At 41.0% G+C, this 120404-nt stretch overlaps 8 protein-coding genes and 2 non-coding genes across 13 annotated transcripts; 1 reads left to right on the top strand and 9 right to left on the bottom strand.

Annotated features, from left to right (window-relative positions):
- Nucleotides 1-8730: 8730 nt before the first annotated feature.
- thpo (thrombopoietin) lies at nt 8731-11552 on the bottom strand. Its single transcript, XM_033982790.2, has 5 exons — nt 11355-11552; nt 11156-11280; nt 9860-9946; nt 9599-9763; nt 8731-8985 (listed from the first exon to the last, which is right to left on the bottom strand). Exons 1-5 carry the CDS (start codon nt 11365-11367, stop codon nt 8731-8733), a joined length of 645 nt encoding a protein of 214 aa, XP_033838681.1. The 5' UTR covers nt 11368-11552.
- A 7519-nt stretch (nt 11553-19071) lies between these two features.
- On the top strand, nt 19072-77591 carry clcn2a (chloride channel, voltage-sensitive 2a). Its single transcript, XM_055228565.1, has 25 exons — nt 19072-19136; nt 42921-43089; nt 53056-53187; nt 54762-54890; nt 55199-55332; nt 55739-55819; nt 58252-58275; nt 60082-60160; nt 61998-62123; nt 63774-63858; nt 64121-64222; nt 65754-65838; nt 67597-67752; nt 68258-68327; nt 68408-68518; nt 68603-68816; nt 69895-70028; nt 73219-73466; nt 73788-73899; nt 74316-74362; nt 75937-76002; nt 76307-76342; nt 76425-76529; nt 76710-76796; nt 76881-77591. The coding sequence occupies exons 1-25, from the start codon at nt 19086-19088 to the stop codon at nt 77382-77384; spliced, it is 3087 nt and encodes a 1028-aa protein (XP_055084540.1). The 5' UTR covers nt 19072-19085; the 3' UTR covers nt 77385-77591.
- Nucleotides 36865-40742, bottom strand: LOC117385502 (zona pellucida sperm-binding protein 4-like). Its single transcript, XM_055228566.1, has 8 exons — nt 40364-40742; nt 39667-39854; nt 39001-39098; nt 38164-38321; nt 37900-38092; nt 37476-37623; nt 37279-37354; nt 36865-37209 (listed from the first exon to the last, which is right to left on the bottom strand). Exons 1-8 carry the CDS (start codon nt 40635-40637, stop codon nt 37076-37078), a joined length of 1269 nt encoding a protein of 422 aa, XP_055084541.1. The 5' UTR covers nt 40638-40742; the 3' UTR covers nt 36865-37075.
- Nucleotides 77592-79534: 1943 nt separating the features above from the next.
- fam131aa (family with sequence similarity 131 member Aa) lies at nt 79535-82409 on the bottom strand. The gene is made up of 5 exons (XM_033982482.2): nt 82343-82409; nt 82109-82220; nt 81738-81920; nt 80271-80414; nt 79535-80141 (listed from the first exon to the last, which is right to left on the bottom strand). Exons 1-5 carry the CDS (start codon nt 82397-82399, stop codon nt 79642-79644), a joined length of 996 nt encoding a protein of 331 aa, XP_033838373.1. The 5' UTR covers nt 82400-82409; the 3' UTR covers nt 79535-79641.
- A 3819-nt stretch (nt 82410-86228) lies between these two features.
- On the bottom strand, nt 86229-101515 carry eif4g1a (eukaryotic translation initiation factor 4 gamma, 1a). Of its 2 annotated transcripts, none has more exons than XM_055228558.1 (30): nt 101103-101515; nt 99638-99764; nt 98832-98912; nt 97279-97455; nt 96447-96546; nt 94899-95050; nt 94585-94677; nt 94204-94261; nt 93282-94124; nt 93128-93213; nt 92840-93014; nt 92638-92771; nt 92278-92397; nt 91811-92194; nt 91431-91577; nt 91116-91352; nt 90825-90929; nt 90455-90727; nt 90239-90356; nt 90077-90167; nt 89542-89915; nt 89327-89442; nt 89069-89241; nt 88858-88983; nt 88695-88776; nt 88521-88619; nt 88310-88450; nt 88156-88237; nt 87934-88074; nt 86229-87528 (listed from the first exon to the last, which is right to left on the bottom strand). In XM_055228558.1, exons 2-30 carry the CDS (start codon nt 99710-99712, stop codon nt 87347-87349), a joined length of 4965 nt encoding a protein of 1654 aa, XP_055084533.1. In that variant the 5' UTR covers nt 99713-99764; nt 101103-101515; the 3' UTR covers nt 86229-87346. The 2 variants fall into 2 exon arrangements, with proteins under 2 accessions (XP_055084533.1, XP_055084532.1); XM_055228557.1 differs by having other exon boundaries at nt 92840-93017.
- On the bottom strand, nt 91000-91076 carry LOC117385869 (small nucleolar RNA SNORD66). Its single transcript, XR_004542607.1, has one exon. It is a non-coding gene; the product is annotated as a small nucleolar RNA SNORD66 (small nucleolar RNA).
- On the bottom strand, nt 92475-92551 carry LOC117385868 (small nucleolar RNA SNORD66). Its single transcript, XR_004542606.1, has one exon. It is a non-coding gene; the product is annotated as a small nucleolar RNA SNORD66 (small nucleolar RNA).
- A 1181-nt stretch (nt 101516-102696) lies between the features above and the next one.
- Nucleotides 102697-106180, bottom strand: tfa (transferrin-a). The gene is made up of 15 exons (XM_055228600.1): nt 106174-106180; nt 105909-106103; nt 105692-105821; nt 105543-105610; nt 105296-105462; nt 105061-105208; nt 104411-104580; nt 104240-104336; nt 104152-104169; nt 103910-104074; nt 103687-103837; nt 103503-103570; nt 103224-103423; nt 102955-103104; nt 102697-102830 (listed from the first exon to the last, which is right to left on the bottom strand). The coding sequence occupies exons 1-15, from the start codon at nt 106178-106180 to the stop codon at nt 102744-102746; spliced, it is 1821 nt and encodes a 606-aa protein (XP_055084575.1). The 3' UTR covers nt 102697-102743.
- On the bottom strand, nt 106178-114048 carry ubxn7 (UBX domain protein 7). 3 transcript variants are annotated; one of them, XM_033983115.2, is made up of 13 exons: nt 113913-114048; nt 112830-112983; nt 112656-112720; nt 112505-112570; nt 112304-112416; nt 111680-111826; nt 111506-111596; nt 111126-111256; nt 110505-111003; nt 109871-109950; nt 108985-109796; nt 106850-106967; nt 106673-106751 (listed from the first exon to the last, which is right to left on the bottom strand). In XM_033983115.2, the coding sequence occupies exons 1-11, from the start codon at nt 114016-114018 to the stop codon at nt 109635-109637; spliced, it is 1614 nt and encodes a 537-aa protein (XP_033839006.1). In that variant the 5' UTR covers nt 114019-114048; the 3' UTR covers nt 106673-106751; nt 106850-106967; nt 108985-109634. The 3 variants fall into 3 exon arrangements, 1 of the variants encoding a protein (XP_033839006.1); XR_008649049.1 differs by lacking the exons at nt 108985-109796; nt 109871-109950; nt 110505-111003; ... (6 more) ...; nt 112830-112983; nt 113913-114048 and adding exons at nt 106178-106280; nt 107038-107052 and having other exon boundaries at nt 106603-106751; XR_008649048.1 differs by lacking the exons at nt 108985-109796; nt 109871-109950; nt 110505-111003; ... (6 more) ...; nt 112830-112983; nt 113913-114048 and adding an exon at nt 106178-106280 and having other exon boundaries at nt 106603-106751; nt 106850-106984.
- Nucleotides 114049-114314: 266 nt separating this feature from the next.
- Nucleotides 114315-118518, bottom strand: ppp1r7 (protein phosphatase 1, regulatory (inhibitor) subunit 7). Its single transcript, XM_033983116.2, has 10 exons — nt 118434-118518; nt 117419-117514; nt 117274-117329; nt 117139-117204; nt 116934-117064; nt 116687-116849; nt 116475-116591; nt 116282-116386; nt 116108-116194; nt 114315-116040 (listed from the first exon to the last, which is right to left on the bottom strand). The coding sequence occupies exons 1-10, from the start codon at nt 118468-118470 to the stop codon at nt 115864-115866; spliced, it is 1035 nt and encodes a 344-aa protein (XP_033839007.1). The 5' UTR covers nt 118471-118518; the 3' UTR covers nt 114315-115863.
- Nucleotides 118519-120404: the final 1886 nt, after the last annotated feature.

A 120404-nucleotide genomic window follows, 5' to 3' on the forward strand; every position in this document is an offset into this window, starting at 1 on the left:
AGACAAGAAATTTAAAGCAAAGTCAAACAAGATGAGTGTTTTATAACCCTTACAGAGTGGGAGTCACACATTACTGAGATGAGAGGGGCTGTAGAAAACCAAAAAGATAACCAAAATGACCAGAACATAACTGGTTTCTTCCTTTAGTGTGACATATGGCCACCGCTGCATGGGAAACAGAACATTTAACACCTCTGTAAGAAAACAAGCAATGCCTTACATTTGTATATTGTCCACAAAACCCTTCTGGCTTTATATGTCAGACTCTTTGTCCTCTTTGACGCTTCCACGAGAACCAAACATTCTTACACGCAGCAGATGGCACAGATTCTTCTTTGCACACCTCCTGCGTTTCCGTGCCAACCTGTGTGGATTTGAATGTTTCGGCATTGAAGCTTTATGATGATAATGAACAGGAAGCAGTGGAGGCCTCTGACATGAATCAGGCCTGTGACTGTGACCAGCTGGGCTCTCTCATAACCTGCTTTGAAATCCCGTCGAAACGCACTCATGAGGCTGGCAGCTTGGAGCCCGTGACGTCAGCTTTGTCACAGCTTAATTGAAAATGTGAAACTTGATTAGAACTGGAGGTAGCCCAAGAAGTGATTTGTTAAACGGCGGGGAAGCACAAGATAACCTTTGTAGACTAATTTGACTTTTGTTTGAATTCCTTAGTGAGCCTCTGCCAAAAGAACCCAGAATTCATTAAAAAACATGTATTTATTTAACATATTACATTCATTTTACTCACGTGAATAGGCTATATTTATTTTGGCACACATTAATGTCAGTTAGGATCTTAAAGAAGCTAAAATATATATCATATTTTGTGCCTGATCCAAAAAAAAACCTTGAGATCTTTATGTGAAATGAGGTAAGTGGAAAGAGTACGGTTCATGCATGCGTTTGGTTATGGAGCAGCAGAGATTTGTCAATGAAGAGCTTGGCAGAATTAGGACACTCTCTGCTGGCATAAAGGGCGCATAGCAATTTGAGCCAATAAGTGATGCATGCGTTTAAAATCTCTTGCGACATAGAACAAAAATAAAACAAAATAAACACAGGGAAATGAGAATCAGCAATGTAAAAGAACAAATGAACTGCGCTGTGTTTTGTCTGATCATAAACCTTTTTAGAAAGAGATAACCTAACCTTAAGTCCCCACAGGTTTGGTCCCATGAACTAGAAGTGTTGGGCCCACGTGGAGTCTGATGGAGGGCGGGGCAAGTACAAGAAGCAGGTGAATGAGTTTGTTGACAGTGCAGATAAACTCATCAGTCAGCTCCACGAAGTAAGAGGCAAACTGCTGAGCCCTTCTCTTCTCAGCGGGTTCCTCCTCTCGCTTTTAGTTCATCTTTTTATCCCCGTATCACAGAGACTTCCATGACTCCTCCAAGTGCACTGCCACCTCCTCGTCCCACTTGACCATTTTAGACCTCAGCGGAAATCCTCAGCTCTTTCAGGATGGTCTGGAGTTGAGTCTCGTCTGTACAGCTGGTCTCCACAAAAAGAAACAGGAGGAGTCGTGCCTGGCTTCATGCCCTTGTTTCCTGAAGCAGACCGTCCAAATGCAAAAGGAAAAGTGAACAGGCATCCGCATTCTCAGCCCTGTCCTGTTCTCAAGAGGTTTAGAGGCCACACATCAATAAACAGCCCCAATCTTCGTTAGTCTGGGTTTCAATTCTTCATTCTCTCGAGAAAATCCATTGAAGTCCAGAGCCAAAACGACATTTTTTCTCCGTTTTTAAAGCATCGGAAATGACACATATTCCACTTCATTAACTTCCTGAGCAGCAGAGGTGAGGTCTTCGCTCACGTCGCTGATTGGAGACACAGATTCCTGATCATGAATTTGATCAACAGCTGTGCAGTCGCCGTGGAAACCCATGATGAGAGTGTAGGGTCTCATTCCACCGAAGAGAAAACGTAACCAAGAAGAATGTTTTGGGAGTTATCGATTTTTACCAAAGCGAGTGATGGAAAGAAGGTTTTGGACGCCATGTTTACAGAGTTTGCGAGTGTCAGGTTTATAAATGTCTTCATGGCAACACATCTGTAGAGAAAGATACACTGCCTGGCCAAAAAAAAGTCGCCAACTGGATTTAACTAAGCAAATATGTTGTTGTTGCTGCAGTTGGTCCGGTCTAGGTTCAGCAGAATGAGGTCAGCTGACACCTGAATATACTGAATGACCAGGTTATTCCATCAGTGGATTTTTTCTTCCCTGATAGCACGGGGCATATTCCAAAATGACAATGCCAGGATTCATCGAGCTGAAATTGTGACAGAGTGGATCAGGAGCATGAGACGTCATTTTCACACATGGATTGTCCACCACAGAGTCCAGACCTTAACCCCATTGAGAATCTTTGGTATGTGCTGGAGAAGCTTTGTGCAGCATCAGACTCGACCATCATCAATGTAACATCTTGGTGAAGAATTAACGCAACACTGGATGGAAATAAATCTTGTGACGTTGCAGAAGCGAAATCGAATGTGTGCCGTAATCAAAGCTAAAGCCGGAACAACCTTTTTTTTTTTTTTTTGGTTGCGACAAAATATAAGCTCAGGTCAGTCGCATGGGTTCAGATTAGTGATATTTCAGGTTTCCTTTGTGAGATCCAAGTCTTTTGAGTCAGTTCTATTCAAAGAGCTGTTCAAAAGACTGGCTCTTTTTCTCATTTTTCAATTTTTATTATGACTAAAACCAACGTGAGAACTCATTTTAACAACAAACTAATCACAGAGAGACATGACCAGGGCAAAGATTAGTTTATAATTGTTCAAACTGAGAGTGGAAGTGGGTTTACCCTTTGAAATAATTAAAATCTAAATAAAAAAACAATGTATTATGATGCCAATTATGTTTTTCTGCACATGGCTCTCACTCGTGTTTCCTGCTCTGCTTCTGTGTTGATTGTCGGGCTAAAAATACATAAAAATTGGAAAGTAAAAGATTCAGCTCTTTTAAAAATCGAGATCCGGTCCCATCCGTTGACATTAAGGAACCTTTTCAAAAGAGCTGACTCATTCACAAACGTCACATCACTAGTTGAGACTCGAATTTGTACTTGTGGCAAAGCATATTTCCTGTGATTGAAATTGTAATGCACTTTAGCAAGGTGTTTTTCCAGCTATTCAAGATGTAAAAAGTGCTGCAACATTGAAACCAGATGATTAAAACAACGTGAAATGAATCGTCTCAAACTAAAACCAATTTGTGTAAACGTCTGACCAACGAGACCCATTGAGACATGTCCCAAAACATAAAGGTCACTCTTCTTCAGGTCATTCACAAAGGTCAGGAGTTCAACACTTCAGCTGGTGTTGGTGACTATTAATAAAATCAGGGGCCCCCAAAACCTAACATGGTCTTTACGGACATCTAGTCTGTATTTTTGGACCTGGAGAAACATACTCAGCGCATTCAAATGTAAGAAGACTGTACCTGATGAAAGATGAGTGTTTGACTGACGTACCCCCACTCACTAAAAAGTAAAAAGCGCCAAAATAAACACTATGCTGCAGATAGCATGAATGGCATTAATGAGAAACATCATAACCAAGCAACCTATGATACCCAAAGTGCAAGTGTGCCCAGTAAAACAGCGAAAGGAAGGCCTGGAAATAACATAAGGATGTATTGTTACAAACTGTCTGTGTCTTTCTCTCTTTTAGATGTAATTTTTATGTGTTTTCATTCATTTATTTATTTATTTACTACCTAAAATTTGGTGCTGAGGTCAATTCAAGAGCCAAACAGGCCAGATTCACAGCAGCAATAGGAAGAAAATGGTCACAACTCTGGTAATGGTATTTAATTTAGCAGCAAACAGCACCATCTAGTGGAAAAACAAAAGTGTACAGTGAGCACAGTAAGTAAGTAAGTAAGTAAGTAAGTAAGTAAGTAAGTAAGTAAGTAAGTAAGTAAGTAAGTAAGTAAGTAAGTAAGTAAGTAAGTAAGTAAGTAAGTAAGTAAATAAATAAATAAATAAATAAATAAATAAATAAATAAATAAATAAGTTAGTTAGTTAGTTATAAGTTATATATGAGCAACTCTATGAAAAATAAGTTTACACAATATAAAAAGAATTTTTTTTTTTTTCCTCCCCTCATTGTCTGACATGAAATTACACTAGACCTTTTCTGATTTTCGGTTGATTAGAACTACCACAATTATTTTTATCTGGCAATGTCATAATAATATTAATATAATAAAATGTCATTAATAATATAATAAAATGTCATTAATAATAATGAGAGAAGGATTTTTTCAACAATTTTTTTTTATCCCTTTCTTCAAAGTTCTTCAAAGTTAACGTACATTTTCATTATGATTTTGTAGCACTGCCTTTAAACTGTGTGACATGGGTTAAACATTTTGATTATTCTTCCACAAGTTTCGCACAATAACAGAATTTTGTCCTATTCCTCTTGACAGAACGGGTGTAACTGAGCCACTTTTGAGGCCGCCTTGTTTGCATGTGACTTTTCAGGTTTGCCCATGTAAGAGATTTAAGACCAGGTAGAGAGTTGAAAGAAGTTTATCTGATATCAGAGGAGTGTAAGTACAAACAGCAGGCTCATGCATATGTGTGTGTGTAAGTGTGTGAGTGAGATTACAAAGGAGCCATCCAGTACTTATACCCAAAGAAAGGTACTATCCATAAAAGGCAGGTCTTATAAGGAGTTAACTCATTTTACAAACTGTCCGTACAAGGTCATAAATGGATATACTGTTCACTGTTTATATGAAGGCAGAATACATCACTAAAAAGATGCTCGTAGTCACTGAAAAGATGGATTACAAAGCCTCTTGTCAACCTGAAAATGAAGAGCTGTATCATGAAACTGAAGTAGCAGGTTCTAGTGTGACATTTTAAAATAAGTATGCGTCATATTTTTACTGAGAAACAAGTTCACCTCGATGTTTAAGACACATTATTCAACACAAGGTTTAAGAGTAAAGTAATAAAACTCCACTCCAAAACACTGACACATACCAGTACATACATATATAGAGAACTGTATATGTCCCTGAATGAAATACTGTCAATAAATGGTGCATAAAATTCAACTTTTAATGTTAAATGAACAAGTAATCAAGACGTCAACTCTGAGGCCCATGGGTTATGTCCTTTTTAAAAAGCAAAAACTCCACCTATTCAAATATTTTTCCTTAATCTTGAATCATTTCTTTAAACTAACCTTGAATTAATGAATATAGGCAAATATATTTCCCCATTTTCTAATAAAGTTGACGTAACAAAGCATCTGTGGAGTCATGCTTTCCAAATGACTTAACACAGACAAACTGGAAGGTACTTTTGGTATTTGTTTGGGATATCACAGAGTACTTATTACATACTTTGATTAGATAATAACAGCCAGAGGGCAAGAAAGAGCTGGTTAAATCACTAGAACAGAATCTTTGCAGAGGGGGTTTCGGTTCAGAGGGGAGTTTACCAAAAAGTTTGTCCTTGGAGAGTTTAGACAGGACCATGGACGCTTCAAAAAGGTGAAATAGCAGCAGATTGAACCCCAATTTTTACATATTTAACTTACCTAAAAGCTTTGCAGGAGGCGCCTGTGTATGAAGGCAGATACAATAAACATATAACGTGCGGAGGTCGTATTGTGAAACTAAAATAAATGTTTCCACAGAATCTGAATTGCTGCCTTCTCACACCAAACCAAAGATAAGCTTAGTACTTTCACAAATCACCGTGTGTTTCATTAAGATAAGAGTAAGTAAAACAAGCAAAATGAGTGTTTAGGGGCTGCGTCACCCTTAGATAAACTCACGTTAACTACATTCACACGATTTGGAGAATTATGGAGTAAGAGTGTGTTTAACCGGTCACAGGAGCAGGCTGCCAGCGCACTGAGTAAACTGTACGTGGTAAATGTTATCAGGACGGATGACAGTGTTCCTCTGGGGATGGAGTAACTGGGATTTTTTTTGTGTGCATAAAACACAACAAATTATTCTAAATGTATTCCAGATATGATCATTTAAAATAGAGATTAATGTTAGACCTATTTTTGTGGACATCCGTAGAAGGTTTTTTTTTGTTTTTAATAAAGACACGAGTATTTTTTCCCAACTCCATTGTAAGATTTCTTCATTAAATGTCTTTATATTGAGCTCTTAAACAGGCCTCTACTTTGACAATGTTTAAATCCAGGCTCCAGGAAAAGTTTTTATTCTGCACTCTTCGCTTTTAATGTTAATTTTATGATGATTATTTATGTTTTGATTTGTCTGTATTGTTATTTTAATGTATTTCTCATTCTCGGAAGCACTTTGAATTACTTTGTGTATGATTTGTGAATCTTTTCTACAGTTGAAACCAGAAATTTACTATATAAAAAGACATTTGCTCTTTTTTCTCACTGTCTGACATGAAATCAGAGTGAAAAACATCATGGGAAAGTCATAAGAAATCAGCCGAGATATCAGGAAGAGGAGAGACTTGCACACGTCTGGCTCACAGATGGGTGCAATTTCCAGATGCCTGAAGGTGCCACGTTCATCTGTTCAAATTATTATCTGCAAATATAAACTGTACGAGAATGTCCAGATATCAGATCGCTCAGGAAGGAGACGGGTTCTGTGTCCCAGAGAGGAGCGGGCTGGTACTTTACTGACATGCGCTACCAGGAAGAAGCAATTACTCCAAAAGAAACATAAAAAAGCCAGATTACAGTTTGCAAATCCACACAGGAACAAATACGTTAATTTTTAGAGACGTGTCCTATGGTCTGACAAAGCTAAAATTGAACTGTTTGCATTGTTACGTTTGGAGGAAAAAGAGGAAAACTTGCAATTCTGAGAACACCATCCCAACTGCGAAACACGGGGGAGGCAGCATCATGTTGTGGGGCTGTTTTGCTGCAGGAGGGAGTCGTGCACTTCACAAGATCGATGGCATCATGACGAAAGAACATTATGTGTAAATACTGAAGCAACATCTCAAGACATCAGCCAGGAAGGGAGGCGCTAGCTACACTGAAACTAAAAACACCTTTTGTTTACAGTTTCTGTTTGTAGCCTCGGTCTAATGAGCTACATTAAGTGTGAACTGTGCCTAAATCCTACTTGGCATAATCATTCAAGCCCCTAATGGGAGTCCTCACACCTATCAGCGTACTGGTCTTGATTTGGGTCTGAGGATGGAGTTATAAATAGGAGATAGATGATGTCTAAGGCCCCATTCCGGTTCAAGGAAGGAAAACTGCTTCTTTAACTCTCCTCTCAAACCTTTTCTTTTCTCTGGCTCAGATCTGAACCTCACTCTCTTCAAAGTAGTGGTTAGTGTCTTTGAGATGGAGATGAACAGCAGACTGTGGTCCTGAGCTGCTCTCACGACGGTGTTGGTTCATTCTCTTATGAAGTGTCTGTTCAGTTTCTCCAACATAACACTCACTGCATGTTTCACTACACTGAATGGAGTAGACACATTACTTTACTGTTGTTTACTAGCTGTAAAAAAAAAGATGATGGTAATTATTCACGTGTGTTTGTTTTTCACTTCGACTTGACTTAACTATTCGATGGAAAACTATGACACTGAACATAGACAGTGAAGTAAACACCAGCTCTCCTGAAAGAGTTTGCAGCTTCAGGGAGTCTTTAGCTTCATATTTGTGAGGTGGAGGCTTCAGGATCATGACTTCTTCCTTCTGGGACTGTGCTGACATGATAATGGAGAAGAGAGGTTCATTCTGTCATCTTTTTGCGCTTTGGCTCACGCTCTGGTTCACGTTTCTCTTTCCAGGAGGCCTCCACTGTCCTCTGGCTCCACACCGTGAACCTTTGACCTTTCTCCACGCTATCGTTTGCAGGTGAGATGTTGAGGTGTTTTGTTTTGGCCTAGTTTGCCCCAAATTGGTCGATTATGGGGATGTGGTACACGCAGCTTCAGCCTCTGCTTTGAAACCACTGGATCCACTCTTTCACTCTGCCCTTTGTTTTATTACAGGTGATGGATTTGAAGCTCATCACTGTTTTCTCTATGAAAATGTGTTAGAAGAGAACAGCACTGTATGAAGTTAATCTATAAGGGACGACTTCAAAAACTGCCAGAATCCCTCACCTGTCTGTTAATCATTGATACCAGAACATTTAACACCAGATCACGTGACTGGGTAAGGCTAAGGACGAGCCGCCACCACCAGAACTGAGACGGGAAAGAGGCTTTTAGCTGTTTTGCTTCACAAAAATGGAATACACTACAAGAAAAAGCAAAACTGGACACGTTGGTGACACAATCGCAATTTAATAATGTGATAATAAACTTTTATACGCACACCTGCACTTGTTTTTGATGTTTTATATGGACGTATTTGTTTTTGATTGTTGTTTTTTTTCAGTTTGTATTGTATTTTAAACAGGACGCCCATGAAAAAGAAAGCCCAAGTGATGTCATTGGGTCCCCCTGTATAAATAAAGATAAATAAATAATCTGCCGTGCGCTTGGTGAAGAAACAATAGCTGTTGTTTTTTGTCTATGTTCCACTTTTACTAGTGGAGCAGAAGAACAAGCCTGAGCAGCCTGAATGTGTGCATCAAAAACACAAGCCATCACGCAAAAATATTTACTTATAATGTAATATAAAAATAGAAAGAAAATAAAAAGTTAACTTCACGTCAAATACACGTGTTAGAAATAAGAAATGCAGTTGGGAAAAGGCAGCAGCTTTGCACCCACCCTCCACATCATCACTTAAACGTCCTCCATCTTTTCCTCTTTGTACTTTTTACAGTATTGGCTTGTGTCCAGTGCATCGTGAGTACTCGTGTAAATCGTCTGCTCTTGTCTTTCACGCTCTTGTGCCGCTGCGTCATCACTGCTGTCTGACAGGTTATCCATGAAGTGCTCCAGTTTCCCAGAGAGCAGTCTGTTGTACGCCAGTAGTACTGTCCCCAAGCTGCGAGTACTTCTAGGAACACACGACAGGACTGGACTCTCCACCGCCCCCTAGTGGTGCATGAAAGAACCACATCACCAGAAGGTCACAATACAATGACAAGGATATGAATATAATATAAAGTTTAGTGGTGCATGTATTTAAAGCAAGTAAAATTCCTTCTTCTCTAATCTCACAACCTCAGGGAATTATAAGGGAATAAAAGAATTAATCCGTTTTATGTTTTGTGTGAGAGCAAGTGTCTAACAGGGAAACTACGCGCTATCGTCTTCTTGTCCTGAGGAAGGAAGCGTTGGGGTCACATAAGCTTACTGGAGAACATTTATGGGAAGCCAGGATACTTTGAATAAAACAGTGACTGGAAATACTGAGGCATAAAAGATAAATCACCTTTTTTTTGGTAGACTATTGATTGATATGGCTCATTTATTCAGATTACCTTCATTTTTTCACCTTCATGTGTCGTTACTGCTTTAAAATTGTCTTAAGCATCCTGTGTATTCCTTTGTTTTACCTGCCTATAGCTCTTTTTACGGCTTTACTTTCTCTCTATAATCATCATCGTAGCCAGCTGTGCACCTTTATGTAGTAACCATTTACATGTTTTGACCCACAAAGATGTCTGGCACCTGTACGCACACGGTTACCATAGAAACGGCTTACACTCAGATCCAGGTGTGCGAGGATGAGCAGGTAGTTGTTGACGTTGTGTTGGAGTTTTCGCAGCACAGAAGTAGCACATGCTGTCTGGTTGAGAGCGCTCGCAGACTTCACACCTTCAATTAGGAGCCTGAGTGAAGCCACTAGGTCCCCTCTCTTCTCCTGGAGCTGGGGGAGAATTCACATCGATACATGCAAAAAGAAACACGGCTTTAGAAATAGTGTTTAAATGTTGTTTTGAGTCTGGTGCATGTTAAGACATACTGATTTATTTCCCCAGGATGCTACGTGGAGTGCTGTGCAGGGAAGCTGAACTGCTCTGGGGAGAGTCGCGACGTCGTCACAGTCGAGCTACAAGTGGAAAGTTACACATTTACATTTCAGTTATGTTAAATACAAAACATCACAACATAGAAGTGCTCATCATGTACGTAAATGAGGAGGCTGCTTCACCTTAAAGGAGTTTAAGCTGTTAACTGTTTATTATTAGTCTGTACATCTCTAAAGCTCAAAATGCTCTGTTCCACCTTTTGATGTCATGAAGCTGTAGTTTTCAAGTTAACAGCTACTTTTGTCTTTGTTCAGTACAGTTTGGCATTTCCAGGTCTGAAATTATCCAAATGATTCTAGTGAAGGTGTGTGGAGTTTAAAAACACAGTGGAGCACTTCCTGTATCACCACATGACATCACAAGGTGGAGTGTTTTCTGTTTGAGAGAAGAGCTCTTCCTGAAAATGCAGGGTTTGTGTGTTTCATATGTGAGTTAAACAACAACTGTAACTAAAGATGGACAAGACTCAACAAGACATGACTTTTATCGCTCTCATGTGGTATGTGCTCTACACGGTTCAGACACACAAGTTGATTCTTAACAATGGTGTAAAGTTACTCCGTAAATAAAAGTAGTAAAGTACTATACTTAAGAGCAAATATTGGGTAGCTGTAGATTTTCAAGTGGATACTTTTACTTCACTACATTTGAGAGCAGGTAACTGTACTTTGTACATTTTTGAACAGGACTGAAAAGTAAAGTATTTTCCATTATTGTCTGAGACCTGCTGAAAAGTCTGAGGGTTTATATTTAGCACATTCACAGTTTGAAAAGATATCAATTCAATTGTTTCTCTTGAACAAAATTCAACGCAAATCTTTATTAAAATCACCACATAATGTCTTTTTTGCACTGTAGCACTTTGAGATTTGTTGTTCAAATGTAAAGTGCGTTATAAATAAAATGTATTATTATTATTATTACCACATTAAGCTTTATAATTACTCAAAATAATTGCAAAATAGGTTACTTTTTACTCTTTAAGTGCGTTTTTAAACTGGTATTTAATACTTTTAACTTTTTTCATGTGATATTACTTTTACTTGAGTAGGTATCTGTACTTTTTCTTATGTAACATTATTGAGTACTTCTTCCACCACTGCTTCTCAACAAATATTTTCACCATTATGATTTAACAGTAATAATTAAAACACATTTCACACAGTCCACTAAAGGCTCCTGAGCTGAAAGACGACTGAATGAAATGAAGGAATGAAATGAAGTCTCACCAAGTCACTCTCCATCTGGGAGACGATATTGAGCGCCTCCCTCACCGTCTTATTACAGACAAAGTCTATGTACAAGCTCTGAGCATCCCGTGGCCACGAGATTACCACACACAGCAGTAGTAAACCTGAGTTCACAAAGCTTGAATGAGTGACCCTTAAAACAAAGAAGAATGGTGCAGTTTCACATGGGAGTACTTACTGCCTACAGCCATACCCTGCTTGGGCGCTCCTGAAAAGTCCACATTTGTTCCATGAAGCACCAGATGCCCAGATCCACTGTGGCTGTGCGTGTGTCCTTTTTGTCTTCCCACCTTCTCATTCAGTAGTGGGAAGTGCGAGTGTTATCTAGCCCAAAAGCAGGACCGCTTCCAACTTCCCTCTGCAGTGGAGCATGACCAACTGTGGGGCTGTAAATGGCATTTGCTTACATTTAGGCTTTTTCACTCCAGTGGTTTTGTGTAATGTTGGGATGAAAGGTTAATGATTTATTATTGTGTAACCTTCAGATTTAGACAGATGACATCAAATCCAGTCAGTGCCTCTGTAGGATATTTACTTTTTCGTCAGGGTTTATGCTGACTAATAACTGGAGTAGTTTGGGTTCAGTGGTGTGAGGTAAAGAAACAGAGAGTCCATATGCAGCAAAGAGGAGTAGTTTAGGCAAATGAGTCTGTGTAGGATACCAAAGACATTCTGACATACTCTGATATCACACAGTGTCTGTTTTTCTGCACTGTTATGTCCCAAAAACGTGTTATAAGAGAAACTGCATTAAGTCAGTGACGCCTATAGATACCAGTAAACCTACTTTGCACATGTATGGCCAAACTTTGTGTATGTTTTCTTACTGTGTGATAATAGTGGCATTACCTGTGACTTATCTGACCCGTGGCCTTTGTGTAACGGGACATCTGAGGCTGCACATGTGCCCGGACACGTAGCAGCCCTTCATCCTTCACGGGGGGCGCATCTGGAAAACGCGCTGAGCGATTCATTCAAATGTTAAATGACGGTTTAAGATGTATAATATCTGTCAGAGAAACGCAAAGAAAAACAAGAGAATTGGCACTGATCCTTATTTAGGACACGTGTTTACTCCGTCACCCATCCTGCTGGACGCGCGGGGTCCCATCAGCCTCCCGCTCATCACCAGCTGTTTGTGCCGTTATCAAGACGCATGGCTCCTGATATTAAACCTGCAGGAGCGCGCGCACGAGGAGGACTGGAGACAGCGACACATCACACACATGTTTTATCTTTCTTTCCATCTCTTTTCTCCGCAGACAATTTCAAGTGGCGTTAATTGAGACGAACGCGCGCCTCCTCTGCGCACAAGATGCCCGACGCACACCGCGCTCCACCGACAACTGCGGGCCATGGCACCGGTGCTGGCCGCATTGCATCACGGACACGACACCCGGTACCCCGCTGACTCCCACCCACCTCAAGTGAAGCCGCCGTGCAGCCTGTAGCATCTTGACTGAAGTGGTTTTGCCGCACAGTCTCATTCAGTGTTTCGTTACGTGGGAGCGCAGAGCTGGTAATTACGCGCCCCTTTTTGACAACTTTGGAGCACTGCTGTATGGATTGTCTGGGAGCCACTGAGAATATCACCTGCTGAAGTGAAGCGCGAGTCCCCGGGATTAGTGACTGGCCGATTGCAGCGCCCATCAAGCGCGCGTTACAACCTGTGGCTTTTCTGACTCCATTCTAGGCGCAATGGAGGGACACAGCTGACGGTTCTGATCCCAACCCGAGGAGGAGAGAACAAGAGGAGAAAATACAGCCCTGAAGGGAACCGTGAGTATGCTGCGTCCTGACACCACGCATCACTGTCTCCTGTGTCAAATCTGCGCATGTTTATCCAACTTTGCGCACGTCCCGCTCAAGGGCAAAGCGTAATGAAGGACTGATTGAGTTGTTGTGTAATTGCAAATGTCGCGTTGCTGGTAGTAGTTGTTTCTGAGGTTGAAGGGGAGCAGTGAAGAGCAAAGGCACATCCACAATGCGCAGGACTAAAGGTCTTGTACAGTGCGTATCTTGGAGAGATGAAACAAGTGTTAAGCTGCCTACTGCTCTGGCCATGACTCACACATCCACACTCCATTACTTTTTTCACTTAGGGAGAGATGTGTCAAACTGTTCACTAAAATAGGATGGTCATGGAACTCCAGATATTTGTTGTTCTTCAATGCTGCTGTAACTAAACCCATGAAACACCTTTTAATTCCAAGAGTCATGCATGTTTTACTTAGGGGCTCGGAGGCACTGACATAAAAACAAACTGCTGAGAATCTTTTGGCTCTTTTCAGGTTCGATCCACCCTTCATCCATCCAGTTTGAGCTGACCCTGGTGACCACATAACCAGGCTTCTCTGCTCTGATTTCTTTTCATGGTAGCGCTGCAAACGCCTCCAATCTTTTATCTAATTTCCCCCCACATATTGTCAGACCCTCCTGTGCCACTTCTGCCCTCTGTTGTCCAAAGCGTGATGATCCTTTTCACAGGGGCTGCTGTCTGCTCTTTGCACCTAAGCCATTTTTTCTGTCCGCTGAGACTGAAGAGGTTTAAATTCTTTACTGCAAAATACTTTCCACCTTCAATCCTCTAGTTCAGGGGTGTCAAACTCAATTTCACGGAGGACCAATTTGCATAGATGTAGAAAAATATGACTGTGTATCTGCCTACCTACTGATAAACTGATATTTTAAGACAGTCATACATTTTAATTTACCTTGTCGCGGCCACATAAAATGACATGGCGGGCCAGATTTCGCCCCTGGGCTTTGAGTTTGACACATGTGCTCTAGTTCATCTTTATTTCCTCATGGGTTCCTTTGCGTCTTGACCCTCTGTTATTTTTCTACAACTTCCAAATTGGCCTACACAGGTGAAATTTCGTTTACGACCGTTTATCGCCTCACACTGCGGATCTTTCGGGCGTCATATGGTCATAACTGAAGAGTAACGTACCCGGTTTAGCTCGATTCATGTGGTCCGGTCGGTTTGTTGTCTTGCCAACACACAAGCAGCTGCCATCTTGTTCGGGAAACGGCGGCGGTGGGTCCATGCCTTTCGCCTTTTAACCTGCGCAGATTATTATTTCATATGTCACGCCACGGTTTGAAATTGTGAATCAGTTTCCCGGCGTTTAGTTTATATTCCGTGTTTGTGTTTTTGTACTTGTGTTGAGGCCATATTGGCAAACACTAGCACTGTCTGGCTCCTGAAAAATGCTCTTCTCAATAGCTGGAAGTGTGTTATCGCTCAGGTGTGAGTCTCACTTGGCACGGTGCAGGAGATTTCAGAAGCAGTGAGGAGCTTGTCGGAAAAGCCTGCAGACATGAGCTCAGGATTTTCATACATGTGTCATCTTTAGGGCGAGAAAGTCACAAATCTTTTTTTTTAACCTTCAGAACAACTCAAACTTTAGATGATTTTTTGTTTTGTTGTCAGTTTGCTCTTCCAACATTTAAGCTTCCACCTGGAAACGACATTGTCCAATCTGGATTTTTGTATTTTTTTTTTAAACAACTTGCATCTGAAGAGAAAAATGCATTTGTTTTCTTTAAAGGTCACCTCTTAAAGTTTTTAGTTTTGTACTTTTTGGTGGATTGTGTAGAAGTTTTGCTGATATTTGCTGAATTCTAAGCCTGATTTATTAAAGATTTAACTTAGAAAACCATGAGAAATTCCAAATTTTACTCCAATTATTAGTAAGATCTATAATTTCTTCTTGTCTCTTTTAATTTTGTGAATGTACGTGCTATATATGTCCAAAATGTGTGAATTTCTTGCTATTTTTTCGCATAAATATCTGAAAAAAACATGATCACGAATGTGTAATAGTTTTTTCTTTCTTTTGTTTGTTTGTAGAAAATAAAAGAACCTTCAAACGGATAATTCTACATGTCAGATTTTGCTATTCATCATCAGTGTGTCTTTTTTTTTAACTTTTCAAAATAAATGTACCTGCAGCACCACAGTGAAGTGCTGTTTATCACATAAACAGCCTAATGATCTATTATTCAGGAGATGCCCACAGAATGTACTCCACTAAAGCCAACGCCGTGATTATTTCTGTCATGTTTATACAGGGTGGAGCTGGAGGCATGTTTCAGAACATGATATAACACAATGTCCAGAGTTTGGTGCATGTTTGGGACTGTGTTAGCCTTATATAAAGTCATACATTTGGTTTATATATTTTAATAATGTCGGTTGCATTGTTGTGGTCTGTGTCTTTCATTATAGCCTTAGCAAGTTGGTTATAGTCTCAAGAATGTCACTCACCAGAAAATAGTAATATATAAAGCCCAGTGTTGACTTAGAGTTCATGCAGGGGACACGTTGGCAGAGAAGTTCAAATGTTTGTCCCACAGCATATGGAGAGAGAGTCAGAGCCAAAGCCAGAGAGGACTTTAGTGTCCCGTAGTGTTCTGTCAGTTTCCCCTCAGCATCAGAAATAAACTCTAAATGCCCCCAGTGAATGCGAAAGAGTGTGTCCTCAGTCTAATGTATCTGGGATATTACATTCTTGACCAAAGGGGAAAACAGACAGACATTAATGCATGAATCTTATATCAGCATCATGTGTTTTACCTGCTGGTGATGCACATACCTCTATAATATGGTGGCTGAGTAACTACAGCTTTTTTGCATGTTTTTCCCCGTGTCTGGGTGAAACTGGGTCCCCATCACCGCAAAACATGCACAGTAATGTCCTCCAGCTAAGATATTCCACACTCCTCATTAAGCCTGGGTCCCCCTGCTGCTGACAGGTTGTCTCAGCGGTCATGAAGGATGGGTCAAATGCTGAGGGCAAGTATACGCGGATAATAAAGTGTACCTTGCCTTAGCTCATACCTGTTTAACGGCGTCTAGTCTTAGTCTACAGGAATGACCTTCCCGTTGCGTTCTAATGTATTGTTTCATAGAGGTTTGATATTTTTCCCCAGTATATTGTTGTAAATATATTAGTATTGCAACAATAACCCACTCGAAACGAAGAAAATGAACAGACAGAGCTCTCCAAAAGCCTAATCAAACCAAGCAGCGTCAGGTCAGAGTGGATTCCTCTATAACCTTGTTTTCGTGGGTTTGCTATAGAGCGGATTGCTCCGGTCTGAAAATCCATATTTCGATTGGCTCTGGTGCGTACACTGGGTCAAGAGGGAGTCCTTGGGCACGTTTTGGGTTAATGGTGGCCTGCATTCTCATGCTATGCCATGGCTCTGAGTCTAGGCGCAGGGGTTTGCTACGAGAGCGACTGACGTCACCACAACATAACAAATGGTTTTGTACTAAATTAAATCTAAATTGTACCCGAATTATACTTTTAAATCATAAAGCAAATCTCAGAAATTCACAAAAAGACATTTAATAATTGCAACTTTGTCGTGGTGTGAGAAGTGGCTAAAGCTAAAGTCGATACAAAACTACTTCTGATTTATCATCTGCTTTTTCTGAATTTATTTCACTTCTCTGAGCCTCGATGCTGCATTTTAATGACTTTTCATATAATGCATTGGGTTTGGCTAATGTAGATGTGTTATAAGATTTTTGGTCTTAAAGTGCAGTTCACACATCAGAAACATGGATCTGTTACAAAATCTGAATACTGTATTACTAACTTAACCCTGTCGTGAGTTAGACTAGTGGTCAGTCCATTGGTGCTGCAGCGAAACAATCCTCTGCAGCCTATTTTCCCCATAGAGCACAATGTAAACTCAAACTACTGTGTGCGGCTGATAGGGCACCAACACCATTAAAAAAGGTCAGATTTTGTGCCAGTTTTTGCCTGTTTGTTATTAAAAATCTTTCATATATGTGATAAACAACATTTTAATCTATAGCGTTGTCTCTCTTCTCATGTCCACTCCCTCTTTGATAGGTCAGACCCTGCTCCTTGCACAAACTTGTACGGCAGAACTGAAATATAACTAAAGTGTTTCCACTGTGGTCAAAGTGAGGTACTACCTCCCCAAGAGGTCTAATACTATTCAGTTCTGGGTCTGCTTTAGCCATAGACTGTATATATAAATGGACATAGCTAACCTGTTACCCGCCGCTTTCCAAATTGTAAGTGATCATGGGCGCACTTCTGGCTCCATCGACTTCAATTCACTTTCTATTGAAAAAACATCACCCCTCTCACTGTAACTGCTGCTGTCAGGCTCAGTTTGGTCTTAAAATGTTCGTATTAACCCGCTCTACATGATCCTGGTGTGTTTAATCGTTTGTTGGTTTGTTTTGTCAGTAACTCAAGATGCCTTCTTGCCCAAGGTTGCTTCTGCTAGCTTTAGCAATAGGATTACCTGATAGCGTTGCTGATTGGCTCTTTGGTTGCTATGATACTCATCAGAATTCCCAATGTGGAACTCGGCTCCAAATTCGCCGCTATAACTGCTCTAGCCTCGACGAGCTTCATTTGACTGGAGCTGAACGCTGTGGGTGACATCACACTCACTTACTCCACTTCTTTACACAGTTTATGGCTTTAGCTTAGGGGCTACACAGCTGTTTCCTAATTAACCAAACCCAATGCATTATATTAAAATATAGCTGAAAATGTGGCGTAGCACAGAGAAGTGAAAACATCTTCTCTTTGCAAATAGCTGAGATCAGTCTTATGCTTAAAGAGAAAACTCAGGTTTTCGATTTCTTATAGTTCGGTTAAGTTATGTTTGGGTGGCAGAGGTTGCTCTTGTAGCTGACCTCTGTCCCTGGAGCTGGAGCATCCGGGCATAAGACAAACCACTTTACCATCCTTAAAAAGGAAGTTGCAAAGATTAAAGGTGCACTATGTAACGCATGTTTGGTGGGGTGTCCGTCACCTGCTTATCTCTATAATATTACCTTAAATGCTCCACAATATTGCATTAAACTTATCTGCCCTGCAATGTTTTTTGCTGTTGGATGTTTACGAGTGCCCTGTAAAACAACTAAAAGAACAACTATGGACAAAAACATGACTTCCTGCTGTTAGCGGGGTGGTCTTGCCTAAGATCTTACATGTGACTTTACCTGTTGGGGTCATTTGCTTGTCTCCTTGCAGATAAATAAGTTTAAAGCCATACTGTGAAACATTCCTGGCTATGCAGTACCATAACATCAAAGCACTTTAAAGTCACTCAAAGCGCTTTAAATCAAGAAACCACACACACATTCAAAGACCAGTGCACACAGACACACTGCATCGGACCGCTCTGCCAAAGATGTTTATGTCGAGAGCAGGATTCAAACCACCAACCTTCAGATCAGTGGAGTAGCTAAAGTATCACTGAGCCAGACGAGCAGCTGACAAACCCTTCACGTTTAAGACTATTACCATCAACTGTAAAATAGAAAGACAATGTCGAAATGCTGAAATGTTTCTGGCTCAGTTATTGTGGGATCAGTATAAACTAACTTAAAATCACAAGCAGCACATGCTCTGCTCAAAACCTCTCCCTCCCGAATTAGTCATCACTCTTCAGTCCAGAGATGACTCAAATCAGGAGCACAGGACAGCAAAGAGCTATCATTTTACCACCGAACGCAAAAAAAATCCCCTCATGTCTGAACCTATACAACCACGAGCCCACAAAAAAGCACACAATTCAAATCTACAACATCATCGAGTTGCCCTGAGAGTCTAACTGAGCACTGAGTGGGAGGGGGGTGGAGGGAGTACTTCTTTGCAGTCAGACCTAACCGGCATAACGGCACCGCATCAGCAGCACCGCACCAACCAGCCAGCTGCTTCTCTCCTCTGCTCCACCGAGACAAACGCAGAGGAGCACAGTCTTTACAGGGCTCCGCATCATGCACCGCGGCTAGTGTTGAAGGGAAGAAAAAAGACAAAAAAAACAAAAAAACATGTCCGAAATGCTACGTCACCCTGCAGTCTTCACGTGGTCCGGTCAGCTTTGAGGATATATAGTTGCAATGAAGGGCAAAAGTGAAGAGAGCAAACAGCTTCAGTATCAGCAAACTTTGGTGAGTTCAAGAAGTCTGGAATTTGCATATGAATTCTAATGTTACGCTCAATGCAGCAAATCTCCTTGACAGTATCCATACGTTTGTTTCAGTTGATCTACAGGTGTTGCATCACTCCTGTCTAAAATTGCAGTGGGTTTTGTCTCTCAGACGCGTTGCTTGTGCTCTAAAGGACTGTATATGCAAGCCCAAAGCTATCACTACATGTGTACTCTAATGAGCTGTTAATGTGCCTGCAAAATGTCATTACAGCCCTGTTCAGATTACATTTCACTCACGTCCCGCCAACGCTGTTTCATCCTTTGGACTTCCCCTCATCTTTTATCTCCTTCTCATTTCTGACTCCTATAAGGGCCCGACACGAGGCTCATTTGGATTATTAACTGCTCCATGCACCGGTCTTTATGTGTTTTATATATGCATTGTCCCCTGAGTATGAGCGCATCAAAATGTGAGCAAAAGGGTCTGTGACATTAATCTACAAGGCCAGGATAAAGTCGTAAAAAGGCTGGAAAAATACAGTCAGTAATGTTTTGTAAATTAAGTTTTTGAAATAGTAATTGCTTGAGTTTTATTAAATAATGGATTATGCATAGTTAGATTTCTGTTGTTCAAAAAGTCCTGTCTGAATACATAAACGTATAGACATATTTGTGTTTTTTAGCCACATAACTTCATGGCCAACCTCCTTGTCAATGCCAGTCTCGTCTCGTTAAGTGAGGTTGGGCCGGGTCAGTAGTTTTATTCCTGGTATTTCATGGGAATGGGAGACTGCACTGGAATACTGGGTGACACCGTGGGGCAGCACTGGCTCTATTACCTTACCTATAATAACAGCAGTGTGCAAGTGGGTGTTCAGTGGTCGTTGGAAGGGCAGGGGCAGGTTATCAGCCTCATTTCCATCAGTCTACCCCAGGGCAGCTGTGGCTACAATACTCCTACTAATGCACAGACTTGTAAAGCGACTGTAGAGCCAGTTGTAAATAGCTATTTCAGCCCAAAACATCATTATTATTATTAGGTTCTGTTCTTGTTTTTATGGTAGAAGTTGGAGGGTGTCCGGTTTGGCCACCACAGGATCTTTATTGTCGTGTTGTCCTCATCTAACCACGACCTTCAGCATGTACTGGGGCGGGTCAAGGTTCAAATATCTGGTGGGTTTTGTTTATAAGTGATGGAATGATGCACAGGACCGGTGCAGCGTCGGCAGTCTATGTTCCCTACCCTCACTTATGGTCACGAGCTTTGGGAAATGACTGAAAGGACAAGATGGTTGAAATGAGTTCCCTTAGAGACAGGGTGACGAGCTCAGTCACACATGAGGAGTTCGGAGTAGAGCCGCTGAGGTGTCGGGGGCTTGTCCCAGCAGGAGGAGGCCCCAGGGAAAACCCGTGACACGCTGGAGGGAACGGCTGACCTGGGAACGCCTTGGGATCGCCTTGGAGGGGCTGGAGGAAGTGTATGTGGGGAAAGGGAAGTCTGGGCGTGCCTTCGTGGACGCAGTGAGAAAATGGATGGATATTATTGTTTATAGCTGTTTATAGAGCAGAATGGCAAAAATCACATGAATTCTGTTGGATCTGGGATAGGACACACAGATTGGCCACACTCGTCTCATGAATGTGGCTGGTTGCAATAGACAAACATCTGCCCGATCTTCTGATATCAGCTTACGACCTTCAAATGCTTAGGCTTTTCTCCTGCGAGGTCATTTATAACAGCACTAGCAAACTTTCTGACCCTCAATTCACAAACATAAACTTTTTATTTCACCGAATATGACTCCAACTTGCAAAAATATGCCTTGATGCTTTTGCTTTTCAGTCTGTTCAGTCCCTCAAGACTCGTGTCATTATTTAAAAACAACCCAGAGGCAGACGAGCGAGAGACAAGCAAATAAACTGTAAACACCAAAGAATACAGATATTTCATTTTATATCTTAGTTCGACGCACAAGTTTTGCACCACCAGCTCTTTTGGCACTTGCCTTTTGGTCAGTCGAATTTCTATACTGTAAATGTCAAAGCTGAAGTTGCGTGCGAACCCCTTCCTCTCTCTCTCGCTTTCTCTCGCTCTGATCACTGACCGTACGTGTTCGCCAGCAAGACACGCAATCTTCTGTTCCCCTTTGACGTCGCGTGTGCCGGACCCTGGAGACTACGAGCGGCTCTCTTTGTGCTTGTTTGCTAGTCGATCGATGCCACGCTGCACCTCTAAGTGTAAAGATCAATAGCGATGTAAAATGGCAGCCGGCGTCCCCTTCGGATCGGAACGTGCCGTCGACCCCCTCCTCCAGCTTTGGGGCCTTTAGATCAATGCTGTTATCATTAACCGGCTTGATCCAACTCTATTACCCCTCCCAAAAATAGATGGCTTGACTGTGTCTTTCTGCACATGCTAGCAATATCGAAGCGCCCGCTGAGGAAAGTGACACCCTATTAATCATATAGATCGTCTACAAAGTCAACACTGCTCAATAAAGGCGTACAAGGCCAGTAATGCAGATTCAACGTTGCTCCTTCAGCTTATCGGCAATAGATGTGGCAAACTCTATCGAAAAACGTTAAATTTCAGTGTTGGTTAAAGTGGCTTGTTTTATATTCTGGAGTTTTCTCACTGGCTGTGATGAGAAATGACAGCAGAAGATGACACAGGCGAGATAGATGCAAAAAATAAAAAGAGATTTGTCTGATAAGTTTTCCAGAAGGACTCCGGCTCCGCATAGACAATTCATCTCCTCATCCAAAGCCATTGTACTGAAATGGCACTTCTCAAAATGCCATTCGTTTCGAGCGTTGGAGCGTTTTGCAAAGAGCGTTAAGCTAGGAAGGTTAAACGCGTTGTTGTCTTCGACTCTTGGATTTTGATTGTACGTATTTATTTTAAGATGCCACTGTTCTACTCAGCGCTTCTGTTGGATGATGGTTTTGGGAAAATGAAGGAATGTTTTTGTCAGGAATGATCTGTAATCCTACATCGCCTGAACCCACAGCTATGAGGAAAGCATGTTCAAATCAAATACGGCTTCTACGGATAACACCTATAGCACTGATTTACCCCTATTTACAAAAACATCGTGCGTCATGGCCAAGTCGATGTTGCAATTTAATGTTTTGACTTTCTCTGATTTGAATCCTCCACAACCTGCAGTCGATCATATCTTGAATCAGTGCTAGTGCGGCCTCTGCAGCTCAGTGAGTGAATCGTGGAGGTTCTGGGCTTTCACGTGAGGCCCGTCCATACGCTGACAATGATAACTTTTATTTGTCCTTCTGGGTTTTTGGCAAATTCACTCACGTATCAGGTATAAGGTTTTTAAAATGCAGCTATACGTTTGTACGATGTCATTTGTTGTTGTGTAATTATCAGCGTTACATTTGACAAGTTAGAGCAGATATTTAAGCACTAGCGCCGCAGATAACGTGGCACGAACCAGTTTGATGGTAAAGGTTCATTTGTGATCGTATTACTAGCACTTCTGCATAGGCATCTGGGTTAAAATAAATGGCTGGACGTTTGCTGTGAAAAAATGATAACAGTACAAAAGAATAATAAAACATTCATCCCGGGCTGTAACTAATCCACTGAAATTAAGATGGAGCAAATATATTTCCCATCAATGAAGACAGTAATGAACAAGTCCTGACGCATTTCTTTAATTAACTTCCCGAAAAGGAGAAATGCCCTTTATTACGCCTTTATTTTATTATTTATTATGCCTTTCAGCGTTTTGGAAATATAACACGGACACTTTGCAATATGATTTCACATTTTACAACTTAATATAATGTTTTTGTCTGGAAAATAATTAAACATATCTCGCTGGTTTAGATAAGAAAGGTTAAGGTTTGGGTCTTTGTATATGTACCTGCTTCCATGAAATTAAAAAAGTACAAAACATTATAATAATCTGATAATACAGAAAAAGTTCATGTTTGGCATATTATGAGTTTTATGTATTGGAAATGTACTTGGTCCTTTTGAGATTGAGATTCTTGAGTTTAAGGGTCTTGGTGGATAAGAAAGAGAAAGCAGTTGTAAGATTATGAGCATTAGCTGATGTTAGGTGCAATGCATGCTGGGACAACGTCTGTGTCTCTGTCCCCTGTTGAACGGAGACGCAGAGAGAAAGCAGAGACAGACAGACTGTCTCAAAGTCCTTAAGCTTTTCCTCAGCGGTGAGGAAGGTCAGAGAGGGTCATGAGGTTCAGCGCTGCTCTGTGTGTGTGTGTCTGTGGGTGTGCGTGTGTGTGGGTGTGTGGGGGTGTGTGTGTCTGTGTGTGTATCAGCTGCACAAATATACTTTTTAGCCTTTGTGGATCTTTATATCACGTTTATATCAAGTATAGATGCAGCAATGAGGTCAAAACTGTGGAAAATCAGATGCTAATCAATACAAAAACTAGTATCGAAACTAGTCATTTGAGCAGGTATCGATATTAAAAAAGTCACATTCACAGGACAGAACCTTTCCTGATTAGCTTTAGACTGATCTTGAGCTGTATCAGAACAAATATAAGACACATAGACTAGTATACGCCTTTACCACTATGTAAAGTACTTAGAAAATTGAGGGATTACACAGATATAACACCACATGGTAATAGAAAAGACAGTACTCTGATTTAATGCTGAAAATCACATTCTGTTGTCTAAATAAAGAGTGTTTTTTATCGTTGAATCAGTATTGACTATTGAGTATATTCATTAGTATCAAAGTTGTGTTTAAAATTTTAGTATCTCCATATTCTGCTATTGCCATTTTAAAAATATTAGTATTATGAACTATACAGAGACATGTATACTCCTTTTTCTGTACATTTTGTTATAGCAGCACACTGAAATGTTGAGTAAGCGAGGCAACCGTGGTGTTTTCTTCAATTTCAGTGCAACCAGTATGAAAATAAATAAATAAATACTACACAAAAAAGTCTGGAACTAGACCATAGTTTGCATCAGACGGTCCAACGACAGCCGCTAATTTGGAGCATGTAAAATATTGTTAAACGTGTCTCAAGCGTCTTGGTTAGTCGGGCTAATAAACAGGAAGTAAGTTGCATTTCTAATATTGACCTTATTCCGCCTCGCTAAACCAGAATTTGAGAAGTTTTACCGCTAAAACTGATATAAAGTAGGTTAATTTGCATAAAAATGTTCTATGTTGATATACACCAACAAGTCATCCCTGTACTGCATTCTCTGGAGGCTTTAAATCGGCTCCGTAGTCCGTATAGAAGTTATTTCCTGTCAAGATCGGCAGCTCCATGCAAAATAATACAACCTGAATGATGACAGCAGCGCCCAGGGCAACTTCCAGAACAAGATGAAGACTCTCCCTTCCCACAGATCACACAAACACACCTAAAGTCTGAGGTTGAAACGGTGAGATCTGGATATTTCCGTTGATTTACTTAATGAGAACAGGCTACAGATTATCAACAGCTAAATAATTTCATTGTAGATGTAAGTGTTTGGAGAGTGGCCTATACAAAATACAAGCTGATGTTGGCGTTTCTTTTCATGCCCAATGCCACAGAAGGACTTTTATGCCCTCTGTGTTTGCCCCTGCACACTGTCTTAGTAAGCATGGGACCAGAGCTACTCCCAAAAGAATATCCACTGCACACACAACTCACAACTCAAACTATCAACACAACTACTAAATACTGCAGTCCAGGTCCTGTGTGAGACATTTACCCTCTGTGAAGTTGTTACCAAAAGTCTTTTAAATGTCTTTAGATCATTTAAGGCAGGAATGGCCAAACTTTTTTCACCGAGGGCCACATTTAACACAGGTTTGGCAGAGACGTCGTACCTTTAATACGACTTGGAAGATTATTTTAGGTCTGTGTCACTGATGTTTTTTCAGGTTAGAGAGGTAGATTTCAATTTAATTTGTAGTAAAAGATGCTTCCTGATCAATTGGGCCAGTTTAGGAGGAGGCGAGGGCCCTGTGCCGTAGTTTGGGCAGCCCTGATTTAAGGCTAGATACTTTCATGTCTCTGGTTGAGGGCTCTGTGATTTGGGGATAAAAAAAAAAGCTCAGGATTCAGTGCTTTTCGGTTTAGTTTGGCTCTGCTCAAACACAGACACTATTGATCAGCTTCTGTTACTCTCTAAGTGACAGGTGGATTAAACCAATCACAGTGAAGTGTGACCTTTCAGAAGAAGCAGACCGCCCCTTAATGGAGAATGAAAAGATACTAACTTAAAGGCGCTGTACCTGTTTTGTTTTTGTTTTTTATTATCAGTACCATTGTGCCTCTCTATAACACAGTTCACCTTTCATGATCTCTCTGTTTCGTGGATTTTTTTTGCATATTTTATTTAACAGTGTATGAGCGTGCATTGTGTTCTGCGTCCTGATTGGCTAAACGATTGTAGACCATTGTCCATCAGTCTCCTCCGTGCCGTGTCTCCTGTACAGTACATAAATTTACATAAACGTTGGATCACAGTGTGACTCTGAAGTGCTGTACGTTTGCAATTTGTTTTCTCCCCGACAAAACCCACAATGTCGATGAAACGTTCTGCACCGACAAAGACGCCTACGAAGGTTTGAACTTTGAGAGAGTTTAAACGAGAGAGAAATGTGAGAAAATGTTAATGCCTGTGTGAGAAAAGTGTATAAAGTGTGTGGTTACAATTATCGAATAATTGTAAAAAATAAAGCTGGTTACTTCGCGGATTTTGAGTATTGCGGGTTATTTTTAGAACGTAACTCCCGCGATAAACGAGGGACCACTGTATTGAGTACTGAGTCTACTCCTTATCGTATCGAAATCGAGTTTGAACAACACTATTATGACGATTTAAAAACATGAAAGAAACTGTTTCGTCGTCCAAAGTTATTCCTCCCTTAGCCTGTGTATTCTTATTCACCACGATGAGTTTGTAAGTGCTTTTTTATAAGAGTTTTGCCACCACAAAAAACGTTGCAGACACATTTTGACCTCAAGAGCTGCGTTTACACTATATCTGTACTGGGATAAGACAAGTTTTGTTCAAATACATGGGGGAAAAAGTCAGGTAAATGGCCTTTAAATTGTGGTTAAACTGACATTGTGATCCAAACGTAAAATTTTGTCCGCATATCGTCCACGTACTCTGGCTGGTTCCATGCTCTGGCTAAAGCGTCCGCTGCCGTTCTCATCCTCACCTTTTGGTTTTGGACTTTACTGCACTCAGAGGCTAAACGACCCAGAGCTGGAGCAGATGTTCCTCTCCACATGCTCCTGTCATTTGCGGCTGCAGGAGGGGCACCATTTGGCTGCGGCACGGATCAAAGTCATGACCAACCTGGAAGACCCCAGCCCACCTTTTTTACCCATAATCCCACCTGCAACAAGAAACAGGCCACTGCAGCACAAACCCATCATACGAAGAACATGGGAGCTGTCACACGAACCCTGCAGTTTCCCCCCCCTATTTTATTCTATATGTCTGTGGACTATTAATATTTAAAGCCACAGTGGAGCTGCATTTCTATGTAAAAATATGCACACAGCGATGCAGGATAAGGCAGGACTGTCACTTTTCCAGCACAAGGGCTCAAGTGTGGACCACCTTAAGCCAATTAAAATGCAGATACCGGCTGTGGCATTTTAGCAGATGGGTAAAAACACACCTTATTACTGAATACATGCCTCAAACTGCACTAACAATGCACTCGTACAGCTACATGTAACATAGCATCAGTAGCATGTGCAGTCTTTTACTCACTAATGGATACAGATTGGCTCCTAATGAGACTGACCAAGCAGTCGACCTGCCAATGCACGATCTGCTTGTTCTTTTCTCTTTTGTTTTCTGGTGTAAAGACTCGCAGGCCAGTTGGGATGGTAAATAAGATCGTGCTGTTTGCAGTTCACTTCCAACGCTTCACAAGGATTTCAGAGGCATTACAGACTCACAAAGGCAGCGATTGCAGTTAGAGATTAATAGATTTGTTCTCTGAAATGGTGAAAGTGGAGGATATTAGCATAGTTTATTTGTGTCATGTGCAGGTGCTCAGTAAATGAATGAACGCACTTTTAGTTTTTTGGTTTACTAGGACTGGAACATCAAATTCTCGATTGATTTTGATACTAAGAAATGGACCCAATACTTGATACCGATAACTAAACTGTTACTTCATATACAAAATAACAGTATTTTTTAGCTTAGCATGAAGTCTTATGTTCATTCTGATAAAAATCCCTCTAAAAATGTTCAGAAAAGCTCAAATTTTGTCCTATGAATGTGACTTTTTAATATCAATACCCGCTCAAATGAGTATCTAGCTTCGATATTAGTTTTAGTGTCTATAAATATCTGTTTGTCGATACTTTTGACAACTCTAATGTGCTATGTTGTGTTACAGCACTGAGTGTATGATTGGAGGAGTATAAAGTACAATGTAGGAGGTAAAACTGATGTGTAAGTGACAGCACAGAAAATGGCGACAGTGTTATAAGCTGTTGTGCTGTGAGAGTTTTCCTATAACTAAAAAGTGTTTGGATCATTGACTTGATGGACCAAGCGCAGATTATTGTTTAAGACACGCTGCAGTCTAAGTGTTTCTATCTGCAGTGAAAACACATAAAAGATACAGAGGGAAAATACAAGAAAGCATAATAGGTGTGAGTGTGGAGGTAGTAATGGATGTGTACAAAACAGCTCTAAGTGAATATGACGTTCTCTTTTCAATTAAAAATGCATGAAAATACCAGACTTCGAAGTTTGAACTCTGATTTCACCTCTGGGCTACAGTAGAGTATGTTGTGTGTCCCCAGAAAGATTAGTTTTATAGATTTTTGAATGTGGAAATGTTGCGTTTCTGTGCAGTTTTTCACTCAGTGGTTTCTTATTAGGGCGTCCTGTTCCTCCGAGTCAGCGTTCTGCCCCTTCTGTCCCACACAGGGCTGGTTCTGAAACATGTCACTCCCCACAGTCCTCCATACACACACACACGCGCACATATATATACACACACACACATATGCTCACTAGAGGCCACTGCAGCAGTGACAGCAATCACATCTCACCTGGTTCTAAAAATAGCCTGTGCCGTGTGTAGTGTAATCTCATATAGAGGGGAGGAGGGTGAAGTATAGAAACTGTTATACGTCCCGGCACAGAACACACTGAGAAATGACTACAGGATGATTTAAATGTTAAAACACCTCTGATCCAAATCAACCTGAAGTGGAAAATTACCTAATATTTGTTTGTCTTTTATAAGAAAAGTGCAGCAGGTTTGTCTCCAGGTGGGCGTCCGGTTTAGTTCAGTAGTTGTAGAAATTTGAGTCATTGGAGAGTCTCAGCAAAGACAGTAATAGTAGTGCTAAAAATAAGTAGTAGTAAGTAGTGTACGTTCTTCTTTACAGTATATGAATGTTAAGTAGATGCAGCCTAAATCCTCTGGTGGCCGGGGTAATGTGTTTTTGATTAGATCTCATCCCTCAATAGACCACAAGTGCTCCGCATGCACAACTATGATTCATGAACCTTTCACATTTTCTAAATGAAAACGTCATGTTTTGACTTTGTGAGGCCGCAGACATCAGCAGTCCTCTTGTATTATCTTTAGACTGAAAATGAGTTCTTAAGAAACATTAGGCGTCATGACAGGTGATATGTCAGGCCGTGAAGGATTGAACATCAGACAGAATCAAAAGCAAATCCCCGGAGAACACTGCAATCTTCGCTCTGCTAATTGTTGATTACATTACACATGCTTGAATGACAACATTCTTAAAATAAGAGTCTATAAATATATTCATAAACATTTGAAATTGCCAGAGCAAAGACTGAGATGCTTGACTCAATGTAATCTGTCTGTGTGAACACAACTCGACAGCAAACACATCACCCTACCTCTAGTCTCTGGTCCCTTTTCTGACAAGATGCCACTCTCACAGCCGGATCCTTCAGACTGCCTGACATCCAGGCCCTCCCCCAGCCCCGCACAGCTCTGCAAATATGACTCTCACATACTCAGCTATTAGAATGATTGAATATTGTTTTTTTTATAGCTTGAAGCTTTGAATTTCCTTTGACATTTTACGTTCAGTCACAACTAACACTCCACAAACCAGAATACTTAGGGCAGGACTTAACCAGAGCTAACCCAGGATTACAGCACTTTCAAAAAACAAATTCAGGATCAAACCTGGACTAAAATACAAGGACTCTTAATGATTCTGATAATGACACTGCTGTATACACATATACTTCACTAATATTCCTGCGCTGTAATGACATGTTTGTGTGTGTATATGAAAGTTACTGTACTCAGATTCAAAGTTGCTGAGTTCATCTTTGACAAACACTGGCACATACAAGTCTTAATGCAAACATAAACAGCTCGATGACTCAAATGAATCACTTCCTGTCCTAATTTAATTTAGTCCCTTATAGCGCTCCACACATCCACATAAGCCCCTCCTCTCTCATCTCATCAGTACCTGCTGAGAAGGTGCTTAAGCAATCACCACCCCAATATACAGTACGCCGAGGCTTAAGTGTCCACCTCATCCATCTTGTGTCCGCACAGAGGACAGCTTAATCTGTCCACACAAAAACCCCTCATGAATATGCATTACAAAAGACACTTCAGTTTGAGGAAGTTGTAATTAGTTTCTCAGGTATATTTGTCCTTGAATGATCTTTTGAATGTTTAAATCAGCGGTGCAGGGAGTAAGTTGTAGAGAAGTAGTGATTACAAGGTTTTTATCTCATTTGGTGTGAAGTCTGATTGAGTTAGGGAAGTCTGGGAAGTTGTATTGGTGAGTTTAAACACTGGAGACCCCATATTAAGTTGTTTAAATAGACTGCCTGGCCAAAAAAAAGTCGCCACCTGCATTTAACTAAGCAAATATGTTGGTATTGCTGCAGTTGGTCCGGTCTAGGTTCAGCAGAATGAGGTCAGCTGACACCTGAATATACTGAATGACCAGGTTATTCCATCGATGGATTTTTTTTTTGGCATATTCCAAGACGGCAATGCCAGGATTCATCAGGCTCAAATTGTGACAGAGTGGTTCAGGAGCATGAGACGTCATTTTCACACATGGATTGTCCACCACAGAGTCCAGACCTTAACCCCATTGAGAATCTCTGGGATGTGCTGGAGAAGCTTTGAGCAGCGTCAGACTCGACCATCATCAATGCAACATCTTGGTGAAGAATTAATGCAACACTGGATGGAAATAAATCTTGTGACATTGCAGAAGCGAAATCGAAACAATGCTGTAGCAAAAGGCGGTCCAACAAAAGTGTGTGACCTTTTTTTTGGGTGGCGACTTTTTACTTGGCCAGGCAGTGTACTTTTTACATATAGTGTCGTCAACATAGTAAAATTTTACACTCAATTGTGATTTCAGAATAAAATCGATACTGATTCCAGCACCACAATGCTAATTAAGGCAATATAATGTAATTTTCTGCATTAAATATTAGTACTTTCTTATATATTACCACGTGGTTTTATATCTGTGTAATCCCTCAGTCGACTAGATAAGTTCCATAGTGGTCCATGGGCGTAAACTAGTCTATGTGTCGTATATTTGTGCTGATATAGCTCAAGATCATTCAGGTAAGGTTCATTTCTGTGTTGTAACTTTAAAAAAAAGATCAATACTTGTTCAAAAGAGTATCTAGTTTCGATTCTAGTTTAAGTATAAATTAGTATTGGATTTCTGATACTTTTGACAACCCTAATATAAAGGAAAACATGAGTTAAATTGTCTTGAGATTAAAATATTTATCTGGATTTGAGTGGTCTGTTTAGAATTATTAGATTGCCATTTTTCAAGACTATAAATCACACTTTTTCTTCTTTTCATAGTTTGTCCGGGGGTGCGACTTATACTCAGACGCGACTTATATGTGGAATATAAGTCGCATCTGTGTATATAATTTCACATCTTCGTTACGGTCACACTGACAACCTGACAACTGCATTTTTTTCCTTCATTATTATGCATGTTTTGACTTATACTCCAGAAAATACGGTGGTTGAACTAGATTTTTGAATTCTTTTAATGATTTCGTGAGCATGTTCGCTTCTTGTGTATTCTGCAAAATGAGTTTCACACAGACAAAAGTGAGTAACAAAGCCAAGACTCTACAGAAAGTCCTGAGTTTGGTGTGTTTCCAGTTGGTCTGTATGAATATGTGAATGTGTGTGTGTGTGTATGTGTGTATGAAGGAAGTCTTTTTCACAACATGGCCGCAGGAACTCACAGCTGTGGTCCTGACTCCGAAGAAGAATGTATTTTGCGTGGTGACACACACTGTTATTAAGCTGTCTTTAACCTTAGCCATACACGTTTAATAGTACTGCGCATAAAGAGCTCGTAGGTTTGACGGTAAATGTAGAGAGTGAGAATATGTCGTCTGCAAATGTTGAACTACCGAGTAAATCTAAACCAGTCCAAATATTCAAAACGCTGTGGATGCAAATCGTTCTCCATCTGCCGTATCGCTTCCAGATAACAACAGAGCATTCAGAACACTTAACAAGTTTGCAGACTACACGAGATTTGCAGTGTCATGTCTTGCATTTCACATACAGCCTTGGGACCCTTACAAAGAGACCTGCCTTATGAAGTGCACTTAAACTAAACTACTTGACCAAAAATATGACTTTTTTTTTAACATCAGTACTGTGCACCTCATTAATCTGCCATTTTCAGAACCCCAAACCACTCATTCTTAAGATACTTGCTTGTAAGTCTCTTTAAGCTTGTTTTCTGTCATGTTTGTGTCTTAAAACTTGATTGATGTGACTGACAGATCTCTTTTTTCACTAGACAGACTGTCTTTATTAAAATCCATATATAGTTTGAAGCGAGAGTTACGTATGTTTCACCCAAAGCTGTCTAAGAATCGCTGCGATGGGTTTGATGAGTAAAGTGAATTGCGTGAGTGGGCTGCAGCAGTGCGCCGGTGTGCAGCTTCAGATGACTAATATACATAAGTTGATGTGGGAGGAGTTTGTAAACAGGTTACAGATAACAACTCATTTAACCCGCAGAGCCCCACCTGCTGCTCGGTCAGGGTGTCGGGCTCCAGATGGTCTAAGATTGGTTTTTCACAGGCCCAAAGGAGAGACAAGTCACAACAACAAGACACTTATAGCTGCTCCGAGTGGGTGTGTGTGTGTAGTACAGTATGTGTGTGCAGGGGGAGGCAGAATCATTACTGGTGAAGTTAAATATAATAAGTGAACTACAAACATGCACATGAAGTGTCTGCCACTTTCAATTTGCCGTGTTGATCAGATCCGAGTGACAGATATGGGTCGTTTAATTTAGGAAATACCACCTCCGTCGTGACGCTTCTGCTGCTGTGAAGAGAGCCATTATGTGGGGCATGCTATTAAGGCATTAAACCATTGATCACTGTGAGAAATAGATTTAATCTAAATCATAGAAATAGTCTGTATTTGATACAATTTAAAACTAAAATACCAAAACAGTTTTATTAAGCTACACTGACTTTGCAGCTTTACTACCTCACTGACCAAATTAAGTGCAAGTACCTTTAGTTTTTTCAGTTCAATTGAATTATTTTTCACAATAGTAAACTTTATATAAGGCACATACACACACACACACGTAACATATACACATGCACATTTACACATTCATGCTTCATACATGCTATAGTGTGAGGTGTTTTTTTTAATATGCTCTTTATCTTATTATTTATCTATTTTAAACCTAATTTTCGCTACACTTTGGCACCCAGTGTAAGTAAGAATTTGATCGTATAGAGAAACGTGTTTCTTTACTGTACATATGACAATAAAAGCTTTGAAGCTTTGACTCTTGAAGTGTATACTGTTCTCGTACATCTTCTGTTTACATATGTACACTAGTATATAAGTGACACTGTGAAAAACATGGACACCCTAAGAAGCTGTGTGACCTTATGGAATGGGGTCCACAGCCTAATTTAAACTGTTTTGCTCCTCAGTTCACCACAATGGCACTTTTTAATCTGTAACAGAGCTGCTAACTTTAAAGTAGATACAGCCGAGGGCAGTACCTGGAGGACTAAAGAAGAGAGTGACACCGCACTCACACCAAGAGCAACGTGAGTAACGTGAGGGACCAGCTCCTGCTCCTCTGCAGATGGAGCAGAGAGAAAACTAGGGGGAGTGGAGAGGACAGCGGCGTGAACCAAGTGACCTGAGCGTAGCAGAGGTGAACTGAAGCCAACTTTATGCAAATGCAGAGCGATATCAGCCAATCAGTGACCACCTTTTGACAGACACACGAAGCACTGGCACTTTGAGGTTAAGCTCCTGTAGAAGGGCTGGAGACAGCACGAAAGTCAACTGAGCGCAGGAAAGCACTTTTGTTTGCTGTTTTTCGTGACTTATCCACACTTTCGATACTCTACCCCCTGCAGTCTCTTGTGATGTCACCAATTACTGGAAATTGCAAATGCCACTGGAGTCAGCACAAATTTAGATTCAGGCATTTTCGACCAGAAAGCTGCAAAGAAAATGCTATTAAAACACCATATACACAGTTTAGTCGTGAAAAAAAGTCAGTGTTATTTCCACTTTACGCTGCGCAACATGCCAGGATTTGTGCTGGTCTCAATTTCCGACAATCTTATTTTGTGTCGCTCTCACTCTTCGCTCTCTTTCCACCTGCTTGATCTATCCTGCAAGCCAACAATTTAAGCCTCGTCTTCGATTCATATTTATTCATTCATGTAACGCGACGTGAAATGCCAAGACTACGGTGCTAAAAAGTCACTGAAATTGCGGTTAGATTTTCCGATTCACTTGGGAATTGCATCCTGAGTAGCACCAATGGGATAACAATAAAAACATTCCTTTTACTGTTACAATCTTCCCCCCTTGATAACACGACTCCTTGACACCCGTGAGTCCAATTTTATTTGTGCAAATGCTTAAAACTTATGAGCTGTGGCCTGAACCGTGAGATATTTTTACAAGGTTTAATTTCGAAAGCTATGATCCAGACGCTAACGAGGAACAGTAGAGAGTTTACACCAAAATAACTACGCAAAATAAAATCAAATGAACTTTCTAGGCAGTGTTTCCCAACCTGGGGAATAGGGACCACGGGGGGTACTTGGAATTATTTCAGATTTAAAAGAAAATTGAATTGAATTGGGACTGAGACAAAAACTTAAGTTGGTAGGTTCACTTCAGTCAGGGCTGGAAAATATTGGCAAAACTGAAATTTCGATTTTTTTTTTTTTTCCTCCATTATCTGATGCAATATTCAGATGATATTTTAACAAGTCATTATGACAGTGCAAAAATGTGCCAAGGTTCAGCTATTGCATGAACAAATCATGAACAAATCATAAGTAGAAAGGGCAGAAATATCCCTGCATACTCATTTTATTTTTAACCTGCTCTTCTTGCTGTCCCTTTTAATGGTTCTCATCATTCTCACACATAAAATCATAAATCGCACCGGAAAGCTCATTCAAGGTTAACCACGTTCGTTTGACTTGCAGCTCTGAGTTTGAAGCCTGAAGCAGCTGGTGGTGATGATAGTCAGTTGGCAGGAGCGACAGCCATCACAGCCTCGAGCCAAGCGTCCTTTTTATGATGACAAAAGGTTAGAATACACCGTCTGGCCTCAGCTGTTTTGATGCATCACAATTTTGACTGTTCTGAAGTTGTGAGGGGGGGGGGGGGGGGGGGGGGGGGGGGGGGGGGAGTTATTTTTGGTAAATGATAAGGCAATTTCCTATTTGCCAGATATGACGCTATTATTGTAATCAGGGATATTGTAACCCCTGACAGAGGAAGTGGAAAGACGTCAGACGCAGGGAAATAAGGAAGCGTAAAGACAAACTCTGGGTGTAAGAGGTTTTAGCGGCCAATAGAAAAGGAGAGTGTTACATCGTTTGAATTCGGAGCGCGTTGGATTCAGGGTGCGTTACACTGTTTGAATTCAGCGTGCACTGAATTCAGAGTGCGTTACATCGTTTGAAATCAGAATATATTGTATCATTTGAATTCAGAGTGCGTTGAATCCAGGGTGCATCGTATCATTTCAGAGTGTGTTGAATTCACAGTGTGCTAAATTCAGAGTTTGTTACACCGTTTGAATTCAGAGTGCAATGAATTCAGAGTGCGATATATCATTTGAATTCAGAGTGGGTTGAATTCAGAGTGCGTTTTATCATTTGAATTCAGAGTGCGCTGTATCATTTGAATTCAGTGTTCCATTGATTGAATTCAGAGTGCATTTCATTGATTGAATTCAGAGTGCATTACAGTGTTTGATTTCAGAGTGTGTTTCACTGATTGCATTCTGAGTGCATTGAATTCAGAGTGCACTGTATCATTTCAGTGTGTGGTGAATTCACAGTGTACTAAATTCAGAGTGTGTTACATCGTTTGAATTCAGCGTGCATTGAATTCAGAGTGCGTTATATCGTTTGAATTCAGAGCGTGTCAGATCATGCTGTATGTCTGAAATCATTTTTAGTGACCATAACAGAAAACAGCATACAATGTAGGTGGTCATAATGTTTTGTATCATCATGGAGCGAATTCAGTATCAAGAGAATACATTTTGTTTGGGGGACAGTTGAGGGTCTGTCACCTGCTTCTTTCAGTGGAGAGGTTATTGCTTTGCCTGGACTGTCCCATAACATGGTATTAAAGTCATCTCCATGGAAACAGGCAAGCGGAAGGTCAGATTTGTGGAGAGGCAAGCCTGCAGTTAAAGCACCTGTAATTGAATAAATGCAAGACAAATGTGTTTAATGCCTTACTATGGGACATTCCAGGCAAAGCAAAACATCTCCGTGCAGACAAATAAGTGACTGACTCCCCACTAGAAAAGTTATATACACCTGTGACACAAACTAAATCAGAATATTCATTAGATATTCTTCACCACATTGAATACAAACGTCCTGGTGCATATTGCAGCAACTATTTTTACCCATCGGCACATGCTGTGACCGTATTTGGACCGAACCGATTCTTTCTGCAAGACTTTTTTGAAATGAACTTGCCTTTTCCATACCATTCTAATTTCCCCATGTGCCCCTTTTACATTCGAGGTCTTCTTTTCACTGCATAATTGATTGGCCTCGTTTAAACCCATTTAACATGCTATACACAAATCCTCACAACGCTCCTTTCACTCTTGACAAGCCGTTTATTTTTTCCACTCCACTACGAGGCAATGGTATGAATATGTATCAGTATCTTTCTAAATGGCTACAGGTGGGGGGAGCATCCTGTCGGCATAGTCCTGTCTTTGCTAGTCTGTCGGCAGCAGCGGGCTCCCATACTGCTCTGTTTTCCGCCCGCACCCCCTGTTCATGAGAGCAGAAAGAAGTCTGGAGGCGGCGTGATGCCCATCTAAATGAGCAGAGGGGCGTGTGGGGGGAACAGGCGTAGGACAAAAAGGGAGGCGGGGCAAGGAGGCGAGCTGTTGCAGGTTGTAACATACAGCGCGGAAGCCGAGGGGGGGACCATTATCAAAAAATAAGGAGTGAGAGAGAAAGGGAGCGCGGAGTCTGCTGGAGTCGTGACGCTCATCCCAATGTAGCCGTGCAGAGGCTGGAGAGAGATCAATGTCTCACGGAGCTGTAAATAAGGTCTGGACAAATGGAATCCCAAACACAAGTGGCAGAGAATGCCCGGGACTTCCTTATTCACTTGAGGTAGTTTATGTGAACCCCTAATCCAAAATTAAAACCCCCCACCTCCATCACAAGGCCTCAACTTCCATCACTGCAAGATATCGACTCGTAATTCAACCTTGTGAGATCGCCGCAGTGCACAAGACCAGGTTACATTACTGGTAAAGCTCACTGCCTCAGCGTTTTAAAAGTCAGTCGATTTTGACCTTCACTTTATGAATCCATGGATCAAGTACAGCACGAGCTTATAACAAGCTTTATTATTATTAAAAATATGCGTCAGTGGATCGTCAGCCCTTAAATTTAGATCTAGACATGTGTGTTGAAGTGGTTTCTCTGCGGCTGGGGTCGGAGATCAGGATCACTTTCCCACTCGACACCAATGTTCTCTGGTTGGAGGAAACATTGGCTGCAGTGCTTCTCCCTGCGGAACGAGATTTTATTTTAACACCGCTCTTTGAAATCGAGTCCAAAGAAAAGGGTTAGTACTCACTTTGCCGGTGGCACTGTGATTGACAGGAGTCCAGGCTGCTGGGGTAGCACACTGATGTAGAACAGTGGATGTACACCTGAAGCAAGTTAGGGAGAATGGTAAACCTTTAAAATGTTTCAGGTCGGTAACTAAAACAGTCAATTCTACATCATTCGAGTTGTTTTTCACGGAGGCTTTTAACACGTTTTGTTACTTACCGTGTCCTGGTATGGAGCGTACGTGCTTTGATCCACAAACGTGAACATCTGTACAATGAATCGTTTGTAATGTGTTGGATAATCAAGGCCAGAATAGGCTTCAGTTGGCACCAGTTTGGTCAGATAATGGTCCTCAGAGTATGGGCAACTGTTCCAAAAGAAGAATTCGTCAAATGTTAAAACGTTTTCGCTAAAAATACACTTACGTAACGTGTTTGTAGTGTGGACATGATTAACTAAAAGACATTTATGGTTAGAAATCATGCCAGAATTCAACAACTTAACTATAAGGCTTCACAAATTGGCACTGACCCAATCCAATAATGTAATGTCAAAGTAATGCGTATACCATGGAGTGAGCGAGGAAGTAAGTAATAGCCTTAAGTGCAGAAAAGCAACATTTTCTAATCCAAACCCGTCTCACCCATTCAGCAGGAGGTCCCACTGAGGCATGCTGTGTGGGGCAGGGGCAGACGTGGCCCAGCAGTGGTCCAGGGTCAGGACCACATTGGGGTCAGACCGCTCCAAGATCCGCACCTCCACATAGACCGGATCTCTCAGGGCTTTGGTGATGGGATAGTCTGCTGCAGAGTAGTAGGAGCTGTACGCTGCCACCTCTAAAACAGAAAAGAGATGTGACTGGCAGTGTTAGCACCAGCTGATGGATCCACACAGGTTTTTAACTGACCCTCGACACATCCCTTTGTGTGACATTGCCCATTCCCCAGTCTGAGCTCCACCCGGAGAGGCCCCGCGGCGGCGACAGGGAGGGGAGCGGGGACATCATTTACCTCCATGACAACAGCCTGGGCCGCAGAGCCAGAGTACCGGCACTGAAACAGCAGTCTGCAGAGAGAAAGAGGGATTACAGCCTCACGCACTGAATCACATCGGAACATGCATGTGCTGTGTTTTTAATAGGCTGCTGTGGATAAAGTGGAAAAAGCTAAAAATACAATAGGTGTCAAGGCAGGTTTAGCAATGTGTTCATATTCTGGATGTATAAATTAATTTTTATACAAGAACTGAACAAGATTTGTTTTAGCAAAGATAATCAAGAGACATCCCTCTTCAGCTTAAGGGTTTGATTTTGAAGTGTTTGTCAGGCGTCTTCTCAAATGCAACATTTCTACAAAATCCAAATTGTGGTTGTCACTTTGAACAGAGGAAGGAATATTTTTGCCATGTCATTTTAAACTGAATCTGAAAACCTACTTCTTTCTATTTGAAAACTTAAAAGATGCTATGGGCTTTAGGTCACACTCATAACTGGACCAGCCTGCGTTCTATTCCCTGTATGACCCATTTGTTCCTCACCATCCAATCTTCTTTATTGCCCCCTTCTATTCTTAAAGGAGTGTTTAAATATCATAAATCATTCTTATTTGGCTGCTGGGCAACAGGTTAGCACAGTTTTAATGAATTGCAGCAGGAGAGAGGATGCTCTGCCTGAACTCTAAAGCATGTCCTTTGAGACGATTAAATGTGACCCAGTGTCCTCTGTGTGTAATGAGACTTAACTCACTCAAAATGGCTGTCTCTGGTGATTGATCCTTTGGGTCCTATTCCCACCTCATACGCTGAGGACATGTGGTTTTCATAAACAATGTAGCCATCTTCCTCCTGCAGGATAATTAACGACAGAGATATTAAGATTACAGGCTCAGGAGGGCGCACAGTGTTTAGATTTATCGAAACAGTGAAACTCTAACTCGTGTCATTCTGCACAGTTTGTTTGAATTTAAAATCTGCATCTTGTTTCTAGAGACAGTATTCTGATTGTGCCTGGATTGAATATATAATCCCAAATAAACTGAAATCCAACATCTCCAGGAGTACAAAATGTCCCATCTTTCATTTATAAAACCTGATAAAAAAAAAAAAAAAAAAAAAAAAAAAAAAAAAAAAAAGACTCATTCATGTAATATGTCATCTATTTCAGTGTTCTCTCAAATGTTAATGCGCCTGCAGGTTTGAAATTAATCAGTTTTTTTCCCTTTATTACACAAAATTTATCACACCATTTCTTCCTTTTTGGTTTGGTTCCTAATATTCACCTCATCCACACAACCTGCAAAAATTATATTCGCTTTTTAACCTTGACCTGCAAGTTCAAAATGTTTCATCATTGGGGAGGATGCTATAATCCTGTGTGCACACATTTTTACAGAGACAACGGCGTTCTACTCACTACTGCTCTAGTCCCACATTGCATCACTGTAAACTGGAAAATGGTGAACTCTGCTGTGACGCCGGCCGGGCTGCAGGACTCATGACTCGACTCCAGGAGACTCACAGACTCCACGTCGATGCGCGGCAACGTGGCATCCCTCGCCACGACAACCACGAACTGCCCGTCTCTGGTACACTGCACTGTCACTGGAGAAGAAAAACAGGAACTACTTCACCAACTACAAATACTCAGGCTTACTGTAACTGAGTAGATGTTTGGGGACAACTGCATTTCTTTGAGTAGATCTTTAAGCATGTACTTGTACTTTTAAGTGAGTTCTATTCTAACCAGCTAAACAAAAAAACTAAGAAGTACTGTGCCAGTCCCAACCTGGATTTAGCCCTCCTATCTATATATAAAAAAAGAATATATATACACACACAGAGACATAACTGCACTATATACATGCGCTGAAAACACACTTTGATTGTTTTCATCCAGTTTTACAGTTTAAAAACATCTAAATTTGTACAAAACGCTACTAAAATTGCTTAAAAACGCACTTGTAACTTGTAATTTGAGTAGTATTTTCATGCATACTTGATAGTTTCACTTAAGTACAAATATGGCAGCCGTACTTGTACTTGTACTTGACCATAGTATAAATGCACAGTACTCCATCACTGACACACTATTTACCATGACAGATCTTTACCTGCTTTCCCATAGTAACAGGTGAGCCCGTCATAGCAACAATCTATGTTCTGACACTGCTCCGGGGTAACATCTGTGCGTCCGCAGCGGATCTTGGCGCCGTCCTCCACTCGGCATTTGTCAGAGGGCGGTGGCGTGACGGTGGGCACGGGATTCTTGGGTAGCTGCTGAGCCCAGGGTTGTTGTTGCGTATAACTGGGTGCCCACTGGCTCTGGACACGACAGGCCAAAACAAGAAACACCACCGCACCAAACAGACTCGTGAAACCCTCCATTGTGGCGAGTTACTGTTGATGTTGATGTTGATGATGATGATGACGGTAGGCCAAAGAGGGGCATTGCTGGCATCGCTTCCATGTGAGAGGCTTTTGTGTTGTGATGGATTAGGTATGCAGACAGTGCCACCCCTGTTGTTATTAGTGGTTAATTGTGTGCCAGCCCTGCAGAGGTAATGAGCTCCACTCAAACAGGTGGATGGTGCTCGTTTATCAGCAGCTCATGTGATCAAAGATGGGAATAAAAACAGTTCAAGGTTGCTTTAGAGTGACAGAAACTGATTTAAGATTGAATTCTGGTTCATAGCGGTTTGGGTTTTGTTCTTTCTGCACAAGTGTCATGTTTGGTGAATGGGTGTGAATCGCTGGCGTGTGTCATTGTGCAAGATTTCTCCCAAAGTTAAATGCTTTCCACGTTCTATTTTTAATTTTTCTTCAAGTTTGTCGCGGTTGTAGTTTCTGAAATGGAATGCGGAGTAAGTGAATGAGAAAACTGTTTAACAATAAATAGTTTTTGGCTTTGAAAAATGTGTTTTTTGTAGGTTTATATTCAAAGCGCTGTCTGGTGCCAAAAATACAGGAGGCTACTCGTATTATAAATAAGGCTGTGGATGACTAAAGTGTTTTTTGGTTGACTAAAGGCGTTGTATGTACATTGAGTGAGCAAAAGAGGAGCAGAGTGAGTTTTTGTGCAAGATTGTAATGAGATTGAGAGACTACTACTATGCAAAATGAAGTACCAGGACAGGATCTTCATAAAGAAAAAGGTTAAAATCTCTTGCAAACTCACTCCACACTTTCTCCCTTCTGCTGTCGTCCGTATAAACCCTCATAATCCAAATAATTAATGCATCAGCTAATATATTTATTTTGTTTTTTCAAGAAGTCCCATTGAGATTGCGTCTCATTTTCGAGCGAGTCCTGAGTACACAGTTAAAACATAAACATTTGCACTTAATAAAATGAATAGTAATATGTACATTTAAATATTTACTGAGCCTGTGGTCCATGAGATTAGTTAAAACGATCACAACGGGCCGAAAAGAGGACAGATATAGTGTGTTTAAATTCACTTAAGGGAATTATACTGTTTAGCTTTAGTTGGTTTATGAGAATGTTGCATAAATGGGGAGGCATAGAATCTAAAATCAGTTTTCCCTTGGTCTGTGTAGGTTTGTGGTAGTGTTTAGGTCTGTTTCTCCTGAGTCCTGCTGTAGTAATGATGAGAATCTGATTAATATATGGGGCAACAGTAGCTCAGTTGAGTGTTTGTCCACTGATATGTCGACATAAGCCACTGACCCACAGATGAATGCTGTCGTTGTGTCCCTGGGAAAGATGCACTGCCTGGCCAAAAAAAAACGTCGCCACCTAGATTAAACTAAGCAAATAGGTACGAGCCAATATATACGAGTCAGGTCGAGGTTCAGCAACAGTCTGTGCTCAAAGAATGAGGTCAGCTGACACCTGAATATACTGAATGACCAGGTTATTCCATCGATGGATTTTTTCTTCCCTGATGGCACGGGCATATTCCAAGATGACAATGCCAGGATTCATGGGGCTCAAATTGTGACACAGTGGTTCAGGAGCATGAGACGTCATTTTCACACATGGATCGTCCACCACAGAGTCCAGACCTTAACCCCATTGAGAATCTTTGGGATGTGCTGGAGAAGCTTTGTGCAGCGTCAGACTCCACCATCATCAATGCAACATCTTGGTGGAAAATTAATGCAACACTGGATGGAATTGAAGCTTGTGACATTGCAGAAGCGAAATCGAAACAGTGCCGTAATCAAAGCTAAAGCCGGAACAACCAAATATTAGAGTGTGAACTTTTTTTGGGGCCAGACAGTGTATTTAAAAAAGCCTTATATAAAAACTTGACCATTCACAAAAATTTGGTTGACTAAGACGCTATCAACCTGTTAATTTAAATGACTAGGACTGCAGTCTTACTTAAATATAATTTTTTTTTCCCAACCAGACCGATCCAGTTGGTTCTATGTAACTTGTATTGCTTTTCCTGTTCGCATGTCCCGGTCGTATTCAGAAATTTTTCATTTTGCCCTTTTGGAAACGGCACAGTTCTGCCAGTGAAGCTCAGAGTCAAACGGAGGTACAATTACTTTTCCCTAAACTTGGACGTGATAGATTTTCTACCGTCTTTGATTCGTGGTGCCTCGATGTGCTGTGGGAAAATTCTGCTGTCTCATTTTCACCTGCTGCCCACCTGTGCGGCCTTAATATAACCGTGCTTCCCCTGTGTCTCCAAAACAGATGTATGGGCGCTACACACAGGAGCTGGGTGTGTATGCCAAGGAGGAAGCGGCGCGCCTACGTGACGGGGGTGTGCGGGATGGAGGGGGGCTGCGGAGGAACACCAGCGTCAGGAGCAGAGCGGCGGATCTGCTCGAGTATGAGAAGGACCCATGTGCCAAATGCCAAAGTAAGTCCACTCACACGCTCAACACTCCAAAGGCATTTTTAGTTATTATATAGATTATTTTGGGTGTTTTGTGCCAGAAAAATGAAACACACTTCAAGAACAAGCAAAACTGGATACTTTGGTGTCACAATCATGAACTTTTATGCTCAAACCTGCACCTGTTTTTAATGTTTTATATGGACTTATGTACAAAAGTCACTGACACTTTTAAATCTTCAGTAGCTCCTATAATTCTTAAGTTATACTCACGAAATTTTAGCAGTAGGTAAACTGAACCTTCTGAGATTTTTGGCAATATATACGGTCATAATTGTTCACTTACACTTGAACTTATCACTACTTAAACTAGGGGAAGTAAAAATGACCTAATTTCCTGCTTATGTCTCTTATTTGATCCTCAATATTACGTTTTAAGTCGTTTATTAAGTCGTCTGAGGTTTATTCACAAACACTTTTTCTTTAAGATCGCCCCACAGGAAGAAATCAGGACTAGTCAGGTCTGTGGAGATCACATACTGCCCCCTGTCTTTGAAAACACTTATTATTCCTTTAATGGCGTTTACGCTCGGGGCATCTCTGGTATTTGACCCATGTGACTCAAAGTTCCACTGTACAATGAGGGTTCGTTCCTCGGTGCTGTATTTGCTCAGATTAATGTCGAAAGGGTCGTTCTAAATGCTCGGAAAAAATAAAAGAAAACTATTTAGAAACAAAAGAGTCAAGAATTTTTTTCATCTGTCAGTGACTTGTTTTTGCCAGTTTTTTCTTTGTATTGTATGACCCCCATGACAAAGAGAGTCTAAGTGCTCTCATTGGGTTCCCCTGTATAAATTTAGATAAAGAATGAAAGAAAAAGTTTACAAAAAAGACGAGTTAATGATTGACTGCTCCATATCTATCTATAAAGACTAAAAATAATAACTTGATTTAAATTGGACTGATCAAAACAACTCTTGTCATAATAACCACATGGTGCATATATGTTTTTAAATGTGTACCATGTAACTTTTTTGGTGCAGTATAAGTCACATGCTTGTTTCCACAGACATTTTATTACTTTGCCTGGCATTTTCCACAGTATGGCATTATAAAAACATGCATTCTGATTAAGAGCAGAGTCATTTCTCTTCATATCTTGACCTATAACTTGTCCTGGTGGCGTCTCCATGGAGAAATATTAGTTTAATGCCATGGAGACAAACAGGTGATGAACACATAGTGCATCTTTAACTGTCATGTGCACTTAGACCAAATAGACCATAACCTTTCGCTCATGTCTAAAGTCATTTCTAAATCAATTCAAAGAGTCTGACAAATTGTATTTTTATATTGTCTGTGGTCGATTACATGACTTTAGATCTGCAGTTAAAGGTTCTATGTTACGCAGAATGTATTATTGTGAGCTTTAAGACATGTTATAATGCTGTTATCTCCTGAAAAACAGACCTGGAGTTGTGTTTTGTTTCATTCACACATCAAAATGAGTTCAAAATGCTCTGTTGCACCTTGTGATGTCATGAAGTGGTAGCTTTCAAGTTAACCGCTACGTTTCACCTTTTGTTCAGTCGAGTTTGGCAATTCCAGGACTGAAATTATCCAAAATTATCCAGTTTAAATACACAGTGGAGCACTTCCTGTATTACCACATGATGACATCACAAGGTGGAACAGAGTGTTTTCCGTTCAAGAGAAGAACTCAGCCTAAATCTGCAGGTTTATGTATTTAAACATGTATAAATGAAACAAAAAAAACACAACTTCAGGCCTGTTTGTGACGAGGAAACATCATGACATAGATATAAAATAGCGTAACATGGGCCCTTTAAAATAACAGTATATTAAAGGCGCACTATGTCACTTTTTCATGTAATGACTCCCTCACTTTTTGCTTGTTTTCATAGAAATGTTTTGCTTAACTTGGAATGTTCTACAATATGTGATTAAACTCATCGATTTTGCGTTTACATTCACGCCATTTTTTTTTTTTTTTTTTTTTTTTTTTTTTACCTCTCCACAGATCTAGTCCGTAAATTGCTCAGGTGATCTCCTCTTGTCTCAGTGAGTATAGATTAGATTAATGCCATACAGTGAAACCTTCTAGGCAAAGCAATAACATCCATTGGACCAGAAATATTACAAAGGGAATAGAAGTGTGCAAAAATATTGAAACATTATAACATAAATCATAAAATAGTGCATTATGGGCCCTTTAATGATCGTTTAAATATTATCTAACCTGAGTTATTTTTCTACTTCCTACTTGTTCCTGTGACCACGCTCATGCTCATATTTTTTGTTCACTCTTTCTACCGAGGCAAAGCTGAGAACAGGACAATTGTTGACTAAGGCTCTGTAGAAAATCCGTCCGATAGTTTAAGTGCAGCTCCCCGGTCAGAGCGATGTGCTTTTAGTGCTTTTGTCCAGAAGGTCACCAGAGAGGAACGCTCAGCCGCGGCCCCATAATAGAAACGGGGCTGAAGCTGGAGCGTGCGGAACCGGAGCCACACTGCTTTTCAATAGTCCTCAGGTTATAAAACGCACACACAACACGAGGAAGAAGAAGCAGGAGGGATTAAACATATCCCTGCACTGACCTCCAGCAGTAGGACAGGCTCAATGTCAGACGGGTATAGCCCCCTCTGCTGGTCACGTGCGGGTTTGTCCGAGGAGATTTGACAGGTAGGGAGAAGCTGTCAGGTTTGTTTTATGTCCGGCCTCCCTGATGATTGTAGATAAGGGAGTGGCACAAGACAGGACTATATTTAAGACTGATGCATCGAGCTTTGGGAGTTTGCATCATTCACTTCCAACAACAACTTTCACAATCTGTTAAATTATTTAGAACTAGACAGAAAACTAAACGCTGAGCCAAATTTTGCCCTTTTTTTTTTATAAGATATTAAGGTCTCAGGAGTAACTTATGATGTGTCACTGTTTCTTTAAAGCCAGAATACAGTATACATAAAAACACATAATATTCCTACAGGTGGATGGGCTAAGAGCAACATTCCTAGTGGTAAATCCAAGGAATAGACAGGTTTCCAAGCTGCTCTTTATTCACATTTGAGGCGGAGAAAAACAGGTTAGAGTTGTGGTTAAATTTGCTTTTCAAATCTGCAGATATTATTCCTCGTTTCCGTGTAGTTATTGGGCCAGTCCAAATGAAAAAGGCAAGTTGAATTACTTTTTATCTTGTCTTTATTCAGCTACAAAAGGAGGCATTGTTGTCGGTTTGTCGTCATAGTGATGAAGATCAAAATGTTTGCTTTGATATCGCTTCTGAAATCGTACTGTTATATAATGTTGTGAACGCTCCTACACAACCCACAATCAGCGTTGGTATCTCAGTTGTTGGTGTTTATCCACTGGTCAGAAGGTTGGCGGTTCGAATCCCGCTCCCGCAGATGAATACTGTTGTTGTTGTTGTGTCCTTGAGCAAGACACTTAACCCACCTCACCACCGTTTTGTTGAGTGGTTCCTTGATGTAAAGTGCTTTATTTATACAGGAAGAACCAATGCGAGCACTTAGACTTTTGTTTTTCCAATGAGACCACTTAGACACTTGTTTTTCATGGGTGCGCTGTTCAAAATACAGAAAAAAATACCAACAAAAGCCATAAAAAATAAGTATATAAGTCCATCTGAAACTCATTTTCACCGAGGGCCACATCAGCAAAATGGCCGCCATCAAGGGGCAGATGTAACTGTGCGACAGGATAAATGTCACTAAATGTAACCGAATGTCGAAACTGATATTTTTAAAAGTGTGTATCTGGTCGGGACACACCTCCTCACAGACCTTCAGCTCTGCTTCAAATACGGCCTTTTACAGCCTTTTAATTATTGGACAATTTGTTGTTTTTTTGCAGACTAACTTTTGCATACTTAGCTCCGTGTTTGGTGTCAAAATGTCGACGTAGATTGTACCAACCCCGCCTCATAACACAAAAACAGGTTTTTCTCCTCAAAGCACAAACTTGTATTCACCTTCACCTTTCTTCCTCCAAACTTCCTTCCACACCGACAATTTTCCGCTTCATGAACATTTTGTGATGATTATTTGCAAATATTTCTCAATTCCACTTGCCGGGAAAATCTCATTAGTTTATTGTCAGTGCACACATTAAAGCAGCATAGACTTATTTTAAAATGACAGTCATGCCTTTTAATTTATCTTCTCACGGGCCACATAAAATGACGTGGCGGGCCGCATTTGGCATTTGAGTTTGACACATGTGATCTAAAACATTAAAAAGTTCGTTAGCATTATTATTAAGTTGAAAGTGGAGCGCTATATAAAAACACGACCAAAAACGGGACCATCATACCAGCGGGTTTGAGCTGGACCGTTCAGAAATCCCTCACAAGACGCTAAAAGGTAGAATATGTAAAGACAAACCCTCTGGAGAAGGTGTGGAACTGCATGGTTAAAGTGTAAGACTAAAATCATTTTCCTCTCCAGTCTCTGTCTTAGAGTTTTCCACTGTTGGGAGATGAGATTCCCAAATGATTCTCCACTGCTCGCAAGAAAACAACAGTGTTTTTTTTCCCAGAACGCATTAAGACTCCGAAAAGCCTCCTTCACCGTGACTTTTTCCTGTGTTAGACTCACATTTGGCGTCTCTGCAGTCTCACCTCAGCCAAACAAAACCTGTAGCTGAATAATGATGAGGTTATTACGGACTGAACTATTCACTTATGTTATTTTGATAGCGCCGGCTCCATCCACTCTGGCTCCAATTCACTTTACGTTGAAAAATTGTCGCTCATCTCTCCGTAACTGCTATTAACGCGCTCTATATTATCCTGGGTTTTTTCATTTTGATATTGTGTCTGTAAATCAAGATATGAACTTCAGTAACAGACGAATCAGGCGCTTTCTTTCTAGCGTTAGCATTTGGCCGGAGATGAACGCTATGGGTGACGCACTCACACTCACTTAGTCCACTTCTTTATACAGTCTATGGTTTATCTGTGTAATCCCTCAGTCATCCAGGTCTGAGCCATAGTAAAAGTCAAAGTTAGATCTGTCAACTGGACAAAAAGTTGGAGGAGTGAAGACGTTTCGCTGCTTGTCCAGGCCGCTTCTTCAGCTCTGGACAGATTGCCACTGGACACTGCCTTATATCTGTCTGAAGGGAGGAGCTAACTACGCTGAAACTGTAAAGCGCTATTGTCTACAGTTTCAGCCTTAATCGCCCTACTAGCTCGCTCTACTGTTGTCTTTGTTTCTTTTGTTTGCTTTGGGTCTGAGGATGGAGTTACATTTGAGGGACAGATGTCTAAGGCCCCATTTCCTATTCAAGGAACGATTGTCTTTCCGAACAAAAATTGCGTCTTTAACTCCCCTCCGTTTATTTTCTCTGGCTCAGATCTGAACCTCACTGTCTTCAAAGGAGTGGTTAGTGTCTTTGAGGTGGAGATGCATAGCAGACTGTGGTCCTGAGCTGCTCTTGCGACGGTGTTGGTACATTCTTTTATGGGGGCCTTAGACATCACCTTTTCCCAATATATAACTCCATTCTCAGACCCAAAGCAAACAAAGGAAACAAAGACAACAATAGAGCTAGTAAGTAGGCCCATTAAGGCTGAAACTGTAAACAATAGCTGGTTACAGTTTCAGTGTAGTTAGCTCCTCCCTTCAGACAGATATAAGGCAGTGTCCAGCAGTAATCTGACCAGAACTGAAGAAGCAGCTTGGACGAGCAGAAAAACGTCTTCCATCCTACAACTTTTTGTCCAGTTGACAGTCTATGGTACAGATACATATTTATGTAGATTTTAGATGCATTTTTTTATGGTTTCAGTGAAGAAGAATCAGAAAATAAATCACTTTTATTTAAAAATGACTCCCTGGTTTAAATCTTATCTTTTAATGTTGTTTCAATTCTGCAGAACAGTTTTTAGTTTTGTATTTTTCAGTTATTTTTCTTTTGTGTCTGTTGCTTTAATTGTCAAATACATAAATACATAAAACAATAAATAAAACAATCTTAAAGCAACACTGTGGAACCTTCTGGAGGCACCACGTCTCTTGCAAGATTCAGTGGTTTTATAAAGTTAAAGTTGGAGATACATACGTTTTATATTTCATACTGTGGAAGATTATAATCAAAAGAACATTTACAAGGAAACTACCAAATTAGAGTTAATGATGAGAGGTTTCTGGAGATGTAAGCCCACTCAAAGTAAGGATGCACACTTTTATTTTAGTCACCTTTTTGGTCAAAAAGTTACAAGGTGGAGCTTTAAAGTTCCTCATATGACCTTTGGGGACACTGATTAGTTTGACACTGCAGGAGAAAACAGTAGAAAACATTAAAACAGAGAAAATGTCAGCAGTCACCTCCAGTCTCTCTCTCTAAAACCTTCAAATCAGGCAAGAAATCTGAGGGTAATAATGGACTCAGACTTGACCTTCAACAGCCACATCAAGCAGCTTTTACCATCTAAAAACATTGTGAAAATTAAAGGTTTACTGTCAAAACTAGACTTAGAGAGACTTATCCATATGTTTGTCTCCAGTACATTAAACGACTGTAACGTCCTGCTCACTGGACTCTCCAAACGAGCCTTAAGACAGAACAGAACATCCAGAACACTGCTGCTCGGGTCAGGACTAGAACCAGGAAGTACTTCACACATGTGTCCTGTGGCTCAGGTCTAGAACCAGGAAGTACTTCACACATGTGTCCTGTGGCTCAGGTCTCTGGCTCCTGTGGCTCAGAGACTTTAAAGCAGCTCAGTGTGAACAAGTCTCTCCATGGACCAGCACCAAAGAACATCTCCCACATGAGCCACAAGAACCATCTCACATGAGGAGGACTAAACCAGGACTAAACCAGGTCTAAACCAGGACTGAAACTGGACTAAACCAGGACTAAAACTGGACTAAACCAGGACTAAACCAGGACTAAAGCAGGACTAAACTAGGACTGAACCTGGACTAAACCAGGACTGAAACTGGACTAAACCGGGACTGAAACTGGACTAAACCAGGACTAAACCTGGACTAAACCAGGACTGAAACTGGACTAAACCGGGGCTGAAACTGGACTAAACCAGGACTAAACCTGGACTAAACCAGGACTAAACCAGGACTAAACCAGGACTAAACCAGGACTAAACCAGGACTAAACCAGGACTGAGCCAGGACTAAACCAGGACTAAACCAGGACTAAACATGGACTAAACCAGGACTAAACCAGGACTAAACCAGGACTAAACCAGGACTAAACCAGGACTGAGCCAGGACTAAACCAGGACTAAACCAGGACTAAACCAGGACTAAACCAGGACTAAACATGGACTAAACCAGGACTAAACCAGGACTAAACCAGGACTAAACCAGGACTGAACCAGGACTAAACCGGGACTAAACCAGGACTAAACATGGGGAACCAGCGTTTCAGTTTCATACAGCTAAAACCTGGAACATTCCTCCTGAAGATGTGACTCAGGCCTCGACTTTGACAATGTTTAAATCCAGATTCAAAACGGTTCTGTTCATCTGTGAATAAGACTGAAAGGTATTCTGCACTTTTCTCTTTTAGTGTACATTTTATAGTGATTATTTATGTTTTAATTAGTTTGTATTGTGATTTTAATATCTTTCTTATTCCGTAAAGAACTTTGAATTACTTTGTGTATAAATTGTGCTGTACAAACTTGCCTTGTCTTGATTTGAAAGTCTGACTCAGGCAGTGGCTGTTTTCCAAAACGCGTCGTTGTGCCTCTGCCCTTGCGTCCACTGATCTGATTAAAGCAGAAATGATTGCCGCACAGGTTAAAGCGACAGCCGTTGTAATGGACCCATTTAAAACCATCACATTCAGATCAGGAGCCGGTCGTGATTTGTGCCTCTGCCGCCCGAGTGTTCCCATAAATCAAAAGGGGGCTTGTATTTTTAGACCGTTCTGTTGGCTTTTTTATCGCTGGAGTGATCGTCCGGCTCGCAGTGAGTGAAGTGGGTGGTATTCTGTAGTGTTTTCCTCTTATTTGTTTGTGTGGGAACATTTTTGCTGTGGGTGCTGCGGCTTTCCATGTGCCTCTGTTCGGATCAGTAGCTTTTTGAACGCCACGGCCTACACACTCAAAAAACTATCGCGTTCAACAGCCAAAAAAGATGGACTGAATCATGCACTGGCTTGGCTGTTATATAAATGTCTGCCTAGCACTGGTTCATTTTCATACACATTTTTCTCTGGTTCTTGTAGTGAATATAATTAGGACTTGTTGGTTGAAGGTGATGTAATGGGGAAGTAATAAATGAGAGAGCGCCTACGGGAGGGAGTGTGAGCCAGATTGTGCGCAGGGCCGTACAGATTGGTGCGCGTTTAAGTACTTCGACGGTAGCGTAGACGAGTACTTTCACCGGTACTAAACGTTCAGCCCAGTCAGCTTTTCTTTTTCTATTCAGTTTTGAAGACAATCGAGACAATTCATCTGTGTTTTAGTAGAAGTTAGACCACTCATTTCACTAAAACATAATTAACACAAGATTAAAAAATGTTAACAAGGGCCAAACCGCATCTTAATTACACAAGAGTTAAGATTACTGGAGCGACAGTAGCTCAGTTGGTAGAGTCCGCTGAGCCAGATTTGGTGGTTTGAATCCTGCTTTCGACATAAAACACAGAGGTTGACGGTGCAATTCCAACTACCACATATGAATGCTGTTGTTGTGTCCTTGGGCAAAACACTTATCCCACTTTGCGACCCATTGTCTGCTCACACTGGGTTATAAATGTGTGTGTGAATGGGTTTTGACTGCCTTGAAAGTGGAAAAGTGCTCAAATTTGACCATTATACTAATAAAATGAATGACCATGACTTTTATTTTGTTAAATGAAGATTTAAACTGTCAGAAAAATGAGTTTCTGTAAATTGTCGCTGCATTTTGGATGGAATTATTGGCCCTGATAATGTATGTCTGTAATATTTATTTAACTCAAGCAGCGCTGGATGAAGTGCTCAGTTTTACCACTTAAATAAAAGTACACGAGGCAAAAAGTTACTCAAATAAAAGTATCACATGAAAAAACTGACTAAAGTAAAAGTATTTAAGTACCCGATTAAAACTGTACTTTTAGAGTAATGTTCAAGTGTAAATGGAGTGATATTGAGTAAAAATGACACATATTTTGGTCGACAGTAACAACACGAATCAATTTCTTAATTTTCTCATGAATTTTGTGTTTATTTTTGTTTTGCTCAAAGCCGAAGCTCGAACTCGAAAAGTTTCCACGAACATGGTACAAATAACCACTCAAATCAGATGAAAAGTACTTTTTAGTTTTCAGTCCAGTTAAAAAATGTAGTGGAGTAGAAAGTACAGACGCTGCTCTCAAACGTGGTGAAGTAAAAATAAAACATATCCACTGTAAAATTTACTTAAGTAATGTACAGATACCTAAAAATTTTGACTACTTATACTTCGTTACCTTCCAAAACTGATCACAAGTAGCTACAATCCCACCAAACCAAGTATTAATTAGGAAAAAACATGAAAACCTGTCACTTTTGAATATATTTTCTTATGTTATTGGGACAAGACATTAACATCACTCTGTTCAAGCAAGATTTTCCATATTGTGCCTTCATTCGCTGCTTTAGTGGAACCTAAACCCCCGTGTGTGGTCTCTCCTCCACAAACCCCCCCTTGTCCCCTGTGCAGTGCTGTACGAAGACGCGCCTGTTCAACTTTGACACCTTTAACAAGTGTTGCTTCTTGTTGCTTGTGAAATAAGGATCTGACTCAAGTGTTAGTGACACATTTTAGCCCTCTCTCTCGAGACCACACATCTGTGAATGCTCTGGATTCCGAAGTGAATTCAATACTTCGACTCTATATCCGCAGACAGGACAGGAAATGGGTCCAGTGTTGCCTCTTTTAGCTGACCCATCTCCCAGTTATAATGCAGTTATTAGCACATTTCTAAACGATACTTTTGTCTGTGTTTCAGTGTGTGCGTCTCGATGCCAAAAGTTCCTCATTTCGAGAGTGGGGGAAGACTGGATCTTTCTCATTTTGCTGGGGCTGCTGATGGCCCTGGTGAGCTGGGTCATGGACTATGCGATAGCGTTCTGCCAAGAAGGTAAGAGGGGGCCAAAGAGGAAATGCTTATGACACACAGTTAGCAGCGGAGAGGTGTTAAACATTAATTTGTATTGCATCAGAGGTGTTTGCTAATTTACACCCCTAAAAGTGTGATCAACCCAGAGTGACATTTCATAACCAGTGGATATTTACTGCATTTCCTCCATGATCGCATCAAAATGAAATAGTCTTTCTTTTAAAAACACTTGTCAGAGAGTTTAGCTTTTAATAAAACTGTGAAAACGTTACAAGAATCATAAGTACCTGAATACAAAAAACTGATCGACTGTTAAAGCTTGCTCATTCTGCAGTTGTTTCAAAATAAATGGAGTTAATATGATTGACTGAGATTCAAGCGCAGGATGACGCCTCAGTTTCCTCCTGCTCCTCTCCAGCGAACCACAGCTCACTTCAACCGCACCTCTAATTACCCAGAAGCCCTTTGTACAAGCCTATCCCGGCAACACCGTCTTCGCGCTCTCGACCCCAACCCTTCGCCCTGTGTTTCTTGTTCATGTTTCACTCTGAAGACCTCACCAAGGTCCTGAATCGTCTGTGCTAACCACCTGAGACAGCGCCCCCCCATTCTGAATCTCTCCCCAGCTTCCATATCTATTCATATCAATAAATAAATAAATGTATATCACTGTTATGCCGTGGTCCTTGCTACTGAAACATGGGTTAGAAGTACGATTTCCGCTTATCCGGTGCCGGGTCGCGGGGGCATCAGTCTAAGCAGGGACTCCCAGACTTCCCTCACCCTAGACACGTCGTCCAGCTCCTCCGGTGGGACCCCAAGGTGTTCCCAGTCCAGAGACACATAGTCCCTCCAAGTACGATTCGTAGAAAAGAAAATTTGTACATGATGCTTTGAGTTTGACAACAATTTTTACTGTTATTTATCTGACAAACAATGTCTCGTTTTCTTCTTGCTCATGTACCACATAGGATTACAGATCTGTGGACCGTATTTTCCGAACTATAAGCCGCACTTTTTTTATATAGTAAAAAATAGTTTGTCCGGAGGTGCGACTTATACTCAGATGTGATTTATATGTGAACTGTTTTTTTTCTTCATTATTATGTATTCTTTGGCTGGTACGACTTATACTCCGGAAAATATGGTATGCCTGAGTCGTCCTATTGTCTACGGTTTGTTTGTAGGCTAATCTACAAGTTTCTGTTTGTTGGCTAAGTCTATTGTGCTACTTTAAGTGTTCTAAGTAGGACTCTGGCACAGTGCGCACTCAGGGCAGCACAATCGACCTAGCCTACCAACAAAAACTGTAAACAACTTCTACCTTCAGACAGATATAAGGCAGTGTCCAGCAGTAATCTGACCAGAACTATTAGTACTACCAGTATTTTTCACATAGGATTACCCCTAAACCACTTTGAGCCTGCAGCACTGATTCATAGTCTCATAGATCAGACTAGTACCCCCCCGGTGAGGTTGTAATCAGACAGGGCTTTAGCAGTAGTGTTTTATTGCGTCTATAAAAGTTTGTAGTGTTGAGGAGTGTGAAGGAGCATCCTCTCCCATGGTGTGTGTGTGCTCTTGTGTGTGTGCAGCACAGAAGTGGATGTACGGTGGTCTGGACAGTAATCTGCTGTTACAGTACATCGCCTGGGTCACGTACCCTGTGGTGCTCATCACATTCTCCGCGGGATTCACTCAGATCCTCGCCCCTCAAGCCGTCGGTAAGATGTTGTATGTAAACACTCCACGCTATGGATCCATCTAATTCCTGGTGTGCGTTTGAATATTCTAATTGGTTCCCTAATACAAGGTAAGGCCTCCGAGGACACGGGCTCGCTGCTTTTTAGCGGTCACGTCGGCACAAAGACATCCATAGTGATGAGATGAGCATACACAAAACTATATGAATATCAATCAGCTTTCTTCATCTGCTCCTCCGTCGAGCTTTAATTTATGCCTCTCATCACGTTTGCCAATAATTGCTTTCCTTCAACTTTCCTTGTCGCTCTGTCATTCCGTCACCTCGCAGGATCAGGCATTCCCGAAATGAAGACCATTTTACGAGGGGTGGTGCTGAAGGAGTACCTCACCTTTAAGACGTTTGTGGCCAAAGTCATCGGGCTGACCTGCGCTCTGGGCAGCGGGATGCCTCTGGGAAAAGAGGTACTGTTCTATATTCCACTCATTACACCTCGGCTCTGACATATCACTCCCAAGATTTCCTCTGAGTTTCCAAAGATCTAAAAATCATTGCTCCTTCAGTCTCATTAGTGAAAGTCAAGTGAAAATAAAATGTGATTTGTTGCTAATGGAGCTTGCAGTATCCATTTGGAAGAGTAATAAAATTGTTGGCAAATTTATCCGAGCAAGATTTCTGCATATATTTCAGAGCCAATGTTTTACTTACTGGTGTTATTTGTGATGTTAATGCTTTTCTTATTCTGTCAAGCACTTTGATTTACTTTGCGTCTGAATTATTACTATACAAATAAACCCGTCGTGCCTCGCCTCGTGCTCCCGGCCCGGGCCTGTGCCTATTAACATCTGTATCTGTGGTTTTCTTTGGCAGGGGCCCTTCGTGCACGTTGCCAGTTTGTGTGCAGCTCTCCTCAGTAAATTCATGGCTGCCGTGTTTGGAGGGATTTACATGGTGAGGACAAAACACAAATGCAGTAATATTGAAACTACGGTACTTTATCAAACGCTGACACAATAACTCTGAGACATGATCGTAGAAACTGTAGCAAAAACACATAAATAACACAATTAGACACTTTAGAAATTGGCTCTGGTGTTTGTAAAGTATCACCGATGCTAAGAATCTGACCAACTACAGCTCAAATATGATCAAATAGGCTTAACGCTACCCAAAAATGAAAGGTGCATGCAATATTTGTGTAGTAAAAGTACTGTTCTTTCCATCAAATACTGAGCGATAAGTTGATATACTGCAGTAATTACCATGACACGTCTACTTGAAACTTCAAAATACGCCCATATCACACTGAAAGGCATCATAACGCCACCCCCCGTGCAGTTGTCAGGAGGAGGAGAGACGTTTTTTGAAGCAAATCCCACCAGCAGTTCAGGTGGATATTAGACCAAGCCCATGGGATTCTTTACAGCTATCAACCGGAGTTATAATGAGAAAGCGGTTCATCACAGGCAGCGGCTCCACCTCTGGGTCTTATGTGGTTTTGATACGGTGAGGTGACCTTTGAGGGGTCAGATTATTGCTAAAAGGGGAGATGGAGAAAACAAAACAACAATATGATGTAAATAAGAAATAGCCCAGTATGTAGATGTGTTTGTGTAGTTGCAGATTACAAGTCGGTTTATGCATTAGTCTCGACAAAATGTAGGGTAAAGCCGGCGTTGTCTGTGAACAAAATAGCCAAAACGGGAATGTGTTCTGGTGGTTTGGTGCGAGGAGGTAACGAGGAGATGCACAGATACTTTTACAAAATACACAGTTGTTTACACAGATAAGATACAGTTTGTACAGATCAAAATACTGAAAATGAGGTAAATCTGGACCACTATCTGTACCGTTTCTAACTTTCTGCACTTTACTGGGTTTTGACATGTTTTACCATATTAGGGTTTGGGTTTTTTTATTATAAAGCACAACATATAGTGATATAACATAAAAACATACATTGGAATTACAGGGTGGCCCAAAACATTCATAACTCTTTTGTTTCTAAATATTTTTTTCTCTTATTTTTTCAGAGCATTTAGAACGACCCTTCCCACATTAATCTGAGCAAATACAGCACCGAGGAATGAACCCTCATTGTACAGTGGTACTTTGAGTCACATGGGTCAAATACTGCATTTAATACCAGAGATGCCCCGAGCGTAAACGCCATTAAAGGAATAATAAGTGTTTTTCAAAGACAGGGGGCAGTATGTGATCTCCACAGACCTGACTAGTCCTGATTTCTTCCTGTTGGGGCGATCTTAAAGAAAAGGTGTTTGTGAATAAACCTCAGACGACTTAATAAACGACTTAAAACGTGATATCAAGGATCAAATAAGAGACATAAACAGGAAATGCTTTAAATGTGACGCAGAGTGTGTTGGATCGGGCTATTCAGGAGAACCCAAAATGGCGGACATTTCCCCTAGTTTAAGTAGTGATAGGTTCAAGTGTAAGTGAACAATTATAACCGTATATACTGCCAAAAATCTCGGAAGGTTCGGTTTACCTACTGCTAAAATTTGGTGAGTTTAACTTAAGAATTATAGGAGCTACTGAAGATTTAAAAGTGTCAGTGACTTTTGGGCAACACTGTACGAACAAGATCAAGAGCATATTTGATTTCCAAGGCAGAACAAGTTCACCATAGTAATACAAGTGAGATCTACTCATTCCCATTCAGGAGTGAGTGACAGTAGTTCTGTGCTGGTGTATGAATGTGTGAGCGTTTCCTTGATGCAAAGCGCTTTGAGTGTCTTGAAGGTGAAAAAGCGCTATATAAAAATGTTAGTGTTTCGACCTCTACAAACGTGTTCTGAAATGCACTGGATTCTTGTATTTCTTTGCGTTCATATTTCACTCTTCTCTTAAATGTAAATGCTCCTGGAGTTGTTAACAATGTGCACTCCACTCTGAACTACTTTCACTTAAAAAAACAACAAGTCTAATCGCAATTTTTTTCCTTCTCTAAATGCACCAAGTCCAAAACAAAAGCCCAATCTGAAATCCTTTGACTCCTTTTTCAGGACACAGTGTCACTCAAGCGAGACCGCCCCATGCACGGCCCTCTGCTCCCTCCAAATCTGCCCGAAACTAATCTGGGCCTATCACTACCAGAGCTCCCTCCATGCCCCAGCAACCACCAGTGTGGAGCAAGATAGACACGAGAGACACCAGAGAAGACAGCACAAAAACATACTCCCTCCATTAAACCTAATCAAACTGTGGACATGTTTGCAGAAGCCCATTTGCAGCTTGTATAACGCTGTGGGATAATAAGCTGGAACGCCTCCAAGAAAAACTAAAAAAAAAAGGTAATTTCTTCACTCACGTCTCCCTCTCTCTCTCTCTGTCTGTGTCTTATCCCGTTCACGCTAAAGGAAGAGCCCTGTGAGGGGAGCAAGGTATGAAAACACAAGTCGTACCATTATCAAACCATGCCGTCCATCTCTCATGTTGCCGCGGAGACTGATGGCTTTTCCATTTGTGTTTGGATGTGTTCAATGGAGTGTCGCCGCGCCGTGTCGGTCTGTGTTCCTTTCAGTTATTGCACAAACATCTCATTTCATAGCGTCAACACTCAGCCCTGGGTTTTTTTATGATTACATGATTGTTCCACGTGTTGATGATGATTAAATGCAGAATACATTTGTTGCTCGGCGCTTTGTTTAATTAGCAGATTTTGGTTTGTTAATTAGAGATCTGGGATAATGTGTAGTGTCATCACAAGTTATAGATATGTTGTTTATTATTATTATTATTATTATTATTGTATATCCTTAAAGTGCACGTGCCAGGTTTAAATATTTTTTGTTTTTACTGTTTAATTGTGTGGGATTGTACCTGTGTAAAGTAAGTTTTACCTCGGTCCAAGACAATTTAGGCACAAAAGTTGAAAAGAGAAAGTTGAAAATTGCTAAAACAAAGGTGTTGTCATTTATATTTAGGCCTATTTGTCAAATAATAACTACAATACTAGCCTACTATGTGAAGCAGTTGAACTTTGACCCTTGTTTACAGTGTGGTTGCTAGGTAACAGTTATAAAATTACCTCTTTGTGAGTCGCATCTGTTGCCCATGTCCTGTTGGTTTTGTGCACAGCAGAACACTAGCTCGCTGCATATTTATTTTATTAAAAGGGTTAAATAAAAAATAATAAAAATAAATAAAATAAAAATAAATAAATAAATAAATAAATAAATAAATAAATAAATAAATAAATAAATAAATAAATAAATAATAATAATAATAATAATAATAATAATAATAATAATAATAATAATAATAATGTATTCTAAATCAATTCTAAATGTAGAATACTTCAGTTTGTGGTGGTGTTTTAATATTTATTATGCCTCAAAACTATCATTAGCGTTAGCACTGAGACACAAATATCTCTCTTAAGTGTCCTCTGGTGAAGTACTCATTTTATTTGTGTACTTTTTAACATGTCAGTGACGTCCTCCCACATCTCCCTGTCCACCGCCTCATCTTTAAATATTTAGTGTGACTCTGCCAAAACCTCAGAGATAAAACTGGGCAGTGACGCTGACAGTGAGGCTGCTGGATGTAGGACAATGGAGACAATCAGGAAGTAATATTTTAAAATCTTAAATATAATTATGTTGACTAAGTGTTTTGACTTGTGTATTGCACTTTAGAGGGTCACACAGGTCACCACACACTCTTTTACTGAACATTAGCACATGGGTTTAGAGCTGTGGTTTTATAAATACTGCTGTCTGTATGTTCTATAAAACGTCCTATGTCCCTGAACTCGTTATGTAATATAATAAAGTATGGTGTTTGAGTAGGGCTGGGTGATCTGACCTCTTCATAGTTTGTCTACATTTTATCTTGTTTTCAATTAATGGACAATCACTTTTGTTTTGTTTTTTGTCCTTATAGTTTACTGACAAGGTTTGTACTGCAAATATGCTCAACTGTTGAAGGTGGGATATTTTTTCTAATGAAAGAGTGCTTACTAATCCATGATAATTATGATTATTTTAATTGTCATGGGCAAGATTATTACACAGTTTTAATTAAGCTCTATTAAGCCCTGTTTAGTAGCATTGGCTTTTTCATTAGAAATGCATGAGTACCACAGTGTGTGCATGTGCCACTCGATGTTGATGTTGTAGATGAGCTTGGCAGTGCCGGTGCATGTGTAGGTCTCTGTATGCTCTTTCTGTGCCCCCTCTGGACAGAACGAGCTGAGGAACACGGAGATGCTGTCGGCCGCCTGCGCCGTGGGGGTGGGCTGCTGCTTCGCCGCCCCCATCGGAGGTGAGACCACACGTGCACGTTCTCACAGTTAGTGTCTAATTATGCCGGGTAATTACAAGAGCTAATTAGATGAAGGGGGGGGGATACTCACTGTGATGAAGATTTTGGAGATGCCGCTGTTCGTCAATTTCAATGTCAGTGAAACCTAATAGATACGTTTCGATGACCTTTGACCTCTTTTGACCCGATTATTAAGTTATACGTGCCCTTTATCGCCCGAGTGCACTGCATTAGTTTGGTCAGTACATCACAGCACACTACGTTTCACAACAAAACAAAACAGTAACACAGTACCATCTTTAATAAATAGACCGATAATTTATTTAGAATATTTACAGCGCAATAAATTAACCCCTTGCTGTAACATTTCTGCGAACATGGCATAGACTGTATAAAGACGTGGACTAAGTGAGTGTGACGTCACCCACAGCGTTCAGCTCAAGTCAAATGAAGCTCGTCGAGGCTAGGAGTTATAGCGGCGGATTTGGGGTCGTGTTCTATATTTGGAATTCTGACTGAGAGTATCATAGCAACTAAAGAGCCAATCAGGAGCGAGGGTGATGAAGGTAACGCCCCTTCCCGCCCACACTAATGGTTTAGCAAGGAACGGGCGCTTAGCAACGCTGGGAGTGACCTTTAGGAAAGAGGGCGCCTGATTTGTCTGTTATTAATGTTCATATCTTAAATCACAGATAAAATAGCAGAATAAAAACAGCAGGATCATGTAGAGCGGGTTAATATGAATATTTAAGACCAAAATGATGAGCTTGACTGCAGCAGTTACAGAGAGAGCGGCGACAGTTTTTCATCGTAAAGTAAAAATGAAGCCAGAGTTGATCACTTCCTGTTTGGAACGTGGTTTCTGGTGCGTTTGCCATGTCCATTTATATAAACAGTCTATGGAACGTGCCATAATTGGTCACTTTTTTGATTTGATTTTTTGCCAGGTGTTAAATTCAGCAAAAGAAGAATACATAAAGAAAAAACTTTAAATTGTCTCATATCTTTTAGTTTGGTGCATAATTTTGTTTCATATTTGTCCTTACTTTGGCATTAATGAAAAATATCTAAACTTAAATTAACCAAATTGAGAAACAGCTGTTTATCGCTCTATTTATTTGTAATGTTTAAATCCAGGCTCCAAATGGTTCTGTTTAGCTGTGAATTTGACTGAAAGGTTTTTTATTCTGCACTTTCCTCTTTTAATGTTAATTTTATGCTTCTGTAAAACACTTTGAATGACTTTGTTTGCAAATTGTGCCGTACAAATAAACTGCCCTCACTTGTCTATTAGATTTAAAATATCAGAGGTGGTACAGAAGCCATAAATTGTTCTACAGCAAGAGTTTCTTCCAAATAATATTACTCAAGTAGAAGAACAAAGTAGTACTCCAAGAAAAAAGTATTTGGGAAAACTACTCAAGTTTAAGAGTAACTTCCTTTTCTGTGTATCTGTTGTTTGTTGACTTCTGTGTGAGGCACTTTGAGCAGCTTAAGTCGTATTTTAAATGTGCTGTATGAATAAAATTGAATGAGTAACTAAAATTAGAAGGACAACACATTAAATGATGCTCAAAATCTGGTATTTTCAAAGAATAGACACAAAAATCAGAAAAGAAAACACAAAAGTTCAAACCGTTTCATATCGTCCACATAAAGATTTTGTCACTTGTTCACAGAAAAGTAACCAAAACTTATACTCAAGTCACACTACTGTTACTTCAATAAAAATATCACTCAAGCAGGACTAAAAATAGGCGGCCAGAATAGTAGGATTTCTTTAAAAAGTTACAAATCTTCCATGTAAGCGTCTGTCTCGTCATCTTTTTGGCTGCAGGGGTGTTGTTCAGCATCGAAGTGACGTCCACGTTCTTCGCGGTGAGAAACTACTGGAGGGGCTTCTTCGCTGCCACCTTCAGTGCCTTCATCTTCAGAGTGCTGGCCGTGTGGAACCAGGAGGAGGGTAAAACTCCCCTTTATCAGACAATTTAACTTCATTATTGTAGCTTTTACACAGCGGATCTGCTCACGCACCACAGTCTGATCGTGATCTGACTTCGGGAGAGATCGGATTATTGAAATGTCACGTGAACAGTGATGGGATTTCTGATCGTTCACATCTGCGAAAAGAGGGTGAACTTGTAGTAGTAGAAGATGGCGGTGGTAGCTTAGTTGGTAGAGTAGTTGTCCACTTATCTGAAGGTTGGTGGTTCAAATCCTGTGTACGTTGTCTTCTAAATAAAACAGTTGCACTACAAACCCGCTGATTAACGGGCGCATGTCACCAGGTGTTTTTAATCATTTTATTACTTTACACACACCAAAATCAGGTCAAATCATTGGGTTAAGTGATTATTCTAATTATCTGAAATATACTTAAAGGCAAAGACACAGTATGACACTTTTTAGCCAAACAAACTAAAATAAAACCATGTTCTTTTTTCCATTTTAGTTGCATTTATTGCATTGAAAAACATGACTTATTTGGCCTAAAGAAGGGCCCCCACCTGCTTGTTTCCATGGAAATCTAGTTTGTTTGGCTGAAATATTCCACAGTATGACATAAAATCTATCTGCATGAAGAAAAGCACAATGGCCTCATCGACAAACACTGCGGTGAAGAGGGTGTATATTTCTGTGTAGCATATGGTAGAGAAAGTGTGGTATTTATGAACCTGTGCACACGGCTCTGATCCTGACAGCTCCGGGCAGTAAACCAGCTTTATTTGAATGAAACGCCACAAAATATTCAAGTTTGATTATAAATCCATGCTGAAAACCCCCGGGATTTACATCATAAAGGTGCAGAATGTGGTAAAATGAAGAAATATGATGTTTTGTGATATTACAGAACAAAACAAAAACAATCGAAATGAGTTTCCTCCGGGTGGCTGGGCGCTCCCTCAGAGTTTGCTCCGGATGCCCCCTGGACGCCTCCCTAGAGAGGTGTTCCGGGCATGTCCCACCGGGAGCAGGCCCCGGGGAAGACCCAGGACACGCTGGAGGGACTATGTCTCTCGGCTGGCCTGGGAACGCCTTGGGGTCCCACTGGAGGAGCTGGAGAACGTATCCGGGGTGAGGGAAGTCTGGGAGTCCTGGCCCTGGATAAGAGGAAAAAAATGGATGGATTTTATTTCATTCATTCAACTTCCAAATCAATACAGTAGCTTGACCTACATGTGGTACGTGGGACAAATGCTCTACAGTCCAAACTCAGACGCCTGAACCAGCAGAGAGCGGCTCATTTTAACATGTGGGGCCAAACTAAAATGACTAAACTGCACTTTTGGCTCAACTGATTCTAAAAAACATATAGGCATTAGGTTACATGTTAAGTGTCTTCCTGTGCATTTTAGGGTTTGTTTGAGGTTAGTGCATGTGGTACATCACCTCCAGACCTGCCGTACGTACAAGAGAGCGCCTCATTATGGTCGTACAACAAACATACGCACAGATTTCGCTGCAGTGAAGTTTTGTAAATGAGGGCATATATATTCATAACGGATTTTTGTGTGTTTCTTTTTCATTTAGTTCTTGGAGTGCCCAGTGGAATTTGAAACAGTTGAAATATGATGCGCTGTTCTCTAAGGTGAAATCTTGTGCTTGTCCTCAGAGACCATCACTGCGCTCTTCAAAACCCGCTTTCGTCTGGATTTCCCATTTGATCTGCAGGAGCTGCCAGCGTTCGCCATTCTGGGGTTAGCGTGACACGTTTTCACACGAGCTCAGATTTGATCCACGCGGTTGGACTGTCACAAAGAGCAGTGCATGAAATTAAAAATGTTCAGTCTGGTGATTAAAACAGGAAGCAGAGATTTAAATCAGTGGTTCAGGTATTTATTAAATGCTGAAATGTTAACAAAAAGAAACAAGTTAGTGTCAAAGGAGGATTGTCTCAGGGGATTGTGGGTAGTTTCTTGTTCACACTGAGATGTTTGAAGATGTTTTGTGTGTGTTTAGGATCGCGTGTGGATTCGCCGGAGCGCTGTTTGTCTACTTGAACAGACTCATAGTGGAATGCATGAGGAAACAGAAGACGATCAACAAGTTCCTACTGAGAAAGTAAGAATCTGAGCTTTAGTAAAACTGCATGAACGATAAATGTGACTTTACTTTTAGACCTTTTTAGTTATTTTCATTTTTTCTTACCATATTTATCAAATATTCTCACCTTTAACGTTCAAAGACAGCCCATATGATGCTATTTTCTGATTTATGTTATGTTTCCTCATCAAAAACTGACCCGGAGTTGCAGAAAACACTCTGTTCCACCTTGTGATGTCATCATGTGGTAATACAGGAAGTGCTCCACTGTGTTTTTAAACTCCACACACCTTCACTAGACTCATTTTGATTATTTTAGCCCTTGAATTGCTAATCTCTACTGAACTAAAGGTAAAGGGAAGCTCTAAACTTGAAAACTGCCACTTGATGACATCACAAGGTGGAACAGAGCATTTTGAGCTTTGGAGATGTACAGACTAATAATAAAGTGTGAGTCAAACACGTGTGAATGAAACAAAACACAACTCCAGGTCTGTTTTTGAGGAGGAAACAGCATTAGAACACGACTCAGAGTCAGTTTTGTGTAATATAGGACTTTTAAAGGTGCATCCTGTAACTTTTCTGCCAGTTTCCAAAGAGATGTTATCGCTTTGTCTGGAATGTTCCACCATATTATTTTAAACTTATCTATTTTCATGGAGACAAACAGACCCAATTAATGCTTTTCCAAGATATTTTCAGACACTTTAGAAATCTGTTAAATGTATGTTGGATCTAAGTGGTAATCCTCCGCCAGAAAAGTTACATAGTGCACCTTTAATGGTCCTATATTACACTAAATTTACTCTTGAGCGTTTAGCCGTGTTATACTGTTGTTACCTCCTCAGAAACATGATATTATAAAGTGATAATTTTCAAATCGACAGCTCCTTTTTACCTTTAGTTCATTAAATATCGGCAAATCGAGGACTGAAATGATCCAAATGACTCTAGTGAAGGTGTGTGGAGTTTAAAAACACAGTGGAGCACTTCCTGTATCACCACACGATGACATCACAAGGTGGAACAGAGTGTTTTCAGCCTAAATATGCAGGATTTGTGTGTTAAACATGTGTGAATGAAACAAAAAAAAACCACAACTCCAGGTCTGTTTGTGACGAGGAAACAACATTAGAATAGATCAGAAAACACGGGCAAGACATTTACTGAAGAAAAGACAGATTTAGGTTACAAAATGAAACGTTTGACACGAAATGAAACGTTTGTTCACATAAAAACGGCACTTGTCACTTGTTTTCAGTGCAAGTTTTTAAATGACCATCTCTATATGCTTGGAAACTGGCTCGCTGTTACTAAAATCCAGGACATTTTAGAGAGAAAACAGAGCTGTATTATAATTGTTCTTCTTCACCTTGTGTGTTTTAACGTGATGTCCTACATTACAAAGTCCTGGTTGTGGGTTTGTGTGGTTGAAGTAGGTCAGTTGATCACATCGCAGAGTGTATATTTAGACCTCGCATTTTGAAGTTTGCCCGTTGGCTTTGACGTCGCCCGGCTAACACGGCTGCAGTCCCTCTCTTCCTGTCAGGCGCCTGCTGTATCCGGCGCTGGTCACTCTGCTGGTGTCCACGCTGACGTTCCCCCCGGGCCTGGGACAGTTCATGGCGGGGCAGGTGAGACCGACGCTCGAAACAAATGAAAGCTGACAGTTGTGTGTGAAGTGCGCGGGCCTCGGGTTAGACATAATCTCTTACTCCTCTGATCCACTGATGCAAACTGCCAAGGCTAATGATCAGACCGGAGATTTATAAGTAGATTTACACACTTTTTGGTGTTGCCCGCAGCTGCATAACAATGAGCCAGGATGGGTGGTAATGCATGAAAATTTCTAAAAACAATTATACACAGGCTGCTGCAGAACCCAGAGACTGACAGAAATAAATACTCTGCACCGAACTCTGTGGCTGTTCCATAACTCGACTTTCCTGCAGTCCTTTAGAAATGCAAAAGCACAGCACAAGCGATCATAAATCAAACATTTTTGACAGTTTGAAAACACGACTCTGGGAAGTTTTTACTCTCTACTTATTCATCACTTATTTATTTGTTGGAAATTAACTGTCAGGTATATAAACAACTTTAAATTATGGGTTAAATGTTTTATTCCGTTTGTATTTTGTGCTCGATCTGGCTGAACGGAGTCGTCAAAGAAGTGGCAAGAAAATGCATTATACAGAGTGGTCCAAAAGTCACTGACAGTTGCAAAAAAAAAAATCATAACTCTTTTGCTTCTAAATAGTTTTCTTTTATTTTTTCAGAGCATTTAGAACGACCCTTCCCACATTAATCTGAGCAAATACAGCACCGAGGAACGAACCCTTATTGTACAGTGGTACTTTGAGTCACATGGGTCAAATTCGACATTTTAACACCAGAGATGCCCCGAGCGTAAACGCCATTAAAGGAATAATAAGTGTTTTTCAAAGACAGGGGGCAGTATGTGATCTCCACAGACCTGACTAGTCCTGATTTCTTCCTGTGGGGCGATCTTAAAGAAAAGGTGTTTGTGAATAAACCTCAGACGACTTAATAAACGACTTAAAACGTAATATCGAGGATCAAATGAGCCTGGAAATGCTTTCAAATGTTCTGTAAAGTGTGTTGGATCGGGCTGTTCAAGGCCAAACCCAAAATGGTGGACACTTAAACATTATTTTAGGTCGTTTTTACTTCCTCTAGTTTAAGTCGTGATAAGTTCAAGTGTAACTGAACAATTATAACCGTATATATCGCCAAAAATCTCAGAAGGTTCAGTTTATCTACTGCTAAAATTTGGTGAGTTTAACTTAAGAATTATAGGAGCTACTGAAGATTTAAAAGTGTCAGTGACTTTTTTTGTACAAAATGAGGCTTTAATCTCATAAAACGCCCCAGATAAGGATGTCGATGCATATATGTAGGTTTATAATGTTGATAATGTTTGTCAGTCACTTTTACATAACTAAATATTTATAACGAGTGTCTGAATATGAAATAAGGTAAATGCTGCCACGTTTTTGTTAATTATGAGTAAAAATATATATTACAACAACAACAAAAAAATGCAATATTATTTTAAAATGAAAATAAATTTGAAAATGTTTGTTTTAATAAAATTTTCGACTCCTCTGAATGTCTTTTGAATGAATGGCCGACGCTGGAACGTGACGTACTTTAACGTGACTCTAACCTGATTTATTTTATACAGCCTCATTTTATCCAGTTTTAGTTTGTTTAGTTTATTTAAGACAATACATTCTGTTCAGATAATTACTTGAAGCACAGCTGAGATAATCCAATATTCACGGAGACACGTTGTCCCGACGCGAGCTTGATTGTGTTGTCGCCGTACAGTATTGTGCTCATTAAAGTCCTTTGTCGTACGCTCACAGCTGACGCAGCACGAGTCCCTGGTGGCTCTGTTTGACAATCGGACGTGGTGCCGACAGGGCGTGGCGGAGGAGTTCAACTACAACAGCCACCACCACGCCTGGAAACACCCCCAAGTCAGCGTCTTCATCACACTCATCCTCTTCATCGTCATGAAAGTATGTGCAAATGAGCTTTATTTTAATGATATCTATGATGCGGAAATGTGGAGGATGATGTTTTTAAATGAAAGAATGGGAGAACGCACGGTTTGATTGTAAAAATGGATGTGTTTAGATGTATTTTAAATGTTTGTAACCTGCAGATGGTGTAAAGCGGAAGTGTCAAACTCAATTTCACCAAGGGCCACATCAGCAAAATGGTTTGTCTCAAATTTGCAAAGATATAAAAAAATATGTCTGTGTAACTGCATAACTCCTGATAAACTGACATTTTAAGACAGTCATACATTTAAATTTACCTTGTCGCGGGCCACATAAAATGACACGGCGGGCTGCATTTGGCCCCCAGGCCTTGAGTTTGACACATGTGTTAAAGTAAAGTATCTCTTCTTTTATGAGATTAATGTGTTTGCGTATGGTCCCTGTTAAAAAAAGCTAAACAAAATCACACGTATAATCATTAGAATGTCTTAAACGCATAGATTTTTTTTGTTTTTTACAGTTTTGGATGTCCGCCGTCGCCACCACGATGCCGGTCCCTTGTGGAGCCTTCATGCCAGTTTTTTTAATAGGTGAGAAAAATGTCTTGTTTTTGTTAAAGGACCACTGCGTCATCTCGGGCTGTGTGTGCTCGTGTTCGTTTGATTGACAGGTGCAGCATTTGGCCGGCTTGTCGGCGAGATAATGGCGTCCGCGTTTCCTGACGGTATCCACGCCGACGGCACCGTGTACCCCATCGTTCCAGGAGGATACGCCGTTGTCGGTATGATGTGACAATAAATAATGCTGTAAATAAACTAAAGATGGACATGAGGAGTAGCTTTTCTTTGGCCGGTGTTGTGTTCAGGTGCAGCGGCCTTGTCCGGAGCCGTCACGCACACCGTTTCCACCGCTGTGATTGTGTTTGAACTCACCGGTCAGATTTCGCACATCCTGCCGGTCATGATCGCTGTCATTCTGGCCAACGCTGTAGCTCAAGCCCTGCAGCCTTCACTCTATGATTCAATCATTCGTATAAAGAAACTCCCCTACCTCCCCGAGCTGGGAATGGGACACCATGAGTAAGTCTGTCAGAGGTTATAATCAGACTTTGGAGAGCAGGTGAACATAGAGTATTCAGCCTTTAGTTAAATCAGATGCAAACTGCAAAATGTGGCAAGGTAAAGCGTGGGAAGTTTGTGCATGAAATGTGCTAAACAAATAAAGTAATTCAAAGCGGGTTACAGAATAAGAAAGACATTAAAATCACAATACAACAAATCAAAACATAAATAATCATCATAAAATTAACATTAAAAGAAAAAAGTGCAGAATAAAAACCTTGTGATGTGACATATCAGAGGGACCGTCATAAAAAATCTAATGTCATAAATATGAGAATGTTTAAGATGGAAAAGTTATTTCAAAATCAAACTAAACTCTAAAAGAACATCTCCCACATGAGCCACATGAGCCATCTCACACTCTGAGGACTAAACCAGGACTGAACCAGGACTGAAACAGGACTAAACCAGGACTAAACCAGGAGTAAACCAGGTCTGAAACAGGACTAAACCAGGGCTAAACCAGGTCTGAAACAGGACTAAACCAAGACTAAACTAGGACTAAACCAGGCCTAAACCGGGATTAAACTGAGACTAAAACCAAGACTAAATCAGGACTAAAGCGGGACTAAAGCGGGACTGAACTGGGACTAAACCTGAACTAAAACCGGGACTAAATTGGGACTAAACCAGGACCAAATCTGAGTAAACCAGGACTAAACCAGGACTGAACTGGGACTAAACCAGGACTAAACCAGGGCTAAACCAAGACTAAACATGGGAATCAACATTTTAGTTTTCTGCAGCTAAAACCTGGAACATTCTTGCTGAAGATGTGAGACAGACCTCGACTTTGACAATGTTTAAATCCAGACTCCAAACAGCCCTGTTTAGTTGCGCATACGACTGAAAGGTTTTTGCTCTGCGCTTTTTTCTTTTGGTGTTAATTTTATGATCATTATTTATGTTCTGAGTGGTTGTATTGTGATTCTCTGTTGAGTATTAGGAGTACTCAAATTATCTGATTATAACTAGCGAGGTTAATGCACTCAGTGATGTGGTGACTTGTTTCTGTTGTCAACGTTTAACTTTATAGGAAATACAATATCCGAGTGGAGGACATCATGGTTAGAGACGTGCGTTACATCACACTCAGCTCGACCTATCGAGACTTACAGGAGATGCTGCAGACGGGACAGCTCAAAACTCTGGCCTTGGTCGAGTCCAGAGGTAAAAATGCACAATGTGAACATGTTTTGGGATGTGGATATAATAAGACACAATTAGAATCACTACCTCTGTTTCAAAATGGTGCATTATCTTCCAATGGAAATTACGAGATCAGACAAAATGTAAGAAATCTTATAGTATTGTCTGTAAAAGTGGGTTGATAACATAACAATCCAATTTGTTTTTGTAAAGCCCAAAATCACAACAGCAGTTCGCCTCTTAGGGCTTAACGGGATCATTGATTTAAGAAAAAGAAAGTTAGAAAATCCAACAGTGAAACACACAATAACAGACGGATTAATCAACATTCATAGAAAACGAGCAAATGGAAAACTGTCCCAGAGCGCCCCCTGTCCTCAGACCCTCCTCCTGCAGGAACAACTCAAAAAACTCACAAAACACAGAGGGAAAAGAGAAACCACAAGGAGAACCAGAGTGAAGGAGAAATCCACTCCCATGGACTGAACCAGGACTGAACCAGGACTAAACCAGGACTAAACCAGGACTACACCAGGACTAAACCAGGACTAAACCAGGACTAATCCAGGACTAATCCAGGACTGAACCAGGACTGAACCAGGACTAAACCAGGACTGAACCAGGACTAAACCAGGACTAATCCAGGACTAAACCAGGACTAAACCAGGACTAAACCAGGACTAAACCAAGACTAAACCAGGACTAATCCAGGACTAAACCAGGACTAATCCAGGACTAAACCAGGACTAATCCAGGACTAAACCAGGACTAATCCAGGACTAAACCAGGACTAATCCAGGACTAAACCAGGACTAAACAGGACTAAATCAGGACTAATCCAGGACTAATCCAGAACTAATCCAGGACTAAACCAGGACTAAACCAGGACTAAACCAGGACTAATCCAGGGCTAATCCAGGGCTAAACCAGGACTAAACCAGGACTAAACCAGGACTAAACCAGGACTAAACCAGGACTAAACCAAGACTAAACCAGGACTAATCCAGGACTAAACCAGGACTAAACCAGGACTAATCCAGGACTAAACCAGGACTAAACAGGACTAAACCAGGACTAAACCAGGGCTAAACCAGGACTAAACCAGGACTAAACCAGGACTAAACAGGACTAAACCAGGACTAATCCAGGACTAATCCAGAACTAATCCAGGACTAATCCAGGACTAAACTAGGACTAAACCAGGACTAATCCAGGGCTAAACCAGGACTAAACCAGGACTAAACCAGGACTGATCCAGGACTAATCCAGGACTAATCCAGGGCTAAACCGGGACTAAACCGGGACTAAACCGGGACTAAACCGGGACTAAACCGGGACTAAACCAGAACTAAACCAGGACTAATCCAGGACTAATCCAGGACTAATCCAGGACTAATCCAGGGCTAAACTGGGACTAAACTGGGACTAAACCAGGACTAAACCAGGACTAAACCAGGACTAAACCAGGACTAAACCAGGAGCGAAATGGGACTAAACCAGGACTAAACTAGGACTAAACCAGGACTAAACCAGGACTGAACAGGGACTGAATCAGGCCTAAACCGAGACTAGCCCAAGACTGAACTTGGACTAAACCAGGGCTGAACCAGGACTACACCAGGTTGGACAGGCTGCAGATGTGTTCAGGACTAACACATTTACACATATAGTTCAATTATGTCCAGCCAGAGTCCATTTAAGACTAAGGGACAGAGGGGGCTCATTCAGGATGGGGCAGGGGTCATCCAACCCACTGAGAGAACGGGAGGATCTGGGTCCACAGAACAGGGTCAGGGCATAAAATGGAGCATCTAGGGTCCAGTCATCACCGGGGGGTTACATGAGCATTCAAAATCAGATTAATACCAGATTTTTGAAGTTATAAGATCATTTAAATCACTTGTAAAAACTCAAATCATCTCATTTCTTTCTTTCTCACTTTTTGACATGTGACAGTTTACATATAAGTCAAAGGTTAAATGTCCAAAAATCAGGTTATTATCAGATATTGGTGTTTGTCAGACCACTGTTAACTCTCAAACGCTGCATATTTAGGCTGAGCTCTTCTCTCAAACAGAAAACACTCTGTTCCACCTTGTGATGTCATCGTGTGGCAATACAGGAAGTGCTCCACTATGTTTTTAAAACTCCACACACCTTATCTAGAATCATTTAGATAATTTCAGCCGTTGAATTTCCAGTCTCTACTAAACAAAAGGTAAAACGTAGGTCTGTTTTTGAGGAGGGAACAGCTTTACATCATGGCTTAAAGTTACAAGAGTCAATTTTGTGTCATATAGGACCTTTAATGAAGCATGAAAAAGATTAATTAACAATGAAGAAATTATTTATTAAGGACGATTCAGGCTTAGTAACTACTGAAGGGTTTGGGTAAGTGTTACTAACCCTGAGAAAACTTGATTTGTTATGGATTAAGCCTAGTTATTATAAAATATTAACCAAAATCTCACTTGCAAGGACCATAACTTCAGGAAATAAAGTAAAAATAACTTGTATGTACTGTATTGTGAGAAGATAAGCTCAGGATCATGCGCAGAGTTCATGGTGTAAAGCTTTGGGGCTTTTGAAGAGGCTCCCGGGCCCATCTCCCATCACCCCTTTATACCCGAAAGATAGAGGGAATAAAAAAGAGGTGAAAGGGTTGAAAGTGATGAAGGATAACAGAAACAAAAATGCGGAGAAGTGGGACCTAAAGAGAACCAAAAATATCAATACGATGCAGCGTAATATTTCTTGAGGTTGTGAAGTAACCGGAGGCTCTACTTTGTTAAACAAGTCTCTCGTAAACGTAAAATTACAGTCATAAGCTGGCTAGTTAGTCACTTCCACCTTTTCTGTTTAACTTTAAACACCTAAACAGGACGAAAACTTTCATATTTACATCACAGATTCCTGAAAATGAGTTGTTTGAATCCGTTTTGTATTTTTTTCTTGAGCTTTTTGATGATATTAAAACTTTTTCGACAGTGTTTGCTAGTGTGAACATTACATCAACATCGTAACTGCTGAAATTTCCACCATATACTTACATGCATAACGCCCCCAGCATGATGTGACTGCAAAGAATCAGTTCATAACAAGGATTTTAGTGTGAATCCTGAAGACTTTCGCTGTTACTACTACTATTAAAAGCACAAACTTACTTGCTTTACACATCATAAAAGTCCTGATTTACCTTTGGGTCTTCCAGAGTCCATGATCCTGCTGGGTTCCATCGAGCGACTCCAGCTACAGTCTCTGCTCACGCTGCAGTTGGGCCGCCAGCGCAGACTCGAGTACCTCCGGCAGATGGCGCAAGACAACGGCACCCAGGACCCTCTCCCCAGCCTGACCTCGGACAGCAGCGCCAGCTCCCCCTGCGGCCAGACGCACGTCATCAACGCCACTCCTCGCACCAACGCTCGCCAAACGGTTCGCTTTTTGGTGAGCACGCAAGAGGTGTGAGGCGACCGGGGACGGGGGTGAGGGCGGGCGGCTGCAGGTGGAGCATGGGGCTGGCATGTAGCAGTAGGTAAAGGCACAGAGGGGGATAATGGGCAGACGGGGTAAGTGGTGTAATAAATACTTTTTGTGTTTGTGTGATGATGATGATGAGGAGGAGGAGTTTATCACCTTCTGCTTACGTGTGAATATCGAATAGTTACATGTTTGGTGTTTGTGTCGTCTGTGCCCTTACCTGTGCTGTCCCGTGCATGTCCTGTACGTCTCTGCATGTGTTTACCCGTGTCCGGCCCGTCTCTTAATATATTTTCCACATAGATCTCTACAGAGGAGACGTCTTCCTTCAGCCCGGCGGTGTCCAACTTGCAACTTCCTCTCAAATCTGCCCTGAAAACCGTATCAGCCATCAGCGACACGGAGACTCCAAATAGTATGTATCCTCTGGGTGTAAAAAGGAACTGCGTGTAACCCCCACTACGTTTGTCAGATCAGAGTCGGTTCTTTTAGGTTCAAAACAGCAGCATAGCATTGATACCGCAACCCAAATGTGACGCTTATTCTTCTCTCTGATTGGATAATGGTCTCGACGTAACATATAACAACAACTTGGCCCTGGTTTTGTTTGTTTTTGTCATTTAAAATACGTTTCTATTTCATTCTATTTATTATTTGAACACGTCCACCTCGTTTCCGCGGACACAGCTCAGTAATGTTTATGAAATCTGGAATAATCAAATTGCTGTTGGCGTCTCGAATGTGATATCACGGTGATACACAAACAAGCCTTTACATAACACGTACTGCGGTTGATGTTTGTAACAGCGCACACATAATGCTGCTTTTCAGGCTCGCAGACGCTCTCGTGCACGGACCAGGACAAGGAGCTGCTGGAGGTGAGCACACGAGCACGTACCATGTGTGAGGAGATGTGACGAGAGGGTGGAAGTAGTGGACTCCCTCTGTTGAATAAAAAAATAAAATAAAAAATAAAAATGCTGATGCTGAGTAACAAAGTAAACTAAAAAATACTTGAGGGTAATGCACTACTTTCAGGCTTTGTTTAATGAGCTGACACTGGGGCTGTGTAATGGTTTTACAGAAGCCTTTTTTTTTTTTTCTTCAGTTTATAAAATGACCCTGAGTAGCTTGTTTGACATTCTACACATAATTACACTTGTGTGTGGAGCTCAAGTGTAAACAAAGATGATCTGAAAAAGCCTGTGCACATGACTGCGGCGTGACAGCATTCTGTGAGCACAGGTGTTCAGAATATCATTATTATCATTATGTGTAATCGCCGCAGTGTGTGAGCGTGTGTGTGTGAGGGAGCGTGTGTGAGAGAGGGAGTGTGTGTGTGAGGGAGCATGCATGAGAGAGGGAGTGTGTGTGTGAGGGAGCATGCATGAGAGAGGGAGTGTGTGTGTGTGTGCGTGAGAGAGGGAGTGTGCGTGAGAGAGGGAGTGTATGTGTGTGGGAGTATGTGTGTATGTGTGAGAGAGGGAGTGTGTGTGCGTGAGGGAGCGTGTGTGTAAGAGTTTGTGTGTGTGAGGGAGCGTGCGTGTGAGAGTGTGTGTGTGTGTGAGGGAGCGTGTGTGTGTGAGGGAGTGTGTGTGTGAGGGAGTGTGTGTGAGAGAGGGAGTGTGTGTGGGGGTGTGTGTGTGTGTCTAAGGGAGTATGCAGGGGTGTCTTTGTGTGTGTGTGCGGGAGGGAGTGTGTGTGTGTGACTGAGGGAGCATGTGTGCATGTGTGCATGTCTGCGCGCGTGTGTGTGTGTCTGCGTGTGTGTCGGGGTGTGTGTGTTTGTGTCTGCGTGTGTGTGTGTGTCTGCGCGTGTGTGTGTATAATGGAGCATGCTGCAGCACTTTGAAACTGAAGCTGTTCATTCACACCAGACATTTTACATTTACAGCTGTGGAGCAGATTTCAGGATTTTTTAAATGATCATCAAATATTTAGACTTTTCTCAGCAGAAAAACACGAGTTAATGACATTACACAGTTACAGTTCATAGTTACAGACGTTAATGAAGCTCTGTGTGAACAGCTGTGCGGGTAAAAGCATGTGACGATGTTCAGCTTCAGTCACCGTCGTCATCATGTCAGTGTGCAGGCCTAACGCTGCTCCCAAAATGAATCTAAGACAATATAAACACACCTGGAGCATAACACATTAAGGGACAGCGTTAAGGTGCGACTCTTGGAGACCTCAGAGCTTTGTGGTCTTCATAATGTCTCATTTCCTCACATATTTTCCTCATAGTGTTGTGTAACGTCAAGAGTCTGGTGCGTTCATCTTCTTCTGTGCTGAAGTAATTATAGGCTATCAGCAACATTGTGCTCACTTGGTGCAACTCCTCTGGAGAAGTGGGCTTGATCCAATGTTGCAGTGTGCCATGTTGTGGGTAAAGTGTCCCTCTGACTGACGCTGTGGTCATGTTGTGTTGATGCCTCCTCTCTGCACCTGGAAGAGCCCTGGGCCGGCTCCTCCTGAACACAGAAAGGCCAGGCCCAAACGCATGAGGATCTCCATGGCGGTAAGACTGTCTGCCGCCTAGAGACTGTTGCCTAGTAACTGTTGCATTGCGACACAGTGAGGGCAGAACCATAACATTTGTGGTGCAACACCCAGAGCATTATGGTTCTGCAGTGAGTGAAAGGACGTGAGAGCAGTCCCATTCATGTTTGTGTGGCAGAGGTCTAATGGTCCAGGATCTGAATGTGACAGGATGTTAGCGTCTGATTCTGCTCTCTAGACTATTACATGTGAACTTTACACTCAGGCCCCAAAGTTTTAGCAGTATACTCCTACTACCTTCAAAACACAAGTTTGTTTTTCAGGAGTCTGAGGTGGAAGACCACATGAGCCCAACAGAGGTTAGGCCTGCACTGACATTATGAAATGAAATACTGTTGGTAATTTTGTGCTCAATACGACTTGTCACTTGTCTGACTTCAGATTTCAGTGTGGGAGGAGCAGCAGCTCGACCAAGCTGTAGATTTCAAGAACTGCAAGATTGACCCTGCTCCCTTCCAACTGGTGGAGCAAACCTCGCTACACAAGGTACCAGTCTCACTTTGACTTTAGTATCGAAAAACGCACAATTGAGTGTGGAATGAATGATTTTATAAAGTTAACTTTGGGAATCATATACTCTTTAGGTATACCAATCTGGTACATTAAACACAGACTATAAGTTAAACAAATTGTTGCATTTAATCTTAAAGTGAATCCTTGTCCTAGACTCACACCATCTTTTCCCTGCTGGGCCTGGACCACGCTTATGTGACCAGTATGGGGCGTCTGGTCGGAGTAGTTTCTCTCAAAGAGGCAATTTCTATATTCTCTTTTTTGTTCTTACTTAATTGGCATTAAAAAATGTATTGTTTGACGACATTTTTCCTTTTGTTGCAGTTGCGTAAAGCCATTGAGGGCTCGGTGACAGTGACTGGGGTCAAAGTGCGTCCCCCTTTGGCAAGTTTCCGGGACAGTGGCAATACCACAAGTGTCTCTGAAGTAACCGAACTCCACAAACTGTGCATCCGCCACAGGGGCCTCTCGTTACCTCGGGACCTTAATCGACCCAAAATGGACGACACCGACAACCTTCCGTTTGAAGAGATTCCCGTCAACTTTTCAGACCAATGCACTTTACAATTTGCTACAGGCCAAACTGTTGACATCAGAGAAGAGCTGGTTCTCCAGGATAGCCCCTCATTTACCGAAGACCAATCAGAATTCACCTTTGACTGTAGCCCCTCCCACACAGAGGAGTCAGAACTGGCTTGTGACTATGACCCGCCGAGTCAGACGCCAGAGCCAGACGAAATCCAACAGGAACAAGGTCAGAACGTGGACCAATCAGAACAGGAGGAAGAGCGAAGCCCGCCTACAATAGCGACCAATAAGAAAGATTAGCAGGGATACGTGTGCGTCTCAAGTGTTACAAGTCCAGCCTGGCTATATGTATTTATAGCATCATAACTTGAGGTGTGAATGACAAATGTGAGACTACATCCAACTAATACTTTTTATGAATCTAACGGATCTCATGCCAGAGGAATCGTTTAGGACACTTTTATCAAACTAGGTAACCCATAGTTGCTTTGGGAGTTTTTTGTTAACACTGCCATTATCCCATTATGATCTGACAAAACTCTGAAGTGCATTTCTCCTAAAAAATTAATCAAAATTAATAACAAAACTGGCTAAATGTTTGAGAGTGTGTGTGAGTGTGTGATTGTGTGTGTGTGTGCCATGGATCTGGACTCCTCTGTGTCATATTTACGCTTATGCCAAATAAATATAAAGTCTAATATTTTGCCGGAGAGTAATACAAATGAATCTAATTGCAATGAATAGTTCTAATATATAGAGCACATTAATAAAGTAATTTTTTTCTATTACGGAGCACAGAAATCAGAGATAAATACTACCTATGAATAAGGCTGGCATTTTTATACAATATTATAAGCCTGATATGCAAAAGGGATATTTTTGTTAGTTTGTTTGTTTAAATATGACATTATAACTGTCTTTGAGTGCAGCACTAGGACATATTCTGTTGTACATGTCGTATGTCCACCCCCAAAGTTCCACAACACAAACAGGCAGCTCTTATTAACACATAAGTTTCAAGTTAAAGCACACTGTAATTACCACTACTGTAAACGAGGGAAGCCAGTATTCAAACGGAATAAACTGCCTCTATAGCGTAAACTGTGTGAAATGTTTCTAGCATGTTAAAGGAACAGAACAGAGCTGATATTTTGCGGCTCATGTACAGAGCACACTTGCATCAGTGCACCACACGTACCTTGTGCACCCTGTAGATATATTTAAAGTTATGCATCTTTATGACATAACCAGCCTGGCCTCGTGAAGGGGGCGTCATTAGCACAGTCCGAGTCTGTGGGGGGTCTGTGGGTCTGCGTGTGTGAGACATGTCATCAGGTTTCAAATGGATGTAACTGTCAATTGTACAAATATTTTAAATCATGTTTTAATTTGCACCAATCAGGGCTTTTTGTATATTTGTGCATTCCTTTATTTGCGTCTTTTGCATTGAGAATGTAAAGTAGTGGTCGGCCATACAAGTAAAAGGAGGCGAGAGCTTTTTACAGCGTATCTAGTTAAGCAATAAGTCTGTAGTATCTCCCTTTATATGGCACTGAACTGCTTTGTACATAATATAACGACATGCTTGTACAGGAGAATTATGCATTTGAAATCAAGCAGCCACTGTTATTTTTCAGAGAACATAAATTGTTTTGTACATGAGTGAATGATTAAATTGAATCAAAAAAAAAAAAACAAAAAAAACACACAAATGATGTCTTAATACCAAAATGTATATCTATTTTATTTACTATTCATTTTCAGACATTCAGTATCAAACATATCCCACACGACACGGCATGATTCAGAAAACAACACTACAAAATACTCAAAATAATAAAAAACTAAACAATCGAACACGTGACCTCACAGAACTGTACAAAAACTCAGCGAAAACGACAACTTTACATTCAATCGAACTCTCCGACGGATACTGTTCACAGCAGCGAGGGACGTGAGGGAAGGAGGGGAGGAAGAGAGAGGAGGAGACGAGGAAGGAAGGAAAGAAGGGAGCAAGGAATCAAAGATCAAGGGAAGGGAAGAATGAGCTTAACAGTTAAAACATGTTCATATTCAGAATGAGGGATATAAAAAGGTAGATACTGCTTTGGCCGTCGCATTATTTTGGCAAGATGCGTCCTCCATGATAAGGTCTTTTTTTATTTATTTTTTTATGAATAGTTAAGGTAAAGGAGGGAGGTCAAACTACATTAACAACAAACAACATGTATTTTGACCAATTTTCACACTTTACATTAGAACAATTATGACTGTAGAGTTATTTTTTAAAAGCAGACTTACCAGCAACAAACAAACGCAGTGAATCGTCATTCGTCTATTGTGTCGCAACATGATTTCAACAGTGTTTCATGTTTTCGTCACAAACACATTTTGGCAAATCACCAAGGCACTGTCCCTAGATCCATAAATGTTTTAATAAAGATAAAATACTCTATCTTTCCCTGATAACCGATCCAATTTGGCCAAATGTGATATCTAGCTTTTTATAACGATGTCCAGAATCACCACACTCCAAGAGACAAAGATGGACAGCACATCACATCAAATATTCTTTCTCATCTTTCCTCTCCGCCTCTTCATCCTGCTCCTCTTCCTCATCAAACGAGGCCACTCCAGAAGACGCCCGATCCGAGAAGAATCCCCGGGGGCTGCAGTGCCACATGCGGAACTCCTGGAACACGCTGCCTTCTTCGTCGTCTTCCTCCTCCTCCCCGGGCGACTCCGAGTGGGACGTGGAGTAGCACGAGTCGAAGCGGCTGCTCCTCGCTCTGGGTCTCCACTCGGGCTTCTGGTGGATGCACACCTCGCTCTGGGGGTGGTCCCGTAACGCGGTGGGTCGCTCCTCGTTCTCCTCCTCTTCCTCTTGTATGAACGGGCTCGCGCTGTGGCCGGGCAAAGTGGGTGAGTCAGTCTGGGTTGAATGTGGGTCAGTCAGCAGGTCGCCGCCGTCACCGCTGCTGCCCGCGCCTGGGAATGTGGCAGAGAGTTGTCCCTCCTCCTTGTCTCGTGGGACAAGAGGTCGGGAATTGGCGGCGTCTGAGAGAGGAGCATAAAGTCAGATCCCCTGCAGATGGGACGGTGGTGGGACGGATGAGACAATGAGCCATGTTAAGTGATGAAAATGAGATGAAAACACAAGACGAATGGCACGTGAACTGGTGATACCTGAGCTTTGGCTGGTGAAGGTGTGACTCTGTCCATTAGGGGGCGCATCCTCATCGTTTGAGTCCTCCTCATCTTCATCGTCATCATCAACAGACGCCCAGGCTCGTAGCTTGGCCTCAGCTATGGCAAACTGCTCAGCTACACCTGCAAAAACCCAAATAGTATAGGATTATAAAACGTATATGAACATTAAATATAAGTCTTGCCATCACTGTGTCTTTATTTTGAGTAGTGTGCACATAAACTGTATAAAGAAGTGGACAACCGGAGTGTTACATCACCGATAGCGTTCAGCTCTAGCCAAATGTAGCTCATCGAAGCTAACGGGCATAGGGATGAGTTTGGAGCGGATGTCCATATTTGGAATTCCGACCGCGAGTATCATAGCAACCAAAGAGCAAATCCGGAGAGGCTGAGGAAGGTAACCGCCCACAGCGCTGGCTTAGCATTAGCAACACTGCCAATCGAACCTGTTACTAGCAATAGCACCTGATTAGTCTGTTATTAATGTTAATATCTTGATTTACAGACACAATAGCGACATAAAAACCCCAGGATCATGTAGAACGGGTTAATACGAACATTTTTAAGAACCTAACAGTGGCATTTACGGAGAAAGGGGTGACAGTTTTCTAATATAAAGTGAATTGAAGCGGAGCTGATGGAGCCGGAAGTGCGCCAACGCTCACTTTCTATTTGGAACACGGCGGTTAGCAGGTTAGCTATGTCCATTTACATCAGGGGTGTCAAACTCGATTGCACCGAGGGCCGCATCAGCAAAATGGTTCGTCTCAAATTTGCAAAGATATAAAAAACATGTCTGTGTAACTGCGTAACTCCTGATAAACTGACATTTTAAGACAGTCATACATTTAAATTTACCTTGTCGCGGGCCACATAAAAATGACATGGCGGGCCGCATTTGGCCTTGAGTTTGACACATGTGATTTACATATACAGCCTATGACTGTGCACCAAAATTTGTAACCACTACTGGAGCATTGGCGTAATAAACTGGAGAAACAGGCTTAAACTAAAGCTTGAAACTTCCATTTTTCACACTAATACTATGGTCTCATATCAAACTGCATTCCTCCAAACAGAAGAACAAACCAGCTGGATAAAACTGCACCTTTTGTTTGCCCTCCCTCTCTTTCTCCCTCGCTCAAACCCAACCCCTGTCACCATCTCCACAAAGGATGAGTCACAGCTGAACAACAGGAGCTGCCTTACCCTCTCACCGGGCACTCGAGTGTTTTTGAGGCTGTCTAATAGGCCACCATCTGCGCCCAACACAAGCCATCACCACTAGACAGCACCGGGCCCTAACGCACGGCTCTGACTAGTTTTAAGGATTACACCATGACAGAGGATGAGTCAGGAACTTAACTAAGAGGATTGGTGTCCGTACAAATAAACAAAGTTGACAGTTAAGTGTGAAATGCTGTAGATGACAGAGGAACGTGCCTGCGGCGAAACGGGCCTCCTTCTCCCCCTCGCTCAGGTGGCAGTAGGTGCTGAAGTGGGCGTGAGCGGCCGGCGGGGGGTCTGACGGTTTGGGCCAACCTTTCCACTCGATGAGGTGAGCGACGCGACCCTGCGCCAGTGAGGTAGGCTTAGTCACATGATCCTTCACGGCCTGAGAGATGCCTGCAGAAAGACGCAGACGGAAAAGGGAATTATACAGGCACTTAAGATCAGACATCAATGAATAAAAACGATTATGTCTTATTTAAATTTGTATGTTTGATTATCAGTCTTAGTTTAAATAAAAAAAATCATCATCAATCACTCAAAAAGCAAAGTGTAGCAACAACTAAACTTCTAAAACACAATACCGTTCAAGGAAGATCTGGCCAGTGCTGCAAACTCATGGATGCTAACGCCTTTTCTTGAGTCTGCAGAAGATTTTCCGGACTTGGGAATCATTTCACTCTCCTCAAATTTCACCTAAAAACAAAAGACACAAATAATGATTTTGACGACCTGCAGGTCACAAATAAACTGCGCACAGACGTCAGGACTAAACAGCAGGTGAAATGAGCACAAATCTGCAAAAGTCTCCGTCCTACCTCCTCCTCCTTGTGTCTCTCCCTGCGTCTTTCTCGGCTCCTGGGCCTGAGTCTCATAGTTGATGTGCAGAGATGGAGATGTTACCCGTGCGGCGCTGCAGAGGACCACGACTGACACCACAGACTGACACCGAACGGTTTGACCCGAGCAGCAGTCAAACAAACAGCTATGCCCTCATTTACGGCACAGATGCTAAAGCCGGGTGGAGTGACCGGGTTGGAGGGAGGTGGAGGGCAGCGGTGACGGTGTACAGTGAATGGACAAACATATGGCCCGTGACCAGCTCGGCACGACACAAATCCAACCCGCTGCCACTGAAAAGCCTCTGCAAACCCGATTAAAAGCGATGATAGCGCCACCTAATCAGGAACATGTCCAAAAGTGAGTCTGGTGAAAGGATCTGAGGCGCAGCTGACGTGACGCAAAGTGGACACATCGATTTGACTTTTTAAATCAAATCACTCAAAGTTTAGATGAATCCGAGAGTGCACGTGCAGGACCTGGCAGATAATCCCTGACAGATTGGCCCAAAGCTGCTAACAACAAGAGGACTCCTGCTCTAAAAGGCTTATGGAGTCAGGAGTGACAGCGACTCTCTGGAGAGACTTGTGAGCTGATGACAGGGACACCAGAGACTCGACAGGGACACCAGAGACTCACCAGAGACACACCAGAGACTCACCAGAGACACACCACAGACACACCAGAGACTCCCCAGAGACACACCAGAGATACACCAGAGACTCACCAGAGACACACTAGAGACTCACCGGAGACTCACCGGAGACACACCAGAGACTCACCAGAGACACACCAGAGACTCACCAGAGACACACCAGAGACACACCAGAGACACACTGTAGACTCACCAGAGACACACCAGAGACTCACCGGAGACACACCAGAGACAGACCAGAGACACACTAGAGACTCACCAGAGACACACCACAGACACACCAGAGACACACCAGAGACACACCACAGACTCCCCAGAGACACACCAGAGACACACCACAGACTCCCCAGAGACACACCAGAGACACACTGTAGACTCACCAGAGACACACCAGAGACTCACCGGAGACACACCAGAGACAGACCAGAGACACACTAGAGACTCACCAGAGACACACCGGAGACACACCAGAGACACACCAGAGACTCACCAGAGACACACCAGAGACACACCAGAGACACACCACAGACTCCCCAGAGACACACCAGGGACTCACCAGAGACACACCAGAGACACACCAGAGACACACTAGAGACACACCAGAGACACACCAGAGACACACTAGAGACACACCAGAGACTCGACACACCAGAGACACACCAGAGACACACCACAGACACACCAGAGACTCCCCAGAGACACACCAGAGACACACCAGAGACACACCAGAGACTCCCCAGAGACACACCAGAGACACACCAGAGACACACTAGAGACTCACCAGAGACACACCACAGACACACCAGAGACTCCCCAGAGACACACCAGGGACTCACCAGAGACACACCAGAGACACACTGCAGACTCACCGGAGACTCACCAGAGACACACCAGAGACAGACCAGAGACTCACCAGAGACACACCAGAGACTCCCCAGAGACACACCAGAGACACACCAGAGACTCACCAGAGACACACTAGAGACTCACCAGAGACTCACCGGAGACACACCAGAGACTCACCAGAGACTCACCAGAGACGCACCAGAGATGCACCAGAGACGCACCAGAGACTCACCAGAGACTCACCAGAGACTCACCGGAGACACACCAGAGACTCACCAGAGACACACCAAAAACACACCGGAGACACACCAGAGATGCACCAGAGACTCACTAGAGACACACCAGAGACACACCAGAGGACGCAGCGCAAACGAGTCTGCGCACGGCTCCCAAAGGCCCGTGAGTGTCACGTGAGCATCATTCGGCACAGACTGAGATATTTGAATCTGTAAACGCGGAGCGTCCTTCACTTTGTTTTTGTGGCTCTGACAGCGCAGTGACTAACTCAATGTTCACTCTGCACGGCGTGACTTTTAACCTTAATGAGGCAAACCTCGTGTCTTCAGTGACCTGTCAGTCACTGGGTCAAGCGGACACATCGTGTAACTGATCTCTCCAGAATATGAGCCTTTACGCACCAGACACTGCGCCGCGTGCGTAAAGAGACAGGCCGCAGTGCTGCGTGGGTCTGGAGAGTTAATGACACTGTGGTAGAGTTAATGACTCTGTGGTAGACTTAATGACACTGTGGTAGAGTTAATAACACTGTGATAGAGTTAATAACACTGTGGTAGAGTTAATAACACTGTGGTAGAGTTCATGACACTGTGGTGTTTGTCGCGCGTCATTGGCGCGTGCAGCAGGTAAAGGAGCATCAAATTTAAAGATTCGGACTTCTGAGGTCAATATTTCATCAACACGAAACTCTTGTAAGCTAATAAACATGCCATATCACACACAGTTACACAACCTAACGGCTACAACGACGTTTTTTAAAAGCACATGCGCATTTTGGGCGAAAATACGGAGCTGTCGAAAGCGCTTAGAGACCGTCAACAAATGGCAATACTAAAAGTTCACAGCACTCATCAATGAATCTACTACTGCTGTGAATTTGATGAGATTAGACAAACAAAAAGCTATTGAAAATTAATAATTCTATATATTTCATCATAAAAACAGCAATAAAGATTCAGGTGGTAAAATAAAGATTTTAATTGATGGATATTTTTATTATTGATAAGTGCTGTGGACAAAAGTTTATGAATTTTTATATTTATTAATCATCGTAACTTGCTATATTATAATTGAAATTAGGATGCATTTATTGTGTAATTAAACTTTCGTGGCTCTGTGGGCTTTTCCTCTGAAGCCATTGAGAATTAAAAAATAGTATTGTCATTTGTTGCCGGTCCCTAAGCGCTTTCCTCGCTCTGCGGATTTACAGCAAACATTTGATTTTTACAAAACGCCGCGTGTGACTCTCAGGACTGTGTAACTTTGAGTGTTGTGGTATGTTTATTATCTTTCAACAGTTTTGCGTTTAGGAGCCATTGACCTCGGAAGCCCGAATCTGTGAATTTGATGCTAACTTTACCTAACTGCAGCAGGCCACAAAAACACACGAATAATGATGGCAGAGCGAAAGAGCCGGAGGAGAGCCGGGGGAGAGCCGGGGGAGAGCCGGGGGAGAGCCGGAGGAGACCTGGATGCAGAGGTCTCGTGCAGCTCGTGCCAAACAGCGCGCGCTCTGAACCCGACACATCCGCGGCACGTACCTGAAAGGACCGAGCGGCTCATCTTAAAGCGCGTAATGTGTCCGATCCTTTGGGCAGAAGCCTGTAGCAAACTGCATCACAGCCACAGCATCACGGCGACAGCGTCCCCAGCTCCTGCATGTGTCCAGAGGCGCACACGCACCATTTGTTGCTCGTCAGGATATATGTGTGACATAGGCTGTCCAAATGTCTCCCAAATGTAAGCGTCATAACGCAAGGCGGTGTCCCCTCCCACAGCCAGAGGACTCCCCCAAAGCTCCGCAGAGCGTTCACTGACTGAGGGAAAAGCATTTCAGTTAAGAATAAAACAAGCAGAATTGATCAAAAACGAGATGATTCATCAAAGTGAAAATACAATGGTTCTATTGGTCATAAAAACACAGGTTTTTGAAGATAGAAGCCCTTGGATTTGCCCTCCTCAGTTATTTGAAAGTGACATTGATGATATTGTAGTGGATAAAATAATGGTCTGAAAATCCAGAACGAGTGAGATGTAATAAAACTCTGCGTTCAGGGCATCTGAAGTCCAAGGAGTAAATAGAATTATGACACTGAGTTGGTAAAAGAATGACAAGTGAGATACTATGCATTTTAAGAAGTCCTTTATTTGCAATGTCCCATTAACTCATCGTTCCAGTTTCAGATGCAAAGAAGCATTATTTTCTTAAATAAAGAAAGCAAAAAAAAAGTATTTACAAAAAAATCCCAATAAAACTAATAATCAATGGATTATCTAAAGCACCTCTCTGCATCTGGACAACAATGCTTTCAGCGGAAAAGGATACACTGCAATTACATCGGCAATTTATTGTTTCTGAAAAATAAAACTAAAAAAATCTTTATATATTTACAGAACTGTCCTGAAATAGTTTCTACCTCTAGTAGAAAAGGCTATCAGATCATTTCTGTGTTTTAATGTATATATCTCAAGTCAATTTCTGTAGGTTTCAAGTTTTAATGATTGGGTTTCTCTCCCACAGCTTCAGAAAAGGAAACAGGTCAGTCACTACTGGGAGACCATGGCTTTGAGGAAGCATTAAGACCATCCTGTAGTCACAGTCAAAGTCATATAGTCAGTGTCCTCTGTGAGCTCCATCAATAGGAAACAAGAGGGAAAAAAATAGAACTGTTTGCTTAAAAACTCCATCTGTCAATTTAAGATTAGTTAGCAATGTACATTTTCCTGTCGACATTTCATCTGTATCATTATTATAAACACACTTCAGTCATGCTGCACACTAAGTGATGGACAAAAAGGAGCTGTGTTTGGACTGGACACATTATGGCATGATCCCCACACCCAGAACACCCCATGCCTGATTTACACACAATGGTAGGGATGAGAATGACCTAGAACCATAAAAACAGCAGCTCGCTTGTGTGTCATTGGTTTAAAAAAAAAAAGAAAAAAGTCTAGTAGTGATGTGGCATATTTCAAACTTAGTTACAAAGCATTCCTGCTGCACCAGTTTTCAAGTTTATTAGATGAGGACACTTGCTGCAACAAGCAGGTGGGACATAATGAGGGATCAGAGGAGAGAGAAGTGATAGTTTTGAGTCCATTCCTCGAAGAAGAAAAGGAGAACACACATGTATCCTCATTGAGGACTGATAGTAATACGAGTCTTCCACTGACAAAGTATCATGTCTCCTTACAACCACCTGCTGGGTCAAGGCCAAAACAGCAGCGGTTTGTATCGTCTTTAGTCTTTGTCCGACTCCTCTTCTGCCTCACGGAGCCAGGTGAAGAACGCTGTGACAGACTTCAAGGCCACACCTTTGCCCGTCTGCTCTGCTGGGTCTTTACTAGACTCCCATTTGTAAAAGGCCTCCTCTTTAATCACATCCTCATCATACAAGGCATCGAAGAACATGCGCAGCAGGTCTAGACACAAAGTTCAGCATTGAATTCATATGCAAATGAAAAACTCCAAAACCCTAATTTTTATACTTTAAGGGGCTGTACCCAATATTTTTTCATGTAAAAAAATGTTTCGTGCAGGTAAGTTGTAAAGGCAGCTCTTGAGATCACTGTGTGCTGTCTAATTATAGAGTATTTTTATCTATTGCAAACACTGGTGCAGTGTTAGCATGCTAGTTGGCCTCTGAAGTGTGAAACACGCTGATAAACTCAACAGATGCTAGGAATGCTAGTTTCTGCAAAAGATTTGGAATTAACTTTTTAAAACTCTACAAATCAGGTACAGTGCTATAACTGGAACAATTTGCCATAAAATATAATCAAATAGTTTTGAATATTAGTTTCTAATAGATGTTTTGTCGTACTTACTTGCAGGCTGCTCCATTTGTACCATTAGTGCTTGAAGGGCATAAAGGGCCTGCAACTCTTTCTGTTCATCATAAAGATATCTCTGTAACAAGCTGGCCCTTTGATCAATCTGCTCTGCATCCACTTTGTACGGGTTATCGCCTATGAAAAGAGATCACCCGCATTAAAATCAAAGCCAGAAACACGAAAAATCATCCCACTTGTGGTATGTTTGCAGCTTACAGATGATAGCAGACTGACAGACTGATGTCATCAATGCACGAATGAACAGGTTTGATGCAGTTTGCTGTTCGTCCAAATTGGCCTGTTAAAAAAAAATAAATCTTAAATATTGAAGTTTTAGACTAAAAACAATAGAATGAGTCCAATTACACACCTCGATCCAATCACGAATGCGCTGGTTGTCTGCTTTGTCCTGAAGGAGTCTATCCAGCTGTTTGCTAAGCTCCTCTCCAGTGAAAACTTTTTTATTGCCGTCTTTTGATGCCACTTCTTCTCCTAAGGTGTACTCCAGTTTCTAAAATACATCAATAGATTTTAAACTCTTCATCTGAAGCACTATTTAACAAACCTGTTATATTACAAACCTGATCTGTTACAAATTTGTTAACATCTTCATCACTGGGCAGAAAGTCCTTCCAGTTCAGGCCAGCTTCAGTCCACATGGCCCCAACTTTCTTGGGGGTCTAAAAGTTAAAAAGTAATTCCCTGTCACAGTTTATCAATGAACATAGATTGTATTAAAAGCTGACATCACCTACCATTCCTTTACAGAGCATGTTTAAGATTTGTACCAGTAGCACACCCGCCTTTCCAAGAGGCACTAGAGGCTTTGAAATCTCCCTGAAACCAAAAGACATTGTGTACTATTTTCACCTGTTACTGACATTAGTAAAGTGTCGAACAAAACAATATTGTACTTACCTGAAGAGCTGTCCCATAGAGAGCCCACCTTCATGTAGCATAGGGGTGATGAGCTCACCCAGGTAAAGCCAGATGTGAGGTATATCTATTTCCATATCCTCTGCCACTTCTAAGATCTCATGAAGCCTACAGCAGCACAGTTTAAACATTATAAAATGATTCAATTACATACAATTCTAAGAAAGTGTCTCCCAAAGGCCCCCAAGCTCACCCTTTATAGTACTGCTGCGGCAGCAGACTCCCGGCCTTGATCAGCTGATGCAGCAGCAGCCCCATGTGCTCCCGGGCAATGGTGCTGCGTTCAAGTGTCGATTCCAAACCGACCCGTACAAAAACGAAAAGCAGGGAGACACTGTTCAGCTCTGCAACGCACTGCAATGCTTCCTACAAGACAAAGGGGAAAAACATTGGTTTGTGTTTATTTATTCAGTAGAATCCTTGAAATTTCAGAGTAAAGCTCATCATTTACCTTCAAGTCATTAATGTGGAGGTATTCTTCAATTATGGCATTTGACTTCTTCTCCAACTCTTCTTCAGACAAAGCAGGTTTAGGTGGAGGTGGCGTCGGGGCACTTTCACGCTTAACTGAAATCACAATTAAATTCCAGAATTAGGGTACTCTGAAAAATATTTTTGTGTGTGGCTGTCTGATCAAAGTCAAAATAAATTTAAAAAAATGCTAACCAGAAGGTATGTCTTTACTTGCAGCACGGTCTTTGCTCCCCCTGTCTCGACTGCCCTGGTCGCGGCTGCCCCTGTCAATGCTGCCCCTGTCAATGCTGCCCCTATCAATGCTGCCCCTGTCGCGGCTTCCCCTGTCGCGGCTTCCCCTGTCACGACTGCCCCTGTCACGGTCGTCTGTCATGCTGGCCACACGACGCACAGAATCCATGGCGCTGCGGCCCTCTCCTCCTCGGCTGCGCTCCTGGGATTCTCGGCTGAAACTTCTCTTGGTGATTTCAGGGCGGTTGCTCCTATCACCGTCTCGTCCTTCCCTCCGATCAAAACGGTCATAACGCTCTCTGTCACCAACCCCACGTTCCCGACTGGAGCTTGACCTTAATAAAATAAAATGAAAATGAACCATGACTCAGACATTAACTGGAATTACTTTGTGTTTTGTGTGTTAATTTCTATTCTTCCAACCACTAAAGAGTTAGAGAATTAGGGAAAGCAATGAGGAGATACAGTAACACAATAACACAGTCAACGTGAATACCTCTGAGGAACTCTGCGATCAGACTCCGATGAGGACCCAGACTGCAGGGCCGAGAAACGGTTCAGTGTGCTGGTAGCAGGACGGCTTGAATCTAAAGATGAGTGAAGACGTGATTAACAAGAGTAATGTTATATCAAACTCAGTTATCGTTTTATATTTTACCCTGCTCTCCACTGGATGGTTTAGTTCCACTTCCTCCACTGCTGCCTTTTCCCCAGCTACCCCACATTCCTTTACCACCTGGAGCCAGCAACTGATTGTTAAAGTCCATTGCACCAGGCTACAAGAAAACAAGATATGAGCATGAGATAAAAATCTGAATAATGCTTTAAGTAAAACCAAATCATATACAAGTGTAGACGACAGGCTTCAAGATACCTTAGTGATTTTGCTCAGGCGGGTGGTGTCTATGGGTCTATTCTTGGAAATGGGGACAGTGTTCCATCCCTCGTCCTGGGGCTGGTTGGTCCTGCCTCCTCCGGGTGTGTGGGGACCTCGGCCGCCCATGCTCATTCTGCCTCCGCTGTCCTTCTTAGACAGAAGCTGTTGCTGGACCTTTATCTGCTCCCTGTGCTCCTCCAGCTCTGCCTCCTTGTGGATCTGATCAATTGTTTTAGGTCCCTGGTCTGCTCTTCGAGGCACCCAGTTACTCTATAGACGAACATGAGGCAAATTGTAATACCTTCCTTTTTCAGAGTTGCAAATCAGAAATGTACTCTACTCCATCTAAAAATCTATCTGGCAATACCCTTCTGAGGTCCAAGACATCTTGCAGCATGAAACGAATTCTTGACGAGGTCTTTCTCTCTTTTATGATTTTGTCCATTTGGTTAAAATACTGGTCCATGCGGGGCTAGAAAAAATAGTTTTAATGAAATACAAGTTTCAATTTCAAAGTTCAACATTAAGGGTGTGAGTGAGTTCTCTTCAGTTCCTCATTACCATCACCAATGTTCAGTGGCCCAGACACGTGGCACAAATTAAAAGTCATCCTTCAGAGATAGTCTATATGTTAAAAGGTATTTATGCTCACATGTACCTTTGCCTTTTCAAAGTCCAGGTCTTTGCCAATTGTAGACAGCAACCTGCATAGACACTCAAGAGACTCCTCATCATGATTCTTCAATAGTTTTACAACACAGTCGTGCATAATGGCTTCTGTCAGCATCTTCAGTTTGAAAAGCTCGCCAATGAACTTGATGTTTCCCAGTGACCGCCGTCGGGCTTTATCTTTGGCTTCCTCAAGCTCCACCTTCAAACGATCACGCTCTTCACCCTAAAAATGTAGGCAATTGTTATAAGAACCTTCAATGACTCATTTAATACATTTAATAATAATAATTGAGCCACTTACTTCATTTGCAGCATCCAACTCTTTCTGTTTTTTCTCAAATATTTCATCATCATCTTGATCCTTTTCAAATTCCTTTTGACAACGATTTAACAGAAGTTTGCGAAAGTTTGCTGTGGCTCCTGGCTTTTCTGTAGTAGGGACCTTTAACTGTAGTGAATATAAATAACAATTTAAGGTGTTATTCATAGACATGGCCCGAGATGGGGCTGAGTAAGAAGCAGACAGACACGTGGCATTAAGCAGAAGGTATCATTAAGCCTGTAATGACCATAATCAGGCAAGACAATGAATCATCATAATTTACATGTACAATAAACTGTGCAATGGTTACTCAGGTCACGTCACTGTTCAAGAAAATAGTTCAAAGACAGATGACTTACCCCCATGAGGCAACGACACATGTTGGCATAAGCTACAGAAAAGTTGGGCTCCATGATGGCCTTTTCAAAGATGAGATCAATGGCTCCTTTCAGTCTCTCCTCAGTATCTATTGGCAGTTCTGTCACTTGCTTCATCAGCTCTTGAAACTTCTGAGGGGTCAGTTTGTTGAGGATACTACGCAGTCTTTTCAACACCTCTTGAGTCTTCATCTGTTCAGGATCATCCTCGTCAACCTCTTCTCCACGGCCACGTGTTGTAGACTTTTTCAAAGATGGTTTCCAAGCCTTTTCAGCCTTGTTCAGCTGAATGTCCTCATTCATGCTGCTGATGATTTTCCTAGGTTCCTTTCGCTGACCTGGCTGAGAACGCCGAGGTCCTGGAGGCTATTTAAAATAAAAAGTATAAATTGCCAATTCACCATATTGCTCTACATTGATTTTTACTTAAACTATTTTTCAATTCTTACTGGGCCTCGTGGTCCTCCCACTGATCTGCTTCCTAAGTTACCCAAATATGAGGGAGTGAAATCAGGACCAGCATTCATTAGTCGACCTGGGTCCGCAGGACGCAGTGGGGTCTTGTTCACCTAAAGATAGACAAAAAAAAAACAACTTTCAGATTAATGCCAACCACACAGACATGAGTAGGTCAGTACACAAACTGCTTCTTCAGATCCTCAAAACCATCATAGATACTCAGTGGCCCAGACACGTGGCACAAAACAAAAGTCATCATTGAAGCGGGATACAGTGCAGAGGCTGTTAACGCTCTACAGCAGTGACAAGGCTATGCACTTTCATAATTTTACTAGAATATAATGATGTACCTTGTCAAGAACAACATCACTGATGATTGGCAGGCCCTCTGGTTTGTGCATACTGGCACTGCTGAACTGGAATCCCAGCAAAAACTCCCTATCGTACCGCTTCTTTGCTTCTGGATTAATTGGCTTCCATTGTTCTGAAAGAAAATGTAGGTTTAGTTAAAACAAATAAAAAGGATTCAGAGAAATACAATTTGGAATGTACCTTCTTTGTATTGATATTTCTGCTCTGTGGCCTCTGCTTTGCGTTTAATTTCATTCTGTTTGTCTTCTTTCTCCTCCCAGGTCTCTTCTACAACCTCAGCGGGAGTTTCGACTGGCGCAGCTGGGGCAGGTTCAGCTTGAACGATCACAGGCTCAGGAAGGGGTTTAATATCCTTCTGCTGGATAGAAAGAAAGCAATTAGAATCAAAGTGGAAATAACAAAAGTGAAAAGATTTTTAAATGGATACTAGTTTGTCCATGTTTCTATCGATACATCAAAGCCACACACCTCTGTAAAGGCGTCTAGGAGAGTCCCAAAGTCCTTCTTGTCAAGATCTTTCATGCTCTTTTTTTTCTTTGGCACAGATGTAGCAGCTGTAAAAACAGACCAATTAGACATGAAACAATCCACATTCTTTATTAGGAAAAGAAAACACTACAACCTTGCATAGTGGACTCCTCGGTTGCAGAGGTAACAGGGGGTGGTGCAGCAGCCTCGCTTTTCTCATTCTTTTCCTCTTTTTCATCCTCCTCTTGCTCCTGGGTGGGCACTGCCATTTTTTCCACTGAGGAAGGTTCCTGAGATTGACCAATTTCAGACTGGTCAAGTGGTTTAGTGTCGGGTATTGCCAATTCCTCGGACATCTCCTCAACATCTTGTGGAAAGCCGTTGGGAAGAGAAGGCTCTGTTTTCTCAACTGTGGGTTTAAGCTCTCCATCTGAACTGGCATCTCCATTTTCAGCCTGTGGCACTGCAGATTCCTGTGTGGAGGCGGAGGGCTCAGGGACGTCAGTGACAGATGTAGATTCTGAGCTAACAGTCTCATCGCTTTCTGCTTTTATAGGGGCTGCCTCTTCTACTGAGGGTCCCAATGAAGTTACAACCACTGGCTCATCAGGTTTAACCACTTCGATCTTCTGTTCATTTTCCGGCGCCTTCTCAATAGGAGCAATTTGTGGTTCTTCTTTTTTGACAGGCATATCTTGTGCAGCTAATGATGCAGAAGGACCCACCGGTGCATCTACTGTATCACTAACATCAGCATGAACTTGATGTGCCTCTTCAGAAGTAGAGGTCTCCACGTCTGGGGTGGGTGGAGGGGATGGCTGCTGATCCTTTATTGATAAGGACACATCTGGAGCTGGTGTAAGGTCTACAGATTGTGAAGCTATGTCCATCGTTGATTCTGTGTCGATTTCCTGCTTTGGCTCATCGAGAACCTCAACATTTGTGGTAGCAGGAGGTGATGAGGAGTCAGCACACGGAGGATCTTCAACATTTTCATCTGCAATTAAAACAAATTTTTTTAAAAAGTTTTGTAAAAGTAATAAAACCTAAAAACAATCAAGTAAAACAGTATTCACCTCTTTGTGGTGGCATCACTTCTCCATTAGTTTGAGTGGGACTGTCTGCCATGGCAGGCTAAGGCAGAATGGAAAAAAAAAAAAAGGTAGGTAAGGCAAGAAGGTAGAAATAACTGGAAAAATAACTGGAGATGCGCACACCCCCCTCCCCCTCACAATCCGCTCCACATGCAAGTTATACACTGGGAGGATATTAAACAGGGTAGAAAATAAACAAAACAGAAAGACAAATAAAAAAACGTGTAGTAGAAATGAGTAAATTACGAGTGTTTGACTCAAAATTCTACTATCTCAAGAATGTAGTAAATCTTAAACTGATGATAGTTGCTGCTCTCCTTCACATATAACAGTCAATGAACATGTAAAAGACTTGTTGTTTACCTGTGGAGGAGTCGGTGTGGAGGAGGAACGCCCACCTGCCATGATCTCCTCTGTAATGTCCCGTCCTCCTTGGTTGGGATCTCGTATTCTTATCTTCAACATAAAACAAGAAGAATTTTGTTCTAAAACATGCCTAACATGAAACAGAAGTGTATGTGACCATTTGCTCCCAGGTTATGTAGCACCAAGCCATCATAATAAAAACTATTGTTAGATGAACGTAAAAAGGAATGTTCTGCATTCAACAGCCAATATTCATTCTCTTTTTTGACCTTAGACAAGAGCAGCGAGTGCCTATTGTTGAGACACACTACCGGTTTGCGCTCCCTCTTTACAGGGCCTTGTGACGGGGGCGGGGCTTGCTGAGGTGGTGGAGCTTGTTGCTGTTGCTGAGCTGGGTTGACCATCATTGGCTGAGGCTGGACAGATGGGGCGTACTGCGGCTGCGCTGAATAGTATGCTCCAGCTGCAAAAATAAAATAAATAAAAGCTTACTAAACAAACATGGATAGGGTTTATGTTAAATTACTAAAACAAAATGGGGATTTTATCAGTTGTTTGCATATAAACTTTCAAGCCATTCTGAAAACTAAAGCTTACTGACCAATAAAACAGCATGCGCCTGAACTGAGTGTTTATGGGCAGTCTCCAGATTTGACTATATTCAGTGTTGTGTACCTTCAAATATAACAACATATTTGATTTACTGGACTCAAATCAGGCCCTGATGCCACTAGGGATGGGACGATAAACGATAATTGTTCGTGGCACTTTTTATATGATTGCGATAATCACCATTGTGTCTCCAGAATGTGAAGAAAAAAAACTACTACTCCCTTATGATCTCCTCTAGATCACTGTTGTTTTCACTTATATGAAAGTACAATACTTCAACAGTTGTTTAAATTTGGAATCTATTCATAACATTCAAATTGTAATTATTCATATCCAGAACATTTTTAAACTGTCAGCAACAATAATTATCGTGATATAACCGTTAATCGCAATTATTCTGGCCATGAGAATCGTGACTCCAAATTTCAATATCGTCCCGTGCCTAGATGCCACAAAGTTCTTGAGTCAAGTATATTGATAACAGCCTTTGAAAGAGAGTACCCCACTGCAGCTGCTGACAACACAAGCGCACACTCACACGCCACTACTCACCAGGGTAACGCTGGGAGGTGAGCGGAGCACCGTGGAGAGAGAGACGGCCGTTCTCTCGGGCAGCGCCTCTCCCCCCACCACCCCGCCTCTCCCTCGCAGCAAGAGGGGGCTCTGAACCACGCAGCACAAGAGAAAAGGGAGTGAGGGACGGGAGAGGCAGGAAAGAAGCAGAGGGGGCAGGAAAAGACAGATGCAGAATGAGTTAATGAGAATATCTAGGGGAGGCAGGGGGTTAAAAATCGGCCCATGAAATGACAAACTACATATTGTACTCTTCATTTGAGATATTTGGCCACGCAAGATTAACTTAATAGTTAGAGGAACACTTTGTATCGATAAGAATGATGAAAGCATTTCATGGAACCGTAAAGGTCATTTCAAGTGAAAACACAGGCTGAAGCATTTGAGCCAGACCGCACGCAGTTCACTACAGTTATTTTGACCAAAAAACAGAGGCAAGACATCTCAAGCAAAACCATGACCTGCTCCATTTTCTGATAATACTGTAAAGAAAACCTGACATGAATGTTTTTGAACAATTGTGTTTTTGTGTAGATTATTTTGATGCTTGTTCATGACTATAAAGATATAAAGCCATCTGATGAAGATTATCTGTACTTCTCATGTTTAATATAAAAGTGTCTCATAATAATGTCATGGTTGTGCCTGATCTTCGAGAGCAAAGGAATACCTACCAAAACCTGGATATTCAGCAGGACTAGTGCTTGGATAGAAACCTGCTGTTCCACTTGTCACAGGATACTGCTGAGTGGTTGCCATGTATGGAGCCCGGTACTGAAAACCAACAGGATGTGTAAAAAACTGTTAAAATGATGAAGTAGCTTGTGTAATCAAATCACAGTTAGGGATGGGACAATAAACAATGATATTGTTTATCGTGATAAACATTGTTGACACTAATCGCTTTATATAATCGTGATCATTGCCAACAAAGATATTCATCATATCACCAGAATGTGCAGAAAAAAACTACTTCCATGATGTTCTCTTCAAGATCATAGTTCAATTCAATCTTTATTAAGAATACAAAATTTCTGTTTATGTACAGTTCAATTACAGTACTATAACAGTTGATAAATATGGAACCAACTGATAACATTAAAATTATAAATATTCATATCCATAACATTTTTAAACTCTGTATCTTTAATAATTATCGTGACAATTTTGGCCATTTTAATTGTGATACCAAATTTCAATATTGTCTCATGCCAAATCACAACCAAAATCTACACAAACATAGCCCACTGTAGTCGTGGCAGAATTGTGCATTTACTCCTCTATGTGCAACAATACAATTTCCACTGCACCAAAAATAATTACGCAGCTCTACATTACTCTGAATGGTTCTCTACTGCAGAAAAGGAGGCTGAGTCCTATACATGCGATAACAACAATGCTAACAACAGCTAATAAAGGAGGACGTTAAGACACTCGTGTGAATTCTGTAGCTTGTGGGATAAGAACTGAGGTGTGCTAATAAAAAGGCCTTAAAGTGCAACCCACCTGCCCAGGGGGAATAAAATAACCCTGGGGAGATCCAGCAAAAGGAATCTGCTGCTGGGGGATCATCATCATCTGGGAGCCTGGGGGATAGACATGGGACGCTACCGGTCGTGGGCCACTGCTCGGCACTACCCTTGGAGTACTGGCAGGCATAGCTGGCCGGTTTGGATAGTAACCCTGAAGAACAAACAATAGAGGGACAAGAGACAAGAGATTAGTACTGTCATGTTGAAGATAAATGCAACTGCGCAGTATGCAGAGCTGTGCTCCTTTTAGGGTTGTTCCGATACCATAATTTTGGATTTGATCAGATCCTCAGGGAAGCTGCCAATGCTTAATAAAAAGTCAGTATAGCGCTGATGTCAGTCTGTAATTTAGAACCGATGTCAAAAAAATGTGCTGTATGGGAACAGCCCTAGTTCATCTCAACACTTGCTACACCAATATCAATATGAAAGAAAAAGTCTGACAAGTATACTGTGTTTTTCCCTAAAGATTAATTGATCATATTAAGGATTTTCAAATGTGACCAAATATTATTCTAATAGAACAAAATGTAGTGTTTTATATCAAATAAAAAGATAGATTTTATTTATTTATTTATTTAGAAAGACAAATAGTATAAAGCTTTCAGTTAAAAACCTTTGGAATAGTTAATTAGTCAGTGGGACCGGAATATAAAAAAACACAACTTTATAAACTTGTTGAAAATGTAATTACAGTTTAACACTACGGTACGCAGTCAATAAGATTAGAAAGATAGACCAGATCAGTGATGGCTATAGCAACAGATGAGCAGAACACGACACAACCTGAAAGTAAGCACGAATGTGAACTCTCCACGGCGTGTTCAGTACTTGAGTTAACTAGTGGTGCGCATAAACTGTACTCAAGAGACAGAGTCTCTACTCCTTAAACAGAGAAGCTAAAGAGAAGAACTTTTACCTGCAGTGCTCTGTATCCACCCTTCAGCCGCAAAACACATGAGCAGAGAGCAAGAGAAGGAATGAGAATTGAAAATGGAGACAGACATTGTGGAAAGCGAGGTTCATTAAGTTTGTGAAGAGTATTTCAGTATTGAAACCTATTAAGGGGTGTCTTTGCATCTTTGCAATGAATCAGAAATTTCTGCAGGTGGTAGTTTCAATGTAGCATGCATCACTACCAATATCAAACAGTATTTGAATCAGAATTATCAAATCCAGTCTTGCTGACAAGCTAAGAATGCCGACTAAACAAAATAGTAACTCACAGATGACTTCATGATAATCTACCATTTTCTAAAATCACAACTAATCTAATATATAGGCATGCGACTATGAAAAGCTAGAGAAATCGTTAGAAACACTTAGGGTTGTTAGTACCTGTTGGTGTAAAGTGCGGGGCCCTGCAGCAAACTGGTAGAACAGCAAAAAGAAAGGCAGAATTTAAGATTTAGGTTTAAGAAGAGAGTTGACCTAAGCCATTAAGAGGCCATGTCAAAGTGTGGGGGAATTTTTCGCACATGACAAAACCCAGCATGGTCAAAGAGACAACTAGGCCGTGTACAATACCTGTCTAGGTGGAGGTGCGGAGTTCATTTGTGGAGGGGTGGCAAAAACAAGAGATGTGGGCTGTCCAGGACCGTAGGCAGCCTAAAGGAGTAAGAGTCAAAAGATTACACTTAATAGGACATATGCTCTGATTATTTGGTTGATGAGCATTTTTTAAATCAAAGGCCTAGAGCTATACCCACAGATTTCTATAATGGGCCACTATTAGTTATCAAACATTCAAATATTAGTTGAAAAATAACAACTTGACAACGTCACATGAACTAAATGACAAAGTCTTTTAGATTTTTTTTTGTTTCAAGGTATGACAAAAATTAACTTTGTTCCATAGTCCCTTCTATTGACTGTGTCCTCTGTGCCCTCACAGTCATCACCCGTCTCTTCTCTCTCTTCTAGTGCGACAGTCCCTCCTACGTATGTACTGTCCAGTGCTGCTGCTGTGAGCGGTCAGGGTGTGACAGCCTGCGGTGCTGTGCACTGCTGCATTGAAGGGAAACAGACAAATGCTGCTTATGTTGTGAGTGTAGCTTAAGATTTACTCGCTTTTACATTGTGCAGCCTCTGTGCACATCCAGGTGGTCGCTCTTTGTGTCGAAAGTCAAATTGAAGCGAGATAAACCACGTTATTTTAACCAACCTGCACTGCTATTGCAACTGATGAGTTGTATTTATGTTCTTTTGAAGGTCATCCTTTTTCATTTGCAATGTAACAGAATGTGGACATGTATTATGAAATAGACACAAGGGCAAAGTAAAATATTTATATTGTTCCCATAAAGTTATGAAAATTGTGAGGTGAACCTCACCTGTGTCAGTCCTGGGGAAGGGGCAGGGTTTGGGACAGAAGTAGGTCCCGTTATAGGCTGTGGCGGTTTGTTCATTTCACGTTCTTGTGTGGCTCTGCATTAGGGTGGCTTTCTGTTGCCAGCCTTTCTACAAAAAAAGGCAATAAAAATATGAAACATCAACAGTCTACAGACATGTAGCAACGTCAACATTAAGGGTGTGGTCTAAATGTGTCTATGATAACACTATGAAATTCATACAATATCAAATCACTCCATTATTACATTTTTACAAGTGTCTCAAGTTCTGTTGTGTTTGAGGAAATGTTACTTGAAAATGTACATATAATATTAACCCTAAAAATTAAACTTGTAAAGGAGTAGATGCTTAAAAGGCAAAGATTGTTCCATATAAACCTGTAAGTGTAAACGTTTGGCACCACAACTATGTAATAGGAGAAATTAAGAAAATGGATACCTGGGGTCAAAGGTCATTTGACATGTTATCCGGGACTACTAGAAATACTAGACTTTTATTCTACAGTAACAATTCCTAGACACATAGGGAGCAAAAACCACTAGAAATTTAATTTTATTTTTATTTCTTTACTAATATTACATGCATACGTGTCATGTACTGTACACCTGCTGCCAACAGAAGAACGATCTGCATTAGCTTAGCGCAATGCCATGCTTGTTTTATACAGAACATCAACCCATGTCTGACCCAGAATAACATGGCAGTAATTATTAAAACTAACACAGGCATAATCAAATCAGATGGATTGCTGTAGAAACATATTTGTGTTCATTATAGAGCAATAATACACAATTATCTTGGCCTGCTACTAGCTAGTAAGCACTTAGCAGACAGCAAACGTTGCGTGTGCCATTAGTCTCTGTTCAAGGTTTTACTGACCATAAAGAGTCACGTTATAAACATTATTTTCTAATATGGGAAGAGAAAAGGCAACATTTGTCATATCGTTTAAATATCATCACAATGAAGTAATTGTTGGTGAAGGTTAGCAGGTTAGCTATGGGTGGTTTAGGGAGGAATACAGGCCATTTGAACTTTACAGGAGTGTCAAACAGATCAGGATTTCACAGTGAAGGAAACGTACAGAACTAGACATTGTTTTAAAGAGATATAGGTTAGTTTTACAAGACATTATTATGATTTAATGAGCAACTTGTAGATATAGTTATCTCCCAGATGGAACCGGGTAGCACCAAGTACCACATTTGAGAGCTACTAAAATACATATTTGTCCTGCCTCGCTTTGATAAATGTACAAACAATACTGCAATTGTGAGTAGATTATAATGACATGTTGTTTTTATTAGTTTTCATGTTATGGTTGAATTTTCACCGAGGACTGACAGTTAGGCCTGATCGTCTAATGCTAATGCTAATGCTAACTGTGCCTTTGAGATAATGTCGCCAGCCTCGGTTTGGCTATAAACTAAAGCGAATGTTTCTTACCGGGAAAGAGTAACTGCTGTGTTGTTTGGTAGAAAATCAGGTACCAGGGCTTCAGTAATCAGTGTCTTCTGTTTACGATAGTATTCCTTTTCTTCAGAAAACTGTAACGTTCCTTGGCTATGGTGTTAGCGTGCTAAGCTAACCGGCAGATGGATGAATGCCACTTCTGTCACTGCAGTTTAAATCCCCGGGATGCAAAAGTGACAGTGTTAAAAACTGACAAATACAATACTTTGGGAATACTATTGACTACTCCAGTGGCCCCGAAACACCCCCCTGGACTGGAGGTCCATGATCAAGGCGTCGATGGTTACGGATTGCCGGTGAGGTGTGTACCCAGTGCCTTTGAGGACACTCACAGCGAGGCCATGGCGCTGAGAGCAGGAGCCGGTAGCCTCCAAACAGCCGCATGGGCAACTTCCGGGAAAATGAAACGATGATGTCGTTACCTCAGTCATGTGGTCCGGGAAAGGTGATGAATGATAGAGGAATATTATCCGTGTTTTATGACCAAACAAACCCATGTGGCAATAACCTACAGTTAGAATGTAAATGACGTATTAATACAGCTTCACACACAATTCTAAATATGTGTTAAACTATGGGCCCTCGAACCAGCTTCTGTTGGGCCTCAGCCTCATTTTTACTGCACTTTTTACCGCACATATGGGCTAAGTAATTCTACAATCATAACCTCAATAACAGTGCATTATAATAAAACTGTAAACATGTATGTTTCAAGCTTCAAGGTGCGCTGGCTCTCGGTTAAAACACTCCATGATTCATTCATTGCATAGACCAGTGGTTCATTGTAATGACAATGTGAGTAAAAATGTAGGATGATGACTGAAATGAACTAGCTGTTTCCCAGCACAGGTTTTAACGCTGTTGTCGGTTCTGGCCCGGTGCAGAGTCACACGGAGCAGCTCCTCCACTCTCTCCTCCACTCTCTCCTCCATCTCTCATAACTCTTTTAACTCCTATTTTAAAACATACTCTTCGCTCTCTCATAACTCTTTTAACTCCTATTTTATAACATACTTTGTAGTATCCTGTATGACGTCTGTTCAGATGTAGCTAAAGACAAAAACGCAAACGAATGTACTGGAGCAGCACAGCTGATCCTCACATGGACAGGCGCTTCAGTTTCACTTTTGTTTTCTCCAGATGCGGCTCTTAAAACACAGACAGCGCTGCGGAGCACATGTTTTTTTGTTTTCATAACTTGGCGCTTTTAGTCCGCGCTCACCTGAGGATCATGGCGAACTTTACGCGGAGTGGTCTGACTGCGTCTTTACGCACAAGTGCTCCACAGTGGAAATGTACAGCCCTGAGTGTAGCGGTTCTCTGCAGCCTCACATTGAGCAGGTCTGGCTTGAAAAGTTTGGGAACCCCCCGGAATCCTCTCTGCTGTGAACATATTTGATATTTGGTCTTTAGACACCCCTAGTTTAGCCCTTCTATTCTGTTGGTGAATAAAGTAGGATATATAGTGATATTTAAAAACACTTAAGTGAAATTCTACTGTTGCTCGTTTATATTTTATTTGTGAAATGACATTAAAGAAAAACAACACACTCAGCAACAAAAATGTTGTGTTATATTCTATTGAAGATGTTTTGGAAGGACCTTTTGCAGAAATTACACTGGACAGAGTTTGACATCTTTTGGAAAAGATTCCAGAATGATTTTATGGACAGGTTTGGAAAGTGCAAGATTTCTCCAGATCTATTGGGAAGGAAAATCAAAAACACATTAAACACATTAGAGTGTAACAACAAGCTATGATTTTGAGTGAGTGTTTGGCCTTACCTGGGGTATTAGCGCTGCATACCCTGAGTGAGTTCATAGCAGTCATGTATTCTTGCCCCAAAAACTCTTCATATGAACTGGATTGTGTCTCCTGAAGACATCTTGTGGAGTCTTTAAAGAGAAGGTTTTTTCCTCCCTGTGACTCGAACATCCTAAATTGGCCATTGCTGCCAGTTATCCCAAACTTGGCCTATAAAATTGAATCATAGCTATTCACAAACTTTTTACAGGCTCCTTTCTTTAAATTCGTACCATTTTAAGAATATATGAAATAAACAATACACCTTATAAAATAACATGCTAATATTCAAAATCAGAATTAACCTGTTGATCCATGAGAACTGAAACTACTTTACTCCGGAGTTCGGGTCTTGTAACAACAGCGTGTGCAGGCACTGCAGCCAAGTTGCATGATGCATATTCACTAATTGGCACTGGGTCACTCTTCCCGGGACAGATCAGCTCGAAGTCTTCACTCCTCAAACCCGATGCCCAATCAGGACCATGTCCTTTCAACATATATATAAAAAAAGTTTTCATCTCTCAGTACCATAAAATAGCTCAGTATCACATTGATTGGACTTTTACCATCTGTGTTTTCCCCAACAATTGTGTGTTTAATGAAAGCCACGTGACCGGCATCTTCCGCAAGACATCTACAAAACCATAATATATTCTCAGTGGGGATTAATATACCAAGTAGTTAATAATAATAATAATACATTTCATCCTTACTGAGACAATACAGCTTACAACCTAAAAATGTTCTTACCTGAAAGCTCCAGCATAGCCGTAATACATCTCTTCTGAACTGGCTTTGCATTTTGCCTCATCTCCAACGGCCTTTCCGCTGCCTTTACAGTTTGTACAAAATGCAGAGTTAGGATCTGCTCCAGGGGCACAGCCACTAGCAAAGAATGTGCCTGACAAGGACAAAAAATCAGTGCCATTAGTATTATGCATTCCACCACACTGTATGTGTTTCTTGTACTTACTGAAGTCGCAGCTATTTGTTTGTTTGTGGATATGGCCCATGGGGATATTCCAACCTGCTGTTCGGCCAATGCCAGTATGACAAGACTTTTTCCCTTTAAGGGTGTCCCAGGTTACTCCTGATCCTTTCTTAACCACAGCCACAGAATAATAAGAGGATGTTGATGCTGTAACACAAAAAATACAACTAGTAAAGAAGAAAAAATATATGTCAGATATATTAAATGCTGAAAAAATATACTACCTGGACTGTTACATTTAGCTGTGAAGTTGAAAAATATGTTATATATTTTATCTTTCAGTTTTAATTTGTTCATATATATTGTACCAACCATCATCATACTGCTCTGCCATAGCTGGAACCAAACCACACTTCCCTGCTGTATAAACCTGCCCACCATCTACTGCTATTGCATCAGCTTCTTGACGCTACAGACAGAAAAAGTCCATCAGAGCAAAACAAAATAAGAAACATCAACATGAAGGAGTTTATGGTGTTATACCATAATTTTCTTGAAACATTCTTCCACTGTTGGAGCAGACTGGCATTCAATTGCACTGGTGCCAGTGGCTTCTACGTAACTGAAGCCCATCCACAAGTCACACTTGGCAGTTTCTGGGTGTCCAACAGCGCACCATCTGATAGAGGAGGTGGGATGGGCGGGGCGCGGGTCTGAAAAGTCAATCTAGGCATTAAGCAACGACTAGTGGCTTTGCTTTTGATAGTACAGCACAAAGCCAGTTAAAGGTGCTATATTACATAAAATTGACTCTTGTAAGCTTTAAGTCATATCATAATGTGCCTGAGTAAGCCTTTATTATTAGTCTCACGCTCAAAATGCTCTGTTCCACTTTATGATGTCATGAAGTGGTAGTTTTCAAGTTAACAGCTACCTTTTACCCTTAGTTAGAGAGATTAGCAGTTCCAGGAATAGAATCATCCAAATGATTCTAGTGAAGGTGTGTGGAGTTTAAAAACACAGTGTAGCACATCCTGTATTACCACATGATGACATCACAAGGTGGAACAGAGTGTTTTCTGTTTGAGAGAAGAGCTCAGCCTAAATCAAACACAACTCCAGATCTGTTTGTGGTGTAGTAACTACATCACAAAGATCAGAAAACAGTGCAATATAGGAGCTTTAAAGTGTACCTTTGAGGGAGTTGAGCTTGCTCATGTATTCAGCACCAAGATACAGGAAGGAGTCTGTGTCTGCAGGAACCTGAAGAATGTCTGTGGCTGTGTCACTGAACATCAAGTCTTTGCCCCCATAAATTGCAGATGAGAACAAGTTAAATCCCTACAAGATATTAGATGCAAGATAAGATTATTATAATTTGATTACTATACAGTTGGTATTTGTAAATTATTCCTTTATATCTCTTACTTTAACACTTTTAAGGCTGGTGTATATTGTTTGGGCTAATTGGTTATCTTTGCGGGAGACAATGGCATGTGCTGGTTCTCGTCCAAGATTGCAAGTGTTGTACTCGCCGAGGGGTGCTCTTTTGTTGTCTTGGCATAGTAGCTCATAGTCGTTTGGTACAGATGCTTAAAAATGAACATTGTTAAAAGTTAAGCACTTTTCATATAATACATCAATGACCCATCTCTTAAGTTATTGGCTCTCTTACCTGCCATCATAGTAGGATTTGGACTAGGAGTCATAAAAGTCACATCTCCTGCACCTTCTGCCAAACATCTGTTGAGCACACCAAGTATTTCTGGTCAGATGAATTGCATAAATGCTACTGTAATGGGTAAAGATGAAGATTATACTAACTTAAAGGCCCCATCATCACCGTAGTATTCATTGGTTGAGGTTTCTGAGCAGTCCCCTTTGCAAAGCTGGCACAGATTTGGATATCCTTGAGCACCAGGGAGACAGCTCGAACTGAAGAACTCACTCACAGCTAAGAAATAACAGAAATAAAGATGCCAGGCCCTTCAGTGTTAAGTATAATAGAGGTTATACTTTACTTCTATGGCATTAAACTTACCTTGGAGAAGAGGTTTGTTGTCAGGACCTGCCCAATCGATTATACCTTTACTTAACAAAGTACCAATTGGAAGATTCCAGCCTTCAGCATTTCCCAGAGCAGAGTGGCATGATTTCTTTCCCCTAAGGTCCTTCAGTTGAAATCCAGTGCCCTGCTTTGCCAGAGCCACACTGTAGAAGCATGCATTATTATTGTCTATGGGAGAGATCGGTAGAATTGTTAGAAAATTACTTTTATTTGTGAACAGTGAACAAGAAATAAAAACATACCATCTCTGTATGTCTCTGCAGCGACGGGGGCCAAATTATAATTTTTCAGTCCAGCTGTGTGAATGTACGCACCATTCAGAGTAACGGCATCTGCCTCACCTTTCTGTTAGAATACACAATGTAGCAAAAGTTAATTATGTAACCAAAATAGACGAACCCATTTCTAATATAACCATCTTTGTTTAAACTGATTTAGCACCAGCTTCTTCCCTACAAAGCTGTTGTTTTTCTATAGTTAAGCATAGAGTTAAGTGTTATACTCTTACCATTTGTACCTCCAAAATACTAAAAATAATTGTTAATATGTCTTTCCAGTTCTTTCAAAAGCAATTTAAAACATTATTGCACACTGAATTGACTTAATACTAGAAAAGCTTAAACTAAAAACCCTATCACAGCCCATGCTACCCTGACCATATCATTACCGAAATAGCCACTATGCAGTCAAGGGTGTGATCTCTTCTCTCACAGGAGAAAACAGGAGAATGTTTTGCAAGGTCGAGACATTTCTGTAGTTCTAGGTCCGAGATGACGCACCACCTGATTGATGTAGTGGGCGCTGCATAGACTGTAGCTGTACAAATGATAATAAAAAAGCATTTTAAAACATTTACTATTTTGATATGATACATCAATGGGTTGCAAAAAAAAAATAAAATAAAATCATATTACCCAGACAGCCTAGTAGGGCTGTAAGTAGGAGAAGCTGCATGTTGGCGACAGGGTCTCCAGGTCAACAGAGCAGAGAGGAGACAGTGGGAAAGGTTTATATAGACAGTCCCTCATTGAACTGAAAAAAGGGAAAAAGGTCAGCGTTTACTCAAGTTTCCTAATGCTGCTGCACAATAGCACCTTTGTACCTCAGCGCTTGCACTCGGATACTCCTAAATTTCTCCATCAAAAGCATTCAACTGGTATAACTTATATTACCACCGATACTGAATCATTATGTTATAAACCTTCGAACTAAAATATGCAGTTAAAATATGATATGATGGTTTATGCTGACTGTTATTTGGAAGAAATTGTAACAGAAACATCATTTCTTAATTGTAGACATAGTTAACACACCCACACTGTGTGATGTTTAAACTGTAAATATTGCCCAATACAAGGGAACATTGTATTGATTTATAAATCACACCATTAATTGTTATTAGTAAGAACACATTTTAAGGGACATATTCAGCATTATTTGTTGGCAAAAAATCAAATTAATGCATTAGCAAAATGTAAGTTGAACAGTTAATGTTATAATTCACACAATGCAAATAGTAATATAGTAACACTTGATGAAATATAGAGTGACCTAAGCCTGACCTCATCTGTGCACTAGTAATAAGGCAGTGACATATACAAATATTATATAAAACATAAGAGTTATTTGTCAGGATTCAAAGTTTGTTCCATTTCAAAATAACTCAACAGCAGAGTACATGTTGTGAAGTATCAGTCTGTTTTGTCCTTATAATTACCTCAATTTGCTTCCTATATATGATGTTGGTTTAGCCTACATGTCTGAGTCTATATTATTGATTTGAACCAGATAAAGTAGATCAATACGGGGTGCTTTTTCCTCACTAGTGTACAGTGTTGATGAGACAAAAACAGCAGGGAACCATCATGTGACTTCAGCTCCTACATGGGCAGCTGTTCTGAATGGCAGATTCCTGAATAGAGTCTCATACCAAAGTAAAAGATTAAGCAAGAGGAAACAACAAGCAACTAAATAACGATATGCTTTAACAGAAGAGTGTATTAAAACAATGCCGAGACAGACCACAGATTTTGAATGAGGCCCAGCAGAGGTGAAAAAACATGTTGTCTGGTGAGAAGTCCATATTCATGTCAGATGTTCTCCATGATTTTTTGTCAATGTCAATTTAAGTACACTTTATACAGTTGTAATAAAATAAGGTATCTAGAAATGTGATTTAATTAAATGCATTCCCCTGAAATGCCCAAAAGATTATTCATTAACTTTCATTGACGTCTTTCTGAGAAGTACAGGGGTCGGTGTCATTCTTATGAAACGTTAAATAAAACTGCCAAGTCTCTTAGCCTCACTGACACAAACCTTTGCAAATCTTAAAGCATAACAAGTTTTTAGTGTTATTAGAACTGTTTTGTGTAAATTTCACTAAAATATCTTATCTTTTTGTACATATATTACAAAACAACAGTTCTTGGTGAGCAAATTTGTATGTTCAAGTTGTCATGTTTGTACAGCTGCAAGGGCTTTTCTGTCAACTCTGACCATTGCCCTGTACAGACATTTTTAGCTGGGCTCTCATTCCAGGTTTAGTGAACAGCAAAATTTCAATAGAAAATATTTTATGTAAAGAATGGTGAATTTATTTATCAGAATACAAAAATATATATTTTTCTTGTGAAGTATTTCACATCACATTAAAATAGGGGTGGGCGATATGCAAGTTTATATTACAAGTTGTTTTAATTTCATCACAGTTCATGTTCTTTTTTTTTTAATAGGCAGTGAAAACAAAATCACAATTTGTCAATATCATCAAAACATTGTCATATGAATTCTATTTTTATGGTTGTATCGCCCAGCCCTACATTAAAATGTTAAATTTGGATTAAAACGTAACGTAACAAACACCTACACTATTGTATCTTTCAGTGTGTGCCATTTATGTAACCGAAATTCAGTTAACAAATGTTGAAGAATCAATAAGTACCAAAACACCAATGTCCCATATTTTGGTGGGTATATTTTAACATCATCATACTTTTCTTGGCAGCATATAAAAAACACATTTACAATAGCCAATTATCTGTCTCACCGAGCCATCTCAGTGTAGAGTCTAGGTCCATTTCAGGAGATGAGCTTCCTACCATTTCAAAGTCACAACTTGAAGACCACGTCCTAATCCGTCTGATCCAACGTTATAAAAAAATGTCCTCTCAAGTACTACGCGTGATAATATCCCAAACATGTACTCCATGTATGGTTGAAATTTGTATTTGAGTCAAATCATTTTTTCCCAAACTGGTTCAAATTAAGTAAGCTCCCTTTGCCTGTCCAAAGAAAAGGATAGGAAGAAAATATAAACTGTCTCCTGTCTTCACTAGTCCGTGGTGTCTCATCCAACGCTACAGAACCACTTTGACTGTACACATGTGCTATATTTTTATAAACTTGTATTCTGTTTGAAGAAAAGAATGCATGATAAGGGGGGCTTTATCACAACGGAATAGCAAATTAAATTTCAATAACGCTGGCATCATAAAGTAACTGTCTAACGTAAGGGCCCTAAAGGACAGTTAAGATGTCAGTATTTGATTGAAGTAGCACATCTTTCATTCATTCATTCCACAAAAATTAGGATTTTGGATAACAGCCAGAATCATTGTCCCGCATCATTGGTGAAACGGTGAGGTCTATCAGAAAAAATAAAAATAAAAAAACAAGCAGAGGTGAGCCTTTTGAAGGTTAATTCCTCTCCTGGACAAATACAGTCTCCTGCGGACATAGCCCCGCCTCCTGCAGAGTGATGTCATAGTCCAAATGGGCGAGCTTTCTTCTTGGGAAGTTGGTGACAAGTTCAAAGCGTTCATTGGGGTAGCCCTTCGACTGCACATGTTTTACCAATGCCTAGAAAGAGAAAACCTGTTACCAGAAAGAAAGGAGTTTTATTTCTCAGCTTAAAAATTATAGCATTCTCTCACCAGAAGTTTTGCTTTTGAAGACAATGAAATCTGTTCTTTTTGACCATCTGGGTAACGTAGCATCAGTCTGGCTTTAGGACCTAAAAAGAAAGTGTAAAAGGTTTGAGAAGATGAGGACAATTTCCATCAAATATGCGAGATGAAATACAACTTATATACAATAGAGTTTAGTGCTGCGTTTTACACTTCTGATGTGAAGAGCAGCCACTGTCTCTGTATTTATAGGTTTCAGGCAAATAATTCCTTCCTGATTTGAAGGTTTTTGTGAGGCCCTTTCCCCATTCAAAAGACAATATTTTTATTTGAATTATGTTATCAGAAGGAATCACTTGTCTGAACCCTATAAATAGACAGCGTTTCCTTAAAAATCCCTAAGATATTAAGTACAGATTTATAGCAAAAGCTGCACTAGAGTTCAAACCAAGCTTCATTCATTTCTTTTTTATTTTCTTTTAGTCAGGTGGTTGTCCTCAGCCTATGCCGATACATGGGTCTATCTTTAAACCAGTCGGATAAAAGGCCACAAATGTTGCTCATTAATTAGAAATGCAGCAGGGCACATACCATAATAATAATACACAATTTCTACTGGTTTTGCCACTGGTGAAGTATTTTTTAGCTTTCTTTATCTTACCATTATCATCAGGGCAGTCATTGTCGCTGGATTTGGAAGTGCTTTTTTTGCAAGGTCCATCACTTTTGGATGCTTTGGTACAGTGGTCACTCCTAGAATCCGCCTCACCCTGAGGATGAAGCCCACTGGTAATTGGAGCCTCCAGATGGTTCTTTTTACTCTCCTCTTTCTTGTGACTCTGGTTGTTCTCTTTGTATGGAGACTTTCTGTGACACGAAGGGGAACTATCACAATGCAATCGCTGGGGGACAGAGGTAGGAGCCGAGGCATGCTTAGTGGAGGGACCTCTCTCTTCTTGGGGCTCTGGCAGTTCACCATCTGAACCGTCCACAGAGATGGGCCCCTCGCTGTCAGAGAAAGGCTCAGCGTCTGAATCTTCATCTGATCGCAGGGAGTCTGGGGCATCTGGGACATTTGAAGACTCGTAATGCGTCTCCTGTAACGATGCACGTATTGCTGCCTCCAACTGACTATCCTCACTGGCATCGATTAAGCTCTCCTGCATAAGCAAACGGTAAGGTTACTTATATTCATTTATATTGTTACACAGCAAGAGTAGATGTATTATCATAAATTAAACACAATAGCAAAGCAACAGCAATATTTTGAAAAGTAACTCACAGAGCGTGCTCTTTTTGCAGGAGGGGCCGGGCAGGATGGGCCGTCTAACTGTCCATGTTCAGTGAGGAAGCCAGTCGCCTGTTCCAGAAAAGATGACACATCTAACTGGTTCCATTCCACCATCTTCTGACCTGAGGAAACGCACATCTCATCAAACAACACCTTATTGTTTCCTTGGCTTCATAACAATCAGACATTGGCAGAGCCTTTAAACAGGATGACTTTACTGAGGAAAAAAAAAAATTATATTAGTGCTCGCAATCATCAAGTACAAGTATATTAGCTCGAGCTGAATTATTTTATTAACTGAGTTGATTTTCGATTGTTGTAGCAACATTAATTAGAACCTAAACAAAATAATAATAAAACTAACAACTCACCTGTACGTGGATCTAAGATTGAAATATAAGGAAACTTGTTTAACTTGTAAAACTGGATATATCTTTGTCCTTCTTCACTGTCATGATAGACCTAAAGTGGGTTAGAGTATTACAAGGTGACCATGCTCTTACAGGGTTTATACAAATGGACGTATGTTAATTCATGGGACTTGCCTGCCAAAATATAAAATGCTCTCTGATGATAGTCTTCACAGCATCATTGCTCCAAACATCTCGGTTCAAGCATTGGCAGGCAAAGTCTTGAACATTTTGAATGTTTATCATAAGCCACTTATTCTCCAGCTGTCCACAGTCCTTTGCCTGTGTGGAAATAGATTAGAACAGTGATTCTAATACACAAAATCTCTAAATATATAATCACTGCCATCATAAAGATGCACTAACATTTTTGCTGGGAGGAGGGTCAGGCACCTGCTTGTCTCCATGGAGATGTTATTGCTTTGGAGTGTTCCACAGTATGGCATTAAACGTACCCTCAGGCATTGCATTTACTTAACTACAGGTATTTTAATACAAACAATAGATTGAAAAACATGCATTATTGCAGTGAGTGAGCTCGCCTCTCCACAGATCTGACCCACACCTAGCTGTCCTGGTGGAGTCATTTGACTCCATGGACATAGAGAGATTAACATTGCAGACAAAGCAATAACATCATCTTGAAAACAAGCAGACCCTCCACCAGAAAAGTTACATAGTGGACCTTTAAATGTCAAAGTACTAAATGCACCAGATGAATAGAGTGTCGTATAGAATCATGAGTAAATTAATCCTCACTGTTTCAAAGCTTCCTTTGTGCATGAGTTCAATGGGGGGACGGAAAAGGTCTGCCAGGGTGCTAAGTTTCTTGTCTACTGCTCCACCGTTTCTCAGCTCCTGCTCCTGGCGTACTAATACAGGAAACATCGTTCTCAGCATAATGCCATTGCTAGTAGCAATTTTACAAAGAAAATATATCTATAAAATATATTTACTCACTTGTTTCTGTTTGGAAATCCCGAAAGCCGTCAAATATTGAACGGGCAGGTCTTCTTCGCTTTGGCACTGTAAAAACACAAACATATATAAATAAATAAAGAAAACATCTGTTTAAATTAACAAATGTGTATTAAAAAGAATCACAGGATACCTCCAAATAATGGCTCTGGTTCAACCAAGATTTCCTGCTTCTGGGGTATTGGAGCTCTTACTTCACTATGGCAGAAATTAATCAAAACAATGATCAATAACTGCACATATTTGTATGCTAGAAGTGTAACAAACTTATGCCAGCATCCTTTAATAAGATCTAAACACATCTTACTCAGTTGGAGGAGCTCTACTACTTGAGGCTGTAGCACTGGAGCTAGTGCTGGGCTCTTCTGCTATTCCCCCTCCATCCAGAAACATAGTCACTGCCATCTCCAAATTGTTGTTGCATGCTTCCAGCATATGTTTTCCCACACTCTCTGTGGCCCCTGTAATATATTATTTGAAGAGAATGTTAGGATGTCTTCCTAGCAATAAGTCTAAATATATTATTTTTTTTTTTTTTAAAAACGTATTATGCAATAACAAAGGCTGAAATGCGTTCAAAAACAAAAGGTGCGTCTGTGTGAAAATGACTACCGCTGAACTCCTGTTCGTTTTGAGGAGATGACTAGATTGTCTATAGTTACATTTTGTCCTTACAACAAACAGTTACAGTTTCATATATGACTTCAAACACAAAAACATAACGCACTGTCCTTTTTACGCACTGTGCTAAAATGTGGAGTTGCTCAGCCTCGGCGAATGGCATCGCTTTACACGTACTGCGCATGTCCGTTTCACTTTCTAAGTCCAGCAGCAAATCGAACTAATTCAGCCTTTCTTCTGTTTCCCCTTTACAAACAAGCCACCGAAACACGTAATACAAACATCCAAACTGCCCATGGTGGGATAAAGTGTTTACGATACAAAAAGTGCATGCTCCACTGTCTCCTCCACTTCAACTCTGGCAGAGTGAGGCTGACAGGAGCTGGAGAGGCGAAACCTCCACAAGCGACGTCCATTCCAGTGAATCAAACAACATGCAGCCAAAATGAGCAAAAAGACCTGTCCAGCAGAGACCACATCTGACCAGAGTATGCAAACTACAGGACCCCTTTGACTGCAGTTTGGGAAGACACTTAACAAATAGGAGTTTTGAGACGTATCACTGACTTTTCTACACGAGTTTAGCAGATAACTGGTGCTGCTTTTTCCTTGTGCAAGCAATGACAGCGCAGGGGCTGGAGCAAGACTTGACGGCGGTTTTGTTCCTTCTACGCTACAATTTTATGGGCGTTTCTCAAAAGGGGCGGCTGCTACACTATATCCCAAACATACATAATAAGTCAAACGCTTAAATATAATTTCTTTATACCTGTTATTGCTGTGAATTGTTGTATTAACCCGTTCATCCCCGGAGCTGAGTTGTCTCCGAGCGCCGCCATCTTACCGCCACAAACAACAACATAAATGTGGCGCATGCGCTGTGCAGACCTTTTCCTGCCTGGCGCGCGAGCCTGGCGAGCCCCCGTGCGTCATAAAACTTTACGTTGCACTGTGGGTAATGTAGTTCTCTGATGATCTCATGTGGCCTACATTCATGTCTACGTTCGTCTGGACTAAAAGATGTAAAAATGTACAAGTTATATAATAATAATAATAATAATAATAATAATAATAATAATAATAATAATAATAATAATAATAATAATAAAAGCTGTCAACTTTCACACTGTTGCTGTTGATTAGTAAATGTTTGAAATAAAAACAATTCTTTTGGTAAGTGATATGATTTTATTTGCATAATACATTCATTTCCAAAATAATTTCAACCCTGTTAAAACCAGTGGCCTTGGCTTGATAACTTTGCTATAAAGGCTATTTTAAATTTCATTTGGATGATAAATTGTGTACTGTGTAACTTCTCTGGAGTTTGGCACCTGCTTGTCTCCATGGAGATGTAACTGACTTGCCATGGAGACAAGGAGATGGCATTACCCACAAAAGTGACATAATGCATCTTTAACTTAACAGAGTTTTAATTTTACAAATCGGTGATGATAGCACTGACAAAGGTTAAGAGCTCTATTTACATAATAAACCTGCGTGTTTGTTCAAGTCATATATATATATGTGTGTATATATATATGTATATATAGCCTAAAAAATACATGTTGCGTTAACGTAACAATACTTCATACACATAAACAAAACAAAATTCAAACAGATTCAATTTGATAATTAATTAGGGAGCAAAAATGGGAAGAAGTATTTCAACCTTAATTAAAATATGATAATTAAGATGAATAATTTTATCCTCAACAAATGGTTCTAAGCCCTGAGGTGAAACATTTCATGAAGGCCTGTTAAACTGTTAAATTATAAAAGCATTAATGCAAGAGCATAAATTAAAATATTACTTTTACGGGTTATGAAGATTAAGTAGATAACTTAGGGGTCTCCAAACCTTTTCTACAACATATGCAGGCGGGGGGCCATAGACTGATGGTCAGTTTGGTCCGAGGGCCGCCTTCAGCCTCCAGCTGTAGTTTGGACACCCCAGTTCTAAGTTATATTATTGGCAGTAATTAGGAAATGCATTATTTTAAGTAATAGGTAATGTAAGAACAATTGTACACTAACTATTTACAATAATACTGTACCAATATCCTCTCATAAAGCTGATTTATTAACATCCTGTAGATAAGCTTTAATTTCAAAATTAAGACTGTGAATTAAGACAGAAATTGAAAGTTTTTAATTACATTTAAATGACATGCATTGGATTAAAATGTTAAGAATGTTTTATTAATGATTCAGCCTTTTAATATCAAGGTGTTTTGACTTGTCCATATTAGTATACACACCAACCCAAACCAATTCACTCAAAGAACCAAAAAAATATAAATTGGCACCTACTGTTTACATTTTATATTGTGGATGTTGTGCTGAGTCTCATTTTTTACTTACGGGCCAGTGCATAATTGCTCATACAATCTGGGTATCACTTTTTTATCAACATGCAAAACAAAAATGCAAATGTGTATTGTAGAGAAATGAAAAAAGGTGATTTGATATGCCACTTTGAACATCCATTTTAAATACACTTCCACACAATAGTACAGTATGAGTGGGAACATACATACATACATGCATAGATGTATGCTTAGTATGCCGTGGAAGAAAGCAAGGAATGAATTGTACATCTGTAGGAAGTGCTGAAGATATGACTTGTGATTTAAAATAAAGTGTGTGTCTTGTAGTTTGGGCGGGTGAAGGTGAAGAAACATTGTTATATTTGAAGGTCAATTCATGTTTACTGGAGTTCAGAAGCGGATGAATGTTGCATCGATCTGGCGAACGCTGGGAAGTGCCAGCATAATCTTTCTCCTGTACTGTGGATCCTTCTGTAACGGGTTTCTTTCCAGATAAACTGTCTCCAGAGACTTGGCATTTTTTAGCTCATCGAGATCGGACCAGTTTTCTATCTGATTGTCATTCATCTGGAAAGAGAATCAAAATTGTCATATGATTTGTTTTTATTGCAAGTAATGTGACTCTAATACTTACCCAAAACTCCTGCAGTTCTGTCAGATGGCTGATGTTTTCAATCCTTTTTACTCGATTGGCAGCTATATCCAATGTTGTAAGTTTTTTCTGTAAAGACAAGTAACCATGTATTTTTAGTACAAATGGAGCCTATTTTTTAACTGGTGAAGCATTTATATATTATAAATTGCTTACATTATTTTCTAATCCCTCTATGACTTCAATGCCATTGTGGCTCAGATATAGCTCTTTCAGGCTGACAAGGTTCTGGAGTCCTTCAATCTTAGTAATTCTGTTACTCTGGAGATATATTTACATTAGTATGAATATAAGGCAAACTACAGCATCACAAAAATCTGAAAATGTTATTTAAAAAAGAAATGTGTACCTGAATACTTAAAACTGTCAGGTTATGTAAGCCCTCAAGGTTCTGAAGTTTTGTAATTTTATTAGTTCCAAGAAATAAACTTTGCAAGGATGAAAGTGAATCAAGGTTCTCTATGACCTGAAAACAGGAAGGTTATAGATATAATATGAATATTCAGTGAGAATAACAGACACATTTAAACAGTCACAGGCTGATTACTACAAAGTTATTACCCGTATGCGATTAGATCCCAGCTCAAGCATTTCAAGACATGCAAAGTGATCCAAGTTGGCAATACTGCCAATTTTGTTGTGAAGCAAAAAAAGTTTCTTCAGCCGAGTTAACTGCTCCAAACCTTCTATTTTTCTTAAAATGTTGAAAGACACATCAAGTTGTCTGTGGATGAGACGGTATAGATTCAGGAAGATTCCTTACAGATATAAAGCTGTAAAAGAGTAAAGTCAGTCTGCCGGGACTTACTCCAACTCTACAAGGCTGTTCAGGTTCTCCAGTTTGCGGATCTGATTGTCATAAAGATCTAACTCCCACAGTGACTTTAAGCTGTCAAGGTTTTCAATCTTTTTAATGAGATTCTGTCGCAAGGAAAGGGTCTATAATTGGAACAAAAAAAAGTATTAGATAAATTAGTTGTCATCTTGTTATTACCACCACTATATCTTTGTACTTTAGCTTTCTGTAGAACTTCCAGTCCTTCAATTTTTCCAATTCGACAGTGAACAAGATCAACATCCTAGAAAGAAATATGATAAGTTAGCCCAACTTATAAAAATCACATTTGTCACAGTTCAAATATAAGCACCTCCTCCTCAGGGTCCAAAGTGATAGTGTCCATGTCAACGGGAGACTCCTCTATACCTAAAATTAGAGAAAATGCAGATTGTAATGTGCTCATGTCTATCACCAGGCACATACTGGGGATCAGTCTATGTTCAGCATGGGATTACTTGTGGAAGAGGGCTGATTGGGGTCCACATCACCATTGATGCTCTTCCGCCTGGTTTCATCATCTCCAGATTCTTCAGACTCCCCTCTCCGGTCCACTAAATTTAGCCGAAAACATTATTTTAGCTTCAACTGGTCCTGATCTCTTTGATTACAACAGCAGCTCATGCTTGTGTAGTTGGGTTCCTGTGTAGGCTGTGTAGTAGGGGGGCTGTGCAGTAGGATGACTGTGCAGTAGGGTGCTTGTTTAGTAGGGCACCTGTGCAGTAGGGTGCTTGTACAGTACGGTGCCTGTGTAGTAGGGCGCCTGTGTAGTTGGATGCCTGTGCAGTAGGGTGCCTGTGTAGTAAAATGCCTGTGTAGTAGGATGCTTGTGCAGTAGGGCGCCTGTGCAGTAGGGCGCCTGTGTAGTAGGGCGCCTGTGTAGTAGGGCGCCTGTGTAGTAGGGTGTCTGCGCAGTAGGACATCTGTCACATGTGCACCCCGCCCTCCTCTTGCAGGCGAGGACTTGCAAGAGGACTATCATTTACGGGCCATTGACTGTTCTTTGCTGTCACGACCAGGGCAATAATAAAACCTTTATATTTTCTTGTCGCACAAATGTAACGCCTGTCATGACGAGGGGCAATAATGTTAAAAACTATATCGCTTCAAACTGCTAGCCATTACTTAGCGTTGATAGCTTAACTTGCTGCTTCACGAGTCAAATATTCAGCAGTGAAGCGGCCACAACCTGCTTTGTGTTAACTCTTTTTGTAACATTGAAGTAAACATGACTGAAGAACGTATTTTTGACTGAACACATCTTCTGAACATTGCTGACTGGATGCGTTAGCGTTGTGCTTGTTGTTAGCCTGCGTTAGCTTTCATCTACGGAAAGCAAGCGAGAGAAGCCTGAACCAAAGGCGAAACCGCATCGACTGAAGATCCCAGTTTAAAATGCACAACTTCAAACTACAAGCTCCTTAAACACGTCCGCCAACAGTCTACACCACGAACCATCCGACATGTACTCACCTTCCATTTCTTGTTCACCCACAGACAAGGAGGCCATGTTTCCTGTAAACACCGACTGACGACCGCTCAGCCAATCCGCTGCGAGCTCAGCCCGTGGCACACCAGGGGGCGCTGCACGGAGGTGTCATTCAGCCCGTGGCACACCAGGGGGCGCTGCACGGAGGTGTCATTCAGCCCGTGGCACACCAGGGGGCGCTGCACGGAGGTGCCATTCAGCCTGTGGCACACCAGGGGGCGCTGCACGCACGTGTCATGATAGGGCTCTATGCAAAATAATAAGGGTTTTTATTTGAACATCTAATAAAAATCGACTGAAGAGCAAACATGGCAGTGTTTGGGAAAAGTAAAATAATAAAGGAGTGTGTGTATGTATGTGTGTGTATCAGAATCAGAATCAGAAGACTTTTATTGCCATAGTCTGTGAACACAGTTCACAAACTAGGAACTTGTTTCGGTGAAAAAGTGCAACATAAACACACTGAATAAATACAAATACAAATAAGGGCATGCATGAAGTTAAAAAGATATGCTTAAAAAAATCAAATGAAATACTTAAAGGGAGAAAATATATACAACAGCAGCATCAGAACAACAGTGCAAACATGGCTTATTAAAGTGACCGGTATTATAAAGTGTCCAGTTTAGTGCAGATATTATAAAGTGTTCAATGTACATATGCATGTATGTATGTATGTATTCTTGTTCTGATGTTGTTGTATATATTTATCTCTAAGACTATTTTATTTTTGAGCATTTCTTTTTTTAACTTCATGCATGCCCTTATTTGTACTTATTCAGTGTTTTATGTTGTACTTTATCACCGAAGAAAGTTCCTAGTTTGTGAGTTGTGTTCACTGACAATGGCAACAAAAGTCTTCTGATGTTTATATGTATGTATGTATATATGTATGCATGTTTGTATGTATGTATATATTTATGTATGTATTTATTTATTTACTTGCCCATTCATTTGTTCTATGAAAATGATGTAAATGACATCATTTACACAGTTATTACACAATAAGCATGTCAATAAGCATGTCCAAGATTAGAAGGGAGATAAGAAAAACTGTTCAGTCTAGAACATTTTAAACAGTAGGACGTGTTCTTCTGCCCCTAAAGCACCTTTCCCTGCAGAAATCTACAGTTTACATGATGAAATGCACATCACTGACTTGGCTTTTTGCATTCTTGTCATTATCTCAGTCTGACTATGCAGGCCTAAATGCTGTGCACATGGCATTGATCAAGGTGGACAAAATGTTACTTACACTTATCCACCATGCTCCACATGATAATTTAAACACTTAGATAGATTATAATTAAAGTCATTATCTTATACATTATCTACATTTAGCAATACACACTACTATAAACAATCTCGATGTACTAAGTACTACCAGTAAAATGCAAACACATAATATACAACATTGATGCTCGGAGTCAAGGACAGAACTGTGAGTTCCTGTGGCTCTGCTTGAGAGGGACACCACGATGATAACGCTATGCTGACCAGACACACACACACAAATCAGGCTAAAAATCTCAGGGTAATAATGTACTCAGACTTGAACTTTATCAGTCGCATCAAATCAATAACATGTGCAGCTTTTACCATCTAAAAACATTGCAAAAATCAGAGGTAAACTGTCAAAGCCAGACTTAGAGACACTTATCCATATGTTTGTCTCCAGTAGATTAGACGACTGTAACGTCCTGCTCGCTGGACTCTCCAAACGAGCCTTAACACAGAACAGGACATCCAGAACATTGCTGCTCAGGTCCTGACTAGAACCAGGAAGTACTTCACACGTGTGTCCTGTGGCTCAGGTCTCTGGCTCCTGTGGCTCAGAGAATAGAATCCATGGACCAACACCAAAGAACATCTCCCACATGTTAGAGCCACATGAACCATCTCACAGTCTGAGGACTAAACCAGGACTAAACCAGGACTAAACCAGGACCAAACCA

This window comes from Periophthalmus magnuspinnatus, chromosome 17 (assembly GCF_009829125.3).
Source record: "Periophthalmus magnuspinnatus isolate fPerMag1 chromosome 17, fPerMag1.2.pri, whole genome shotgun sequence".
Lineage (NCBI taxonomy): Eukaryota > Metazoa > Chordata > Actinopteri > Gobiiformes > Gobiidae > Periophthalmus > Periophthalmus magnuspinnatus.

Bases quoted from the DNA above. Each gene is read 5' to 3' on its own strand.
- clcn2a (XM_055228565.1), top strand. From the start codon at position 19,086: ATGAAGGGCAAAAGTGAAGAGAGCAAACAGCTTCAGTATCAGCAAACT. The intron at 68,817-69,894 runs GTAAGTCTGTCA...TTAACTTTATAG, and splicing joins CTGGGAATGGGACACCATGA to GAAATACAATATCCGAGTGG. The intron at 73,467-73,787 runs GTGTGAGGCGAC...TTTTCCACATAG, and splicing joins TTTTGGTGAGCACGCAAGAG to ATCTCTACAGAGGAGACGTC.
- ppp1r7 (XM_033983116.2), bottom strand. From the start codon at position 118,470: ATGGCCTCCTTGTCTGTGGGTGAACAAGAAATGGAAG. The intron at 117,205-117,273 runs GTGCTTATATTT...ATTTCTTTCTAG, and splicing joins CTTTGGACCCTGAGGAGGAG to GATGTTGATCTTGTTCACTG. The intron at 116,850-116,933 runs GTAAGTCCCGGC...TCTCATCCACAG, and splicing joins AACAGCCTTGTAGAGTTGGA to ACAACTTGATGTGTCTTTCA.
- tfa (XM_055228600.1), bottom strand. The intron at 103,105-103,223 runs GAATATTAGCAT...TCAATTTTATAG, and splicing joins AACAGGTTAATTCTGATTTT to GCCAAGTTTGGGATAACTGG. The intron at 102,831-102,954 runs GCTATGAACTCA...CCTTCCCAATAG, and splicing joins TGGGGCAAGAATACATGACT to ATCTGGAGAAATCTTGCACT.
- ubxn7 (XM_033983115.2), bottom strand. From the start codon at position 114,018: ATGCGCCACATTTATGTTGTTGTTTGTGGCGGTAAGATGGCGGCGCTC. The intron at 111,827-112,303 runs GTGAGGATTAAT...ATTTCCACACAG, and splicing joins ACAAAGGAAGCTTTGAAACA to GCAAAGGACTGTGGACAGCT. The intron at 111,004-111,125 runs GTGAGTTACTTT...TTGCTTATGCAG, and splicing joins CTGCAAAAAGAGCACGCTCT to GAGAGCTTAATCGATGCCAG.
- fam131aa (XM_033982482.2), bottom strand. From the start codon at position 82,399: ATGAGACTCAGGCCCAGGAGCCGAGAAAGACGCAGGGAGAGACACAAG. The intron at 82,221-82,342 runs GTAGGACGGAGA...TTTTGTTTTTAG, and splicing joins AGAGACACAAGGAGGAGGAG to GTGAAATTTGAGGAGAGTGA. The intron at 81,921-82,108 runs GTATTGTGTTTT...GTCTTTCTGCAG, and splicing joins GGCCAGATCTTCCTTGAACG to GCATCTCTCAGGCCGTGAAG.
- thpo (XM_033982790.2), bottom strand. The intron at 9,947-11,155 runs GTGAGACTTCAT...TTCCACTTGTAG, and splicing joins CCCAGATGGAGAGTGACTTG to CTCGACTGTGACGACGTCGC. The intron at 9,764-9,859 runs GTATGTCTTAAC...ATTCTCCCCCAG, and splicing joins CATCCTGGGGAAATAAATCA to CTCCAGGAGAAGAGAGGGGA.
- LOC117385502 (XM_055228566.1), bottom strand. From the start codon at position 40,637: ATGGAGGGTTTCACGAGTCTGTTTGGTGCGGTGGTGTTTCTTGTTTTG. The intron at 39,855-40,363 runs GTAAAGATCTGT...TTTCTTCTCCAG, and splicing joins CTGTTACTATGGGAAAGCAG to TGACAGTGCAGTGTACCAGA. The intron at 38,322-39,000 runs GTGAGTTAAGTC...TTCTCTCTGCAG, and splicing joins ACCAGAGACAGCCATTTTGA to ACTGCTGTTTCAGTGCCGGT.
- eif4g1a (XM_055228557.1), bottom strand. From the start codon at position 99,712: ATGAACAAACCGCCACAGCCTATAACGGGACCTACTTCTGTCCCAAAC. The intron at 93,214-93,281 runs GTTGTAGTGTTT...CTGTTTTTACAG, and splicing joins CGAGGAGTCCACTATGCAAG to CTGCTACATCTGTGCCAAAG. The intron at 89,916-90,076 runs GTATTCACGTTG...TATTTTATTAAG, and splicing joins GATCGCAGAGTTCCTCAGAG to GTCAAGCTCCAGTCGGGAAC.